General features: G+C 38.8%; 3 protein-coding genes, 1 long non-coding RNA gene and 1 other non-coding gene across 29 annotated transcripts; 2 read left to right on the top strand and 3 right to left on the bottom strand.

The window, feature by feature from the left end:
- Positions 1-14838: 14838 nt before the first annotated feature.
- On the top strand, positions 14839-30846 carry LOC139081160 (uncharacterized). 2 transcript variants are annotated; one of them, XR_011536228.1, is made up of 4 exons: positions 14842-14985; positions 15894-16038; positions 17315-17422; positions 30415-30846. It is a non-coding gene; the product is annotated as an uncharacterized lncRNA (long non-coding RNA). The 2 variants fall into 2 exon arrangements; XR_011536227.1 differs by lacking the exon at positions 30415-30846 and having other exon boundaries at positions 14839-14985; positions 17315-18652.
- A 5792-nt stretch (positions 30847-36638) lies between these two features.
- On the bottom strand, positions 36639-80655 carry CUL4B (cullin 4B). Of its 18 annotated transcripts, none has more exons than XM_070606070.1 (22): positions 80486-80655; positions 68508-69032; positions 66268-66383; positions 57622-57725; positions 57044-57113; positions 56341-56414; positions 55375-55537; positions 55138-55227; positions 54755-54837; positions 54058-54125; positions 53012-53130; positions 52220-52412; positions 51106-51210; positions 50511-50621; positions 49987-50078; positions 49263-49325; positions 48766-48873; positions 47766-47879; positions 46937-47042; positions 45428-45600; positions 43244-43396; positions 36639-41387 (listed from the first exon to the last, which is right to left on the bottom strand). In XM_070606070.1, the coding sequence occupies exons 2-22, from the start codon at positions 68713-68715 to the stop codon at positions 41292-41294; spliced, it is 2409 nt and encodes an 802-aa protein (XP_070462171.1). In that variant the 5' UTR covers positions 68716-69032; positions 80486-80655; the 3' UTR covers positions 36639-41291. The 18 variants fall into 18 exon arrangements, with proteins under 18 accessions (XP_070462171.1, XP_070462170.1, XP_070462165.1 ...); XM_070606069.1 differs by lacking the exon at positions 80486-80655 and adding an exon at positions 73206-73506; XM_070606064.1 differs by lacking the exon at positions 80486-80655 and adding an exon at positions 73206-73505 and having other exon boundaries at positions 49993-50078.
- A 22085-nt stretch (positions 80656-102740) lies between these two features.
- Positions 102741-120893, top strand: MCTS1 (MCTS1 re-initiation and release factor). 7 transcript variants are annotated; one of them, XR_011536225.1, is made up of 8 exons: positions 104473-104863; positions 106016-106168; positions 106710-106807; positions 110401-110534; positions 112427-112494; positions 113255-113545; positions 114698-114759; positions 116161-120893. XR_011536225.1 is itself a non-coding variant. In XM_070606084.1 (7 exons), exons 2-7 carry the CDS (start codon positions 104853-104855, stop codon positions 113334-113336), a joined length of 546 nt encoding a protein of 181 aa, XP_070462185.1. In that variant the 5' UTR covers positions 102741-102859; positions 104585-104852; the 3' UTR covers positions 113337-120893. The 7 variants fall into 7 exon arrangements, 3 of the variants coding, with proteins under 3 accessions (XP_070462185.1, XP_008538117.1, XP_070462184.1); XR_011536224.1 differs by lacking the exon at positions 104473-104863 and adding an exon at positions 105239-105472; XM_070606084.1 differs by adding an exon at positions 102741-102859 and having other exon boundaries at positions 104585-104863; positions 113255-120893.
- Positions 120894-121671: 778 nt separating this feature from the next.
- Positions 121672-127853, bottom strand: C1GALT1C1 (C1GALT1 specific chaperone 1). The gene is made up of 2 exons (XM_008539896.2): positions 127720-127853; positions 121672-125610 (listed from the first exon to the last, which is right to left on the bottom strand). The coding sequence occupies exon 2, from the start codon at positions 125603-125605 to the stop codon at positions 124649-124651; it is 957 nt and encodes a 318-aa protein (XP_008538118.1). The 5' UTR covers positions 125606-125610; positions 127720-127853; the 3' UTR covers positions 121672-124648.
- Positions 127854-142984: 15131 nt separating this feature from the next.
- LOC139081221 (U6 spliceosomal RNA) lies at positions 142985-143091 on the bottom strand. The gene has a single exon (XR_011536344.1). It is a non-coding gene; the product is annotated as a U6 spliceosomal RNA (small nuclear RNA).
- Positions 143092-144179: the final 1088 nt, after the last annotated feature.

The raw sequence follows: 144179 nt of genomic DNA on the forward strand, positions 1-144179 counted from the left end.
GCAACATTTATGTATGTGTATTTTTCTGGGGAAGTTTATAGATTTTACCAGTTCTAACAGGACCTGTGACTCCTCCCTCTAACACCCTCCATGGCTCAAATGTTAAGAACCACTGATCTACCCTCACTATTATTTGCTTTAATGTGATTAATTCCTGAAAGTGAGAACACTTATTGACGAATGTCTTCCTTCATGGGTGAAACTGAGTCATGAGCAAGTGACTTGCTCTATGAGGAACTAATATACACAACAGCATTAGGCACTGCCTTTAGCAAGAGAAGGTCGTTTGACTGCCCCACCATCAACAAGACTTGGCAGGAGCTATGTCCTGGAGAACCCATGATTAAATTGAGCGCTCAGGAGTCGGCCCGCCAATCCTTACTGATGGGCTCTGTCCCTTCTCCCTCAACTGTAAATTGCATAACTTTAATGTTCAGCAAAACGCTAAATTCTAGAAGAAGAGACGAAAGAGCAGAGTAGAAAGAACATCCGACTGGCAGTCAGAAGAGCTGGGTGTGAGACGCCACTTACTAGCTGCGTGGCCTTGGGTGAGTAGCTTCATCTCTTTGAGCTTCTGTATCTTTATCTGTAAAATAACATAGTGAGACTAGAGCTGTTTCTCAATCCTGGCTATATATTGGAATCATTGTAGGGCTTTAAAACTAGAGGTGCCCCTTGGTCCCACCCCTTGAGATTCTGATTCAGTTGGTATGCAGTGGGCCGCAGGCATAGTATTTTCTCAAAACTCCCCAAGGCAACATTAATGGGCCAGAGACGATCTCTAAGGTGGCCCCTGCTTTACAGTTCTAGGATTCTGTAAAGTAAATGCTAATTAGTCAAATATCAGATTTAGTAAATTGTTGCCCTTAACCTCTTGCAGATGTCATCAAATAAAAAACTGGAGCACAGTAAGATATGAGTAGCCTTATAAGCTAAATCCCCCATCACAGCCTTTTCCCCTGACAAAAATAAATCTGGTTTCTTGACCGGGACAGGGATCTTCCTTAGACAGAACCATGTTTTGGAAGTGGTAGGTAAATGGTGAGTACTTTGTCAGAATAAATAGTAAAAATTCTCAAACCTTGGTTTGGTCTGAGCTTCCATACTCACAGTAGTTTACTGTTTTCCCCTAAACACTGTGAGAACTACTGTCTTTTGTACACACTGTCTCCCATTACCTCAGCCCAGCTGTAGGAGCTTGCACCAGGCTCTTCTGCGGTAGACGCACATCTGTATGTGGGACTAGGGCGGCGTTTGAGGAACTCTGTGAGCTCCCCTCTGAGCTGAGCTTCACGTCTGTTGACTTGATTGTTGATACTGCTGCATCCAGTGTGCTTTTCTGTGCACTTCCTCTCCTACCGTACCTCCTCATACCTCCCCAGTGTGCAAAACTCCTCAGTCACCCCCCCACCCCACCCCTAGCCCCCAGGTCCCTACCACCATAGGTAGATTATAATTCTTTTGAGAAGCTTTGAGAGCTCATGACTTTTTGGCCAGGGAGCAGGGAATCACTGGCAAAAACTTCCCTAGACGTGGACACACTGAGTGGTGTGAGGAATAACGACCCGATCAGACTTCGTAAATGATAGACAATGAAATGTGTGGGTCAAAGGAAGGAAATGGACATAAATGCTTATTAAATAAATGAATGAGTACCCTGAGGTATTACTGTCATCTACTTGCCATCATATGATTATTTTTTAATTTGCATTCTCTCTCTGCCATTATTCCTTTCCCTACTCACTCTCCTTTTGGTTTCTCCTGCACTCCTCTCCTATACTCTTCTCTCTCTAGCCTTTTCCACCTTTTCTGGGTAATGCCTCCAAACTGTGATGCTCAACCTCAAAAGAGAGGTCACAGTGGGCTCCAGGGGCTGCCAACCCTTGAGCTAGGGCTCACTGGGTGAATGGAGACGGGCCATTTTGAGTTATAGTTTTCCCCAGCAGGATTCGTCTCAACCACCACCCATAAGATCTGGTCTAACCTGCTAAAATGGAATGGTTCTCAACTTTGAGCATGCATCCAAATAGCCAAAAGGGCTTTTTAAAACACAGATTACTGGGCCCCACTATGGAGTTTGAGCAGGTCTGAGGTGGGGCACGAGAATCTGCATTTCTAGCAACTTCCCAGATGGTCCTGATGCTGCTCTTCTGGAAACCACAATCTGAGTAACAAAGTCCCAAACTTGTATCCGTGGTTACTCGTCCTCCGGGGAATGGCACTAAGGGGTGGAGGAGAAGGGACTTTTGTTAACTTCTACAGGGTTTAAATTTTTACAGCAATTGGATTGTTTTTGCAATAGTGATCTCTAAATTAATGAATGCAAATTATTAAAAACATCAATTTAAAAAAGTATAAAATGGAAAGGAAACCCCTTTCCCCTCCCCTGGATCCCAGTCCGACTCCTCAAAGTAATAACGCTAACAGCCTCTGTTTTTATACTCTCAGGAAAAAAACTATGCATGTACCTATATACATAAATATAAATATATATTTATATTCTTTTTTTTAATTAGACAAATATGAGCATGCTGTATACATTGTTTAGTGATTTGCTTTTCTCACTTAGTGGCGTATCTTGAAGATGTTCCTTGAAAGTCAGGTGGCTTTACCTCATTCTTTTAAATGGCTGCGTAACCTGTCCTTGTGTGACTGGACCACACTTCATAGACATAGAAAGATTCTTAAACCCCTCCTCAAATCCCAAATCCCTAGATCTGCCTGCAGCATCACCACGTGGTCAACATAGGAATTGTAGCCCAGAACACCACCATTAATAGAAGGGAATTTTAATAAACCATTCAGACTTACGTCAGTGTTTTGAAGGTTGGAAACTTGCCACAGCATAAGCATTCCTCGTGCGGCCAGAGCCAAGGGGGGCCCAGAAGTTGTGATGCTGAAGTGGATTTCTGGAACCCATTCAGCAATCAGAGGATCATGCAACCTTAGGAAAGTCACTTCATGTTCTTCGTACATCTTATCTCTCGCTTCACAGACAAATGAAGACTCTCCCCTGCCCCGCCCCTCGGACTTGGAGGAGAGAGGGGCATAATCAGCTGATGGCAAGAAGTTGCTTCTTAGAAGAGGGCGAAGTTAAAACACTAGTTGGGCTCTTGTGTGTATTGCTTTAATCATTTAAAGAGGGGCAGAATAGTGTAGTAGTTAGAGCCAGGGCTCTGGCATTGGACTGCCTCGATTTGATTCCTGCCTCTACCACTTACTAATTGTGTGACCACTGGGCCTCAGTTTCCTCAACCATAAAATGGAGATAATAATGGTAGTACCAATCATGTAGGATTATTGTAAGGATTAAATGAGGTACATGGGAAACGCTGACATGTAGTAAGCACTCAAGAAATATTTTTGTTGCTGTTAGTAGTAGTCGTGACTGCAGTGTTCCCTTCTCTCTCTGTCAGTGTGTCACAGACCCAAGGAAGTTCTCATTGGTGCTCACTGATTAAAGGAGGGCCATTGCTGTCCTTCTATTTTAAAATTCTTTCTATATAAATGCAATGTATGTCCACTGAAGAACGTTTGTAAAACACTGCTAAGCACAAAGAAGAAAATTAAAATAATCTGTAGTCCTACTTCTGCCTAGAACATTCTTTCTCCGCCAACCTCTTCCAACACCAAACTGGCTTCTGCTTCTCCTTCAGGCGACAGAACTTCCTCCAAAGAAGGCTTCTTTAACCAGCCAAGGCTGAATTAGGCGGAGTTCACCAATATTCTCCCCTAATATCCTGGACTTCCCTCATCAGGGCATTCATCACGCTGTAATTGTCTGCTCACTGGCCCAGACCCCAGAGTAGCCTGGGAGCGTCTTTAGGGCAGAGGACATGGACATTTTTTTTCACCAATCTATTATCATAGTAAGTGCTCAGTAAATGTTTATGGAATTCATGAATGAATGGCAGATCAAAGAATAGGTTCTGGCTTTTGGAGACCTAAGTGCTGAGCTGGCGGAATGATCTCCACAGCAGAATATTTCCCAGGTTTTCTCCCTCTGTGTCACATCAGGGAAAGTGGCAGGATTCAAGCTTTCTTTCCACTAGACCAGCCAGCTGACCGTTGACAAATTTCTGACTTCTGCTTCTACCACTTTCTCCTTGTCTGTATGGCTCTCTTTATCTCTCTTTCTTTCTGAGTCTTTCTCTGTCGCTCTCTCTCCCTCCCTTTCTCTCTTTCTCTCTCTCAAAAACATGCTTGCACGTCAGCCTTACTTGTCTCTCCACTGTAATCCCCACATTCTCTTTCAACTCAGTAGATTATGAAGGAGAGTGATTTCGGGACATTATGACCCACAAAATTCTGAAATGATGTATTGCTTAGGAAATAGTCTTATATTGTTCTTTTCCTTTGCGGTAGGGGTTTGGAGGAGAGGGTTCAGATTCAGAAATTCTTACCTCCCATTTATGACACTATTAATGACGACAACAACCTGACACTGCACCTGTAACTGAGAAGGCTACAGCCAGCTCTTTGGCATAAGATGGCAGCCACTTGTTGCAGACTTTTGATATGGAATGATAGACATTTTAAAATCAGAAGAGCCCTTGTCTGCTTCAACCCTTTCATTTTGCCTGGGGAGATCAAGTTGCTTGCCTAAGTAGACAGCAGAGCTGGGCATAGAGCTCTTACCTCTGTATTTCTTGTCTAGTGCTCTATTCTCTGTTGGCTCAAATCCTGTGCTCTAAAAGGCCCCCGTCATTAAAGTTTCATCTCAGTGAGAAAGGCCAGGAAAACACTGAGGGCCCTGTTCAGTTCTCGTACAGAATTTATTAGATGGAGACCTTAGCACTCGTGTGAACTGACATGTGTAAGTTTCCTAGCAACATCACTCTTCCAGATGTTATTTATTCCCTTTTCCGGCTGACTGTTCACATGAGTGCTTGCTGGTTTTACAATGGGCTTTAAGGGAGACGGTCCTTCCGGCCAACCCCTTCACTAGGGATTTAATAGAAGTCAAGAAAAATAAGTACACTTCACTTGATTCCACCCCTTTCATTCCATCCATATTTCCCCATCTTTTCTCCCCAGACACAGTGATTTCCGAGAGCCAGGGTGGCTTCCAGGGGCAGAAACATCCACCTGAAGACCTGTAAACCAGGATGGAGACACCAACCATCCAGATAAAACCTAGGTGATGGGTCTCCCAGGGCCCTGAGGTGGCTCCCCTGTACTGCCGCATCTAGCATGGTGCTTGCACCTAACAGTCACTCACTCTCCTCAGCATAGAAACCAGGAAAGCTGCTTTCTAATCCCAGTTTGGCCGCTACTCACTCTGTGATCTTCTCAGCCCACTTAATCTCTTTGGCCACTTAATGACACTTTCCTCTAATGTCTAAGGGTTTGAACCACATTAGTGTTTCTTGAAGTGTGTTCCATGGAGTCCTTGGGTTCAGGGGAGGTATCTCAGAGCGGGTAGGAGGAGATTAGGTGGGCAGGACATCCTGCCTTTCACCCCACACCAACCACAATGCCTCTAGTTTTCTCTGTGGCTAAAAAATTACAAGAAACATTGGACTAGAAAATCACCAGGATCACTGTCAGCTGTAACAGTCTAAAATCCTAGGGAATTTCTGGGTTTCCAAAAAGGGCTGGCTGAGAATGAAAGATTCCGGTGTATTTTGCTCTAAAAATAGCAGCTCAAATCAAAACACTCAAAAAGCACATCCATAGCAGGCCTCTGGATCACCTCTAAGCTGACGAGACCCAAAAAGTAACAATAGCTGGCACTTCTTATACGCACGGGACTGTTGTAAGCCTTTTACATATATTATCTCATGTAATTCTCACAACAACTCTATAAAGTAGGTATTATTATCTCTGTTTTACAGATGAGGAAACTAAAGCACAGAAAGTTTAAATAACTTGCCAGTCTTTGTCACTTCGGGCTGCTATAACAAATCACCATAGACTGGGGGGCTTAAACAGCAAACACTTATTTCTCATAGGTGTGGAGGCTGGGAAGGCCAAGATGAAGGCGCCACTGATTTGGTGTCTGGTGAGGGCTCTATTCCTGGTTTACAGACAGCCACCTTCTTGCTGTGTCCTCACTTGGCAGAGAGATCATCTCTTTCATGTCTCTTCCTATAAGGGCACTAATCCCATTCATGAGGGTTCCACTCTCACGACCTAACCACCTCCCAAAGGCCCCACCTCCAAAAAGCATTACATTGGGCATTAGGGCTTCAGCATAGGAATTTGGGGGGGGACACAAACATTCAATTCATAACGTTGCCATGGTAACATGTCTAGTATGTGGTAGAGCCAGGCTTCGAACCCTGGCAGTCTAGCTTCCGTGTCCATGTTCCTAGCCATTTTACTGTTGTGCTATTTCTAATCTCTGAAAATCCATCTGCCGCTTGAACATATCCACTCAAATAGCTCACCATCACCTCAGACGTAATATATCCTAAATGAAACTCATTTTTTCTCTTGTTTCCCAAGACAAGTGTCCCTCTCAATTTCCTTTGTCCTTACAAAGATTTCTAGACATTCTCTTTAATGTCTTGACGTTATCTTTAATCAGCCTCCATACCCCAAACTAGCTACTAACCAAATTCTATTGATTTTTCTTTTACTATCTCTCTTGAATCCGTCCTCAGCACTCTATTCCCACCCTAGACCAGGCCCTCGTTGTTTAACTGGTCTCTTTGATTCCAATCCATCCTACACACCAATGTCACATTGTTCTTCCTCAAATATTGCTTTTATCACATCTTCCTCCACTCAGAACCCTTCAGTAGCTCTCCCTTTCCTACTCTATTAGCTCTAGATTTTTCTGGTTGGCTTTTAAGGCCTTCGCAATCTAGTTTCTCTCTACCAAGCCAATCTTATTTTCACATTATGTGTTCTCTGCTCTACCTTGGCTGGTCTCCTTGTTGCTGCAGAAGTTTTCATTCACACTACATCTGTGGCAGACACGGCTTGTTGCCTATCAGACTCATTTCTCCTACTTCCTTAGTGACAGAACCTTGATTATGTTATGGGTGAAAACGTGCTCAGCTCCAAGAGATGAATTACAATTGCTTTAAGCCAGTCGTGCAAGTCTTTGCTAATGATGGATATAGGGGTAACCAAGTGACCTAGTTCTGGTTAATGAGACATGAGGAGGACGCTGGGCGAGCTTCTGGAAGAGACTTTTCCTTTCTGAAAAAGATGAATGTGGCAAAGGGCTCCATTAACCTCTTCTTGGAGATACTAGATGTGATGTTTGGTGCTATGGCAGCCATCTTGGAAACATAATGGGAAAATATCAGTATTGCACTGAGGATGTCAGAGCAAAAAGACAAAAATATTGATGATATCATTGAGTTGCTACACAAACCCTGGGACTGCCCACATCCCAGCTTCTTGCTAAGTGGGATAATAAATATCCATATGAGCTTAAGTCACTGTTAGTTGGAGAACTTTTTTGCTTGCATTTGAAGTCATCTGAACTAACATCCTTCATTCAGGAAGCTGTCCATTTTTTCTACCATCAATTAAAATCCTGAAATGTTTTCAAGACACAACTCAAACCCTACCTACAGACCTCATCCACCTCCTGCTCTGCTGAGCTTCGGAACTAGTGTTTAACGTGTGCCCTACAGTTCAGTACTTCATTACAATGAGGTTTTGTTTAACTTTCCACACTAGCTTCTCTCAGGTTCATTTTGACTCTCCAACTAGACGAAGTTCCTTGAGGAACACGGCTTCTACTAGTGTATTTATCTCCAGCACTGCCAGGAGAGCCTGACACTGTGCTACACCTATAGTAGTCACCAAACTTACTTATCTGAATAATAACGATGGCAATTACTATTGGAACTTTTAGTGCTGAATAAGAGGCATCTCACATCTTTCCTCACAATGATAAGTTTGTTTTCACTCTAGGACAAGTACAGGCTTCCCCCTCTATCTGAAAGTAGAGTGTTCCTGTGAAACCTTTTGTAAGCTGAAATGGCATTAATTTATATGGGATTTTCCCATTAATTTATATGGGAAAAATTTTTGGAAGAGTCAGCCCTGATGGCCTGGCAGTTAAAGTTCAGCACGTTCTGCTTTGGTGACCTGGGTTTGGTTCCCAGTTGCAGAACCACACCACTCATCTGTTGGTGGCCATGCTGTGGCAGGGGCTCACATAGAAGAACCAGAAGAACTTACAAATATACACAACTATGTACTGGGGCTTTAGGGGCGGGGGAAAGAAGGAGAAAAAGGAGGAAGATTGGCAACAGATGTTAGTTTAGGGTGAATCTTCCCCTGCAAAAAAAAAAAATTATTTTGAGCATTCCTGTACCCAAAAAATAGCCTACCGAATCATACTAAATAACACATAAACCCTAAAATAACACTAACATATAGTAAAGCAGGAATGATATGATAAATACTCAGCCTATATAAAGTAGAAATAATGTCTGTACAGCACATGTTCACTGACCAGAATTGGGAAGACAGCAAGCATGCTGGAAGGCTGCGAGGTGGTGGTGGTGGTGACGTTGTGTTAGGTTGAGTCCTTGGAGGTAGGGGTGGTGGCAGCTACTGGAGACAGGTGTAGGAGAGAGGAAGAGGGTCATCTCTTAACATCTCATCTCTGTCTGAATCCATCAGGGCAGGCAGGTCACTAACGTCTACACCTTCTATGTCTGCCTGCCTCCATGTCAAATGCCTAGCTTTGTCGTTTGCTGTGGCCGATGTGGCTGATGTAGAAGGCTTGAAATCTGACAGTGTGCTTGACTGCTTAGCCTCTATAATGGCGCAATGCAAAACAAACCCTGAACGCTATTTTCACCTTTCGCCTTTTTTTCCTGAAAGCGAAAATCATCTTCAGATTTCTTTCAGTTAACAAAAACAGGTACTAATGTAGGTTTTTCATAAAAGTGAAGTGGTATTAAGTGAACTTTCAGATTGCTGGAGAAACCTGTTATTCAAAGTTCAAAGTAAACAGGTGACATTTTATGAACTCAAAGTGTTTTTTGAGATTTGACAAGTTATTAAATATTATTTAACCCTCAAATCTATACTGTGGAACATATAAATCAGTGTTTCTCAATAATGGCTGCACATTAGACTCACCTGGGAAACCTTTTAACCATACAGATGTCAAGGTCCCACCCCCAGATCTTCTGACTTAATACAAAGTGTGGTCTGGGCATCAGAGATTTTAAGAGATCTCCAGATGGTTCTAATGTACAGCCGGGGTTGAGACCCACTGCTATAGATCACTGTGTCGAAGTCCTGAAGCAGCGTTCTTAAACTCGTGTGCATAAGAATAACCTGTGGTTTATATCAAATGATAATTGCTGAGCCTCACTATCAGAGAATCTAAGAGTCTAGCTTGGGCCCAAGATCTGCAGTTTTAGAAAATAGCCAAGTTATTCAGATGTATGTGGTGTGCGGGCTACATTTTCAGAAACTCTGTTCTAAATGAAATTATATCTAGAAAATTCTCTCTCCATTTTTCACTGGCTTAAAAATATTCTTTTGACAGAAAATTAATCTGTAGCTGTTATAAGTCAGATATAAGAAAAACAGTTATGGTCCTCTGCTCTAAAGAAAGGAAAAAACAAGATTGGTTTAGTGTTAAACTGATGATTCACACTGAAAGACAATGTTAATTTCCAATGTGTTAAGAAGTAAGTATAAGTGTGGAAAAGAAAAAGAAAGTCATGTTTCAAATGATAGGGACACTTTCCTGAACATGAAGTGAGCATAAACGTGGCAAATGATCCAAATCTAAGAGAACAGGCTATTCTAATGATTCAAATTCAAATGCATCAAGATTTCTAATTATGTGGAACAGGCTGGAATAGTGAGTCCAAACCAGTGAGATGAAACTAAACAGATAAAGACTGGTTTTAGTTTTTTTAGTCTATTTCGCAAGTACAGGATGGAAGAGACCATACTTGGTGAAAACTCATGTGAAAAAGATCTGCAGGTTCTTATCACCGACAAACTCAATGTGAGTCAACAGTGTGAATCTTTTTTTAATAAAGAAGGTGCAAAGTGCAAGCTTGGGCCACTTAGGTAGAAAGCTCGAGTCAAAGGAGGTGGTATCCTGGTGGACTCTGCCCCAGTCATATATCCAGTTCTGGGTGCCACGGTTTCGGGACATTAAACTAAAGAGCTTCCAGGAAAGGAAGACCAGAATGGAGGGGAACTGGAAAATCTCCCCACGGGGATATACTCAGGCTGGAGAACAGAAGTCTTAGTGGGGTAGTCATCTTCAAATACCGATAGGGTGAACACAGGGAAGAGGGAAGACAGCATTCTGTGGAGCTCCAGAGAGAAAATAGAAAGATTAGCTTGCAGTTACAAGGAGCCAGGATTCAGTTGAGTAGGAAGGAAGAGTTTCTAACAAGAAGACCTTAAAGAGTAGTAATTCATAGTGACTTGTTCTGAGTCACCATAAGTGTTTAAAGAGAAGCTGAATGAGCATTTGCCTAGAAAATGTAGAATGAGTTTCAGCATGGGAAGAAAAGTTAGATAAGATGAACTCTAAGCCCTCTATCAACTTGGATCCCACAGCTTTCTGAAATTGCTTGTGCCTCAGTAGTTGTTAGAGGAGGGAATTTACAGTGAATAAAGATACAAAAAGCAGCAATATCATAAAAGGAAAAGGACCACAAGATGAGGAATGCAGGCAGCTTATATAAGCTAGAAAAGCCAAGGAAATGCATTCTGCCTTAGAGCCTCCAGAAGAAATGCAGCCCTGCTGACAGCTTGACTATAGGGCTTCTCACCTCCAGAACTGTAAGATGATAAATTTGTGTTGTTTTAAGCCACCAAGTTTGGAGTAATCTGTCAAAGCAACAACAGAAAATTATTGCCACTCTTATATGAAAGACTAGCAGGTTTTAGGGAAGAAGAGGTGGATCCCTGAGCATTTTGCCCCGAAGTTAGGATTTATAAGATTTTGATGGAAAATGTAGTTTGTCATTTTTGTTTTTTGGTAGGTTTGTTCGCTTCCTTTGCCTTAAAAGTCCCAGAATAAGAGCACATGCCAGTTTTCAATGGTCTCAAGACTTTGGTTTCTCATCTAGCCCTTTAGACACCTGCAAGTCTGGGCAATGATGATGAGACAGTTTGAGGCCCTGGCTCCATTTTATATGCCCTCTCCATCCTCCCCTCCCTTCCACCACTCAAGTTCCAAGAAGCCTACCTAGAACCATCTTCATCTGATAACTTCTTTCCAACTCAGCAGTTGCTCAAGCACTTGCACCTTCAATTTGCAGTATGGGTAGGGTATTTTTCATACTTGCTAACACCTTGTTTTGTCATTGATATATTTAGCCATTGACTCATTTAACTAATAAGCTTTGCTCCTCTCCATCCGTGTTAGCTGTCCCCCCAGGGCCTTTCCACTAGCTGTTTACTCTGCCTGGAACATTCTTCCCTCAGATATCCAGATGGCTAAGTCTCTCACTTCCTCCAAGTCTTTGCTTACCTGTCACTTTTTTTTTTTTTGCAGGGAAAGATTCAGCCTGAGCTAACATCTGTTGCCAATCTTCCTCTTTTTTTTTCCTCCCCAAAGCCCCAGTGCATGGTTGCATATCCTAGTTGTAAGTCCTTCTAGTTCTTTTACGTGAGCTGCTGCCACAGCTTGGCTACTGACAGACAGGTGATGTGGTTCCACGACTGGGAAACGAACCTGGACATGCCAGACTTTAACCACTAGGCCATCAGGGCTGGCTCACCTGTAACTTTCTTAATAAGCCCTACCCAGACTACCCTATTTGACACTGAAACACACACACACTTTCAAATTCTCTTTTCCTGCTCATTTTTTCATAGCACTTATCTCCTCCTAACATAAAATAGAACTTATTTATTACTCTGTTTATTGTTTAGAGGCTGTCTTTCCCCTTAAAATGCTAATGACACAAGGTGCAGGGATTCATGTTTGTTACGTTCACTGATATCTCCTAAGTACCAAGAACAGTGCCTGGTACATACTAGATACTCAGTAACTGTTGTTGAATGAATGAATTTATTCTCTTCTCTGTGCTAATGCTAGAGCAGATCCCGGGGGAGGGCTACAAAAGAATAAGACATTGTGCGACTTCGAATCAGCCTGTCTAATATTGCACCCAGGTTTGATTTCATTTTGACTGGCCGAGCTGTAAGCACTTGGGGGCACATACACTCTTACTTCCCTCTAGTCCCCTGGTGCTCCCTTCCTTTCTCCCCCTCCTCCTCAATCCTAATTGCTGTTCTAGTGGCTGCCCGTTCTCTCCACGTTTCTCTCCTCCATTCAGCGGAAAAGGATGAGTGGGAGTGGAGTTAGAGTACTCCTCTTACTGGTCTAGGTACTTATGGATATATGGGATGTTGAAGCGCTTTGGATAAAACACAAAAGATGCTTAGAACAATAGTTTTGGGGGTTTTTCAAACATACATTTGTAGGCAAATCTCAACTCCCAAACTTTAAAGAAAAAAATTGAGGTGTGCTTTACCTTAAACAAAAAAAGAATTCAAAAACTTATGAGGGGGAGCAAAACATGCCACCCCAAAATGTGCCACTTTGGCATGTGGATTGTCTTGAGCTGAAGGAAATTAAAACTGAGCAGACTCAGGAAAAGCTTTTTACCTCTCCCTTAACTGCCAGAATTTGGATAGGGCTCCTGTACCAGGAAGAGAGCTATTACCAGAGACAGAAATTCTTATCTGCGTGGCATGGCAGACAGTTGTTTACCAAACATTTGCTCTTCTCATCTTCCTGTGAATTGTCCTCCTCCCCTTTGAAGCCCCAGACCCCTCCCCCTTCTCCTTAGCTCAGGGTGGTACACAAGCCTCAACTGCCCCATTGCCACGGAGTCTTCCTGTCTTTGTGGGGCTCTTGTACATATGTAATTAAATTTGTTTTTCTCTTGTTAATCTGTTTTATGTTGATTTAATAAGACCAGGCAAAGAACCCAGAAGGGAAGAAAGGCAAAGTTTTCCACTTCTTCACTTATAAAAATAAATTGGGTCTGGGGGCTGGCCCCGTGGCCGAGTGGTTAAGTTCGCGCGCTCCACTGCAGGCGGCCCAGTGTTTCGTTAGTTCGAATCCTGGGCGCGGACATGGCACTGCTCATCAGACCACGCTGAGGCGGCATCCCACATACCACAACTAGAAGAACCCACAACGAAGAATACACAACTATGTACCGGGGGGCTTTGTGGAGAAAAAGGAAAAAATAAAATCTTTAAAAAAAAAAAAAAAAAAAAAAAAAAAAATAAATTGGGTCTGGGAGTGGCTATCTGCATGTCAAAGGATGCCCCACTTCACAGAAAGAATTTACCACAGGGTTATTTTAAATAGTTTGCTCAGTTGAAAATACTGAACCTGAATGTCCTCAAATGGAGGATTAAGTGATGCATGTTACATTCATGCAGTGGACTATTAAACGGTCATTAAAAGTGATGTTCTTAATATAATGGAAAAATGCTAACATTGTAGTGAGGGAAAAGAAGTTAGAAACAAAATTGTATAATTAAAATGGTTTTTAAAAATCCATAATAAAAAGACTGGAGTTTCGAAAAGATACCAAATTATTAGCAGGGATTGTTTCCTAATGTTGAGATCGTAAATAATTTCCTTTTTGTATCTTGAATTGTCTGATTGTTCACATTTTCTATAATGAGTGTGTATTGTTTTTATTATAAAGATTAAAATAAACTTTTAAAAACAAAAATCAAGGTTTGAGTCCTAAAAATTCAATTTGCAAAAAACTTTTCAGAATTGTCACTATTGGGGTGTATCTGGGGGGAGGGAGAGAAAATCCCAGGACAACTGTTTAGGTCTTTATCTAGCTCTCCCATTTGCTTAAGAATGGGTCTATAATAATCCAGAACTGAGGTAGAAGAGTGAAAAAAACCCTCATGATCCTTTTAAGAAAATGTGTGGCAGTCGCTTCTGTAGGGAATAATGGGGGGGGGCGGTGAGCCGAGGAGTCGAAAGAAAGATTTCTTGGACTCTCAAGATCTGGCAGTAGAGCTCTTTTATTTAGAGAATAGTATAGAATAGCATGGGGACAGGACCCATGGGCAGTCAGAGATGCTTTTGGCATGGGGAGCTGCTGCTGCTTCCGCTTCTGCTGCAAACATGGGTGGAGAGTAAGGCTAAATTTAAGGCATAGGTATGTGAGTTATCTCTTTACAAGACAAAGGAAAGAATATGTAAAAAGAGTTGTTAAAATGGTATCAGGGCCGGTAGGTTCTGGTTATTGCGTGGTCCTACAACTTTTAGATAAGAATCAATTCGGATTAAGTAAATGGCAGAAGTCGCTGCTTAAATATTACCTTCAGCTAAAGACAAAGGAGGATGTGGGGGGGGGGGGTCAGTTACATGAGGTTGCCAGACAGTAACCAACTTAAGTTCTTGCCTTCCCCATTAAGAGTTTCCAGAGATAAGGCCATTCCACCTTCCTCCTGGCGCAGAGAGGGTGGCATCTTTACAGATGGAGATTTCCCTTACAAATATAAATGTTTCCCAACAAAGGGCAAGCAAGCTCTGAGGGCAAGCTCCTCAGAGTTGCTTTTATTAAAGGTAACCAGCCCCCTTCTCATCTGTAGTTCTAAAAGTAACCAGCCTAAAACAATCCTCATCAGGGAATAAGGAAGGAGACTGTGCCAAGTGATTATTTAAAACCTTATCTTATCATTTCTTGGGCTTGAAATGAATTGGTTAAATGAATTTAACAGGTGACATTTGTTCTTTTTATCGAATGGGAGAGTTCCACTTAAATGTTCAAAACCGGTAGGTAGGACTGTACCAGAAAAGGTGAAGGCGGTGATGACAAACCAATAAATTAAAGGAGGCTGTTTGGAGAAATCGCTGAGTCAAGAGTCGGGCAATCACGTGAAGTTTTTCATAAAAACGAAACTCAACCAGAAGTGGGTAGCTTTCCCTCCCCGCTCCACCCACTCTTGGTATTGCTGCAGGCGCTGGAAGCGTCGGTTTAATCTATCCTTTGGCTCCTCCACTGGGCGGACCCCTGGCAGGCCAGAGCGAAAAGGGTAGCGGAAGGAGGGGGCCCTGGGCCGGGCTGGCGCGCCTTGACTTGTGGGTTAGCGTTCCGGGAACAGTAACACATGGATCTGGGTGAAACATTGGCTTTCTGTGTTTCCTGCGTTTGGTACCTTTGGAGGGCCGGCTGCAGCTGCGGGAGGCCGCGCTCGCTGCCAGCGGTCAAGGCGACCTTGCTCGGAAAACGACTGTTGTACTTTGAGCTAGTGACTCCAGAGGCTTTGCCGCTTTCTAGGCATTCCTCCAGGAGCTTTCTCCCCCTGGAGGCCTAGCCTGTAAACGCAGTTTGTTTTTGCAGTGTGATGCTGCCTTATTCTTGTCTTTGGCGCCAAGAGTGGCATGCAATCCCTACCAGTTAATTATGGCCTCTCGGAGGAAAAAACAATAAAGTGCTGTCCTTTATGTCTACAGTTGGTGCTTCTGAGGTCAGTGGCAGTAGTTGCTTTGAGGTCTTTCTTCAGCACACTTACTCACCTGTTTCCTTTATGACTGCAAGAACCTATACCAAAGCCTAGTGCCTCTCCTGGTGAGTTGGCTATAGGTGACTTTGACATACAGAGAAACGACGTTGTTTCGTGCACTAACATGTCAAAACTCATCACATTGTACACTTTAAATATGCATAGTTTATTGAACAGCAATTGTACCTCAAGCTGTTTAAAAAACACATTCAAAGGATTGAGTAATAAATGGTAATCAAGATTAATGGATAAAATACAAAAATGTATTTCTTTTATCTTCATCACCGAGTCGTGAAGAAAAGATCATATCTCTTGACCTTTTTTTTTTTTTTGAGGAAGATTAGCCCTGAGCTAACTACTGCCAGTCTTCCTCTTTTTGCTGAGGAAGCCTAGCCCTGAGCTAACATCGTGCCCATCTTCCTCTACTTTCTATGTAGGATGCCTACCACAGCATGGTGTGCCAGGCGGTGCCATGTCCGTACCTGGGATCCGAACGGGCGCACCCCGGGCCGCCGAGAAGTGGAACGTGCTAACTTAACCGCTACGCCACCAGCCCAGCCCCATCTCTGATGACCTTTTTTGGTGAGTTAACTTACTTATTTTAAAGCCTTAGATTTCTGTAAATATAGGCACGTGGTTTTACTTGCAAAGTTTTCCCTAAATGAGGATATTTCATTAATATTTGATTTACTGTTGTTGTGACACATAAGAAAACACAAAGCCATCATGCCTCAAAAGAAAAGAAAAGAAAAGAAAAGATCATAACCCAGTAGGAGGTGATAGAGCAGCAGGGTTAGGAACCCTGCTAAGGAGTCGGGCTGCCTAGGTCTGAACTCACACTCTGCCGCCCGCTAGCTGTGTGAGCAGGAGTCCCTTGTTTTCTCTGAGGCTCTGCTTTCTCACAGAGTCCTGAGTGAATCAGGGTCAGCAGAGGAGGAGCAGAGAGGGATCATTGGGCTGGAGCCTCAACTCTAAGTGGGCCTCAAATCTGGGCTGCTGCCTGGTAGTAAATTCGTGGGGAATTGCTGAGAGAATGGTGATCACAAAAGTTGATCCTAAGTGAAATGTATGGAACCCTGGTACTAGAGGGGGGAGGTTGGTGAGAGCTTCCCAGGCCTTGAGGACCTTTAAGGAATAAATGAGAGAATAATGAATGTGAAGGCTCAGAAAAGTACCTGATACATAATAAGTACTGCACTCAATCAATGGTACTTATTTTTACTTTATTATTATTGGTGGTGGAACCACTTACCCCATAGTATCGTTGTGAACAGAGCTTGTGTGAAATAAAGCAAGTTCCTAGCAGAGAGCCTGAGACGTAAGAGGTACTCAGTGGGTATTAGTTCTTTTCCCTCTTCTCTCTCCTTACTTTGAAACGGCCACCTCAAATTCAGCCCACTCCGTGGAGCTCTCCCTGCTTCCTGTCCCCCACCTCAGCATATGCGGCCTTTCCTGTGGCTCTGGGGCAGGATACAGGGAAGCACAGTGTGGGAGACCTGGATTGGGTCACCTGGCACCGGGCTGCATGGAAGCATCTAATTTGCACTGAAGTGTTGCCCTGGACTTTGTGTACTTCAGTCGTAGTTGCTGTAAGGGCGAGAAGTGGGGTGTCATGGCTTGGGTTTTCCAGAAGCAGATGCTGAGGTGGAATTTGGAGTACAAGATGTTTAAAGATCAGTATCCGTGAAAGGAAGGGGTGGGAGGCAGGATTGGGCAGAGGGAAAAGTCGAACAATGATGCCAGCCTAACAAAGACTGGACTAACCCCACAGGGAGGTCTGGAGAGAGGATTGCCCATCAGAGTATCCCACAATGAACTGACAAGACCAGGCCTTTATACCTCTCTCTCTCACTCGCAGGATGAGGGCTACCCTGGGAAAAGCATGACCTCATGACCTGAAGTGGAGGCCAACCCGGAAGTGGCAGACACTTGGCATCTGAACACACTCTCCACAGCTGGGCAGCAGGTCCGTCCTTCCTTAAACAGAGATCAGAATGGTGTATTCTCCATGTCCACCACACTGAGCGGTAAACCAACAATGTAATAATACAGACCAGACTGTTGACTGTTCAGAACAGAGAATTCCAATCGTATCTCAACACATTAAAGAAGAGGGTTGGCAGCCAACTCTTGATAGACGATAGTAGGAAAAGTGATTTGAAATGTCTATGAACTAGATAGTTGTACATGTGCAGTCAGAGCAGCTACCACTGAGACAAGTTTGCTCTGCCCAGGAAAGAAGATCAGGCTCTTGCCAAATGGCTCGTGTGTGATTGGTAGGGTTTTATATAGCATGGGAGCAGGGAGAAGTTAAGATGAGAGGCAAGGGCTAAAGGTAGAGCAAATCTTAGCCCAGGGCTGTCCCATAAATCTACACGGCCTCGCAACAATGTTCCTCATCACTCAGGATACTTGTTAAATTCCCAGACCCAGCTCCCTACAATAGTCTACTCAATCAGAATCTCTGGGGTTAGGAATCAGCATGTTTAATAGGCATCCCCACTACTTTCTTTGCAAGTTACAGATTGAGAACCCTGCAAAAGATAGACCAGCACCATGGATTACACTCCACAAGGCTGCACATAGTACCCTCACTGTTACAGACTCTGTAAACAGAGATGATCCAGCCAGCACCCTCAGCCACCAGACTCTAATGGCAGAGATGGCAAACCCAGAGAGAAAAGAATGTATCAGTCAGTTACCATCATATAGAGTGAATCATCCATCAGTGTTGAGATGTGGTAAAGACAGAGCAATCTGAATGGGATCCTGAGTTACAGAAATAACTAGTGTGACCCTCTCTGGTCAGTGTCCTGAATTCCCTGGCTCCAAGGCAGGAGTCCTTAACCCAGGGTCCGTAGATAAAGTTCAGAGGGGCTCATGAACTGAGATGAAAAATCAGCATCTTTATCCGAACCAGCTTTTTACTGAAACTTAAGATTTCCTTAAATCGTGGATATAGACAACAAACCACAGTAGGATTAGCAATATCTATGGCATGGTCACCAATAGAAACCATGGATATATTTTATACCACATTACTATTGTTGCAGGTATCTTGAAATATGGTATATGCTCATCAGTACTTCAACACTGTTACTTTTTAGATCTCTAGATCTTGATATTTAATTTGTTAATAGAGAAGTGCATGTATTATTATATCACACATTTCTTATTAAATATTTTGATAATTCTATTTTGATATAATCAGCTTCCTTTGTAATCTTATATATATATATATATATTATTTTATGCATTTAAAACATTATTCTATGTCAGGGTCCCTAGGCTTCATTAAATTCTTAAAGAGGTGCATGGTGCAAAAAAAGTTAAGAACTCCTGTAGTAAAGTCTATTTTGCTAGTGGTCACCTTCATGACGTCATTTTTATCCCAGTCACCCCCCAAATTATATAACACACTACTCCCAACATTTCTCCCAGTTATTTCCTAGACACGACACATTAGAAAGAAGGAGACAGAAAATTATGCTTCCATATCTTTAAGTTGGGTCATGCAGTTATTTCATTCATTCATTCATTCAGTTAATCAATTCAACAAATATTTATTGAGCACCTATTATGAGCCAGGCACTATGGGGATACAGTGATGAATAAGACAGATACTGTCTTTATCCTCAAGGAGTTTCATTCTAGGAGAGACTAGTGAGAAGCAAGTAAATAGGCAAATAAAATAATTTCAAGTTTTATTGCTTTATGAAAAAACAAACAGGGCATAGAGATAATAATAACCAACATTTATTGAGTGGAATGTTTAATATGTGCCAAATTTAATTTAATATGTGCCAAATGTTTAATATGTTCCAAATATAAATAGTATATAGGGAAAAAATGCCCAAAGTGCCTCTGAAGAGACATTGGACAAGACTTTTCTTGCCCAAACAACTGTCCTCAAATAATGGCCACCACCACCTACGTTAAGCAGAATCAACCCATATGGAAGGGCTTAAACCGTTTGCCAGAAAAACAAGGACTCACGCCCTCATTTTCTTTCACAAACCTGTCTGAACTCACGAATTAGGCACCTTTGTCTTTTTGGATGTCTGAGTTGGAGTTTAGGAAGCACACTCTACCTCACAACCATCTGAGCACTCCCCCAAGGCCCCTTCAGAGCGTCAATAAGCATTTCCTGATCAGAATGAGGCTCTGTGGTTTTCATCTAGTTTCCTGCCTTCAGATCTTTCTGGTCATATGACATTAAAACCTACCACAGCCGCTGGGGGCAAAGGCTTGCGTCACATACTGGCTGCTCTGCCACTTACTAGCTGTGAGACTTGAGGAAGTCACCAAACCTCTCCGTGTCCTAGTTTCCTCATCTACAGAAGGGATAACACCCCTCATAGGTTTGCTACGGAGATTGAACAGAAAGCCCCGTGGAAAGGCACAGCATGCAGAAAACACTGAATACTGTTCAGCGGCTTTGTTGTATTATTCTTGTTGCTCTTGTTGGTGCTGTCATGACAAGGCCTAGGAACAGTATAGAAACATGGTACACACATAGGTTAGAATGCTGGATAATCATATAGACAACTTGTGTCTTAGCCACATTAAATGAGGACTGAGCTATTGGCTCTGGGAGACAAAAGAGGAAATGCTACCAACTACGTCTTGTGTTCAAATACATTCAATAACATAATTTACATCTGAATCCTCTTTGTTTTTACAAAGTACTTCAACATTTTATCTCATTAATCCTTATTACACCTGGGAGGTTATGTTTTTACTATTTCCATTTTGTATTGAGGAGCAGAAAGGTCAGGTGGCTTGGTCAAGTTCACACAGCCAGGAGACTCCAACCCACACCTTGGCTCTTTTTCCCACTAGATCAGTTGTGTCAATTATGGTAATAAATGAACTCTGAATTAGCCTTTAATCCTAGAGTGTTTTTAAAATTCTTATATACCTCTCCCCTCTCAAATAATGACTGATTTTCTCTTGTGACATAATAGTAAAATAAAGTTTAACATGAATTAAAACAAAAATTTTTAAGTGCTCCTTAAACATCAAATAGCCAAATGAGAAACAAGTAATATCCATTTAATTGCTAACATCATTACTCTCCATGCATTATTGCCCAACTCAGTGTTTCTTTTTTTTTTAAAGATTTTATTTTTTTCCTTTTTCTCCCCAAAGCCCCCCAGTACATAGTTGTATATTCTTCGTTGTGGGTCCTTCTAGTTGTGGCATGTGGGACGCTGCCTCAGCATGGTTTGATGAGCAATGCTATGTCCAAGCCCAGGATTCGAACCAACAAATCACTGGGCCGCCTGCAGCGGAGCGCGCGAACTTAACCACTCAGCCACGGGGCCAGCCCCCTCAGTGTTTCTTTACAAGCTTTACATTGACTAACACAACTCAATAAGGTCCTCATAGGTTTAATATTCCCATTTTAGAGATAAGAAAATTAAGGCACAGAGAATTGACTAACGCTATACAGCCAGTAAATGACAGAGCCAGGATTCAAACCCAGGCAACAGTTCCTTTTTAGGTATGTTATGTTTGAAATGTATAAAACATCCAAGTGGATGTGTTGAATAGGCAAGTAGGGATGTGAGTCTGGGCATAAAAGAGAAGCCCAAGTTGCAGATATAGATTCAGGAGCCATCAGCATAGAATTGGATTTTAAAGCCATGGAACTAGATGAGATCCCCTAGGGAGAGAGTGCAGGTAGAGAAGAGGGGCAGGCCCAGGACTGAGCCAGGAAGCACTCTAAGGTTCAGAGCTTGGGCAGAGGAGGAGGAACATCAGCGTTAAGATGAAAACTCCCCAGAAGCCATGAGAGGGAAGGACACTTTAAGGAGGACAGTGTAATCAACTGGGTCAAAAGTTCATCAGCATCAGCATCATCATGTTATTACTCTAGCACACTGGTGAAGACCATGTGGAGTTATTGAAGGGGACCCAATGTAAGAAATGATAATCTAGTGAGAAGTAGTGTAATCAGGATTGCCATACATTCTCGGTTTGTCTGGGACAGTCCCAACTTACACCCATTGTCCCACATCTCATCCAATTTAGCATTTGTCCCACATTTTTCATTTTTGAACCAAATATTACAATTAATAGTTGTGGTAAATAATTTGGTTTGGGTTTAGTAGATCTCTATTTTGAACTTCCAGTTTCTACAGAGTTCTCACATGATTAAATCTGAAAGACAACCAGTGATAATCCATCTCTTTTCCTAACTAACCCTTTCCTGATATAACGCTGACCTCCCCACCAGGAAAAGCAGGCAGGGAGCTCACTGATAAGAGGAAATGTGCCCAGGGGCTGGCCCCATGGCCGAGTGGTTAAGTTCACGCGCTCCGCTGCAGGCGGCCCAGTGTTTCGTTGGTTCGAATCCTGGGCGTGGACATGGCACTGCTCATCAAACCACGCTGAGGCAGCGTCCCACATGCCACAACTAGAAGGACCCACAACGAAGAATATACAACTATGTACCAGGGGGCTTTGGGGAGAAAAGGGAAAAAAATAAAATCTTAAAAAAAAAAAAAAAGAGGAAATGTGCCCAGGTAACAGCAGCTAGGGACTGCTAACCACCTGGGGTCTCAGTAGTGGTGGAAGATGTATGTGACCCTGTCCAGCCGCCTGTCACCTGGTACACTGGCCAGTTGTTCCTTGGCAAGTTCCAGATGTGAGTTTCAGAAGCTGTCGGCTCGCCAATTAGCAAGGTCAATGAGAGATGTGCAAAATTACAGGCTAGGTATGCATGAAATATGTGTAGGAAGGAGAGGCTAAGCAGTCCCGCCATATAGTCTATACAGAGAGCAGTCTGAACATTCTCGCAACAGTGGTTCTGTGATTTATACATGGTGTAAATCTACAACTACTTATTTTACTGATTGATAATGCTTTTCTATTTTGCCATAATCCTCTTAGCAGTAATGAGCACAAGTATATGAAAGTATGTGATTATGAAGATTTAGGTACTGAATTTGATGATGTACATGTAACTCACACAAAATGTCTGTTGATGTTTACCACCTGTGGGGGCCACAGTGCTATAGCAAACCACACAAAAGCCAGAAGACACCTATCTGCTGAAGGAATAGCAGCGTCTACCTCAAAAGTCGGCAGCTATTTTCCTAAAGTGCTCAAGGATCACACATGCAGATACAGAAGGTTTACATATAACTCTGTGAACCATAACTTACTATATAGATCGAATGGTTGTTCTTCTAAATTCATTTTGCTTACTTTTTATTCTAAATTTCCTTGTGCATGTATGAAAAGTGAAGCAGTAGCTGTTAAAGTGTTGGCTGAGTTAGCCAACCAAATGGCTCCATGACACCAACTTTATTTTTTAAATTTTTTTATTGAGGTAACATTGGTTTTTAACATTATATAAATTTCAGGTGTACATCATCATCATTCAATGTCTGTGTAGATTACATCATGTTCACCACCCGGAGACTAATTACAATCCATCACCACACACATGTGCCCAGTCACGCCTTTCACCCTCCTCCCTCCTTTCCCCTCTGGTAACCACCAATCTCTGTCTCTATGTGTTTGTTTGTTGTTGTTATTTTCTATTTATGAGTTAGATTGTTCTTTCTTCCTTTCTGATGCTCCAAGATTCCTTCTTTTTTCATTTCCTTTCTGTTTGAATAATTTTCTTCAGCCCTTATATAAGGATAGTTCTGCTAGGGAAAGATTCTTTCTGTTTTCCTTTGTCTGAGAATGTCTTTATTTCTCCTTCATTCCTGAAGTATAGTATCATGGATACAGAATTCATGATTGACAGTTCAGCATTTGAGAAATCGTGTGTCACTTTTTTCTGGTCTTCATGAATTCAGGTGAGAAATCCACTGTTATTTGAATTAATGTCCTACGACAGGCAATGTGTCATTTCTTTCTGGCTGCTTTCAAGATTTTTTTTGTCTTTAGTTTTGAGAAGTATAATTATGATATATATTCGCATAGGTTTTTTGGGTTTATCCTATCTGTGATTACTCAGCCTATAGAATCTGTAGGTTTGTGTCTTTGGCCAAAGTTGGGACATTTTCAGCCATTATTTTTTCAAGTACTGTCTCAGCTCCCGTTTCTCCTCTTCTTCTGGGCCTCTTATGGTATGAATGATGGATCTTTTCAAATTGTCCCACAGGTCCCTGAGGCGCTGTTCATTTTTTAAACTTCTGTTTTCTTTCTGTTGTTTAGATTGAATGAATTCTGTTGAACTCTCCTTAAGTTCACTAATTCTATGCTTTGTCATCTCCATTCTGCTATTTAGCTCCATTCTACTATTAAAATTCAGTGAGTTTTTTAAATCTCTAGTTGTATTTTTTAGTTCTATAATTTCCATTTGGTTACTTCTAACAATTCTTTCTTTGCTAAGATTTTCTATTTCATTTGTTTCAGGGAAATTTGTACTTGCTTGTTGAGTCATTTTTATGATAGTTCAAAATCTTTGTCAGGTAATTCCAACACCTGATTCATATTGATGTGTGTATCAGTTCATTTTCTTCTCTCATTCAAGTTGTGATTTCCTGGTTCTTGAGATGATGGGTAATTTTTTTATTGTATCCTGGACATTTTGGCTATTATTTTAGTAGATGCTGGGTCTTATTCATATTTTTTATTTTAGCAGGCAGTCACCTGTTCAGATTTAGCATGCAGTCCTGACCTACATTGGTGAGCTTTGGTTCCAATGACAATCTAGTTTTCAGAGCCTTTGCAGTGCTACTTTTGTCTTCCTGCTTTACCTCATGTTGCCAAAGCTCCCAGTAGTCTATAATGGTGTTGCTTAAACAGATGGAAAGAGCCTCCCTCAGCTGGGCTGCTTGGTGCCTCTAGGTAGGGGAAGGGATTTTTCCAACTTGCAAGGATGAAGAGTATCTCCTGGGATGGTTGCTTATTGTAAGATCTCTCTTGCCAGTGGGTGGAGAAGGTGTACCTCAGGCCTACAGGATGTAGTGGCTTGCCAGTGGGTGCTTGTTGTAGCATAGCAGTATCCCTCTTGCCAGTGTTTCCCTGGCCACGTGGTATCTCTAGGTGGGAGAGGGGTTTCAGGCCCCCTAGTGGGGAAGAAGAGTTCTTCTGAGACAGGTTCTGCTTGTCTCGGTGGGATCCCCCGCTTACTGCCCAGAATGCAATGTCTCTGAGTGGAGGAGCTGAGTTTGAGGCCTGGCAGGGAAGAAAAGGGCTTCTACTGGCTGCTTATTATCAGTGGGGCTTCTGATCATCTCCCTTGCTGGTTCTGCTGGGCTTGCCTGGTGGTGTCACTGGGGCTTCCATTTGACCCAGGGGTAGGAATGAGCCTATCTGGGCTACCTTCTGTTGCCAGGTTAATGGTCAGGAAAGATTAGGCCTGGACCACTTTCTTCTGTTGCGGGGGTGGAGGGGACAGGGGTCATAAGATGCTCTCCTGACATTTGTTCCTCCATATCTGAGGTCCCAAACCAGTTCACCTTCTTCTTACTATCTTTAAGAGTTCTCCTTTGGTTGTCTCTTGTGTTAGTTTCAGGGTTTATAATTTTATTTAGTAGGGAGGAGTAGGGAGAGATTAATCTATGCCATCTTGAAAGTCCAGACAAAATTCCTTTTGTAATTTAAAAACTATGTCATTTGAAACCTTAAGAAAAAATTTAATTGCCCCATGAGTCTGTGAGAACTAACAAGAGTCCTAGAGAATGCCAAAATAGAAAGGATTTTATATAGAGAGAGTTTATATCATAATAAAATCCATAAGGCTTGGAAAGGAAGAAACAAAACTCTGATTTTTCACAAATAATATGATTGTGTGACTAGAACGTCTAAAAAAACTGAAAGATAAACTTTTAAATAAAGTTTGGTAAAGTGACTATATGCAAAATCAATTTACAAAAATCAATTGTATTCCTTTATGCCAACCAGAAACAGAAAAATGACATACAAATCCCTTTTACAATAGCATAAAAATATTTAAAATTAAATCTAACAAAAGATGTATAAGATCTTCATGGAAAATATCATAAAACTTTATTAAAAGTCATTAAAGAAGGTCTTAGCTTGAAGTACAAAAACAGATGGCTGGCCATATTTGACCTGCAGGTCATAGCTTGCTGAGCCCTATTCTAGAACAGTGGCTTTCAAACTTCAGAGTGCATCACAATCACCTGGAGGGCTTGTTAAAACAGATTTCTTAGGTCTACCCTGAGACTTTCAAATTTAGTAAGTCTGAAATGGAGACTGAAATTTGCATTTCTAATAAATTTCCAGTTGATATTGATGCCACACTTGGAGAACCACTTCTACAGAAAAAGAACAAAGTAAGAGGCTCTGCCTTTACCCACTATCAAGATTTACCATAAAGCTATAGTAATTAAGACAGTATTGGTTCATAGATAGCAAACATATCAGTGGAACAGATTGAGCATTTAGAAACAGACCCACATGTATATGGACACTTGAAATATGACTGGGGTGGCCCTGCAGATTGGGGGGAAAACAGAGTTTTTTCATTAAATAGTGCTCAATTGGATTTCCATATGGAAAAAAATGAAACCTGACCCTAACCTTGCTCCATACACAAAAAATATATTCTAAGTGGATTATAGATCTAAATGTCAAAGTTAAAACAGTAAAGCTTCTAGGAAAAAATATCCTTAAGACCTTGAGGTAGGGAAACATTTCTTAATATACAAAAAATATTAACCATCAAGGAAAAGATTTATAAATTTGACTAAAGTAAATTTAAAACTTCTGTTCATCAAAGGACACCATTAAGACTGAAAAGGCAAGCTAGTGTGTATAATACAATAGCCACTAGCCATATTTGGTTATTGAGCAAAAGAAATGTGACTAATCCAGATGGAGATGGGCTGTATGTATAAACTACACTTTGGGTTTTGAGGACAGTATAAAAATGTAAAATATGTCATTAATATTTTTTATACTGATTATATGTTGAAATGAAAATATTTTAGATATATTGGGTGAGATGGTTTTTATGTCTCAACTTGACTGGGTCATGGGGTTCCTAGATACTTGGTCAAACATTATTCTGGGTGTGTCTGTAAGGGTGTTTTTAGATGAGATTAACATTTGAATCCAGTAGACTGAGTCAAGCAGATTACACTCCCCAATGTGGATGGGCCTCATCCAATCAGTTGAAAGCCTGAATAGAACAAAAAGGCTGACCCTCCCAGGAGTGACTTGGAATTTCCTCCTGCCTGACTGCTGGGGTGGAACATCAGTATTTTCCTGCCTTTAGACTCTCACTGAAACATCAGCTCTTCTTGGGTCTTGAGTCTGCTGTTTTTATAGACAGAAATGACATCATCACCTCTCTTGGGTCTCCAGTTTGCTGACTGCAGATCTTGGGACTTCTCAGCATCCATTGTTATGTGAGCCAATTCCTTATGATAAATATCTCTCTCTCATATATATATGTAAATATATGTGCATATATATTTCACTGGTTCTGTTTCTCTGGAGAACCCTAATACATTAGGTTAAATAAAACATATTAAAATTAATTTCACTTGTTTATTTTTGGCTTTTTTAAAAATGGCTATTAGAAGATTTAAAATTATACATGGGGCTCATATTATATTTCTATTGGCCAGCACTGATCTAAAATATATAAAGAATTCCTATAAAACAATAAGACCAGACTACCCATAAGATAAATGGCAAAAGATTTGAACAAGAACACCATGAAAAAAGGAATCTAAATGGCCAAAGTAATATCTGAAAAAGATGCTCCATCTTATTGGTAATCAAAGAAATGGAAATTAAAATCACAATGAGGATGACAAAAATCAACAAATGTACAAGGAAATAAACCACCATGAATGAGTCAGCAGAAATAAACAAAAAATTTATATCCCCCAAGCCCTTCAGATATTAGAATTATCTGATACAAGATGTAAAGTTTCTAATATAAGAAAAATATTTAATCAAAAGAAAGAACTACAAAAATGACCAAGCAACAGCAGACTATCAAAATGATCAGGAAGATTTATATAAGAAGCAAATAGGACTTTTAGAAATAAAAAATATAAATTATTGAAATTAAAAGTTCAGTAGATGAATTAAACAGATTGGGTACTGAAGACTGAATTAGGTCATTGGAAAATAGATCTAAAGAAATTGCCCAAAATGCAGCATTAGAGATGGAAAATATGAAAGAGAGCTAGACATAGAGGATACGATAAAAAGCTCTAACATGCCTAATTTATTTCTGGGGGGAGAGAAGAGGAAGAATGGGGAAGAGGCAATATTTGAAAAACAAAGTAATAGTTGAGAATTTTTCACAACCAATGAAAGACATGAATCTACATGTAAATGAAGCATTATTATATACCAAGAAGGATAAATAAAAACAAATCCACACTTCTCCATACTGAAATGACAGAACATCTGCCACAAAGAGGCAATCTTACACATAATCAAGTGATAAGTCAGATCATCTGTAAAGAAACAAAAATGAGGCTAACTGCAGGTTCTTTTTTTTTAAGGAAGATTAGCCCTGAGCTAACATCCACTGCCAATCCTCCTCTTTTTGCTGAGGAAGACTGGCCCTGAGCTAGCATCCATGCCCATCTTCCTCTACTTTATATATGGGACATCTGCCCCAGCATGGCTTACTGAGCGGTGCCATGTCCACACCCAGGATCCAAACTGGCGAACCCTCAGCCGCCGAAGCAGAGCAGGCAAACTTAACCGTAACAGCAGATTCTTTAGAGCAATAATTGAAGCTGGAAGACAGTGCAATGATATCTTCCAAGTGCTGAGAAAAAAATAACAGGCAACCAAGAACTATGTGCCCTGAAAATTAATATTTCAAGACAGAGTTGGAAATAAAAACATCCTCAGTTAAGGAAAAACAAATTTACACCTATAGACCTACACCAAGTAAATTTCTAAAAGATGTACTTCAGAAGAAAAGAAAATTAACTCAGAAAGAAGCTCTGAGTTGTCAGAAGGAATAGTGAGGGAAAAAATTGGCAAATATGTAAATTAATCTATACATGGTATAAAATAAGTTGTTCATTTATTCAGCATATATTTATCACCTACTGTAGTAGGCTGAATAATGTCCAACCAAAGATGCCCGGGCCTAATCTCTGAAACCTGTAAAATGTTACCTTATTTGGAAAAAAGGGTTTTTGTGGATGTGATTAAGGATTTTGAGATGAGATTATTTTGTGATTATCTGGATGGGCCCCAAATGCCATCACAAGTGTCCTTATAGGAGAGGGGCAAAAGGAGATTACACAGAAAAGAAAGCCATGGGATGGAAGCAGAGTCAGAGAGAGAAGGTGGCTATGCTACTGCCTTTGAAGATGGAGGAAGGGGACATGAGCCAAGGAAGGCAGCTCTAGATATTGGAAAAGACAAGAGCCTCTAGAGGGAGTGTGACCCTACCAACACCTTGATTTCAGCCCAGTGAAGCTGATTTCCGACTTCTGGCCTCTGGAACTGTGAGAGAATTAATTTCTGTTGTTTTGAGCCACTACATTTGCGGTAATTAGTTACAGCAGCCACAGGAAACGAATGCACCTACTATGGCTAGAAACTGCTCTAAGTGAGATACATCAATGAACAAAACAAAGGTCTCTGCCCTAATGGAGCTTAAACTCCAGTGGAGTAAAGAGACAATACACTATAAGCATATTAACCAAGTAAATTGCATAGTAAGCTAAAAGGTAACAAGTGATATGTAAAAAAGCAAAAAGAAGAGCAGAGTGAGTGAGGAATCAGGAGTGAATGTGTATGTTTCACGGGGTTGGTAGGCAAGCTGATGTTTTAAATAGTGGCTATGGTAAGCCTCATTGAGAAGGTGGTGTTTTAATTTATGGTGTTTATTTTTAAAAAGAGGACAACACTAAAATGCTGGACAACAATACTGTGTAAGGTGGGAGAGAGGTGATCAGTATTAACGTGTTCTAACATCCATATATAATTTGGGAGAATTTGATGCTAACTTTAGGCTTTGTTAAGCATACATGGTAACATATCAAAGATAATCAGTAAAAGAATAGAAATAGGGGCCTGCCTGGTGGCATAGTGGTTAAGTTCTCACGCTCTGCTTCAGCGGCCCGGGGTTCACAGGTTTGGATCCTGGGCACAGACCTACGCGTTGCTCATTAAGTCATGTTGTGGCGGCATCCCACATAGAAAAGAGAGGAAGACTGGCACAGATTTCAGCTCAGGGCTAATCTTCCTCAGCAAAAAGAGGAAGATTGGCAACAGATGTTAGCTCAGGGCCAATCTTCCTCACAGAAAAAGAAAGAACAGAAATAGAATATATAATTTCCAAATAAGTAGTGGGGAAGATGGAATAAGAAAACAAAATAAACAAAACTCAGTAATTATTTTTAAACTGAGAAAGGATAAAAAGCAAATAAGATTAGAACAGATAGAGAGCAACCAGTAAGATGTTAAAAACAAATACAAATGAATGTGAACACGATAAATGCAAATGGATGTAATTTGACAGTTAAAAGACAGAGATTGTCAGACTAGGGGAAAAAGGGGAAAATCCAGCTAATATGGAAGAGACACCTAAAATATAAGAGCAGAGAAAGGCTGACAGTTAAGCAATGAAGAGATATACCAAGCAAATACTAGCCAAAAGCCAGGGTAGTTACATTAATATAAGACAAAAAAAAATTTTAAATGCATTGCTAGGGATTGAGAGGGTCACTACATAATGATAAAAGGTGGGAGATTGTAATGCACCTTTCTCAATTATTGATAGATTAAAATTAAAGATAAAAAATTAGTAACGATATAGAATATTCACAGAACTTAATCAAAAAACTTGGTTGGAAACTGCTGCTATGAATATTCATGTACAAGTCTTGCAGTGCACACGGAGGAAGAGCTCCTCCAGCGTGGGGGTGGGATTTCTTGATCATAGGGTTTGCACCTTTTCAGAAAACACTACAGAAAACACTTCAAGTTCCATGTACCCCACTCTTGACCTAATTCTTCTCCTTCCTCCCCCAGAAATTAGCACTATCCTGGATGTGGTGTTTATCATTCTAAGGTAATGTTTAAATTTTACTACTTCAAATGTATATGTGTGTACATGTGCCCTTAAACATTATAAAGTATTGTTTATATTTTTAAATTTTAAATGTTTACTTTTAATAATTAAAAATGTATATATGGTATCATAGTGGATGTGTATTCTCCTGCACCTTGCATTTTCATCGTTTTAGAGATTTATCTGTGTTGATATAGTACTAATTCACTCATTTTAACTGCTATATAACATTTATAAATATATTTTATAAATTTTTATACTGTTTTATAAAGTTTAAACTGTTATATATTTTTTAATGTATCACAATTTATCCATTGTGCTGTTGAACACACAGTCTGTTTCAATTTTTTTTTTTTTACTAATTACAGATACAGAAATAAACATTCTTGTGTATTTCTCTTTGTATATGGTATGAGAATTTCTCTAGGATATATAAGATTAGAATTGCTTAGTCATAAGATGTGGGCACCTTTAACTACAAAATCTCACCATATTGCTTTTCAAAGTAGTTGTGCTAACTCATATCCCTACCATGGATGAGTTTACATGGCTCTTCGTCACCGTCATCTAGTGCTGTGAGGCTTTTCCATTTTTGCCAATTGGATGCATGTGAAATAGCACTGTACTGTTTTATGTTGTATTACACTCGTTACAGAGGTTGATCTCATAAATTTATTGGTCACTTGGGTTTTGTCTTCTGTGAATTGCCTACTCATATTCCTTGCTCATTTTTGAGTTGCCTGTTTTTCTTATTGACTTATACAACTTATGTATATTTTCTGAATACTAATCTTGTGTTGATTATATGTACTGTGAATATCTTCTCCCAGTCCGTGGACTTTTTGATTTTTTTTATGGGGCCTTTTGGTTATATTGGAGCGCTCTCTGCCATATTATTTTGTGCTTTGTATTAACTTTGCTTTTTCTAAGCTATCTTTCCCCATCGCACCCTTTCCCTGACTCTATTTGACTGATCACGTTTCCCCCCTCTACTGGTTTGGCTGTTATTCATTCTATTTTTATTCTTTTAGGGTCACCTTTAAAATATTTTCTAAAATTTTAACTTACATTCAGTAAAATTCATTTTTTGGTGTACACTTCCAAGTTTTTACAAATGCATAGTAGAACCACCACAATTAAGATACAAAGCATCATCAGCCCCCAAAATTCCCTCTTATTGTCCCTTTGTAGTCAGCCCCTCTCCCTACACCAACCCACGCTAATCATTTATCTGTTTTCACTCTTAGTCTTGCCTTTTGCATAATGTGATGTAAATGGAATTAAACCATATGCAGCCTTTTAATTCTGGCTTCTTTCACTTAGCACAATGCATTAAAGATTTATTCATGTTGTTGAATGTATCAATAGTTTGTTCCTTTATAACTGCAGAGTAGTAGTATTCCATTGCAGAGACGCACCAATCACTGTTTATCTATTCACCAGTTGAAGGCCATTTTTGGTTGTTTCAAGTTTTTGGCAACTATAAATAAAACTACTACAAACCTTTACATAGAGGCTTTTGTGTGAACATAAGTTTTCATTCCTCTTAGGTAAATTAGGAGTGGGATTTCTAGGTGTCCCTAAATTTTAATATGCATACTTAGAGTCCAAAGTTTATCTTTCTTCTGAACAAAAATTTTAATACATTTAAATTCCAAACTCTCTCTTTCCATCTTCGATGTTACCTTGCTTATTAGTATTTTAGTGCCTATCTTATTTTTACCTTCCCCAACAAAATTAGTCATTTTTACATTTAGTCAATACTTATTTAGATATATGAACATTTCAACAATTACTGGGGGTCACAATTTCTTCTTGCATCCCACTCCTTTCTTCTAAAAAGCACATTTTAATGGTCTGTTTTGGAATGATGTTATAAATTAAATGAACAGAATGTTCAAATATTATAATAGAATCTGATAGCCCCAAAATACACATTCTTGGATTATAGAACCTAATGATCTGTTTTATGTAGGAATTATACATACTGGTCTGGAACAATCAACTTTTCTAATCCACTTCAATTGTGAGGGAAATGACCCTCTGTTTATTACTGCACACCTAGCAGTAGGGTGAGAAGGCTAATTTAGGCCCCATGCACTTAAAGATCTTTGAGGATTTTATGCTACTCTTGTTTTTGGTTAAAATATTTGAGCTGTCTATATCTAATTTCCTCTTAAAATAAGCAAAACTATGTAGGTTAAGCAGGACATTTGATATTTCTAAACATTTTATAAAGTGTATTAAGCTTTTTTTTTTTGAGGAAGATTAGCCCTGAGCTAACATCTGTGGCCAATCCTCCTCTTTTTGCTGAGGAAGATTGGCCCTGAGCTAACATCTGTGCACATGTTCCTGTTTTACATGTGGGATGCCTGCCACAGCATGGCTTAATAAGCAGTGCATAGGTCCCCCAAACTGGCGAACCCTGGGCCGCTGAAGCAGAACGTGTGAACTTGACCACTGTGCCACCGGGCTGGCAGTGAGAATTTAATATTTTTTAAAGTTAGATAAAAGGAGTAAATGTGCAGTACCTTTCTGCCTCATAATCAGAGTTCCTTAACTCAGAGAGTAATTAGAAACAAATCTTTGGGGTCAGCCCAGTGGGTAGTGGTTAAGTTCGCATGCTCCACTTCGGCGGCCTGGAAAAGGTTTGCTGGTTCGGATCCTGGGCATGGACCTACATCCTGCTTATCAAGCCATGCTGTGGCAGCATCCTACACAGAAGAACCAGAACGATTTACAACTAGGATATACAACTATACACTGGGGCTTTGGGAAGGAAAAAAAAGAGGAAAATTGGCAACAGATTCTAGCTGAGGGCCAATTTTTCCTTACCAAAAAGCAATTAAAAAAAATGATTGTCCTTAAGCACATGATCACATGTATAAAAGAAAAAAGAAAAAAATCTTCGAAAGATGCCAACTCCACAGCCTGTACTGCAACTAATTTTAGGATAGAAGCACCACTCATCATGTAGACCTGATTCTAAGAAAATCTGCCTTTACTTTTTTGTGTGTTGTCTTTTAAAAATCTAGCAAATTTCATAGTGGCCTTTTAGGCATAATGTTAATCATTGTGAAGAATTTTCAGGCAACTAATTACCTTTTTAAAATGTTTTCACAAGGTATTAACACCAATGACAAATAACAAACAATGGAATAGATGTCTTTGCACTTAATAAAAACTTTCTTACTATCTGCAAAATGTTTAAAAAATAACTTCTGACATATAGTAATGAACAAGAAAATACTTTTATGCATAGAGGGACTTTTAATCAAAACAAAACAGATGAATAACTGAAAACAACTTACTTTTTGATCATTATTTTCAACTTAATGCCTTACTGACTATTCAAGACTGATTAAGGAACACAAAGAAGATTTTACCTCTATGTTAATGGGTTCACAATGTATAAAGATGTCATTTGTGACAACCACCACGTAAAGGAGGAGGGTTGGAGGTGTACAGGAGCAGAGGTTTTATATACTACTGAAGCTAATCTGGTATTAATTCATACTAGTTTGTTATAAATTTAAGATGTTAATTGCAATCCCCAGGGTAACCACTAAGAAAAAACTAAAAGATATACAGAAAAAGGAATGAGAAGGGAATCAAAATGGTATACTACCAAAAAAATCCAACACAAAAGAAGGCAGTATAAAGGGTTTGAAAAACAAAAGATATGATATATAGTAAACAAATAGCAAAAAGGCAGAAGTTCTTCCTTATCAGTAATTATTTTAAATGTAAGTGGATTAAACTCTCCAATTTAAAAACATAGAGATTGGAAGAATGGATTAAAGGAAAACATTAACTATAGGCTGTCTACAAGAGACTCACTTTAGATCCCAAGACACAAATAGGTTGAGAGAGAAAGAATGGAAAAAGATACTGCATGCAAAGAGTAACCAAAAGAGAGCTAGGGTGTCTCTATTAATATCAGACAAACAGACTTTTAAGTAAAAAACTGTATTATTACAAGAGACAATAACAATATACATTAAAGATGAATCACCAAGAAGATATAACAAGCATATACATGTACACACCTAACAGAGTTCCAAAACATATTAAGCAAAAATTGACAGAATTAAAGGGAGAAATACAGTTCCACATAATAGTTGGAGACTTCAATACTCAACTTTCAATAGTGTATAAAACAATAAGACAGAAGACCAATAAGGAAACGGAGGACTTGAACAACACTATAAACCTACTTGTCTTAGCAAACATATAGAACACTTCACCCAAAATAGCAAAATGCACATTCTTATTAAGTCCACATGGAACATTCTTCAGGATAAATTATGTGAAAGGCCACAAACAAGTCTCAGTAAATTAAAAAGACCTGTAATCATAGTATCGTCCCTGACCACAATGGGATGAAATGAGAAATCACTAACAGAAGGAAAATTGAAAATTTCACAGTGTGTGGAAATTTAACAACACATTCTTAAACAACCATTGAGTCAAAGAAGAAATCACAAAGGAAATTAGAAAATACTTTGAGGGGCTGGCCCCGTGGGCGAGTGGTTAAGTTCACGTGCTCTGCTACTGGCGGCCCAGTGTTTCGTTGGTTCGAATCCCGGGCGCAGACATGGCACTGCTCATCAAACCACGCTGAGGCAGCGTCCCACATGCCACAACTAGAAGGACCCACAACGAAGAACATACAACTATGTACTGGGGGGCTTTGGGGAGAAAAAGGAAAAAAATAAGATCTTAAAAAAAATTATTTAAAAAAAAAGAAAGTACTTTGAGATGAATGAAAACAAAAATAATATACTAAAACTTATGAGATGGAGTGAAAGCAGTGCCCAGAGGGAAATTTATAGTTGTAAATGCCTACACACTAAAAAAGAAAGATTTCAAATCAATAAGCTAACTTTACACTTTAAGAAACTAGAAGAAGAAGAGCAAACTAAACCCAGAGCTAGCAGAGGGAAGTAAACAATAAAGACTAGAGTGGAAATAAATGCAACAGAGAACAGAAAAACAAAAACACACCAAATTCAAAAGTTGGTTCTTTAAAAAGATAAACAAAATTGACAAACCTTTAGCTAGACTAAGAAAGGAGACAAATTATTAAAATCAGAAATGAAAGTAGGACATTACTAACCAACATTACAGAAATCAAAAAGATTATAAAAGAATGCTATAAACAAACTGTACACCAACCAATTAGATAACCAAGATGAAACTGGCAAATTCCTAGAAACAAACAAAACACTAAAACTGACTCAAGAAGAAATAAAAAATCTGACCAAACCTTTAAATAAAGACATTGAATCAACAATCAAAAATTTTCCCATAGGGGCTGGCTTGGTGGCGTAATGGTTAAGTTTGTGTGCGCCATTTTTGCAGCCCGGGATTCACCAGTTCGGGTCCTGGGTGCGAACCTATGCACTGCTCATCAAGCCATGCTGTGGCGGCATCCCACACAGAAAAAACTAGAAGGACATACAACTAGGATATACAACTATGTACTGGGGCTTTGGGGAGAAAAGAAAAAGAAAACCTAAAACTTTCCCATAAAGGAAAAGTCAAGGACCAGATGGCTTCACTGGTAAACTCTATTAAATATTTAAAAAATTAGCACTAATCCTTCTCAAAGTCTTCCAAAAACTAGAAGAGGAAGAAACACTTCATAACTCATTTTATTAGGCCAACATTACCCAGATACCAAAGCCAAACAAAGACACCACAAGAATACTACAGACCAATATCTCTTTATGAATTTAGATGCAAAAATCCTCAACAAAATACTAGCAAACCAAATCTGACAGCATATCAAAACGATTATACATCTTGACCAAGTGGGGATTATGTCAGGGATGCAAGCATGGCTCAACAGATGAAAACCAATCAGTTGAATACACCAATTTATGAAGAAAAAAACCTCACGATTACCTCAACTGATGTAGAAAAGGCATTCGACAAAATTCAACATTTTTTAATGACAGAAACACTCAGAAAACTACGAATAGAAGGGAACTCCCTCAACACGATAAGGGCATTTATGAAACACCCACATCCAACATACTCAATGGTGAAAGACTGTAAGCTTTCCCCATAAGATGAGGAACAAGACAAGGACATCCACTTTAGCCACTTATATTCAACACCGTATTGTAAGCTCCAGCCAGAGAAATTTGGCAAGACGAAGAAATAAAACACACTCAAATTGGAAAGGAAGAAGTAAAACTATATTTGTAGACAACAAAGATGTTACATATAGGAAATCCTTAAAAATCTACAAAAATATATTAAAGCTAATAAACCAATTCAGCAAAGTTGCAGGGTACAAGATCAACACTCAAAAACTGTATACACTTGCAATGAGCAATCTGAAAAGTAAATTAAGAAAATTCCATTCACAACAGCAGCAAAAAGAACAAAAATACACAGGAACATATTTAACCAGGAAGATGCAGGACTTGTACAGTGAAAAGTACAAAATACAGTCATGCGCCAAATAATGACGTTTCAGTCAACTACGGACCGCATAAACAATGGTGGTCCCATAAGATTAGGACCATTAGTACCTAGCTGTGCGGTAGGCTATATCATCTAGGTTTATGTAAGTACAAATCTATGGTGTTCGCAGAATGAAGAAATCACCTAACAACGCATTTCTCAGAGTGTATCCCCATCGTTAAGCGATGCATGACTGTATTTCTGAACAAAATTTTTAAGAGACCTAAAACAAATGGTTTAAATAAAAAGGGAAGTCATCATGTATTCATGGACTAGAAGATTTAATACTGTTAAGACGGTAATAGCCCCAAAGTGATCACTGTATTTAATGCAACCCCTATCAAAATCTCAATGGCCTTTTTTGCAGAAATAGAAAAGCTGATCCTAAAGTTCATATGCAGTAGCAAGGGATCTGAATAGCTAAACAGTCTTGAAAAAGAAGTGGAGGATTCACACTTTTCGATTTCAAAACTTACTAAAAAGCTATAGTAATCGAAACAGTGTATTACTGACATAACAACTGATACATAGATCAATGGAATAGAATTGAAAGTCCAGAAATAAACCTATAGAGCTAGGGTCGATTGATTTTCAACAAGGATGATACGACTATTCAATGGCGAAAAGAACAGACTCTTCAACAAATGGTGCTGGGACAATTGGATATCCATATACAAAGGAATGAAGTTGGACCTTTACCTGATACCAGATACAAAATTTAACTCAAATGAGAGGAATGTAAGGAATAAAACAATAGAACTCTTACAAGAAAACATAGGGGTATATCATCATTAGCTTGTTTCTTTGCTATGACACCAAAAGCAAAAGCAACAAAAGAAAAAGTAGATTTATTGGACTTAATTATATTAAAAACTTTTTGAGATGAAAATGTTCTGGAACTAAAGAATGGTGAAGGTTGCACAAAATAGTGAATGTACTGTCACTGAATTGTACACTTTAAAATGGTTAATTTTATGTTATGTGTATTTTACAACAAAAAAATTTTCATTAAAGAAATGTTTTAAAAGATTTTATTCTAAGAATAAGAGGATAGGAGAATCTGTTTTCATAGCTTGCAAAACTATTAAGTTGCAATCTGCATCTGCAGCACATTCTTATATTCTACATCAAATATAAAAGGTTCTACAAAAGAAAAGTTCGATTTTTTTTACTATGCTAGACAAATTCTAAGGATTGTTAATTATAAAAGTATGTTATGTGCCTGTTCAAAAAAAGAAATACTCTTTAATAGCAAGGAAAAAGGAAAAAAATGAACAAAGTGTTAAATTTGAACCAAGTGTTTTCAGGTGAACAAATCTGTTCATTATTCAAATTTTTTGTTGGAAACTGAAAATTATTGATTAACGAAGCATTAGCAAGGATACCATATAAAGCATAATTATGCAAATTCCCATTAGTACTACTCTTTTCTTTTTAATGAACAATTTGTTTTGGCAATTTTATGTAGATGAGAGAACAGAACATGTTTATAACACTCCTGCCATTCACAGCATTAAACAGAATGGTCATTAAAACAAACAAAAAACAGCTAATGTAAAAAAGATATATGGATATTAAGATTAAAAAACAAACTTCCAAAAATCCTGAAACACAGATATACAGAATAAACCGATTTCCTGAACTCTATGCACACGTACAAGATAAGAATTTCAAGAGTATGGCTAGACAACATGTTAAGACCATTCAGCAGACTCAGGAACTGGGTTCAAAAAAGCTTCTTGATCTCTGATTTGGTAAGGTTCTCAAGGAGCATCTTACTCTGAGAGCATATGGCCCAGAGCTCACATTAACAGACAAGGCGGATCAAGTGCCATGACTAAAACAAGAGTACATTTAATTGCTCCTTCTCCCCTCAACTTAAATCTAGACTAGTTTCATACCGACTTCATGAAACTATTTGACTTTGAGGATTTGAATGAAACAATGTTCATACTTGTATTTGATTTTTCTAAAATATGCCATTTAAGAATAAATACCCACCTTGAGGATTCCTGGGAATTTTACTCACCCTTTTCCATACCCTCCTCCACATTCCTATAGCATTATCACCAAACCACCACAAAAATAAAAAGAGAAATTTAAAAAATGACAAAATTGACAAATGAGAATTCACTAAATTAGGAAGATTTTAAGTTCTATGGTTTTATAACTTTCTTAACATATTTGTATTTTAAAGATCTTCTCTACAAACTTTTTTTAAATAAAAGTTTTATTGGAGAAAAATAGAACCACCACGTACACAGGGAAAAGAGCACAAAAATTCAACTGATACAGAACTGAAAGTCACAATTATCCGATTTTGTTTGCAATGACTTTTCAATTTCTTAAACAGCTCCCTTCAACTTGTTTTTTAATAGTCTTGCCAAGTTTTCAGCTGAAACAGCATCAAGTTTTCAAAAAATTAAGAGCCTCAGGGAAGGGACCAGCTTTCAAGATAACAAAGGTGACACCAAGAGTCTCCTCCTAACAGGACCAATTCTACCTAAAAATTCCTTAAGTGTAACTATCAAGTCTCATGGAATATAGTCTACTTATCTCAGAGACCATCAGGGGTGAGTTAGAACACTGAGGTCGATGGTCCAGTAGAGAGAGAACAAGATAGCTGCATTTTCTTGTCAGATGAGCTCATGTAAGGAAACCAAGGAGGAGTTGAGAAAATAAAGGCAATGGCTACTCAAAAAGAATTCGGAAGGCATTCTAAATACCACATATTGTTAACCAACATTGTGCAAGTTGATGCAATTAAATGAGAAACAGGCAACTTCTTTTTAATGACTGGTCACAGGTCTTTGAGAATTCAAGAAAACAATCAACAGCAGACACAAGAGCAGGTCTCCTCAGTTGACAGTTAGGACCTAGGTATTTATTCTAACGGCTCCAGATAGTCAAGGAAGTATACTGTTGCAAAAAGCATTAAAGCTGTTCTGATTTTTAACAAAATAAAAACAAAATTTTCTGCTTCTCTTCCAAGATCAATTCCCTTCAAAGCTTCAAGGAAAAACAAACAAGGAAGCAAAAAAAAAAAAAAAAAAACCCAAAAAACAAAGAACCCCACAAAAACAAAAAACTACTGATGGTAAAGAGAAGCCTTTTACTCACATTATCAATTTGAAGAACAATACTTTTGCTATTTTTTATGTATGAACAATTCTAGGACATTCCCCTGAAAAGTAGGTGTCCAGTGGCTATGAGAATCCTTATCTTCAAGCAATTTTGAAAGGAGTAAGATCAGCATGAAACAGAATTTGAAATTCCAAACTAGGGGGTGTGTGGGGAAAAAGAGGAAGGAATTTTACATCTGAATAGGAAAGACTCATTCACCAACAAAGAGTTGGGGTGCTTCCAAAATAAACTTTGGTAGAGAAAACAGGAATGCTAAATCCTAGGAAGCCTGTAACAATCTATAATTGGTCCAAGTTAAAGACAAAACTGTGCAAACAACATTAAAGGAAGTTGAAAACTAGTTGATGAATTTTTGCTCCTGTAAAAATTTACAAATATGTGGGTTTTGGTCTCTTTTGCGATGTTCGTATTGTATTCATTTTTAATATGAAGAAAGTTGGATTTTTCTCTCCTACCATGTTCTTCTAGTACAACTGATCACCAATTTTCTATTTCAGCTATTTTTATAAGTACCTGTTAATCAGCACAGTAAACTGAGGGCTAAGCCATATACACATCCCAGAGTCACAAATGGAAAATTTTAGGATGTGCATATATAAGAGATTAGGTAAGCAACTGTCCCTCTACTTGAAAACTTGTTTCCAAATAAATTTTTTTTAAAACATCCCTTTCAGTGTAACAGAACATTACTTAGTAAAATATCAATAGCTGTGACAACTTATTTTTCTTTTCAAGGGAAATCACAAAACAAGTGTACAACCAAGTCCAGGGTGGTTTTTCTATTTGATAAATACATCCAGAACTCTGTACAGTAAATAAAGTCTGCATGCAGTTTAAGTATCTTTAAATGACATTTTAAGCAAATAAACCTTTTGCTTCATAATTAATGGTGTATAAGAATCCCCCCTCCTCTTTTAACAGCCATAGGGACCTCTTCCCCAGTTCCAAAGAGGAATCATGAAGACCAGGTACTTTCTTAAGAGTTTTCTGCACATCATACTAAATAACATGCAAAGAGTTCAACAACATTCTTCTTAAAGGTAAGTATTACTCTTTAAATGGGCATGTTAACCACTGAAAAAGTCCACTCAACTATTTCCATTACACTGCTTCATTTGGTCATCGGTAGTATAAAAGAAGTCAAATAATATAGGATCAACAGGTTAGTTTATCCACTGGCTACTGCTTATTACATCAATGCTGCAAGGCCAACGTTTTATGCAATGTAGTTGTACTGATTTGGGTTTTCCTTATCTCTTTCCATGTAGTCCCGGTCAATTAATGATTCTATTCTCTTCTTAAGATCAGCAGGCTGTAAAAGAGGGCAAATTTTTAGTGCAAAGCTCATAATCATTGGCTAAGTCCATTTATCAATACCCCATTTAAAAAAAAAACAGTTTTGGCTCACTGATTTAATGTAATCTCCTTAATTTTTATTTTTTAAATCTCCTTAAATTTTTAAAGAGAAAAGTGTAATGAAAATAAGCCAGGTTAAGAAATGTTTTTTATTACACATATACTGTCACACCTTGTCATATTGTTATGTGATACTTTCTATTACTTCTCTATTTTAAAAAGGTTTTCTAAGAACCAGCTATTCTCTGCACAGCTAAATACAAAAGACTAACTTATCCTAATTTCACATGAGGAACATATTGTTTAGGGAAACAGAATGCTATTTAGTTTTGCCAAAACAGTTTGAAAAGATAAGTAGACCTTTACTTTGGGCAAAAGCTAGTTCTCAAAGTTAGGTTGCATTTTTATAAATTAAATAAAAAATTTACTGGGGAAATCACTAACGACTACTACAAATGGTTTGATGAGTGAAGTATCATCTCATATTTCAGATTTTGGTATTTCAGCTTTAATGTGAGATTTAACTGTTACCTACTATAAATGATTTGGATTTCTGAATCCTACTTGTGGTTATAAAAATCATCAAGAAACGTTACAGCTTATCCTCATGATTGCATTCTTAGCTCTTCCATGACAAAATTCCACTGTCTTTTGTATCTAGCTTATAAAAAGACTATAATCTTGCTTGCTAATACAGAGTTTTCCAGATTATGTAAAATGTTCACTTAATCAAGTGGGGTAAAGAGGGAAAGTAGTCTGATGGGGCAGCCAAAATTTCAGCCAGTAATTTTACCCAGTAATTCCGAGGTCTGAAAATCAAAATGGCTTTCTCTTAATTATGGTGAGGGACCTAGAATATCAGCACAATATTTACTATAGTTATCCTCTAACTTGCCTAGCCTCGCTGATCTCTCTGGCTGGAAGTGAAATGGTTATTAGGCAGAGCATGAGGGTGAGAGTGTGGTAATAACAAGGCAGTATTAGGTTTGGAGAGGAGAGAAAGCCAACCTTATTAGAATTAACAGCTAGTGAGCACTTACTATGTGCCAGGCCCAGTGTTAAATTTTTCACTTACATTATCTCATTTAAGCCTCACAGAAATCCTATGGGGTAAGTACCATCATTATCCTCATTTTACAAATGAGGAAACAAGATCAACGAGGTGAAGTGATTTACCTAAACTCAAAGCTCATGAGAACCCCAACAGCCAAGAATCTGTCCAAACTCTATTAAGTGTTTATCATTGTGAGGATTTGGGAATCTTTTAAAACTTGTTAAACACTCCAGTACAACACCACACTGTCTAAGCCTCTTTATTATTGGGCATTTACATTGGAACATGTCCATTTAATGACCAATTTCAGTTTGCCAGAACTATGGCTAAACTTTTCAAAAAGACGCCTAATGATGACTAGTTATCTGTATAGAGTTTAAGGACACTTATATAAGCTAACTAAACAGGAGATTTAATTTAATTTAAAATAACCAAATCTGTCAAATACCAAGTTATTTCAAGGAAGAAAAAAAATAACAAAGAAGCTCAAAACAAACACAATAAATGAACTTGGAAATTTCAGATTCATTCAGCTGCTAAACTTTCAAGTATAAGCTTTTATAAATTGTTCTCCCCTTTTGTCACAGCTGCCCACATATGCCAACAAAGGTTTTTTTGAATCATATATATGAGCATGATAAATCTGTCCCTCCAAATGGTCTTGAGGCTTTAATCCGTGTTTGTAAGATTCGTGTCTGAAAACCTAACGTACTCTTTTACATATAACAAGCTCAATATGGAAACACAGAAGTACCTACCTTAACTGGAAATTTCAACTGGTTGTACACTTCCGAAACAAGGAGATTGTGGCTAAGTGTCTTTCTCATCTTCATAATTCGAACAATTGCAGCATCAATTTGATACTGTCTATCTTGAAATACTCTCTCTGTAGTGCTTGCTTGTTCCTCAACCTAACAAAAAAAGTTTTAAACTCAGGAATTGTACCTGAAGTGAAACTTGATTACTTACATAAATGATACATTTTGTGTACATGACACACTGTTAATGCTTTAAATATACTGAATTATCTAAAGGAACCTTACAAATAGACAATGACAGAAAAAACCCTACAAACATAACTCCTTTCTGACCTAATTATATTGCCCCTCACCAATGAAGTAATGCCAATATTAGTTAACAAAAAAATACCATCTTTCAAGTTGCCTTTCTATTTTTTTTTTTTTAAGTTTTTTCCCTTTTTCTCCCCAAAGCCCCCCGGTACACAGTTGTGTATTTTAGTTGTGGGTCCTTCTAGTTGTGGCATGTGGGACACCGCCTCAGCGTGGCCTGACAAGCAGTGCAATGTCCGTGCCCAGGATTCGAACCAACAAAACACTGGGCCGCCTGCTGCGGAGCACGTGAACTTAATCACTCAGCCACGGGGCCAGCCCCTCAAGTTGCCTTTCTAGAAGTAGAGGCGGCTAATACAGAATTTATCATTTTCTTTTACTCTGTCCTCAAAATCTTCTAAATGTATCACAATGGGTTACTGACCAGATTTCTGCATGACATTAGCTTATTTGTAAAAGTGACTGACTCTGACCTCTGACTCAAAGCATGGTACTAACTAGCTAAGCTAACTGGAGTCAAACTTTTTTAAAAAAATTTTTATTTTGTAATATATAAATCAGAAATGCACAGGTAGTGCCTATAATCATTCAAGAATAACAGAAATTTAAGTGTTTAGGAGTCAGTTTACCAATTTTAATGCTAAAGAAAAAACGTTCATCTTTAGCACCTAATTAAAAATAACAGTTAGGGCTTTTTGCAGTCAGTTTCTTTCTGATACAGCATAAACGTTTTAAAAAGACAATAATCTTCTAAGGGATTATTACATCTTTGATGTGAATGTAAACAAGAAAGGAGCTTGTCTGAGTTACTGACCTCAGCGCCACATTAAAACTTTTTCTCAAGTACTGCATTAAACCTTGTTGGACTGGAAACCAACTAGTTTCAAATGCTGCAGTTGATCGTTTCCTTAGTAAACATCTCTTACAAATTCAAATGGCAAAAACTAACAAAATATTCACTGTTAAGCAAAGAAATACTAACTAAATCATTCAGATTTTTCACCAAGCAAGTTGGCAAAGATTTAAAAAAGAAAACAATCTTTAGTGCTGGTGAAGGCACCATTAAGACAAGCACTCAGGCTGCTAAACAGTGTAAATTGGTCCAGCCTTTCTGGAACACAATATGGCACTACGTACTAGGACTCTTAAAATGTTCACACTCTTTTACCCAAAAGATCTACTTCCATGAATTTATCATAAAGGAAGGCTCAAAGAAATTAACATTTAGGTACAAGGATGTTTCTTGCAGTTTTATTTACAATACTGAAAAGTTATGAATTTAATTGCCCAACAGTGGACATCGGTTGAATAAATTATAATAGCCATGTAAAAGAATACTGTGTGGCCATCTGTCATTTTATGAAGATTTTTAATGGCAAAGAAAAATTCTAAAGATTTAATGTTAAACAGAAAAAGCAGGATATAAAACTACACTGAGTGTCAGGCCCAATTGTGTGTACCTCCCTCCAAAAACACTGCAAAATCCAGGGGCCGGCCCCTTAGCCGAGCGGTTAAGTTTGCGCGCTCTGCTTCTGTGGCCCAGGGTTTTGCCAGTTCGAATCCTGGGCTTGGACATGGCACTGCTTGTCGAGCCATGCTGAGGCGGCATCGCATATGCCACAACTAGAAGGACCCACAACTAACTATGTACCGGGGGGGGGGGGGGGGTGGGGGGCTTTGGGAGGAAAAGGAAAAATAAAACCTTTAAAAAAAAAAAAAACTGCAAAATCCAATCATGAAATACACTGAGCTAGATATAGGAACAAAAAATGTTAGTGGTAGTATTATAAGCATAAAATCTTCTTTATAAATTTTTATTATGAACACACATAATTCCAGTGCATTAGGATGAGGAGAATGCAAAAGAAATACCGTTTCTTTCATCTGAATTTGATTGATCTTTATCCTGAAGAGTTTGTGTTTGAAATCATCATTACAAATGAACTTGTCACCATCTTCGATATCTTTGCCTTTTGGATTTTTCGCCAGAACTCTAGCTTTGCCACAGGCCAATGACTGCAGTGTCCTCCGCAGCTCTCCATCCTCTGAAGAAGAAACAGCAGCTTAGTTATTTGTTACTTGCTCATCAATACAAACAGTGACATTCAACCTCAATCTAGCTTCCATCCATCCCTCTACTAAAACTGTTTCCTTTTTTCCCCAACGTCATCAGTAACTTCCTTTGTTCTATACAATGGCTTTTTTCCTGGTTATCCTCTAAAGGCTTCAATTATTCCATGTGGATAACTACCAAATCTTCAGAAATGACATCTCACTTCTTTCTAGTCCCACATTTAAAGGACACTTCCACCTGGCTATTTTATTACCATCAACTCCAGTTATGTCCAAAATTTCATTCATCTTCTTCCCCATAAAACTGTGTCCTCTTTCCAACTGTTAGTCGTGAAGCTACCAACCAACTCTGGTGAGAAACCCTGCAATCATCTTTTAACTCTTCCTTCTCCTTCATCCTCCACGTACCTAGTAGTTGTTTGCTTAGAGATGCCTCTTCTCCATTCTCATTGCCCTCATTCTAGTCTAAGCCCCTCATCACTTTATGCCTGAATTACCCCACTAGCTTCTGGACTGGAATCTCTTCATCCTCCAAGCTGCCCTATAGTCTACTGACTCCAGGTAAGTTGTCCAAATAAGTCACTTCCATTATGTGTGTATATACACACTTGAGACCCTACAATGTAGGTTTCATCCACTGGATTCCTAAGGCTCTCCATGATCAGGCTCTACCCATCTTATCTATCTAACTTCATATCTCACTATGGTCACATGCCACATAACCACGTTTCGGTCAACAACAGACCACATATATGACGGAGGTCCTATAAGTACCACATAGCCTGGGTATGTAGTAGGCGATACCATCTAGGTTGCGTAAGTACACTCTATGATGTTCACACAACAAAATCACCTAAGGATACATTTCTCAGAAGGCATCCTTGTTGTTAAGCGATGCATGACTGTACTCTATGCTGCAGTTAAACTCTTCATGACTCCTGCCCACACTGTGCTCATTCCCATCTCCAAGCCTTTTCTCACAATATTTCCCCTTGCAGCATATGCCTTCTCTCTAACTAAAACTTAAAGACCCAGCTCAAGTCCCACCTCCTTCACGAAGGCTTTCCCAATTGCGCCAGTCCACAGTGATCTCTTCCTTTGCTGAACTCCTAACACACTCCTACTCAGCACCAGATTGGTACTTATTGGTTGTGAATTTCCAGTGTCATTTCCCCCTTTCCCCATGGTGATATTATGCGTGCTGAGGAGAGGGATTATTTCTTTGTATCCCCCCAAAGCTCTTAATCTAGTGGAGTGCACGTAGTGGACACTGAATATTGCTTGCTAATCAACTGATTCAACACCAACCTATTCCGGTAGCCTGCTTGATCTCTTCTAAACTGAACTCCTCTCCCTCATTAAACATTAGCAGCACCAGTGTTTGAAAGAGAGAGACCTGGAGTTCTTTTTTACCCTGTTGGAGAAACAGCAGTGTTTAGCCATCATTTTTTTTAAAACACATGAAAAATTAATCAAATAACTAATCTCTTACAGGAAAAGCATTTTTCAATTAGTGGATTTAGAAACATGGATTAACATTATCCAGAAAAGCCAGTATGTTCAGTGTAGGATTTAGGTGTGATCCTACCTAAAATAGGAGCAAGGATTGGGTGACCTTTCTACAGGTATTTTTTTTAAGCCTTATAATTAAAACAGAACAACAAAGTAATGAAAATTAATAACTCAGCCTTATGTGTCATTACAGATATTTATCACGAGAAGCAAGAAATCACTATTTCAAATGCGTTTCCGACTTGTTTGATTCAGATTAGTTATGAAAAGCCGTGGGAAATTTTTGAAATTAGTTATGGGAACTAGGTTCCCCTTAACACCCACTCCATCCTCTAGCTCCTAGTAACACGAAGTTTCCTATGAAGAAGTGGCAATGAAAATTCTGCATCCACAGGTGGGGAAAGGGTAGGAGAAAAGGGTTGTTATTTTTGGTTTTGCAGCAGGACCAATTAACTGTGGAAAAGACCACATTCTTATAATATACACAAAGCTGTGACAAACTATCACTGTACCATGCAGATATTTAAGATAAATTTATAAAGTAGCTTAAACCTTCAGGTTAAGAGGGATGACCTCAATATCAAAAGATGAAGGTGAAAAGTAAGTTCTAGGAACATCCACTTACCTCTTTAAATTCTGCCTTTAGTACACAGTGTCCTAGAGTTGACTGCCATTGAAGTTTCCTGCCACTATGTTTGCCTAGGTAAAATGTCTTGAAAATTTCCTGAAGTTTTACCATCTACGGTAAATAAAATAAAGCTTTATTTAAGCTCTGTATCCAGTATCACAATTGCTACTCTTCACGTTTTATTTATTTTATACTTCATGTGTAATAATTTCTGGAAATTTCTAAGACGCTACCCAGTAGGTCCACCGATCACTTTGATGTAAGGTAATGATCTCTCCACTACAAAATCTAATGACATTAGTCTTTACACTTTGATCTCTCTGCAACATTTAATCATTCTCTCTTTTGAAACATTCACCACCAGTGGCTTTTGTGCCTCTGCACCATGCTGGTTCCTTTATCTCACTATTGCTTCTTCACTAGTTTCCTTCACAGGTTCTTCTTCCCACCACCTGCCAAATGTGAGCCTTTTCCCAAGCTCTGCCTCAGCCCTTTTCTTCCTATTTCTACATCCTCTTCCTTAAGGAGAGAGATCTACTCCCTGGGCTTCCATGATCATCTCCATGGAGGATTCTCAGTATCTATCTCTCTAGGCTTAACCCTTTTCCTAAACTTCAGTCCTGAGTTAGACTTTTCCCCAAGAGTTAGGATGGGTTTACTCACGTACCCATCACTCAGCAATCCAACCCCCAGGGGACACATGGGCAAGAATTTCTGACTGCTGGGCAGAGTGATGGGTACAATCTGGGGAACTGAAAGACAAGTCAGGGAAATTGCCTCTGGACCCAGAAACGTGGCATCATTAGCTGTGCTCTAATGATATAAATTCAAGAGTAATATAAATAGAAGAGCAAAATATTAAAACATTTGGCATTTGGTGCTGGTGTGCTTATTGACACAAACTTTTAAAAAGTATTTAATTGTTCAATGACAAGCAAAATGGAAGTGTCATACATTTCTATGCTTATAACTCAAAGTCCTAAACAGCAATTCTTACCTCTGGTGGTAAATGGACTTCCATAGGCACGTAAGTTGGCCAATAACCCATTGTCAGGATATTCACAGTTAATTCAATATTCCCGGGTACATTCTGGTTCTGCATATACTACAATAAGATAAACACACATGTTGAGATCTTAAAAACAAAAGTGCATACATTTCATGTCATAAAAATGACCAATTAAAGAAGTTTCCCATTATAAAATTACATGCAAATACTGACCATCTTTAAAATAAAAGGCAATATTAAAAGGACTAAAAATGAAGCCTATATTAAATGCACTAGAAAAGTGCATTGGTTAACATTTTGGTGTAATGGCAGACAAGGATCACATGACCTCGTTAGAGGCATTATCAACTTAAATAATTTCTCACATATGGCTGGGCTGTTTACAGGATCTCTTCTCCATTCTTTCCCCCATACCACCTGCAGTCCCCACCTTTGGAGACCCCTATGTGGGCTTGGAACACCTTGCAGCAACCCCCATTCCTCACCCCACCAGCAAGCCCAAGTCTCCGGTTTTTCACTTGTTCCACTGCCTGTTTGCAGGGGGTGACCTGAAGTGGGGAAGGAAGAAGAAGGGGAAAGGGCAAAGCAGATAAACCCTATTCTGTAGCTACTATAGGACCCATGATCCTACTGACCCTGATCTTTTTCTTGAGTCTTCCACTCTCACTTCCCACTGTAGCAATACAGTGGTAAAGAAGTCATTACTAAAACCCTAAGAGAAGAAAATCTAATTTGATATCACTATTACCTATGCTCTTAAATATTTCAAAATCACCTTCTACCAACATCTGCAAAACTGTGCATCTAGCTTTTCATTCCCAATGTCCCCAAAGGCCTTATACAACCACTCTATCACCTCCCTTCTTCCACATTGCCAGCTTTGAACATGCAAATAGCCAACAGTGATTAGATGCTGGAGAAAGCCCTGTTCTCACTACCTAGCTACAGCTTTTCTTGTCCTGACTTCAGTTCAATACATTTTATTTCTACTTTTGTGTTATCTTGGGTGTATATTGAGAATAAATTCAGAAGTAGGTCAGATATACTTACATTTCATTGGTGGTATTTTTCTCTACTGTGAATACCATCTAAGGTGCTATGAAGCATGTACAACAAACATGTTTCTATTTATCCTCTTCAGCACACACCACAGCAAGGAGATAACTAAATATATTTAAGTTCGAGGAATTAAGTAAGAGTTTAACTCACTTTTACCTGTTTGAACTGAATCATGATGTCTTTAGAAAGTTCCATGTCTTTAAACATTCCTTCAAGTTTGCTGGTGAAAGCAGCTCCACATTCTATTAAAGATGTTTACACATTCATAATATTTTAAAGTGGTAAAAACAATTTAAAATTGAAAACATGAAATGCAAAACTTACTTTAGCATGAAATATGGTATTTAACCATTCACAAGAAAAAAAAAATCCTTACCCCAAAGTGTATGCCCCACTAATTCAGAGTGAAACTCTTTAATCCTGTAGTAACCTTACCTACTATTTAGGCATAAGATAAATGGGAAATTTTTATACAAATAAAAACAAGAACAATGCTTCACTATAAAAAAACCAACAACAGTGCTGGATATGTACAACAGATTGGAAATCTCCTGAGCTATTTTACATTTTCATCACACAAACAATGATTGACTAAAGAGGCAATCGACTGAAAAAAGCAAAACTTAAGCTAACTTTCCCTCAGAAATCAAAGACAGAATGAATGACAAACATACCATGTTTAAGTTTGGACAGCATTGATTTTTCAGCATCTACAGATGCACTCTTCCCAACTAACAGGCGCTTGGCTAAATCTTTCTTATAGAAGGCCTCAAAAACATCCTTGCCTATGTTAAATAAAACACAACTCATGATATTCCAATACAAAGTTCTGACAGAATTGCTTCAAAGTGCCTAATAAGTCACACCATTACTCCAAGTTATTTAAATTTATAGATTTTATCCAAGTTTGTTAAATGCAAGAAACATTAGAGGTAGATTTTTGTGCCAGACATTTCAAAGGTTTTTGCTGTAAAGAATTAAGACTGCATTAACTTTTCTTTAGAAAAGCTTTAGCTGCCTGGTAGCTTTAGCATCAATACTCTAGAGATTAAAACAAGCAGCAAAAATCAAGGCTCTTAATAGTGGAAAAGTCAAAGCACAAAGCAATTAAGTAACATTCCTCAAGTACAAAATGAATTAAATGTAATAAATAGAATTTTAAATCTCTAACTCCCAAATAAATACTCCCTCCAAGTTGATTACACTTGCTAGTTTCTGTTGAGTGCTTTGTTTTAAAAGAAAAACATTAATATAAAAATAAATACTTACCATAGATAAATCTAAAAATGATCATAATTTTATCTAACATTTTTTCAAGTTCTTCATCTGTTGCTTCTTTGTTGCCTGCGCGAAGCTTTGAATCTACATACTTAGCTAAAATGGGGGAAAAGTTTGTTGTTTAGTGATCATGGGTACTCGTGAGGTACTGGACACTATATATATCCAAATAGGAGTGTGATATACTGAGTTTTTCAATGCTTCAGAGGTATACATGCATTTTTTAAAGTCTCCAAAGTCAAGGAGATCAAGTGACTTGTTCAATGTCACAGAGCTAATAAATAACAGAGCCCAATAAATAACTCAAGCCCAAGTCTTCTGGCTCCATATATAATGTCCTTTCCACTATACTGATGTTTATTAAAATGGGGTATGGTGACCAGGAGAGGGTGGTATATACAGCCCTGTGCTGGGGTCATCAAAGTCACTGAAAGACATGGCACATCTTCTGGAGTGTTCATTTTACACTGACAGTAAGCAGCCTTAAATACTACTTTTCTATTAAAACAAACCAGATACATTACAGAGTAGAAGGCAAATCTGCAAAATTTTAAGGATAAGTAATAAACCAACAAAATTTCATCCTTTTGGCAGAAGACTCTAGACCTTCTCAGGGTACCTCCTCTGACATTAAGGTACTTAGGTGGGAAAACCTGAGATACACTGCAGTATACCATACACTTACACTAAATGGGCCCAGACTATTAGGTTTATTTTCATCCTGAATGTTTTTCCTTTCTCACTGAAACTATAATTTTGTGCTATCTTTCTTGTAGCCCTAAGTGTGGGTCTCTAGAAACAGCACCCAGCCCCACCTCTAAGTTGCTGTAGGCTTGGAAAACAGGTATCAAACTTAATAAAAGTAAATAGGGTCCAATGTACTGTCTTACAACGAAAGAACATCATGTGTGACGTGAGCTTTGAGACGTTCTTAGCTTGAGGGCCTTATTCCTTACATCCAGGTTCTTAGAAACTACTAGCTTAAGCAACCTCAATTAAATAAGGTAGTTAATATACCACAGCTCTGTCAAAATTTCAGATTGACTAAAATTTTATGAATAAAAGAAGAACACAAAATAACCAGAAAAAATGACTGGAAAAATACCTATAAGTTCAGCAGGTTTGTTTGGTCTTTTGTTAATGAATGTTTCAAATGCTTCTTTCATGGCATTGATAAATTTTTCATTCTTCAGAAAACAGATATCAATTATATGGTCAACCTTATCTTTAAAATCGAGCAATTCCTGAACCATAGTTTTATCTTTTTCAGGATTAATTACAATAGTGCTGCCAAATGCCTGAAAAACAAAAATTACCACTTTTTACTAGAACTGAATTATCTACAATGAAAACAATCCCAAAATCATATTCTAAGAAGGTACACGTATTTTAAAATCTCAAAAAATTAAAATAAAGCTGTTTTTGAAGTCAGGAAAACAAAAAATAAAGTGATAAAACATCCAGACTGATACCATTCATCTATAATTATAAAATAAAAAATGACCACTGGGTATACAATATCATAATGGGTTATTATTATAACTCTAGGCTCTTTTCCCTACTTTTAAAGAAGTCAGCTTTGAATTTTTTGAAAACAGCAATCTGGCTTCAGTGTAATACTGAAGAAATGAAAGAAATTTTGGATCCCAAAAACATCCTCTTTCTTTTCCCACATTCACTGCTATAAGGATTGGAGCTAGAAATCATGTCAGACATCAAAAAGGTAACTGTTTTATTGCTGATTTGCCATAGAGCTATCATTCTTAAGTTGACTGCTCTCAAAACTCTCATTACTTAAAAAAAATTGGATCTAACAAGAAATGCTCACTGATATGTATTCTGGGCACACAGATTACAAGCTATGAGAGTAAAAAAGATGCAGGTTAATTGTTAATACCTTAATGTATTCAATCCACTGCTGCAACAGAACCTGAACGCCACCTCGAACTCTACTGAAGAGTTGATACAGGAGAGATAAATCTTGAATTCGGTTTTCATCAAGGAGGTTATTTAAACCTGAATTTTCAAAAATTTTGACATTTAAAAATGGTGAACAAAAATGTCAGATATTTTAATGAAAATTAAGTTAAATTATTATTGTGATGCTGGTCTGAACTATGACTAGTCTGCGAATTTTAATATAGAGATTTGCTTTGAATTAAAACCAAATAGACAATCACCTTTCCAAGTGAAAACTAAATATAGCAACTTTGGTCTAAATAAAAATAAAAATAATTGTGTAACAGTTTGTGCCATTTAGAATTGGTAGATCAGATGTATAAACCAATTTATATATATCTCACATGTGCAGTAGCCATAGTATATCTGGCTTTAGTTTAGTGTACATAGCTTTATCTCAGAGTATCAGAGATGGCCTGTGGTATATCAAAAACCATGCATTAATAGGCCAAGTTTAAATGAGGTTCTAACAAATTTGGTTTTTAGAATGAAATAACAGTGTGACTGCATTAAAGTTCTAAAATATATCCATTTTATACAAAAGAAAAGATGGTTGGAGAGAAAGGTAAGACTCTATCCTATTTGTGGCATTCTCAAAGTAAAAGTCAGGGTATTCTCCAAAGATCGCTCAGGATTAGTAGAAGTGCTTGGTTTTACATGCTATGAACAAAAACATTTTAGTGTAAAAAGGAATGCCTTTCCTTACTGTAATCTTACAAATTAAGTCAAGAATTCCCAAATTCCTAGTGTTTCTTTACTGGGGTTGGTGGACCTCTCTCATCTTAGTGCCCATATCTTTAAGTTAAGGAAAAGAGGTACCTCCTGAAAGTTTACTGTAATGAATAGAGAAAAAGGATAGTGTCCATCCTCAGAAATGCAGCCACGTGCTATCAGGCTTTAAAAAGGGTAATCTTTAAAAATGTTTTCTACTTGCTTGCTGCTACCATTTTAAAGGTAATTTCTTATTTATAAATCACCAATTACCTTTTTGAAGAATTGCTGTTAAATGTTCACCTAGAAGTTGTTTTTCTACAGTAGCAATTAATGACTTCCTACAAGGAAAAGAAGTTTAGAATTATTGACGTTTGACTTTGCTGAAAATTTAAATAGCCTCTCCTGGGGGTAAAAGTCAAATAGCTCATTTTGTGTTCATTTAAATATTCCTATCCTATGTTTAAATTGACTGGTGCTCAGAGTTACTTCACTTTAGGCTTAGAAGAAGGAAACCTTGTATATTTCAGAATTTGATTTACACCATGAAATAAATATTTCCATGGTCTTGCTGGCTATTTCCAAGTTTCTCTGCTTATATTAGGAAGGTAAAGAAGTTATCTATGTTGCTTACAGGAACTCTTTGGTTGGTAATATTTAGGAAAGCACAGTTTCTCTGATAAACACCCACTGAATTTTAATTGGCCTGAAGATTTCAAAGATCACATCAGCTTCTAATACCATTTTTTAATTATGTCCTAAACACATACACACAACCAATAATCAAATCCTTGGTTAAATCTAATTAACTAGGGAAAATAACAACTTGAAATTTGTATTATAAAAACAATTGTTAAAAATCTCAAGTCACACCTGAAAATTGTTACTAACATGCCTGAGGATGCCTCACGTGCCTTAAGTGATTCAACAACACGGGTTAAGGCTATTAGGCTGAACATGAAATACTTACTGGGTGGTCTGATCTAAGTAAGTAATAAGTCTGTCTGCTTCTTCTTCTAGACGTTTGTTAACATGATGAAGATATTCAGGAACCTACAAAGATAGTTTTTTATATTATTGTTTTCCTCCCCATAAATCATTCAGAAAATGTCAAGTCCAAAAGATCCTGTGAGCAGCCCTGTCAAAGGTGACAGGGTTGAATCATATGTAAAATTATAGGTAGAGTATATGATCCAGAATTCTGGCCTTTAAGAAGAGAGAAAAGAAAGGAGCACCTAAGGGACAGAAAAGCATCACAATGCTGGGAAGATAAATGCAAAGGGCAGTTTATGTTCTATAAAGTAAGGTCTATTGTGAGACACAGTGAATTTATTAATCATGATTTTTAAATACCTCTCTTTCCTGCATTAATTTTTGGCCTTCAGCTGCATAGAGCCGGTTAGTTTCTTCCAAAAATCGTTGTTCAAAAGAATCCTGATAAATCTGGGAGAGTGGAACAAAATAAAGGAGTTCATTTTTTCAATAAATATTTACTGAATGTCTTCTATGTGAACATCACTATCAACATGGTTTTTAAGTATCAAACTGGGGTAGCAATCAGCTCTGTAGTAAGTGAAGTAGTTAACTTACTTGCAAATCAGAGAGCATGCTTAAAAGACTTCGGAGTAAACTTCTGTCAATAGCTTCACCATTTCTTTCTCTCTCAATCAAGAGAAGAATGCCATCAATTGTCTTATTCTGGACTTTCTGGTCACTTATAATATGAGCTCTAAATAACTCCAGCCCCATGTCCCTAAAATAAAAAAATGTATATAATCTAAATTAATTGAGAACAATATCACTTCTGGAGAGGCTTGCTTAAATTCTCACCACGTGCTAATTAGGGCTCCGGGCTTTGAAGCAGCAATCGTTAAAGGATAAAATCCACACATTTAATTCTAAATGATATTATTAGATTAAAGCATACAGGAAACTTGTTTTGTTTAATGAGAACTGAAGCTAAATTTCTGTCTTCCTCCATAACTAAGTTTTGTTGTATTTCCTTTGGTGGCTATTTCTTCCTCGGATAAATCAAGAGACAAAAGTAGTTCAAAGACGTAAAACGGTCTTCACTGTACTGCTAAAGAAGTGCTTAATCGGTCATCTGCCACCTGGCTTCAGTACTCAAAAATTAGTAAACTCCCTGATAACTGCTATAGGTAGATGCTAGGCACATGGTGGGGAAAGAGCTCATTATACTATTCTATTTTCACGTATACATGGCATTTTCAATATTAATGTTAAAAGATAATGAGGGAACTCTTGATCAGCAACAAAATGACACACACTCAGCTAGTCCAGAGCAAACTTTAACCCCTTTGACTAACAAAAAAACTTCATAAATTATTATATGCTCAGAGAATGTTCATTATCTCTAATATTGGCATAGGCAAAACATAATTAAGAAGGTAAACCTGCTATAAATACAAGTCTAGAAGCCAAATGTGAGTTTTTGAAGATTATTCACAGTATCACTTACTCTCTTCCATTAGTGTAATTAAGATTTGACTATGATTTGTAACAAATCTTTTCATACTTTTTTTCTGGCATCCTTACCATATGGATGGTAGCATTGAATTCTGAAGAACGTAAGTTCTATCCAGAAACAAAAAAATGCTCCTGATCATGATCTGCCAATGAAAAAAGAAATCAAACAATTTTTACTTTGTGAAGTTGAAATATTTGCTCTCAAATAAGAATAAAATTGCAGGGTTCGCCTGTATATATACTAGACTACTAGGATCAAACATACGGATAAACACATCTACCTGAGAATATTCCCATACCATTTTTATTAAAATATTCTATTGTCTTAATCCTTGATGTAGTTTGCAGAAAAGGGGCATTTAAAATAAGATATAAAATAATACCAGATTAGAGAGAGAGGAAAAGCTTGTGGTCTGAGTAAGCTAAACTATAGGACCACCAGGCACCTTCACAGGTAATCAAATAGTGGGCATATTCACCAAGACTGACAGACTAAATGAAACTTTTTTAATGAGATAAAACTTTCTGGTTAAGTGTGACAAAAATTAAAATGATTCTAAGGTGTAAGTCATTCTAAAATGCTGGTTTACCTATATAACTTGTAGTTTTAAAACAGAAAACTCAACCAAAATTAGTTTCCAATTCAGAACAAGAGCAGATATTGAGGCAGTCCACCTACTGCAAAGCTTTTAAAACTAATAGTCCTATATTTAAAGAAATTTATTTTTTAACTACAATAGTTAGCTGAAATGTAATACTTTTTCCAGCTTACCATTTGTCTGCAATGGTTTTGCCAGCATCTATCGATCTTCTTTAGAAAAAGAACACTATCCAATGAATCCGTGAGATATATGTTAAGGAAATTTTAAAGTGCTTAGTACAAGCAATACATGCGATGTTAAGAGCATGTTTGTCTTAAATACGGAATACTCTACATAATAAATGAAACCAAATAGCACTTAATTATAGAACAAAATGCTACTTAAACTGTTCAAAAATTTTAGATCCCACTAAAAAATACCTTTAAATACAAGTCTTAGACATAATTGAGCATTGTGTTTCCAGTTTATGATTTCCCTTAGAAGATTATCTTTCCTCAAATGGAAATCTGTTAGGACAAAAAGAGTAAAGACGTAAGGGCATCTTATTTACACTAATACTACAATGTAGATTTGGACCCTAATTAAAGCAGGAAAGTCAAAAATTTGTTGCTTCTTTCTCTAGAAGCAAAATGAACAAAAATAACAAATCTACAAAACACAGGTATTCCATTTCAAGCTGGGTTAAATAGTGAGGGATGAGGAGGGAGGTGGAGATGAAAACACAAGACTTTTTGTTTTAAAAGGATATTCTCTGAACTGATGAATTTGTGCTTTGATGTGATCTTCACAAATCTGTCTCAGCTGTTTGTACAAGTTTGCAGAAATCTTGTAAGAACAGAGATTTTCTACAGCCTGCAAGATTAAACACATACTTAAGGAGAGAAGGAGGGGATTTCTCAATTATTTACATCAAATTCATATTATTTTACTATTTCTACCATGTCAGCTTATTAAGAAGTTATTCATCCATTTAAAACACAAGGTAAAACAAGAAAATATCAATATAGTTAGTAAACTTTTTCATAACCAATGTACTGTACCAAAAAAGTTAACATATTTATTATGACTGCACAGGTTAAGGATGGAGGGGTTCAAGCCAAGTTCTCCCCTGTGAAGACATCCAATTTAAAACAACTGCTACATATAAATGCTATCTTGCTCTTAAAAATGTTAACTGTTTTGGGGCTGGCCCCGTGGCCGAGTGGTTAAGTTTGCGCGCTCCGCTGCAGGCGGCCCAGTGTTTTGTTGGTTCGAATCCTGGGCGCGGACGCAGCACTGCTCGTCAAACCACGCTCAGGCGGCGTCCCACATGCCACAACTAGAAGGACCCACAACAAAGAATATACAACTATGTACCAGGGGGCTTTGGGGAGAAAAAGGAAAAAAATAAAATCTTTAAAAAAAAAAGTTAACTGTTTTCATAAGCAGAGTTCCATTTTGAGTTTAAAAAATAATTTCACCAACTGTTTATCAGATGGGTTGGGCAGTCCACCCACTACTGAATTAAAATTTATTTATACTTTCTTTGCTTTTCCTGAACAGAAGAGTGCAGAAATTATTGCTAAAGTATTATAATGAGTATGATATAATTAAACACGAAGATTTTTCTCCAACATTTGTTTAAGAATATTTAAATAAATACAGGCATTTTAAAACTTGTACAACTGAATAAACACTAATTACAAAAGAACTGACTGTATTTTTACTTCCTTCTAATAGCTGAATTGGTCTTCTTTTATACTCAGATCCCAAAAGGACAAACTTCAGATTTCAGTGAGTTTCTTGTTATGCATATCAAAAGACTTTCAAATTTAAAACAACAGGCATGGTAAAACTCTTAGGATGAACTCTGATATAATCTACAATTCCAACTAGTAATGACTTAAATATAACATCAGGATTCCTTTTTCACCACAACAGAAGGCAAAAATTCCATTAAAATTGATTCTAAGGGAGCATCCAAGTTTTGCTGGTTGGAGTGGAATTTTATAAATATGTAGTTGAAAGTCATATTCCCAGTATGCAAGTCTACTAAATAAATCAGCAAATGAAAAGAAAGCTTAAAGACCACTGGAGGTTAAGGTACCACACCTCACCAGGAAACAGCAGGCCAATTAAATCCAGCAGCTAAGGAGAAATAAGAAGGCTGAGTCCCCTGCTGGTTACTTTCCATGAGTTAGGCCACAAATGCCTACAGGGTGTATTTAGACTTATTCATGTGCCTCTCTGTTTACATTGGTCCTCTATGGGCTCTCTCTCTTCCCCCTTCAGTAGTCTTCTCACTGTATCTCCAGGTTCCTTTTGAGTGACTCATTTTCTCAGCATTTCTCATTTCCTGCTTAGATTCTGCTTTTGTACTTCATTTTCTCCACATTTCCACTTCCAGTATTTCTTCCATCCCCTTCTGCTGTGTTCCTTTCTCCCATAGAATAGTTTTCAATGCACCTACTTATCTTCTCATACAAGATACCATATTCCCTTCCTACTCAGCTACATCCCACTTCTTCCAATAAGCTGTCCTTAATTGCCTCAGCTACCAGTGACTCACCTGGCACTATCACCAATCATACCACACTGACTTGTCACTGAGCCAATACTATATCTTTTTACGTGTATATCCTGTCCCCCAACTCTCCTTAATGACAGAAAGAGACTACGTGCCCATGTATCAATAGGTTCTTCAAAACTTTTTGGGCTTTGGGGGCTGGCCCCGTGGCCGAGTGGTTAAGTTCACGCGTTCCGCTGCAGGCAGCCCAGTGTTTCGTTGGTTCGAATCCTGGGCGCGGACACGGCACTGCTCATCAGACCACGCTGAGGCAGCGTCCCACATGCCACAACTAGAAGAACCCACAACGATGAATATACAACTACGTACCGGGGGGCTTTGGGGAGAAAAAGGAAATAATAAAATCTTTTAAAAAAAAAAAAACTTTTTGGGCTTTGAACAAGGTGAATATAGTAAATATTCAAAAAAACAATGTACCTACAACTAGAAAAATGTCCTGCACAAAGAAGGGGCTTATAGTGTTAGGAAAAAACTGATGAGAAAACATAATTACAATACAGTGTGCTAGGTGCTATGATTGGGATAAGCAAAGAGGTGAGCAAGATAAAGAGGCAGAGTCCCAAAGACCCAGAGGGAAATGCATAAAGAGCTAGTGGGAATAGTGAGAAACAGAGAATTCAGCTGGGCTTTATACGCACACAGCCTCACCTGTGTTTAGCTGAAGGGTGGTTTAAGATGTCAAAGGCAAGAAAAGTAGGAAAGACAGGAGCATCTAAGCTGAGTTTTGAAGGTCAAGCTGGAAGACAACACTCTGCTTCTCTAATTTAGCCTTGACTGCTTCTTAATATATAGACCAGATCTAGTAATTTCCCTTTCTTGACAAATTTCAAGTTCTTCATGTACTGTTACAGAGAAATCCCATATGTCTAAAAAAATACAAAGGACTGAATGGTGTGGTGTGGTGCATGGTCTACTATCATTTATGTAAAAAAGAAAAAATGAATGAAAACACAGATTTTTTTTTTTACATAGATAAAACATCTCTGGAAAGATACCCCCAAAACTAAGAATGTTTGTGGAGAGGGGAACTAGCTGCGGGGAGAGGATGGGGGTTGGAGGATGAGGTGGAAGTGAAACTTTTCACTACACGCTCTGTAATACTTTCTGGGCTTTGACCCACATGACTATATTAAATATTCAAAACACTTAAATACTTGCCTCACTCAATAAAATCCTTTCTATCTCCCCCACCACCACACTTTCAGCATGGCATTCAAGGCTCAGTCTTAACCATTTTAGTTTCATGTCTGTCTATAATCTTCCACACACCCTGTGATCTAAACACTCTGCTTTCCTCACTTTTGAGCAAGGTTTGTTTGGAGCAGTCATATGTGCCTAAAACAGTGGCTTCCAAAAATGTTTGACAAGCCACAGTAAGAAACAGATTTTATGTCACAATCTATTGCACATAAAATAAATTTATGTAACAAAGAAAATCTTCTTGAAACTACATTTACCATTACTACATGTGATGTACTCTATTTCCTATTTAATTTCTTTAAAAAAATGCTGGTCATAAACTAATTTCACGAACCTACTAGAATATAAACACCTTAGGGGCAAGGACTAAGTGATCTCTACATGCCCATGGTGTCTGCCCAGCTTTGCGTAGAGTAAGCAGTCATCGATTCAACAAGATTGAGTGTTTACTAAGCACTCTCTGTATCCTGTTAGGTCCTAGGATACAAACATGAATAAGAAAGTGTTAAATCACTACTTAGGAGCTTGAGAGAAGCTCTATTTTATTCCAGATCTTTGAAAGGCACTTTTAGAAATATATTATTTTACATTTCACTAAACATTTTGGAAATCCCTGAAAGTCTGATCTAGTATAATTATTACTAAAATAACCTCATTTCACAGGCAACTATTTGCATTAAACAGATTCTAGATAGTTTTACAAGTCTCTTAAATAAAACTACCTTTTTACTTAAGCTCCCAATGATTACTGGTAAATATGCTTCCTTAAATCCTTTTTTAAAAGTAGTTAGATATCAAAAAAGAAAATTCTAGCAAGATTTTAACCTTTATTCCTCCAAATCCCGGCCCCTCCCCTACCCAAATACATACATGTCACATCAAAAACGTGTTTGTCTGGAAAAAAAAAAAAAACCACACTCCAAAAAAATATAAATATGTAGAAAATGAAATGCAAAACTACAGTTTGTGAAATTTGATGCTTCGGGGAATATAGGATTTAAGCAGCAGCAAAGGCGCACAAGATTTGCATTTGGGACGAGGGAAGGAGTGCAAATAAGGGTGAAAAAACTAGAATAAAAAATGAAGATGACTAAAATAAAGATAAAAGATACAAAGAGTGCAAAAAATAAAGGACTAAAACATGGTAAGGGAGGAAATCTAAAAATGTTTTTGATCTAACAACAGACACTAAGAAAGATATTAAATTCCTATTAGGGTGCTGAACTCTGGTCATTGACCTAACAGGTTCGGTCTTATTTTTTCCAACCATATGTTTCAAAGAAAGAAAGGAAAGACCACACCACAAAACTTTTCAACAACTGATACAGCAACAAAATCTAAATTATCTCTATTTTATATCTAGTAAAAATGGCTAAAAGAAGATACTCAAAATATATCAAAAACTAAGAATTTGCAAAAAGGAAGCCAGACAATGAAGGCTAAATTTTCCTCTTTACATCTAGTAAAAAGGGCTTAAATAAAACTGAAATTACCAAGTACTAAGAATTTGTAGTTGCATTTTTTTAAAATAGCAGGATAGTATTAATTCAGTAAAAAGAGGAGCAATACATAACGTGACAGACTAAGCTTAAAAACATCAAGAGTAACAACAGTTAAACAAACTTACAGAAAATACAAGAGCTAGTCATCCTTGCTAAGAATCTGCTTGCCTACAAACCATTGACTGCTTAAGCAACCAGATTTTATAACAGATAATAACCTATACTGAGATGAATGCACTATTTGCTTCCAGTCTTGTGGTCATCTACTCAATAAACGAATCATTAATAGAAAGGTTCATTATTTAAGATATATTTCACAAAAAGCTAACCAAACGAGAGTTTCTGTTTTTATTTTGAGGAAGATTAGCCCTGAGCTAACATCTGCTGCCAATTCTCCTCTTTTTGCTGAGGAAGACTGGCCCTGAGCTAACATCCATGCCCATCTTCCTCTACTTTATATGTGGGATGCCTGCCACAGCATGGCTTGCCACGCAGTGCCATGTCTGCACCTGAGATCCAAACCGGTGAACCCCGGGCCGCCGAAGCAGAACGTGCGCACTTAACTGCTGCACCACCGGGCCGGCCCTAAGTTTCTGTTATTAATGATAGATAAAATTACTTTCATCAGAATTGAAGTATGGACTAGGCTTGCCTTCAAAGATAATAGCTAGACATTTATATTAAGAATAAATGTTACACTTTCATATATAAACAAACAGCCAGCTCCAAAAAAGTTAACTGATTTAAAAACACTACACAGCTACTCATACAAAGGCTGAGAACATGAGGAAAATAATCCCATTATTTAAAATATTACTTAGTAAAAAAGTGACATGCCAAAACCAAAATTCCAACTATTAAGATACCACATGTAAAAACAAGGCACATTCTTGAGAAGTGCAGAGGGACACTGTTCCTAGAGAGTTCCTCTCTTTTTCTAGTATTTTTTCAATTTGGCTAATGGTGTCTACCAACACATATGTGCAATGTAATCTATTTATCAGCCAGCTGTTCTGGCCCAGTGTGGATTTAGAATCGAAAAACTAAATGTGGCGTTAGAGTTGTATACCAAAATGCAATCTTAAAACAAAGGTATCTTTTTTTAAAGACTCAAATATTTATTATCATCATCATCATGGATAACATCAATATACAGGAGGCACTGTAGTAAGTAGTTGTTTGCAGCATTTTATTTATAACTAAACAACCCTGCCATATAGGTATTGTCAGTCTCCCCATTTTGCAAATGAGGAAACCAAAGCTTGGAGAACTGACTCACCCAAAGTTATCATGAATGGCAGATCTCTAATCTAAGGAGGCTGATCAACTCAAAGTCAGTGCATTTAACCATACTCCTATCTGTTGTCAATCAGAAACAAGCAAACAACAAAAAAAACCAAAACAAAACAACATTAACCACTGCCTCACTCTTACAGGATTTCGAGGTTGTCAAAGAAAGATAATTTTTAAACTCAGGTACAATTCTAATTTAAAATCACCTTTAAAAGACAACATCTGCTTATTGCCAATGCACTCAAGAGCATGTTCTTTCCGAGAAATTAAAAACTTAGGAGGCAGTACACGCAATCCACACTAGGGACTTCCATGGGTAAGCTTTAAAGCAAAATGGTTTTGTACGCACAGAAAAAACTTCTGCATAGATACATGCCAAATTTATAAGTGTTTACTTCAGGGACAGAGGGTGAGATGGGGTAATGAGAAATTTGGAGAACTTTTGTTTGGTATGTTTGGTATACTACATACTTTATTATTGTTTCAATTTTAGGAGAGTAATTTTAAATTACATTTCAACCAGTCAAAATCAAAGAAGCACCTGAAATCCAAATGGTATGAAAAAATGTTACTCCCTTTATCCTTTTATCCTCTTTTTTGAACTTGAACATCTCAATCTTTCTGAGAACAATCGAAAGGAGCATTTGTAAAATTAAGGTCCAAAATAACAAAGCAGCTAGAAACAAATGCTTCCGAATTTATTAGAGCAGAAGTAGTAAAGTACTATGAAAAATACAAATAGTGAAAAGTTATAACATTGATTTTAGGCTGAAGAAGTGCACCTGAACAACAGCGGATAATAATTCTGAAGCATAGAAAAGGAAAAACACAAAAAATGTAAGCTATGAGCTCTTGAAACATAAAGGAATTTAACAGAATCAAATTATCAGGAAAAATATTTTGAACCAAAAGCTATGGAAAAATATTTAAAGTAAAATAAATAGGGTTCATTAACAACTACAATCAATGTTATAAATATGAAATAAAGACGTTACTGAAATTAAAGATGCCGAACACCAGCATATCCAAATAAACACCATATATGTGCGTGAACGAAAAAAATTACCTTCTTTGATGACAAAGAGTTTTTTCCTAAAGTAAAAGTATTTCAAAAGTGCTTCAAACACTGCACTACAGAGGTATTTGAACTGCTGTGGTGTATTAGTGAGGCAGCAGTAAGTGAAAGTGCGCTGGACTAGAAACTTGGGCACCTCAGTTCCAGTCCCCTGCTCTGCCAATGTATGACTCTGAGCATGTATTTAACTTCCCTGAGACTCAGTTTCCTTATCAATAGAGAGGGGATAATAACTACACTACCCTATCTACTTCACAAAGGGTCTCTAAATTCTTAAATGAGATATTAAACAATGAACCTGCTTTGCAGGCTGTTCCATGTATGAACAAAAGATACTGGACCACATGATCTTTTTTAAGGCCTTTCCAACTCTAATTCCATAATTCCACTTCTATTATTGTACAACTTAGGAGCCACGTATGTAATATACCAACATAGGCAAATGAGGTGGGCTTATCCGTAAGTAATACCTTAGCAGTACTACTACCACCTACACTTAGATAGCATTATCATGCTTATACTATTACATAGCATTATTACTACATGTTGGGCATCATTCTGTTTGGCATGCACTGAATCATTTAACCTTCACAGCAACAGAAATTGGTGATCTCAATTGACATACTACGAGTGAAAAGGCCACACTGTGGCTTATGAAGAAGTTTGACTAGTGATAATATGATCTTATATTTCTGAATCATAGTGCTTGAGGGGTTTTTCACAAACATCTTATTCGATTCTTATAAGCAACCTCTTGAGGTAAATAGGGCAGGTACTCTTTCCCCTATTTTACAGAGGAGAAAACTGAAGCTGGGAGAAGTTTAGCTCCTTGACCAAGATCACAAGGATAACAGCAGCCCAAACTAGGTCCCAAACCTGTCTTCTGACTCCTAATCCAGGGTCTGTCCATCACCATACTACCTCCATAACTAAAATGAATAGATGAAAACTACAAATTCGGATCAACTGACCCAACGGAATTTCTTAAAAGGTATTCATCAATACAAAAACTCAAGCTTTTGGACTCTGAAGTATTTTTTTAATACAAAACTGCTGATGCTATAATGCAAAGTAACTTCTTGAACTGGTTGTGTCAAAAACACAGGTAGGGCAAAATATCTTGGTAGTAAGAAATCTAAATCAGTAATTGCCTTTAACAGTATATTTAAATTAAACACTTCAGTACAGACCTGTTCGTTCAGCAAAAGAAACAAACCTGAACATCAGACCATCACTGGAATACAACCTGCTGCTCATATTTTGGCTAAGGTGTGTCTAGTAGCTCAGGAGATTAGACAAACAAAGAGAAAGAAAAAGAAATGACCAAAGGCCACTAATAGAAAAGAGGCGGAATAAAGTGTATGGAAATATCTGTATTTCTTGAGGCCTTTCTTACAGGTGAGTAACATCACTTAGCAAGAAGCATCACAATAAAATGACATGTCACCAAAAATCACCTTTGAGATCCAGGCTATAGGATTCCATTACAGGTAAATCCTCTATTATACCAAGGTACTCCTAAGTATAAATCCTAATGAGAAGGGTCCCAGATAAGCCCAATTTATACCAATATGACTGTACCCATAGTTTATGTCAGAATACGTAGTCTGATTATAAAACAGTGCATAAATTAATCGAGAAACTATAATTAGGAGGGAACCAAAAGTCCACATAAGGACCCATTTCAGGAAGTAAAATTCATATACATTCCACTTCAATTTATGCTAATGAAAGCTGGTTGTTCACATTAATACAGACCTGATACAGTTCTTCTAAATTGTACTTAATCGAAGTGCTATTCTGGATAGCTTCCACCGCTTCTTTCAGCTTCTGCCATGTTTCATCTGTGTAGTTTTCTGGTAATTTAGGCTTATCTAGATGATATATAAAAGGTTGACATCAGAATAATATGTACAATATAGTAATAGAAGGATCCATAAAATACAATAACACTATGACTGCTTTTTAGGAGTAATTGTGATCTTCATAATTATTACACCTAAATATTCATGTAACCACTGTATTTAGTTTAGTATAAAGAATAAAATTTCAAATGCCAGCATACTGTTCAAGTCATTTTGACTCACCTATTAAAACTGAAGGTGAGGATTTTATCTCCTATTGACTGTATTGCTTCAAAAAACAAAAATTCAAGAATGACAGATAAAAAATAACAATCCTGATCCTATTCAATCATGTGTAAAACCTAAGTCAGTCAACACGAATTCTGTACATGAGATTTAAAACACTGAGTGCCTATTATGCACAAGGTACTTTATAAACATCTGAATCTTCCTAATAATGCCCTGAGGAAGGTATTATTATCCCTATTCTGCAACTGAGGAAACTGAGGCTGGAAGATTCACTTAGTAAGGCTTGCCCAAGGTCACCACAGCTAGCCAATGGCAAAACTGGGATTCTAATCTAGGTCTGTTTGACCCCTCACATTTATGCAGCATCTACAGAAATTGAGAGAAACATCTTAATTCAGGTTTTAACTTAAACTGCATTTCTGAGCAGAGTAAAATGTTAAGAAATTAAAACATCAAAATGACTCCAGAACCTATGTAGCATTTTTTATAATGAAAAGGAAAAGGAATCTTAATCCAGGATTTAATTTAAACTTCACTGACCAGCAATGAGCTTTTTTTTAATGAAAACACCCAAATATCTTAATAAGGTGTTTTTATTTTAGGAGGGAGAGAAAAAACCCAAACAAAAATCTCTGAAACCAGTATGCAAATACAATTAGGATCACAGCTCATCTCTTTAAAAATCCTTGGCTATTAAATCAACATATTTTAAATGAAACAGTGAACACATTAGTCAATTACAATTCATATTTACTTCAGAAAGGTCTACTATTAAATCAGAAACATTACAACACTCTTGAGAGCTTGGGGATGAGAGAGGAGTGACACAAAAAAATGGTTAAAAATAAACAACACTATAATCCTCTGCTTGAGACAAAATAGAGCATATTCTTGATTTCCACACTAATGTTGAAAACACAAGCATGGAGAATCTAATTTTCTCAATACTAACACTTAGCCGCAAGGCACTTATCTGGTAAATATTACTTTAGTTCATTCATTTACTTCTCCACTTAATATACAATTTAGCATCTAATACCTGTCAGTTAAGGGTGTTGAAAAAGTAAGTCAGAAAAACAGAAACACAGTCAACAGATAAAAAGTAAATCAGCTCAACTACATTTTTTAAAATTGCTGATTTTATATTTGCATCAATGCATTTATAACACTCTCCATCACATCGCAAACACAAAATGAAGAAGTTTTCCTAAAAGCTGCAGGTCAGTGCTTTAAAACCTATTTTAGTGATAAAAAAATAGATGTAGTAATTGATCCTATCTTTAGACTAGTGGTACACAGTTACTACTTCTGTGTTAACACATTATTTTTCACTTCCAAAGCCCACCTTTGGAAAGAAATGCAGAGATCATAAATATTTTTCTCCAAGTACTGCTAACACAATGAGTTTCAAGAATATAGCATTCAACATCATAAATCTAACTGTAAATCTTATTTGAGCATGAACATATCACCATTGCTACCTGCATTTCTAGGGACTGGAGAATGTGGCCTACTGAAGCATAAAAATAAAATTCCCAGCAATGCCAAGGCTCACTATGCACCTGAAATACATAAACCTCTTTAAAATACAAATTTCTCACCTGTAAAATCCGGATCAAACATACCGATTGTCAGTGTTATAAGGAATAACAGATTAGATACGATAGGCTGAGACAGACCTCAAAATACTGCACAGAAACACCCAGTGTATACTTCAGCACAAGGATACTAACCATCCCCGGAAAATGAACCCTCCACCCAAAAAAGGACCTCCCTCCGCCTCACTGATTATGCATAAAACATTAGGCCACCTCTACACTGTTTAATATATTAACATAAATAGAGCACGTGACCGCTCAAGTGTCAAATCCTTAGTAAGTGATTATGGATTTTGGCCTTGGTTACCTTTAAAGTTCTTGATCACTAACTTCTTAGCAGAGCCAGGCTTGCTGTTAGCAAAGCTAGAGGCGGTGGTAGATTTGGCTAGGCCGTTTGCGTGATGCACCGAAGCCACAGAAGAGATTAATATACTCTTATTTTTAAGTTGCTGCTGGTGAGATGTTGCAGCAGTTGGTGAAGAGGAGGAGGAGGAGGAGGAGGATTCCTCAGCCATCTTCGCATCAAACCCTACAAAGTCCACGCCGTCGTCAAAACGCAGCTTCTTCTGTGCCGGTACGTGGCTGGAAGCAGCCACTGAAACCCCCAGGCAGAAGGACGAGGTTGAAGGGGATGCCGAATCCCTGGGTTGTAAAGGAGGAGAGGAAGAGGCGGAATCAAAGTCTTCTCTCTCGTTACTACTGTTACTGCTGCTACTGCTGTTTAACTTTCTCTTCTTTGCAGAGGTGGGCGGAGTGGTGCTGGTATTACCATCAGTGGCAGATCTGACCTCCTGAGCAGCAGCAGCAGCTGAGGGATTGGGGGAAGAAAAACCTGTTGGAAACATGAAAATAGCGGGGTCAACAGGCAGAGGAGCATCAAAAACCTACGTTTATATGCCTGCGTGCGTGTAGGAGAGAAGGTGGCAATGCTAGAGGGGGAAGGGAAGAAAGAAGAGAGGAGAAACACAGAGGACGAGAAGGAAAGTGAAGGGGGGGCTACACCGGGGGAATGGGAGGGTTTGGGAAGGCGGATAGGCTGACACCAGGAGTGAGCAGAACGAGGGGGGAGAGCGAATGAGGAGGCAGACAGGTAAACGGCCGTGCCGTCCCCCTCCCCTGCTTTTCGGTCTCTCTCCCCGCTTTCTGCAGGAGCGACTCAGTGAGTCTGTGAGGCGGCAGCTCCTCCTCCTTTTCTCCCCCTCTCAGGGAGGGGAGACGCCGTGCTTGGGGGGAGGGGGAAGGGGGAGAGAGCCGGGGCTTGTTATTGTCAATAGCACAAGAGGCTAAAGATGGCGCCACTTCCGGTCACGCGGCGGCGAGGGAGGGGCGGCGTCTGTCCCCGGGGGTGGGGGGTGGAGAGAAGCACTGCGGGCGCCCGGGGGGGCGGGGGCGCCGGCTCGCGGGGAGGCGGCGGGAAAGGGGCGGCTAAGGCACCCGAGACGCTGGCGCTCCTTCCTTCGCGCTCGCGCTCCCTCCCCCTCCCTCACCCGCTCACCTTCCCGGGCTGCACTCTCCTCACCCGGCCCACCGGTAACTCCCACCCCCTCCTTAACGGTCCCGCGGGAAGCTTCGCGCCGCAACGCCCTTACCGGAAGTGACTGGGCAGACACTTTTCATAGCGCCCAGATCCCGAAGCCCCCAGGTCCGCAGGACTTGAAAGGGGGGGTGGGGGAGGGAGAAAAGGGGAGGGGGAGAGGTGGAAAGGGAGGAGGGGCGGGCCTTCGGGCACCTTCGGAGCTCCTGATTGGCGATTTCTGGACGCGGGGCGGGCGAGGAGGGGGTGGCGGGAGAAGGAGCGGGAAGGAGCCTGAAGGGGAGGGAAAGTGGTGACGGTGAGGGGCGGGGTGAGCTAGCTGGGAAAAAAGAGGAGGAGGGAGAGAGGAAGGGAGGGAGTAAAAAGTAAGGGAACGGAGAATGGAAACTTTGAAAGAGATAAAGGAATGAGGAGGGGTTGCAAGACGAGGGGAGTAACCCGAAATGGACGAAAATATAATCATGCCATTATGCCCCCTGCTAGGGAGGAATGTCATGTTAAGATAGGAAAAGAAAAAGAGCTTAGATGGAAAGAAAAGGAGTTCTGATTGAGTTGCGCTATAAGTTGTTTCTCTTTTATGTCAAGGACATCACTGACCCAATACTGAATGGGGCCTGAATTTTGATACCTTTCTCAGTAATATAGCTACAAATTCTTTTCCCTTCCTACCAGGAGCATTTTCTAAGATAGCTGGCCGCAGTTAAGCGTGCATTTTAAGGCCAAGAAACGGGAAGGTAACTAACACGCCCCCCCCCCCCCCAATTCCCAGGACCAACCCCAAGCCCGACCTCATCTGTCATTAACCTAGTAATTTACAGACTAGACAAAGCCACGTCTTTTACCAAACCTCAGTTTATACACTTCGTCCCAAAGAAGACATTTTAGGAGAACAATACTGGCAGAAGTCAATGTTTTCTACCAATGTATTCCATGAGCCCAAATTTTAAAATGGATTACTCATAAGAACAAATCTCTACATTTGATTAAATTAGCAACAACAAACCTTGTAAATTCCTTGTTGGGAGTTTTTATTTAACCCGAAGCCTTTTTTTGGAGGGAGGATGAGAGTACACAATGTCAAATAAAACTAAATTTGCCAACCTGTTGATCATTCTAACTGCAGAAACATTCAACGAGCAGGTACTGAAAGATTTTGTATGCCAGACACTTTACCAGGTCCCTGCCATGGAGAAGCCAGTGGGGGAAGATAGTTTCAAAACTAATTTCCATAACAGTACTATAACAAATGTACAGAGTGCTATGGGAACAGGTGAAACAAGAAATCTGGGGTAATTTTGGAATAGTCAGAAAGAGTTTCACAGAGGAACTGATGTTTATGCTGGGTCTCAAAGTGGGAGTTGCCAAAAATTTTGACAAGAGGGGAGAGGGTGAAAGGCATTCTGGGCAGTGGAAACAGGGGCAAAGCAAGGAGTTGTGAAAGGGCCTGGCCTGTTTATGGAAATATGGAAAGTGCAGTGAGGCTGGAAAGTAGGATGTCTGGTTGGAAGTAAGGAAGATGAGCCTCAAGACTGCCTGGCACACAAAGCCAAAAATTTTGGAGTCTACCCTGTGGGCTAGGGTAGGCAGCATGGAGATAAGCCAGCAAGCTGGGCTTTTAAAAGCAGGGGCAAGACAGGGTTGTGGTTGGAGTAAAAACAGTTTGTATTGTAAAGCTTGAGATAGACAAATCAGAACCCTAAGAATAAATCAATATTCTAACTTTGTTTACCCAGACCCACTGTTTTGGTTTTTTTTTTTGTTGTCTTGAAAAGTCCTTGATTAAAATGCAGATCCTCTTAGAAAAGGCACCACCTTGGGCTATTATCAGCTTTGTCCTGTTTGATGACAACAGGCAGAGAGCAAAGCTCTAATGGAACTTAGGCCCCAGGGCCGCAGAGAAAGGAGATAGAGGCCTGAAAGGGGGAAGATAAACTCCTATCTGTTTTGAATATACCATATCGCTCTTGCCGCCTAAAATGAGACTGTAAACTCAAGGCCAGGGAAGGTGTCCTAACATGAAGCTCTCCTTTATTGCACTTCACATTGCACATAACGCTGAACAATTGTGTAAACGCAGAGTAAATACTTATTGAATGGAATATTTCATTGAATGAGAATAAAATAATGCCGTGCCTTTATAAGGGAGGATTAGCTGGCTAATTTTCAGGATTTAATGAACAAAGTTGTTCTAATTCATATAGTTATATTCCTTAGAAGGGTGTATGGATGGACCAGCTGAGGACTTTTCAAGACAAAAAAAAGTGAGCCTTGTTCTAATTCATGTAATTATATTCCTTAGAAGGGTATATGGAGTGCTAGCTATTTTAAAAATTATAAATATTAGTACAACTGAAAGGGAATGGACATGAAGATAAAAAGAAAACTGCTTTTGCCATACAAAGATAAACTTTTATACTAACATAAAGGATAGCTGAGTCTTGTTAATATTCAACTACATTCTAGTAATAATAGCTCCCAATCTGACATGGTTATCTAAGCCCTTCAGTCTTCCCAGGTAAATGTTAGTTCTAAAAGCACAGATTCTTGGCTCTTGAGCCCTAGCTCACTTTAAATGACCCAGGAGTCTAACCTACTATTTAAGTTTTCCATGAATATCCTTAAGTGAGTTTTGTGGAAAAAATATTTTTTCTTTTTTTTTCTTAGTGATTAGTAACAAGCTTCCTTTTGACATTTTACAACCTCACTTTATTTTGTACCAGGTCAATCCTCACATATTCAGCACATCTTAATATGTAATATTAAGCATATTCAGCAATACCCTTAATACAGATATAAAATTTTAATAATTAATTTAAATTATTTTTTAAATTTAACATTTATATTTTGTGGCACAAACCAATTTAGATATTACTATCTGATGTATGAGGACCAGAACTTTGTGTCTCCTTGGACCCTTGGATCAATTTTTTTTTCTTTTTTTTTGAGGATCAATTTAAAAAGAAGAAAAACCTCCCATGTTGCTTTGTAAAACATCTTTTACATCAAGAATCAACTAATTGGGGCTAGCTAAAACATAAGCATATGTTTTATACACCCAAACGTTTGCCAACCAATGTTAAACACATTCTCAACATTAAAATGCATTTTTCAAGATTTAACTCACTGAAACCACAATAATCAAGGCGTGAGCATAAATTACGGCCATTATCAGACTAAACCAGATCGGGCACTTAACACATATTACATATATAGAATCTTTCATCTTGTGAGTTCAACTCATACCTTAGAAACATTAATTAAACTTTACACTGCTGCCAGATGAGGTATAGTTATTACTGGCCTTCTTTTAATCAAGTAAATAAGTAAATCTGTAGCTATTTATAAAGGTATATATATATATACAGAAAGGAAGAAATACAGAAAGGAAAGAAAGAAGGAAGAAAGACAGAGGACTAGTTTTTCTAATGTCCATTCTCCCATTTCTGTAGGCATCTCTCTAAAAAGTATAACCTGTTTCGCTTTCATCACGAGGACTCCCCGGGGTGCTTGGGTTTGGGTCTTCTCCGGACATCTCAGAGCAGGGGCTTGTTGGTGGACTCTTGGAAGCCTTGTTATTCATGTGTGGGAATTTCCTTAAAAATAGGAGATACTGCTTGCTCAGGGGAATACCCAAGACGATTCTGCAGCAAGTACTATTTAAGAATGTGTCCAGAAAAGACCACTGCTGGGTAAACGGTGGTCCATGTTCTCTATCCACTCTTCTCCAGGACCATCTCTGAAGCAGGGCAACACTGAGAGCGCAAAGCCAGCAGTGGTGAGATTGTAACCATTGTATCATAATAAGGGCTTTGTGATGCAAGCAACAGCAAGGCCCTGCTCTGGGGGACTGAGAAGGCCAAAGCTTAAGCAAACATGATCCCACTACACTATGTAAAGTCACCCTTTGCCCATCCTGGAGTTGCTTTATAGAGCAAAAGGAACTTAATAACAAATGCCGAACCTACAGTACTCAGTAAAATGTAAATAACACAGGTCTCATATTTTTAACAAAATCCTTTATCTTCTATGTAATGTTATCTCATCAACTGAAGACTTACTGACAGGTACATTAACCATTTGAGGACTTAACCCCTTAGCTCAGAGATTTTATCTACTGTCATACCAGTGAACCATCTGGAAAGTAGATTTAAGGCCTTAACAGTTAGGGCCAGGCCATTTTCCCTGGGGGTTTGGGAATGGGGGACCAGATCAGCCACAGGTTACTTCTTCCTTTGGTGCTGCCCAGCACCTGCTTATTGTGGAGTTGCTGGGCCTATTTTTAACCTTCTGTTCACTTTATCCATGACTCTCGCACTCCCTCCACCCCCACCCTGCTTTAAGGTTTGATCTTCCTATGGCATTCAGCTTTTCTTTTGCTCAAGAACAGGGCCAACGGAGGTTTAAATCAGCAGTCCCCAACTCTGACTGTACAACAGACTGTACAGCAGAATTGCCTGGGGAGTTTTCTTAAAAACCCCTTTGCCCTGGTCTGAACCTCATCTAACTGAATTAGAACTCTGGGAGTAGGGCCTCAACTGTCAGCATTTTCAAGAAGCTCTCCAGGTGATTCTCCGCACCTCCGGGGTAGGGACCACAGCTGTAGGTGAAGTACATACCTTTGTGATTTGAATGGGGTTCATAAGCCTTTGTATTCCCTTTAATGCCCGAAATTTCACAATTATTTATTAATTCTCTTTGATAAAATAGCCTCCTTCTCTAGGAATCCTGTTTTCAAAAGCAAATCGTCCAGAGAGACTTAGTTCCTGACCCTTTAAGGTAAACGCTTCTTGGGAACAAAGGATAATACAAAAGTCCTAAATGCCTGGAGGTAAACAGAACTAGGAATAGGCATTGCAATGTAAGGGGAGAAAGTACATTTTGCTGACCTCACAACATTGCCTGGGGCCAATCCTGCTTTGTGATGACTAAGTATTTAAGATCTAGTCAAGTTTGACAGCTTATCCTTACTGCCGACATCATGTTAAAAAGAATTTTAAATATTTTTTATAAGAAAAACAGAGAGCAGACGTTGGGAATGTAAGTTTGGAGCTATCCATTAATGCCCAACTTCTGAATTATCACTCATCATATGGATGTTTCTATTGCCAAGCGCTCTGTTTTTCCTTGATTCTATTAGATGTCCTTTATTCCCACCAATAGCATTATTTCTCTTGCCAATTCATTTGGTCATTCAACAAAAATGTATTGAGCAACTACCCTGGGCAAGGCACGGTGCTAGATGTCATAAGGGAATACAGAACTAATACAAAATTCCATGTGCAGTTGATTTTACAGTTTTTCAAAGGACTTTCACACGCAATCTTATTTTATCCTCTTAACCACACTGTGAGAAGTCAACTGCCATCCCCATTTTACAGATGAGAAACAGGCTCAGGGAAGGCCTGGAACACCACCAAAGTCGTAAAGCACACAGACTTAAACCAAACTTAAAGTTTTTCTCTAACTCCAAATATAGTATTTCCCACGGTTTACAGTTTAGTAAGGAGACATGCTATAAAATTGTCTCAAGTAATAGAAAAGTTAGGAAAAGAAGTTCAGAGCCCCACTCACCAGGAGAAAAAAATGAATAATAAAATAACTCCTTTATTGAGATGAGCCAAATCACGGTGCCCAAAAGGAGACCAAGCTTGGATTCAGTTCAAGCCATCATCAAGCAGGCAGGACACAGGAGCAAGCAATGCACATTCAAGTGGCAGTTTACTTCTAGAGAATTAGTCCATTCCCTGGCTGGACCTTCAGTCAGGCTGATCTTCACCGGAAGTAGAAATCAGCTCCTTCTAGCCAAATCCAGGCAAATACTGAACAAACCTTGCCTGAGAACCCTTCTGATCCAGTCACTGAGTGTACAAAGACAACCCTTGCCCTGACACAGTTCTCAACTGGCCTAGTGGGTGAGGCAGACCATTACAGGACGGAGCCATAAAGGCTGCTATAGGAACACAGAGGAGAGACACCTGAACAGCCAGCCGAGGAAGGCAGGGTGCGGTGGAGAAAGGATCGGGGTGGGGAATTAAGAATAGCTTCCAGAGAAAGTAATTCCACTTAAATCCCTGAGGGTAAGTGGGAATTGAAGGCAAGGGGTGTGGGAGTGAGCAGGGGGCACAAAATCCTGAAGGTGAGAGAGAATAAGGCATATTCGGGAAATTGCAAGGAGGCTAGTTCTCAGGGAATAGTTTCAGTCCTAAACAGAAACTCTGGAGTGCTAAAGAGGGAAATCAAGGCAGCATCCCAGTCTCAAATCTGGTGCAGCAATTCCTAGGCCCCTTAGCACCAGCCCTTACTACTATACCCTACTTGGCTGTTGGAGCTGGGGCTACTGATAATTCTTGCTTTGAGCCACACTGGTTCAGGAGTTGGACTTACAGGTTGGGCTCATCCTTAGATAGAGGAGCTCTGAATCACAGAAGGCTGGGGGTTTGGGTGGGCGGGGGAGGAGGCATGGGAAACAAGATGATAAGACAATACTGGACAATGCTACAGGAATTCAGATGAACTAAAGCAGGGTTTGGGAAATGACAACCAGTGGACCAAACCTAGCCAGCTGCCTGTTTTTATAAAGAAAGTTTTATTGGAACACTGCCATACTCATTCATCTACATATTTTCTGTGGCTGCTTTTGTGCTAAAACAACAGAGTTCAGTAGTTGCTACAGACCATATGGACCACAGAGCCTAAAATATTTCCTATCTAGTCCTCTACAGGAAAAAAATTGCTAATCCTTGCCCTTGAATATACTAAGTGCTAAAAGTAGGGATATGAAAATATTAACCGATGGCACAAAGGAGGAAGTGATTTAAAACATGCTAAGATTAATAAACAATGTATACTCGAAATTACAAATGCTACAAACCATTATAATCCCAGTAAAATTACTTAAAAAAAGACATGCTAAGGATTTTCTGTTCCTAGTCCTCATCACCTTTGATACAGACTTCAAAGAATGGCAAGAGACTATTCTTCAATAAAGTGGCTAAATAATTTGTGGCATATTCATGCAACAAAATACTACACAGCATTGAAAAATGAATTACTGCTTACATGCATAAATCACAGAAATAAAGTTACATAAAAAAAGCAAATCAGAGGAGAATATATACAATTTGCTAACCTTTTTGTAAAGCTCAAAAATAAGGAAAACTCAGGCAGTCCCATTGGCATAGTGGTTGAGTTTATGCACTCTGCTGTGGTGGCCCAGGGTTTGCAGGTTCAGATCCCGGGTGTGAACCTACGCACTGCTCATCAAGCCATGCTGTGGCAGCATCCCACATACAAAATAGAGGAAGACTGGCACGGAGGTTAGCTCAGGGACAATCTTCCTCAAGCAAAAAGAAGAAGATTGGCAACAGATGTCATCTCAGGGCCAATCTTCCTCACCAAAAAAAAAAAAAAGAAAGAAAGAAAAAAGGAAAACTTATGGATATATAATGTGGTAAAACCATTAAAATATAGAAGAGAAATAATAAATACAAAATCCTGGATAGGGGATTGCTCTTGGGGAAGCAAGGGGGGAGAATTTAGGTAGATTCAAAAGCATGTTCTAGTTCTTAAGCTGATGATGGGTTCATGGATGTTTGTTTTATTCTAATGCTCCATAAGCTGTCACACATATTCTTTCATATGTATTAAAATTATGTAATAAAAAGTTTCCAACCTGGTAGAAAAATAAACTTTCCATGGTCCACAAGATGGGGACTTAAAGTTGTTGTAATCTGTATTATTAATTATTACAAATCTGAACTTAATTTACAGTATCAGGATGGTGAGATCTGCAGACCTACAGGTTACCTGAAAAAGGGAACAGTGTGTACAAAGACATGGACGTATGAGAAAAATCATGGCCCTTTTAAGCGAATGCAAATATTACTATGCTGGTCACTGACACGCAGCAGGCCAGTGGTGGGTACAGCGGGAGATGAAGACAGAGAGGCAGGCAGGTTTCAGGTCATGCCGACCACTGTATGCCATGCTCCAGAGTTTGCATTCGATCCGGCAGGTCATGGGTCACCACTGAAGGGTTTCAAGCAGGGAAGGGAGTAATATGATCAGCCGTACATCTAGAAATGTCCAGGTCTCAACAACTTTTGACTACAGAATCAGGTGACATCACCCCTTACTCCCTGCTGCCCAAACAAAACCCACTCCTCAAGGGTAACTTCAGTTAACAATTTGCTAATTAAAGATCTTTTTCTATACATTTAGCAACACAGAGTTTTTGCTTTAAAAAAAAGGAATCATACTATATGAATTGTTCTGTAACTTTAATTTTTTTGCATAATATTATATCATGGACATCTTTCCTTGTCAGTATACATAAATCTACCTCACCATTTTGAAGGGCAGCATAATATACTTTATATGGATGTACTACATATTCATGTCACTTTTTTAAAAGTTCTATTTATCACACGTTATTATTGTTTCTTTTTCCCTTTCCTTACTTTTGCTGGACTGACTGAATTTCCTTTTTTTCAACTATTAGTGGTTGGGAAACTCTACATACTATTTACATTCTATTAATGGTTATCTTTTAATTTTGTTTACTCATACAAATAACAGACAAACATTCTTGTAAAAAAAAACAAACGGTAGTGAAGAATATAGGATAAAAATTGGAAGTGTCCCTTTCACTGTTAAGTTTTGTGTGTATCCTTCCTCAACATTTACGTACATATGCATTTGTTTATATACAAACAGGAAGCTTTGGTATTTTTTTAATGGTATCATTACTGTACATATAGCTCTACAATTTGCTTTTTAAACTTATATACGTTGGAGATCTTCCTATGACAGTACATATTCTTTCTTAAGGGCTACAAACACACACCACACTTTATTTAAACGCCCCTATTTTTTTGGATATTTGGTTATTTCCAGTTTTTTGTTACTACAGACATGCAGCAGTGAACATCCTGTAACATAAATCTTTGTGAATGTGTAAAAGTATTTATGAGGGTATATCTGAAGAAGTAGAATTGGGTCAAGGAGAAGGTATATTTAAAATTTTGATAGATTGCCATATTTCTCTTCAGAAATATTGTGCATACACTCCCACTTTCAGAATGACTGCTAAGGGGCTGGCCCCGTGGCTAAGTGGTTAAGTTCGCGTGCTCCGCTGCAGGCGGCCCAGTGTTTTGTTGGTTTGAATCCTGGGCACGGACATGGTATCACGCATGAAGTCATGCTGAGGCGGCAGCCCACGTGCCACAACTAGAAGGACCCACAACTAAGAATATACAATTATGTACCGGGAGGGGGTGGCTTTGGGGAGAAAAAGGAAAAAAATAAAAAATCTTTCAAAAAAAAAAAAAAGAATGACTGCTAAATGCTCACACCATGAGCAACACTAAATTGTTTCTTTGTTTTTTGAGGAAGATTAGCTCTGAGCTAACATCTGCTGCCAATCCTCCTCTTTTTGCTGAGGAAGACTGGCCCTGAGCTAACATCCGTGCCCATCTTCCTCTACTTTATATGTGGGACGCCTGCCACAGCATGGCTAAGCCATGCTTAGGTCTGCACCCAGGATCTGAACTGGTGAACCCTGGGCCACTGAAGCAAAGCCTGCAAACTTAACTGCTGCACCACCGGGTTGGCCCCCAGCAACGCTAAATATTACCAAACTTTAAAGTTTTTGCCAAAATATTACATGAATTCATTCTCACTGTAAAACAACCATAACAAAGCAAAAGCAGAAGTCCCATCTTTACTACCATCCTCTAACACCAATCCTCTCTCCAGAAATTTATTTCCATTTTGCTATTAATTTTTTATTAATGGTTTCATTAGGCTTGATCTTTTTAGGAATAATTTCTTCATAATTTACTCAAGCATCCTATACACATTCTTCACAATCATTTGGACTTAAATCTAAGTTTGACAAGTTCATTTACTCTCCGTTGTCTTCTGAGTTGGCCCCAGCATCACTCCCATCCCCCAACCCAGATCACTGTGCCCTCATCTATCACTTGGGGACTATGTTAGAAAACAGAGAATTCCCTTTTACCGCAGACCTTTCCCATATCTGTACACTGTTATGGATTCACTGACTCTGGTTTCTCAACCAATTTTATCCTATTTCTTTCATATCTTCAAGAAAATCCTCAAAATTTTGGCCTGCGAATCATACCCTTCCCTGTTATCCCTTGTGGTTATGGCTCTGTTTTTTATTTTTCTTCTGATTAAAGCTAATTTGGGGAGAAAAACACATTTGTTCAGACTAACAATTTAAACTGGAAGTATGACATGCTCTTTTAAGTTTCCTTTTAAATTACGATGGCTTGCGCCCCCGCTAGCTTAAATGTCGAGAAATAGACTCCCCTTAAAGTTTCCTCCAGCTTTTTCGGAGGGTTTGCCAAAGTACGATCTCACATGTGAGCTGGACCAGGTCCCTATCTTCTGTTTTGGCCTCTTCATCACCTACAGTGTTAGGGTTGTTGAGGGTCCTCCTGTGGTCACCACTTTGCCGAGGAGAGATTTCTCGACAGGTAACTACGGCTCTAACACGCTTTTCCCTAAATTCTCCACACTGCGGGTAGATAAAGGCTGTAACTTCTAACATACCTCTTCTAAACAGCTGAGAATGACGAAAGGAAGCACAACACGGAGAATAACTTAACATTGCCTGAAGAGGCGGCTTTGCTTAGGGTCTCTTAGCCCGAAAGCACGCGCACGTTTACTAAGTTCCTAAAGGACACCCTCCCCGCGTTTCTCAATCTGGAGGGTGTTGAACTTACCGCTTCAGTTGGACCAGCAGAATTTGTTATTGTTGCCGTCGTTCCATCTAGTCCGATCTCGAAACCTCAGGGCTCGGAAGAAGACCTGTCGCAAACACGCTACCAACACACGCCCTTTCTTAAGGCTGACTTGTGCTCGTGGAGGCTTTCCTGTGCTTTTAACGGCTTTCAAGGATGATTGACAGCAGATCTGACCAATCCCTTCAGGGGAAACCCCACTCGACTAACAGGGGCCTGGTTGGCGCCAAAAGTGAAAAAGCCGGAAAACTCAAAACCGTCTGATATCGATACATTTCCCAAATTCTAGGTTATTCTATCTGTAGTAGTACCATCTCTGGGACATCGGCAGGTCAGCTAAGGTTGTTCTGTGCCAAGACTGGCATACTACGCCGACACCTGGGGGTGGGGGGGAAGGTGTCAGGCTCCCCACGTGGTCTCCACTGAGGGGAAGGGGTGGGATGGGGGAGATGGGGATGGGCGCCTCGTTGTAGACCGCTGAGGGCGGAGATCTGGGAGCCCCACTCCGCCATTGCAGGCGTGGATGAGGGTGGCGCCGCACTTTTTCTGTGGCATTTGGCTAGAGTGAGTCGGTTATCTGTAATTTTCCGTCTTGCCTGGTTACTCCTTTCCTGGTCCTTCGTTTAGACAGAGCAGAATTTTGTGCGGGTTTTATTTGTCTGTGCCGGGTGGTGTTTCTCACATATCTTTTTCCACTATTGTGACTGGAATACGTTCCCCCCCCCCTTTCTATTATCGCCAAAATAAAACAAAGCTATTGGAATATAATAATAGAATGTTAATTGTAAAATCTATGCGGTGGGTATATTGATGTTCACTGTGAATTCTTTAAACTTTTCTGTATGTTTGAAAAAAATTATTTTATTGAGGTCATATTGGCTTAAAACATTGTGTACATTTCAGGTGTACATTATTAAATTTCAGTTTCTGTATAGACTGCATCGTGTTTACCACCAGTAGTCTAGTTTTTATCCATCACCATACATACATATGTGCCCCTTTACTGCTTTTGCCCTACCCGCGCCCCCTTCCTCTCTGGTAACCACCAATCTGTTCTCCTTATCCACATATGAGTGAAATCATATGGTATTTGGAAAAAATTTCATAGTAAGTGTTGGAAAATAAAACAAAAGGGAGCTACTTTATAATACTTCAAAAAAAGAAAAAGTGAAAGCTATGGAATTCTGTACATTTATCTTACATCCAGCTTGTATTAGGACTCTTGTTTGCAAGTAACAGAAACCCAACTTGAATAAGCTTAAGAGGAAAATGGAGTTTATTGGTTTATATAACTGGGAATGACAGGGCAGATCACAGACACACCTGAATCCAGAGACTCAAATGTATCTAGGCTTTCACTCATCTCTTCATCTCTCTTCTCAGCTTCTTACTTCTCTGTATTGCCTCATTCACTAAAACTTTTCCACGTGGTAGTGACATGGCTACCAACTACATCCTTACAGTCCAAGAGGCAAAGAAAAGAGAAAGCTACTTCCTTACCTCTGATTTGAAATATTCTGAGGAAGTTCTTATATTTCTTGCCTGGGTCACATGGCTACCCCTTAGAGCTGCCACTGTGTCCAGCAGGGTTTGATATTATGATTCGCCATCCTGGGTTAGGTGCCCAGCAGTGTGTGTGGAGGGGGAATGGGGCAAGGTACTATCTTGGCCTGTCCCACCAGGGCTATATTGAAAGGACAGTGAAGAAGGAGCAGATCGCTAAAGGGAGGAGAGTGTGCTGTTACCAGAAGCGGGGAGAAAGGAATGCTGGGAAAACCAAAACAGCAGATGTCCACTACATGGACTTCTTAGTTTTAATAGTTTTTAAATTGCATATCTTGGATTCTCAATGCATATAATCATATCAAATAATTAAACTTTTTTCTTTTTCTCTTTCTTCCTTTAAAATTTAATACAGTTTATTTCATTTTCTTAGTTTATTACATTTCAGAACCTTCAAAACACTATAGGGAATGTTGTGCCTTATTCCTGAATTTCGTGGGAAATGACTTAATTATGATGCTTGCTCATCATGGCTTTTTGATGCTCTTTACTGTGTTTAGAAAATTCTCTTCTATTCCATTGTACTTAGCGTTTTTATAAGGAATAGTTGCTGATTTCTATCCAATGCCTTTTGGCCATCCATTGACAGATAAGCCTACATAAAAATTAAAAATTTTGTAAGGAGAACTGAAGCACAGAAATCACCCTAAAACAATAAGGAAAAGTGAAACTGGAATGTAGACTCCACTTTCCATGAAACTAAGAGATAAATGTTACATGAAAGCACAATCTGTGGAGATGGAAAGCAGAGGGACAAGTGACTGAGTGATAATAGCTAGCGCTAGTAGACGCACTCACAATATGCCATGGACTGTTCTAAGTGCTTCATGTGTGTTACCCCGGCAAAGAAGTTTATTCTTTGTAGAAACTGAACCAGAGAGCTCTGGATGCTCATGGTGCAGCTGGTTCTGCTTGTGACAATTCACTGGACTATACACTTGTCATTTGTGCATTTCTGTATGTTATTTGTCAGTAAAAAGTTTTAAGAATTTATTAAAAAACAAATAAGTGAAAATGAACCAAAGGGGAGACTTGGAGACAAAGAGGGGTAGTGGAGTGTGCTAGACTGAAAATAGGGGAAAGAGAGGAAAGTCAAGGGTTCTATTTCCCTCATCCAGTTCCCGGCATACAGGCAGCCAGGCTTATATCCCAAGTAGGAGATTTAAACTGTCCTTCTCTGGAGAACTGAACCACCCTAAAGAAAAGATTACTGAGACCCCAACTGTAAAGCATTCTGCCATCCAATCACCATACAGCGAAGTCCTGCCCACCCCCGGCACACAGAACTTCCAGTCAGCCTTACAGCGCCTCACTAATAAATATGAACAAATAACCAGGAATTTTCAGACAGTTCAAGGAAAGTTCCAACATGAAAGCCAGAGGCCAAAACAAAAAACAAAAACAAGGAGAACTTGGATAAAACAGAGACAATGCAGGGAGCAGATGAAAACATAAAGACAACCATTATGCCTCCCCTCCAATTAGTATATTCAGAGAAATAAGGGACAATGTTATAGTCATAAAACATAAAACCGGAGTGAGTTTTAAAAAAAAGGCCCACATAGAGGCACACCACTGTGAAATTTCAGGATACCAGAGTTAATACTAGACTTTAAAAGCCTCTGGAAGTCGGAAAAAGTAAAAGATCTCATACAACGGAGTTGGAATAAGAATGACATTGGGCTTCTCAACAGAAATAGGTCAAGCTGAAAGGCAATGGAGCCATGCCTTCGATATTCTTAGTGAACATAATTTTCAACATAGAATTCATACATGAATAAATGCATTTATTTATTTATAGAGTAAATACATTTTGAACATGCAGTGCTCAAAAATTCTTCCTCCTGTGCACACTCTCAAGAAATGACTGGAGGACATTCTTCACTAAACCTAGAGAGTAAACCAAGGAAGAAAAAGACACGGCATGCAGGAAACAAGATCTGCCACAGGAGACTGAAGTAAGAAGACAGAGGGCTCTGAGAAAAAAACAAAAAGCAACTGATAGATTATCTATTAATTTAACTGTGTTGAAAATTATATTGAAAGTTTTTTGACTAGTTTGGGGAGACTTAGCTATAGGTGCAAACAAGGCGGCCATATATAGCTGCACAGGGTGTGCACTGCACAACTCCACGAAGCACCATGGAAAACTAAGCAAATGAAAAGGAGAGACAATTATTAAATCCAAAAAAAAAGAAAAAGTTGTTTAAGAAAAGAAATCTAATTGTAATGTATCACCTGGCTCATTGGTGAATTATTTATACATAATCATAATGATGTAAACATAATAGTTTTTCCAAAGGTTGCTATAACTCTATTGAGAAGATGAGGAGGAGAGAATAGAGGGGAAAGGTAAGAGAGCCAAATAGTCTACAGCTGTACCACCTTGAATGACCTGATCTTGGAAGCTAAGCAGGGTTGGGCCTGGTTAGTACCTGGATGGGAGAGCTAAATAAATCATGGTACATCCATTCAATGGAATACTAAGTAGCCATGAAAAAGAAAGTGATGGAACTGTATGTACCCATCTGAAAGGTGTCTATGATGCATTAGGTGGGAAGTAAAACACGTTGTAGTCCAAGGTGTACTGACTAATCCTATTTTTTGTTTACAAAATATAAATAGACATTTGCCTTATATATTTGTATGAGCATAGGACAAATCAAAAAGACAATGCAGCAAACTGTTGATATAGGTACTTTCTGGGAGATGGTATCAGAGGGGCAGAAAAGCGTTTTCATATATATATACATACCTTCTGCAAGGTTGCCAAGAGAATTATTTCTAGTAGATAGGCTGATGGCCCAGGTTGGGTGAGTGGGGTAGGTTGTGGGGGCAGGAGAAGGAGGAGGTACTCCAGCACAGTCGGTAGAGGCCTTGTCTCTAGTTCCTGAGGACAACTTCTAGAGAGGCTAAGTGGTAGTCGATGGTCTCTGAGAGCTGTTGGGGGCATTTGCATTGGCCACCTCTCCTCTTGGTGCTGAGGGTGGCTCTCTCTCCAGAAAGGAGGGCCTAGTCTTTAAAACCAGAGTTCCCTGATTGTTGGAGGCTTGCTCTCTGGGCTGCTCTGCAATATTGGCTCTGCAATGACTCAGGGGGGTCAGAGGTCTGTCTCTTGCGACAGTGGATGGTAGGGAGCAATGGCTGCTCTCACAGGAGGTCTACTTGAGCAAAGTCTGTCTGAGCCTGAACCTGACCTCTCAGCCATGTGCATGGAATTAGAAGAAGGCCCAGAGGGTGGAGACCTTGTCTCTGAGCATTGTGGTTGGCACTGCTACTATTCACTATATATGGTTCTGCAGGATATGCCCTCCACAAGGGTGCACAAGTGAAGGATATGGTGGGGGGAGGGGATGAAATCTAGCCTACACTCTGCTCATCAGCAAGCCTTGTGCCCCAATGCAGGGATGTCACTGACAGCAGAGAAAGGCAAGCATTTTTATAATTTGCCTACCCAGAGGGGTACCTTTTTCTAATTAATTCACCCCAAGGGGGCACTTTTTTTTTTTGGCAGTTTTTCTGCTTTGAGGGTCATGCCTGCTAGTTGCAGCCTTGCTCTCTCAGCCGCACTGATACGCAGATCCTAGATTTCTAAATCCCAATGGACCTTTATTGGAAGTCCTGAGTAATTGGAAGCCGGCACTGGAAGAGGTCCTTTCCCCTTGCCTTTCAGAGTGAGCCCTGGCCGCTCTCCTTGCCTCAGGCAAATTGACATAAGAAAATGACTTTGGTCAGATTAGATCAAGATGGCAGACTAAGCGGTTGTAACTTTGTCCCCATCCTCCCCTCCTCAAATCCCTTAAAACATCAGAATAGCAAAAGGACCAAGAGTGGTATAATTAAAGCAAAGTGTACCATCAGCAGTTCAGAAGTTATGAAGAGTCCCTTAAGGAGAGAAAGCAGATATGATCATATGGATAAGAGAAGAGGAGGAACCCAGTCCAAAACCTGCAAGAGAAGATTACTGGAGCAAATCCAGAGAAAATCAAATCTCAGAGTGAATAAATGCAAAGAGTGGGGGGAAGGGGGAATCTGGTCAGTTAAAGAATTGCATTCAGAAAGGACCAGTTGGCCCCTCTGTGATCAGCCCTGCCCCTCCTTCCCCCAGACCATTCCAAAGCTAAAACCTACAATTTCATACCATAGAAAGTGAGCTATTTGCTTCCAAAAGTTTGCTGGTGTGAGTATAGGATCCTAGAAAAAAACCAGAGCAGACCTTGCTGTAATCTGGACTTTGATGAAATATATGGAAAAAAACAAGAGAAGCAGTTTTGGCCAGGAGAGAAATACACTGGAGTCCTCCACTACTGGAGTCAAATTGTTTTGGCAATTTGCCAGGAATGGGGGGAACAGCCTTTTTGTCTCCTCCATACCCACCCACTTTAAAGTGAAGCCTGACGGGTCAACACATGCAACTTACTTGCACAAAGGCCTCCCGCTCAGGAGATAGGCTAGTCAGAGACACTGCAGAGGAAACCCAGGCAAGTTATCTTTGCTAATCCATTTGTCCCTTATTCACTAATATGCACAGACAACAAAAGATTACCAGAAATATTTGGAGAAAATCTACAACATAAAAGAGAAGAGCCAACAGGAATAAATAGAACACTAGACCCTGAGTGTGGATTGGGCAGGGGGTGGGGGGGAGGTGGGGGGGTTGGGGGGGGAGGAAATAGTGAGATAATACAAAGAACAAAACTCCAATTTTCAGATTCTAATCTTCTGACATGTTCAGAACACATTGCAGACATACTCAGAACCTCTATGAATTACTCAGGTAGGTATTACAGCAAAATGAATCCAAAGAAAGAGGAACATGTGAGGTATAAGAAATAGTGGTGAGAAAAGAAATAGTAAAACTTGAGTTGCCCAAATGCTAGCAAAAAAAGAGCACTATTTGAATCAGACAAAAACAGAATTCAGAACCAAAAATATTAAAAGAGACAAAGGGATATTTAATAATGATAAAAAGTACACTCCACCAGGAACATGTGACAATCGTGGATCTTTATGCACATAACAATATGAATTAGAGATATATAAAACAAAGTGTGTTAAAAATACAAGGAGAATAAAAATTTACAAATGACCAATCATAGGGGGAGAGTCCCCTTTCTTGCTCTCCTTTTCCTCTTTCCCCCATTCTCTCCTTATCCCTTTCCTGCCTTCTCCCCTACTTTCCTCCAAAAATAAATATTTAACACTTAATATGTGCTGGGCATTGTGTTAGGTACTGTGGGCACAGTAGCAAGCAAAACAACCTTGATGCTTGCCACATGAAGCTTACAGTCTAGTCAGAGAGACAGACATTATGTAAATATTCATTTAAATACATATAAAATTACAACTGTGATAAGTGCTCTGTAGAAGGGTACACAAAGGTATGAGAGGTCAGGGAAAGTTCTCCAAGTAAGCAAAACCTCCCCAGAGGTCTGAAGAGTATATTGGAGTGAACCAGGTGAAGAGGGAGAAAAGGTACTCCAAGCAGAGGGGAAATCATGTGCAAAGGCCCTGTGGCAGGAGGAAGCCCAGTGCATATGAGGGACAAAAGAGAGCTGGTGTGGTTGTAGCTCAGTCAGCAAGTGGAGGATTTTATAAGATAAGACTAAAGAGGTAAATATTAGCCAGGCTATGTAGGGCCTCGGAGGCTATATTAGTGATTTGTGTCCTATCCTAAGCACAATAGGAATCATTGAAAAGATTAAAGGTGAAGAAGACCATTCTGAGTGTAAAAGGTATGGGATGAGGGGCAAAAGCCAAAGGAGAGAACTCAATTAGAAGCTCATAGCTATACTTTTGGTGAGAACAGTAGATATCTTAGACAGAGATAGTGAGAGTGGTAGACATCGAAAGAGAGAAGAGAGCTTTTTTAAAAGATTTTATTTTTCCTTCTTCTTCCCAAAGCCCCTTGGTACACAGTTGTATATTTTTAGTTGTGGGTCCTTCCTTCTAGTTTTGGCATGTGGGATACCACCTCAGCGTGACCTGATGAGTGGGGCCATGTCCGTGCCCAGGATCCGAACCGGCAAAACCCTGGGCCGCCAAAATGGAGCATGTGAACTTAACCACTTGGCCATGGGGCCAGCCCAAGAGAAGAGAGCTTTAAGAGATATTTAGTAGGCAAAATCGATAGGGCTTCAGGATGAGTCATACATGAAGATGAGAGAGAGAAAACATAGCAAGGATAATTCCCTGGTTTCTGGCTTTTGCAAGTGGATGGATGATGATGCCATTCGCTGAGATAGGGGACACTCCAAGAGGTTATTATTTTCAGTTTAGAGGAGGAGGAGGAAGAGAAAACTTTGGTTTTGAATATGTTGAATTTGAGGTGCTCTTGAGACATCTAAGAGGAGGTTTATAATAGGCATTTGGGTAAAAATGTTTGGAGCACAGAGAAAAGCTGGAGATATAAATTTGTGAGATATATGAATAGCTGGTAATTGAAGCCCCAGTTATGGATGAGATCACTTAAAGAGAGATTATAAAGTGAGAAGGGGGCTATAACTGAGTCAAATGTTAACATGTAGTGGTTGAGTAAAGGAGGGTAAGGAGAAACCAGAGAAGTGTGAGGAAAGCCAGGAGAGTGATTGGTCAGATAAACTCCGGGAAGAGAGTATTTCAAAAGGAGGGAATGGTTACCTGTGAGAAGAGCTGCTGATAGGTCGAATAGATGAGGATGAAAATGTGTCTATTACATCTACCAACATGAAGGTCATTTTTGACCGTTCCAGTTATTCATTTCTGCATAACACCAATCCCAACATTTAGTGGCTTAAAAACAATAATTTATTATTATTATTATTATTATTACTATATCTTATGATTATTTGGGTCAGGAATTCCGACTGAATACATCAGGGATGGCTCATTTCTGCTTCATGATGTCTGAGGCCTCAGCTGGGGTGACTTGAAAGGCTAGCAGTTTGGGGGCGGGTTGGGCCTCATTGTCCACACAGCCTCTCCACGTGGCTAGCTTGGGTCTTCCCACAGATTGACAGACTCAGGGTGGGCAGACTTGTTACATGGTGCCTCAAGAGTCCAAGAGTGAGTGTTCCAAGAGGCCCAGGTGGAAGCAGCAAGGCTTCGTATGAGCTAGCCTTGTAAATCCCAGAACGCCACTTCTGCTACATTCTTTTGGCTAAGGAAGTCCCTAAGACCAGCTCAGTTTCAAGCAGAGGGGAATTAGACTCTGGAGAGAGAGAGAAATCAAGAGAGAAAAGGGATAATTGATAAAGCAAGGTTTCTGAGAGGGCGGAAAGGTATGGAATTCAAAGAGCAGGCGCAGAGATGGGTCTCAGAAGGAGGGATAGCTCTTCTATTGCCAAGAGCATGAGAAAAGTTCAGTGCAATGAGATGGGGTAGACTGCTGTAAGTTTTATGTTTGATAGCAGGTAGGTCAGGGCAATCCCACTCTCTCTAGGATGTGATTGAGTGGGTGTTGGGCAGCGGAAATTTAAGAAAAGTGGAGAAGGTCTGAAACAGTTCAGAATGACTTGACCAGAGATAGGTATTAGGATTGCTTGGCAGACTTTTGGGCACATTTGAGGTAAAATATTTCTCTCAGAAATCAACAGATCAGGTGAATAGGCAAGGATATAGAGAAGTTCACAATACTACTTAACAAGGTTGATTCTATATAGGAGAGATTACCCCATACAAATTTAGAATGTATTTTCTTTGCAAATACCTATAGAACATTTTCAAAAATGAATCATTTATTAGTCTTCAAAAATGCAGAAGTCATACAAGTAACATTCTCTGATCACAATGCAATAACATTAGAAATTAACAACAGAGGGCTAGCCCCGGTGGCCTGGTGGTTAAGTTCAGAGCGCTCTGCTTAGGCTGCCGGGGTTTGGTTCCCAGGTGCAGATCTACACCACTCTGTTATTGGCCATGCTGTGCTGGCCACCCACACTCTAAAAGAGAAAGATTGGCACAGATGTTAATTAGCTCAGGGTGAATCTTCCTCAGGAAAGAAAGAAAGAAAGAAAAGAAATTAACAATAGAAAAAGAGCTCAAAGAATCAACACACTTAGAATTTCTTTTCTCCTTAAAGTCCCTTAGATAAACAGCTTTCTTGAGAAATAATTTATATACTGTAAAATTCATCCTTTGAAAGTATACAACTCAATGGTTTTAGTATATTCACAGAGTTGTGCAACCACTGTCACTTTCTAATTTTAGAACATTTTCATCACTCCAAAAAGAAATCCTGTATTTATCAGCTATCACATTCTATTCCCTCCTTTCCCCAATACCCTGGCAATCGCTAATGTACTTTCTGTCTCTACGTATTTGCCTATTCTGGACACTTCATATAAATGGAATCATACAATATGTGGTCTTTTCTGACTGGCTTCTTTTACTTAGCCTAATATTCTCAAGGCTCATCCATGTTGTAGCATGTATCAGTACTTCATTCATTTTTATGGCTGAATAATATTCCATTGTATGGTTATGCCATATTTGTTTATCCATTCACCAGTTGAAGGATATTTGGGTTGTTTCTACTTTTTTTTTTTAAGCTTGGCACCTGAGCTAACAACTGTTGCCGAAGCAGAGCGCATGAACTTAACCACTTAGCAACAGGGCCGGCCCCACAGTTGTTTCTACTTTTTAGCTATTATGATTAATGCTGCTATGAACATTCACGTGCGACTTTTTGTTTTCATTTCTCTTGGGTATATACCTAGCAGTGGAATTGCTGGATCATACGGGAACACTATGTTTAACATTATGTGGAACTGCCAAACTGTTTTCCCAAGAGGCTGTACCATTTTATTTTCCCATGAGCAATATACGATGTCTTGATATCCTCGTCAGCACGTGTTATTATTTGTCTTTTTAATTATAGCCATCCTGATAGGTTATTTTTAAAAACATTTAATAAACTCTTTTAGAATAGTTTTAGATTTACAGAAAATACACAAGACTATTACAGAGTTCCCATATACCCCACATCTAGTTTCTCCTATTATTAACATTATTATGGTACATTATCACAACTAATGAACCAATATTGATACATTATTATTAACTAAAGTCCATATTTTTTAGAGATTTCCTTAGTTTTTACCTAATGTCCTTTTTTCTGTTTCAAGATCCTATCCAGGATACCACATTATCTTTAGTTACCATGTCTTCTTAGGTTCCTCTTGGCTGTGACTGTTTCTTAGACCTTCCTTGTTTTTGATGACCTTGACCGTTCTGAGTCTGGTCAGATACTTTGTAGCACATCCTTCAATTTGGGCTTGTCTGATGCGTTTTCCATTGTTAGACAAGGGTCATGGATTTCAGGGAGGAAGACCACAAAGGTAAAGTGCCATTCTTATCACATCACATCAACAGTACATGCCATCTGGGGCCGGCTCGGTGGCGCAGCGGTTAAGTGCGCACATTCTGCTTCAGCGGCCCAGGGTTCATGGGTTCGGATCCTGGGTGTGGACATGGCACCGCTTGGCAAGCCATGCTGTGGTAGGCATCCAACATATAAAGTAGAGGAAGAAGGGCATGGATGTTAGCTCAGGGCAAGTTTTCCTCAGCAAAAAGAGGCGAATTGGTGACAGATGTTAGCTCAGGGCTAATCTTCCTCAAAAAAAAAAAAAATAGAGAAAAAAAAAAAGAGTACATGGCATCAACATAATTTACCACTGATGATGTGCACCTTGACTGCCTGGCTGAGATAATGTTGTCAGGTCTCTCAACTGCAGCATTACTCTTTTTCCCTCTTTCTAAATTCTAGTCTTTATAAAGGTCATTATGCAGATCCTACACTTAAGGAGTGAGGAGTTATGCTCCATCGGCTTGGGAGAGTATCTACACAAATTATTTGGAATGCTTCTGTACAGGAGATTTGTCTACTCTCATTCTATTTATTTATTCAATCATTTGTTTATATCAGTATGGATTCATCAACATTAATTTTATACTTTGGGTTATAATCCAGTGATGCTTTTTATTATGTTGCTCACATTGTTCCAGCTTTGGCCATTGGGAGCTCTTTCAGTTGCCTCCTGTATCCTTTTGACATGCCCTATTATTGTGGGGTTTTTTTGTTTGTATGTTCGTTCAGTCTTTGATAATTTTAAAAAATGTTCTGGCACTCCATGGTCATCTTGTATTTTCCCTGCCCCAGTCCTAGAGTCAGCCATTTCTCCTTGGAGCCCTGATTCCTTCTATTAGAGAATGCAGGAAAATTTGGTGCCATCTATTACATTAAAAATCCACTTACCTTTCAACCCTGAAATTCTATTGTGTAGTTTAAAGAAATAATGACATTTATTTTGAAAGAAGTATGTGCAAGCAATTTTTTGTGTGTAAGCATTTTAAATGTGGTATTGTATGTATAATAATTAATTTAACAAATATTAATCACGTGCTTATTGTGAGTTCAGCATTATTCTAGGCCTTGGGGATACAGCAGGGAAACAAACAAAGTCCCTACCCTCTTAGAGCCTACAATCTAGTGGAGGAAACAGACAATACATAAAAAAATAGTATAATATTAATGTAAGGCAGTCCTGCCAGTCAGGGTACTGGCAGAAGATAGATGATACATTCAAACAGAAGAACTGACAAGAGTTTAATGAAGGAGTATTTACAAAGTTGTGAACAATGTTAAAGGAAATAACAAGGAATGATTAAGCACCCAGGGGTGGGAGGGAAATAAGATATTACCACAGCTTGGCCTTAAGAGGCAAGAGGAAGAAGTTACTGGAACCTGGAGAGAAGTGTAGCAATAGGAGAGAGTCACTGCTCAGGAGTGTGGCAGTTGCTGAAAAATCACAGTAGGGAGGGATCCGGGGGATAAATGCCACAACTTCATTCTCTCCCACCCTTCTATCTCTTGAGGGTATCTCTCATTTGAAAAACCCAAAGGGGAAACCAGAGGGCAAGGGAGCCTGTTGTTGTAGGTCATAAAGCCTATTGTTTCAGGGCACAGAGCAAGGTGGAAAGGGTAGAGTGGATTTGGACAGGCAACATGACAATATTCAACATGGTTGTGATAAGTGCTAGGGGAAAAGTAATGAAGGGTAAAAGAGATTGAGAGTAAAATGGGGCACTATTTTAAATAGAGTTAGGACGAGGTGGCAGTTGAGTAGTGGCATGAATGAAGTGAGGGAGGGAGTCATGTGGATATCTGAGAGAAGCACACTCTAGGCAGAGGGAACACAATGCAAAGCCCCTGAAGTGTTATTTACACAGTGAAATATTATACAACCATCAAAACGAATGAACCACAGCAAGATGCAAATATACATGGATGAATTTTAGAAAATTAGATATTGAGGGGAAAAAATTATGTTCTGAAAGGGTCCCTGCAGCCTAATAAACTTTCTATAAGATTAAAATAAGTTTTAATGAAAATATGTACTTTTAAGAGAGATATGTCTATTATGTATGTATGTATACACATACACTCACACACACATATACAATTTTATTGTATGTATACAATAAAATTATTTATTGTATGTATGTTAAATATATATATATACACATATACACACACACACATATACAATAAAATTGTATTAAATGGAGCACCACAGAATGATGAACACAGGATTCAGGATGGTGGCTCTTTGCCAGGGGGTGGGGGGAGGCAGAGGAGTGAGATTGGGGGTCATATAGTTAGATTTGGTTGGTTGGTTGTTGGGTTCATGGACACTTATTACATTATTAAAAATAACTAACTAAAAAGAAACTATGTTTGGATTAATAATGAGAATGTGCCATGAATCAAGGATTATGATTAATTTAATTCTATTCATCCAAGGACCAATGAAAAAAATAACGCTCTGAGAAGAAAGGGACCATGCTTGGCATGTTTGTGCCATAACAAGAAGGCCAATGTGGCTGGAGCAGAGTGAGGGGAGGGAGAGTAGTAGTGGATGAGGTGGAGGGATGGATGGAGGCCAGACTCTGTAGGGCCTTTAAGGCAGGGTGAAGACCTTGGATCTTATTATAACTGAGATGGGAAGCCACTGGGGGTTTTGAGAAGGAGAGTTACATGATCTGACTTACATTTTAAAAGGTTCATCTTACCTGTTGTGTAAAAAGCACACTGTAAGGGGGCAGGCATAAGAGTGAAAGCAAGAAGGCAAATTAAGAGACTAGTTTGGCAGTCAAGGTGAGAGATGACAGTGGATTCGACTAGAGTCACAATGGTGGAGGTGTGTGAGAACTGATCAGATTTTGGATACATTTTGAAAGTAAAGGTGATAGTATTTGCTGACGGACGAGATGTAGGATTGAGAGAAAGAGATGTAGGATGTGAGAGAAAGAGAGGACTTCCAGGATTTTTTTTTTTTAGGCAGATTAGCCCTGAGCTAACATCCACTGCCAATCCTCCTCTTTTTTTGCTGAGGAAGACTGGCCCTGAGCTAACATCGGTGCCCATCTTCCTCTACTTTATATGTGGAACGCCTACTACAGCATGGCTTGACAAGCGGTGCGTAGGTCCACACCTGGGATCTGAACCGGCAAACACCAGGCTGCCAAAGTGGAATGTGTGAACTTAACTGCTGTGCCACAGGGCCAGCCCCTGGACTTCAAGGATTTTTGACTCGGGAAAATAGGTGGATGGAATTGCCATTTACTGAGATGGGAAAGACTGCAGGTTGGGGAAGTGGGTGAAATAAAAAATTCTATTTTGGACATGTTTGATTTCAGATGTCTATTCTTCAAGTGGAGAAGTCAACTTTGGATGGTCTGAAGTGTAGAGAAGATATCTAGGCTGAAGGTTTAAAATTGGAAGTCCGTGGTATATAAATGGCATTCAAAGCCACGAAACTGGCTTGGTGTGGGGAAAGAACATAGACAAGACAGGAGATTGACAGACTGAGTCCTGGAGCAATCCAACATTGAGAGGTTGAACAGAGGAGAAGGAGCAGCCAATGTAGGATAAGGGGAATCAGGAGAGTATGGTGTTAAGGAAGTCAAGATACTAAAGTGTTTCAACAGGGAGATCATCGTCAACTCTATCAAATACTCCTGAGAGTTTGAGTAAAATGAGAAGAGAATGATTTTTTTGGTTTTGGCAAGGTGGAGGTCCTTGGTAACCTTGATGAGAGCTGTTTCAGAGGCACAGTGGTGACAAAAGGCTGACTGGAGTCGGTTTAAGAGAGTAGGAGGAGAGGAATTGGAGACAGTGAGTTTAGACAACTGTCTCAAGGATTGTAGCTATAATGGGGAACATGGATGTTTAATGGTAGCTGAAGTAGTATTCCATTTATTCATTCAATGCATATTTATTGAATGTTTACCATGTGCCAGGAACTTGGATACAACAGTGAACAAAACCAGACAAATCCCTGCCTTTGTGGAGACTGCAATCTAGCGGATAAGAGACACAATAAACAATAACATAATAAATTTTATAGTATGTTAGAAGGTGATACATACTATGGAAAAATTGAACGGAATAAAGGGATGGGGGGCAGATGGCATTTTTAAATGGGGAGAATAGGGCAATACCTCATTGAAAAGGTGAGATTTGAGCAAGACCTGAAGGAGGTAAGGGAAGTAGACATTGGAGATCTGGGGTAGAGCTGTCCAGGTAGAAAGAACAGCCAGTGCAGAGACCCTAAGATGTGAGCATGCCTGGTGTGTTCGAAAATAGCAAGGAGGTCAGTGTGACTGGAGAAGGGTAAGACAAGGCGAGGGAGAGTAGTAGGAAATAAAGCTGAAGAGGTAACAGGAATCCAGATAATAAAAGACCTTGTAAGCTATTATACAGATATTGGTTTTACTTTAGTTGAGATGGGGAATTATTGTGGAGGTTTGAGTAGAGAAGAGACTTTAATTTGACTTTCATGCTTAATAGGAAAATCTGGCTTGTGTTGAGAATAGATTGTGGTGAGAGGCAGAGGTAAATGACCAGTTTTGGGGCTATTGAAATAGTCCAGGCAATAGATGATGGCCTGAACCAGAATGGTAGCTGTGAAGGTCATGAAGAGTGGTTGAATTTTTGATATATTTTGAAGAGTCAGTAGGATTTGCTGATGACTTGGATGTGGAGTGTGAGAGAGAGGAGTCAAGGAAATTCCCAAGATTTGAGGTCTGAGCACATGAAAAGATGGAGTTGTCAATAACTTAAGATGGGAGGAAAAATAGGTTTGGGGATGGGTGTGTGTGTGGGGGGGTGGAGGTGGGGTGGATGGAATGGAGAGAGTCTAGAAATACAGTTTTGGACATGTGTTTGAGATGTCTTTTAGATACCCAAACAGAGATGTCAAGTAGGTAGTTGGATATACAAGTCAAGTTCAAGGGGGAGATCTAGGCTGGAGATATAATAAATGTGGGTGTCATTGGCATATAAATGGTATTCCAAGCTATGAGACTAGATGAGAGCACCAAGGTAGGGAGTGTGGAAGGAGAAGAGAAGACTAAGGACAGAATTCTGGGAGACAAGAAGGAATCAGTGTAGGAATCTGAGAAGGAGCAGCCAGTGAGGTAGGAGGAAAATCAAAAGAAGACGATTGAAGAACGTGTTTCCAGGAAGAAGGAGTGGTCAACTCTGTAAAGTGGTGCAGATAGGTCAAGTAAGATTAAGATTAAGTGACTAGTGGATTTAGTAATGAGGAATTTACTAATTACTTTGACAAGAGCAGTTTTGATAGAGTGGTTGGGGAGAAAGGCTAATTGAAGTAGGTTCAAGAGAGAATAGGAGGAGAGAAATTGGAAACAACGAGCATATACAAGTCTTTTCAGATGTTTTGCTATAATGGGGGCTCATAAATGGAGCTGGAGGGAGAAGCTGGATCAAGAGAGCTTTGTTGTTTTTTTGATTTTTAAGATGGAGAAGTAACAGCATTTTTGTAAGCTGATGGGAGTGATCCAGTAAAGAGAGGGAAAAATGGTGATTCCTGAGAGATAGGGGATAAGTGGTTAAGCCATGACGTGAAGCAGCTGAGAGGGGAGGGGAGCTGGTTCACAAGTGGAAGGATTGACTTTAGGAGCACAGATGAGTCATCTATAACAACAGTTCTCAAATTTATCTCAGCACTCAAAAATTATGGAAGACCCCAAAGAGCTTTTGTTCATGTTGGATATTTCTATTAACACTTACTATATTATAAGTTAAAACTTAGAAATTTGAAAATATTTATGTATTGGGGCTGGGCCCGTGGCGGAGTGGTTAAGTTCGCACGCTCCGCTGCAGGCGGCCCAGTGTTTCGTTGGTTCGAATCTTGGGCGCGGACATGGCACCGCTCATCAAACCACGCTGAGGCAGCGTCCCACATGCCACAACTAGAAGGACTCACAACGAAGAATATACAACTATGTACCGGGGGGGGGGGGGGTTTGGGGAGAAAAAGGAAAAAAATAAAATCTTAAAAAAATTATATTTATGTATTTGTTATAAAATAACAATAAGAAAAGTCTCACATGTTGACATACCAACACATTTTAATGAAAAATAACAATATTTTCCAAAACAAAACAAAAAAACTTTAGTAATAAGAATGGCATTGTTTCCCATTTTTGCAAATTTTTTAAATGCCTTGCTTAACAGAAGCTGAATTTTCATATCTTCTTTTGCATTCAATCTGTGTGATATGTAGTTCTAGTAGAAATATAGAGAAAAATCCAACCTCATACAAACATCTAGTTGGAAACAGGAGGACTTCATGGACTCCCAGAGGTCCTCAGACCACACTTTGAGAACCACTGATCTATAGTAATGGGAGAGAAGACCGAGTATCTGAGTATGCTGGTAGAATTGGATAGATGGGGTGGCAGGAGTCTGTGGAAGGTATTGGGGGTTGGAGGAGAGAAATGGTCACTAGGGGAGACTGAAAGTTCTATGCTGTGCTGTCCAATACTTAGCCAGTAGCCATATGTGACTGCTGAGCACTTGAAATGTGGCTAATATAACTAAGGAGCTGATTTTAAAATTCTATTTAATTTAATTGTTTAAATGTAAATATAAGTAGCCATATGTGCTAATGGCTACTGTTTTGGACAGCACAGATTATAGAATATTTCCAACATTGCAGAAAGTTCCACTGGACAGCACTAGTCTAGGAATATATAGTATGACTGCCAGGCAGCATTAAGGGCCCAGTTATGATTAGTGGTCATGAATTTAAAATGAAGCCAGTCAGCATGGCTGTGTGTTTTTCTCCAGCCATATTCAAACTGGATCTAGGGACAGAGAGTGGGCAGGGTTAGATTTAACCTGGGTCAGATTTTGCCAAGTGAGTGTATCAAAGTGAGAAGAGGAAAGGGACTTGAGGGTATATGGAATGGAGTGTTTATGATTGACCTGGGAATGATTGAACTGGGTAAGGAGACAATTAAGAGGATGACAAGGGTGAGGGACAGGGAGCAGTTGGTAAGATCGATGGATTGGAGGTTTGAATGGGGGTAAAGGAATATTGCAATCAGACTATTAAAGGGAGTGATCTGTAAAGAGAGGAGGTGGTGGTCAGAATGGAATACATGAAAATGAGATTATGATGGGGTTTCAGTTACTGTAAAGGCAAGGTCTAGGATATGACTATGGGAGAGAGTGGCTGAGATAAAGTGGAGGGCAAGCAAGATCATTGGAAAAATGGAGGTCAAGGAGCTGAGTGCAAAGGATGTTGGAAAGATCGATTAAGCATATATTGAAAGATTCAGTAATTATAATAGGACTAGTGTTGGGGTGACAGAATCCCTGGAGTTAAAATTGAGAAATGAGGGGGAGTAATCCAGAGGTCAGCAGATGACAGGAACAATGAGTGCCGGTGGATGGGTAATAAAATCTGCTGACATGGGGACCGGCCCTGTGGCACAGGGGTTAAGTTTGCACGTTCCACTTCAGCGGCCCGGGGTTCGCTGGTTCGGATCCCGGGTGCGGACATGGCACTGCTTGACAAGCCATGATGTGGTAGGCATCCCACATATAAAGTAGAAGAAGATGGGCACGGATGTTAGCTCAGGGCCAGTCTTCCTCAGCAAAAAGAGGAGGATCGGCAGCAAATGTATGCTCAGGGCTAATCTTCCTCAAAAAAAAAAAAAAATCTGCTGACATGAAATTCAAAGAGGGAAAGTTTTAGGGAAGAGAGAGGGGAAGGGTCTCTCTCTGGGTCTGGAAGTGTCGACAAGGAACCAGGAGGACTCCTACCCCACCTCGTGGGACAGTAAACAGCCTCATCTGAGGGCTATAGCAGAAGCCATGACTGCAGGGAAGATCCAGGTTTCCTTTAGAATAAGAAGGTGAAGGGAGCACATAGAGAGGAGGCTGAGAATATAGGAAGTTTTGTTGATGGATGTGGTTTCCAGAAGATACAGTGGAAAGACTTCAACAGTTGGGGAAACATGGGAAATGAGGACAGAATAGGGGGTGTACAGATCCAAATAGAGATGAGAGTGGGTGAGATGAGGGGTGACTCGGGAGTCTGGGGCTTCTTATGGTGACTGGCATAAACGGAGACAGGTGTTCCAATGAGAGCAGTCCCTGGTGGACTCAAGGTAGACAGTGATTGTGAGGTTGTAGGAAGCAATAGGTGTTTGGGGCTCCTACTTGAATTGTTGACAGAGCCGAGCAAGTTTGGGGAAGCTTGAAATTTGCCCCACTCTGAGCCCTTACTTGGAATGCCTGGGCCCCCTCTTGACCACTGTTGACAGTGGGTGAAAGCCTTGAGGAGGTATGGTTTTAGTCCCAGTGCATGAGTTTGTTCCTGAATTCTGCCAGGGGAAGGGTGGTGTATGGGGTGCCCACTGACCTCCTGTTGAAGCAGTTGAGGACTTTTGAGGTTAAGATAGGTATTAGAACACAGGACCCAGACCCCTGATGATGGGAGGCCAGTAGAAGGTCTGAGAAGCATTGGAGTTCTTTGGCTCCATCCTAACCTTTGATCCTGTTGTAGGTACCTAAATGACTATCAGAAGAGAACTGGTTAAATAAATTATGGTACATATATATTATGGAAGGCCCTTTAGCTATCAAAAGCAATGAAGTTTGTCTGTCTGTCTATCTACCTATCTACCATCATCTATGATCTGATGTGGAAAAATCTCTAAGATAATCTCTCGCATAAAGTGAAAAAAGCAAAAGCAAAATAGCATGCATAGTATGATCCCATTTATGTTTTTTAAAAGCATGTTTGTACAATATATATGTAAATACACCAAAAATTTTCTGGAAGGATACACACAAAACTATCCCCAGTTATTACCTATGGGGTGGGAAGGGAAGGAAAGAAGGGAAGAGCTGAGGAGGGAAGGGTGGCAAGGGGCAGGAAAAGGGAAGGGGACTTCAGAGAGTGTGACGTAGAGACCAGAGTTGTGACTGGTTGGGTTCAAATCCAGATTCTGGTACTTCATAAATTGGTAATCTTGGGCAAGTTAGGCTCCTTAACCTCCTTTTTCCTCAATTTCTTTACCCATAAAATGGAAATAATAATAGTATCTACTTCACAAAGTCACTCTGAGAATTAAATGAGTTAATACATGAAAGTACTTGCAACAGTGCCTGGCATAGGGTAAGTACTCAATAGAGGCTAGCTGTTATTATTGTCATTGTACATCTGTGTTGTTTGAGTGTTATATGATGTGGGCATATTCACGTATTTCCTCTGAAAAAGCTGAGAGGAAGGAGCCAGAGAGAGGGAGAGGTTGAAGATACAGGAGAGGGATAATGATAGATTGAGTAGAGTTACTGAGGACCCATATGTGAATGGGATCTGGAATGCACATGGAGGATTAGACCTAGATTGGAAGAGGACTAGCTCTTATTTTAACAGTAGAAGGATGGCTTCTACTAGTTAGTTTGGTAGTAGTGGGTAGTAGGAAGTTGGTTTCCCATGTGGAACTTCTATCTTATCTTTAAGAGGTGAGTTATTTGGTAAGATTGAAGGGACCGTTGGAGAGTTGGAGTTTTGAGGAGAATGGAGAGGCTTTGAAAGAATCACTGGAGAGAATGAGCTGAAAACATGAGAGGATTCCCCAGGAATATTGAAGGCCCACTTGAGGCTGGTGACTACAAATTCAGAGTGGTACCAATTTATTCAACGGTGTGATTTTCTCTTGCAGTGTTTTACAGCTCTAGGGTGGAGAGAAAAGGCTGTGAACCAGATGACAGGATCTTTAATGAATGAGTAGAGGACAGCAAAGAGGGAGTTAAGGTGTAACCAAATGGTGTGAAACTCAGAGGGACAAGAATCAGGGTTTTTTACCTGAGGGTGAAGGAGGAATTGTCTGGAAGTTGTAGTGTGGCTGAAAGAGGATGCTCACCTCACCTCCCAACTCTGCAGTACATGTAGCATGTTCACATAAACCACTTTCACTTGAAAGGGCTGTCAGGGAAGCTCCATCCTCATGAGAAAGCCAAGAATATCAATGGATATTCAGGGATGAGTTGGAGGATGGTAGGAGAGTTTGCTAATCATGGGATGGTGTTCCAGGAGGCACAGCAGAAGTACCTGGAAGTTAAGGTAGAAATGAGAGGTCAGGAACAGGGAGAAGAAGCACAGAGGAATATGGGGATGAGGTTGGAGGAGAGGAATAATGATAAAAACAATAATAGTAATTTAATAATAACAATAATAATAATTTAACAATGATTTGCATACTTTGCTTTTAATCCTCATAAGAACATGATAAAGTAGAGCTTTTATTTTACAGATGAGAAGACAGACACAGAGTTTAAGTGAGTTGCCCAAGGTCACAGAGCAAATAAGCTGAACTGGGTGCTTACATATTGGGTGATGACAAAGGCAAACAGGGATTTGAGTGAGGCACGGTGGGTTCAGCTTATCACAGGTTTGGTAAGATGGTGAGAACTGACAGTCTTCTGATAAATAGGGGGCTCTCAGGTCTCTCCAAATTTAGCTGTATTTGGGACTAGAGGCGTGGGCTGCTGTTTTGTTGGTGTTCTGTATATTGCTCAGTATGGAATGATCCAGGCAGTGGTGAGGCCAGTGAGTTTTCTCACCTGTGCTCTGTGAGTGATTGGTGGTGGGAGTAGTGGTGTGAATCTTAGGTATGTCTTGTCTTTGTGGAGAATATAAAGCCAGGCTGCAGGGAGCTCTAAGGTGTAAGACTGAGAGGCAGTTTGTGGGAAAATCGACTTTAATGGAAGACTTCACAGGCTTTCTGAGATGTGAGGCCCAGCAGGAGTCTGGCAGGGGTCCAATTCTTTCTTGCAGTGAAAGCAGCTTCTCCAGCGTTCAAAGCTGTGGCCTACCTCCTAAAGAAAACTTTCTTTGCTGGACACTCTGGAGGGTTTTGGTACCAAGCTTATTGCTCACAGAAGCTTATGAAGAAGAAAAGGAGGCCTTACTGCAAACTTCCATGGGCAGCGTTTTAGAGCCTCATGTCAAGAAGACCCTATAAAATCTTTTCAAAATTCTAAGAAGGCAAATACAATCATTAAATGTTTAATGCTTATTATAGCTAGGTTACTTATTTTAGTAAAATACATGATAGACTTTAATTTTCTGTGTCCTGTGCTGCATGTACATTGAGGACCCTTGTAAAATAAATTGCACAGAACATTTATGCACAAATTATAGTACAGAGAGCATGCATGTCTAAAACATAAAGTTCCTTTATAACTATATATCACATGAATAAATGAAGTTAATTATTTTAATTTTTGAAGAGGTTTACTTTGAGGTATTTCTTCTTTTGTGACATATTGTAACAATGATTTATTTGAAAATGAGTCCTTTTTCAGGAGCAAACCCTCGATTATAATCTTGGAAAAACAGAATCCACTTTATCATGATACACTTACAACACAAAACTAGAAACACCTTGTGGTGAAAAGCGGGCCCTGCTTATGCATCTGTGTAGGTGAGTTATGAATGAAGGTATTCATGCACACTTGCAGAACTAAACACCTCTTTAATACTAATGACCTAACTTGGCATCTGTCATAAGCCAGATTCGGTTTCTGTGATTATCAGAGTGTATGAAAGTGGATTGAAATATGTATGTACATGTAGCTATATATCTATTCCCATGCATGTGGGATTTGTTATAATTTAGAGTATGTATAATTTTTATAGAATTAAAAGTTAGCTATTAATTCTAGTATTGCAAATATTCAGCATAATACTTTTTAATAAGTCTAAAATTAGAAGCTTTCTCAAACAAAAAGTTCAAGAAATTAGGAAATCCATGTAGGTGTTAATTTTTGAGTCCATCAAGTTAAATTTTATTTACTAGTGGAACATTTAGGTATTACTATGGTGTTATCACATATAGACCAAATAAAAATTACATATTTTCACTCATCTCAAACTACTTAATAATAACTGTTTATTGCTGATATAATGTATTTATTGTTACATGGTAGGCTCCCAGAGCGATGTGAGAGTTGCCAGGAGAGGAAAGCTGTTTGGCAAGAAGCCCAGCGGTGTAGCACTAATCATAGCTTGGGGTCTGGGCTTCAGTTTTGCATGTTCATAAACTCAATATTCTAAATGCCACAGAGTTGATTGATGCTGAGGATGCGGATTCACGCTAAGGACCTTCACAAGAGACTGATGTATAAACCAGGATGTCAATTTATTAATTTACAAAGACAAACTATTGTTCATGCAGATTTGATTTGAAAACAGTAAATTCTTTCCAGGCAGATGGTCACGGGAAGCTAAATTATAATCAGAAGATTATTGCTACTGTAGAATCAAGGCAAGGTGAGTTAGTTGTACAGTTCAAACACATAGTAGCATTTGTTATGATTGCTCCAAGCTCCCATCTTCCCCAGTATAGAGTATTTTCCCCTGGAGAGGCTGGTGTATTTGTTTTCCAGGTCAGGGCACATCCACCCCACCGCTTGAGTAGCGCCTGTTTAGGTTTTATATTTTTCTATGCTTTCTTTGCCGATCAAAACCCTTGATTCTTTCTCCTTTTTAAAATTACATCAGTAAACCGTGATTCTTTAGCTGTTATCTCTTCAATCAAGTTAGTCTAGTATTGCTCGCCTAGAGGCCATTCTATCATTCAAGGAGATTACCTCTCTTGATTTATAGCTCAACGTGATAGGTATGGGTGTGAGGCAGGGGACGGCAACCTAGTGAATAATTCTATGGGGTCACCTCACTGTGGCCCGTGAATATAGTTGCTAGATTAAAATACAGGACGCCCAATTAGATTCAGTTAACAAGGAATTATTTTAGTATAAGTATGTCCCAAATATTGCACGAGGTATAGTTATACTAAAAAAAGTATTCATTGTTTATCTAAAACTGAGATCTGTGTGTCCTGCATTTTTATTTGCTAAATTTGGCAAGCCCACGAGTACATTAACATGATGGCATAAGGCTTGCCTGAGTTCATGCTGGTCCTTAAGCACCAATCCATTCGGTTGCCTCAGGGCACAAAAACCATTTCCACTAAAAAATTATTTAGGCTAAGAGTAGGTAGCAGCGAAACACGGAATAATCTTGACCCTTTGAGGAACCCGTAACTGACGCAACTGCCATAAATGCTGCCTGGCTTGATTTCCCCGCCCCGTCCATTCTTCTCTTCCTGCAACTACGACGATTGCTCTATCTGTTCTTCCTTTTCAAGTCCCGCCCTTTGAGCTATCCGCTCTGGAGAGGAATCGGTAGCCCAAAAAGGGGCGGCAAAAGCGCCGACGTGTTCAGAGGAGCGGAAGTAGTCAAATTTCATTGAGAAGCGTAAAGTGCGGCTGCCTGTCTCCCTTTCCGGAAAACGACAACAGCTCCGACTGTCAGTGCCGGCCTTCCTCGTGTAAGGGGATCTGCCTGACCCTTGCTAATTCAATTTTTTCCCCATTCCGGGCCCTTCCCTATCGTCGCCCCCTTCACCTTGGATCATGTTCAAGAAGTAAGGACATGCTGTGGCCTCCGTCGGCTGCTCACAAAGGCGGTGGGGGTGGGGAAGAGGGCGAGAGCAAAGATCCTATTTCTCTCTCCCCTACCCCTGCCATCCTTATTCCCTAAGATCTTCTATAATACTATGCTCTCACTTGCAACACTTCTTTAAGCTTCCCATCCCTAATCCTCAATAGGGGTTCGGACCTCCCGCACTTGTTTTCTTTCTCCTTGCCTCTCTTTTTCCCCCTCTCCCAGTCCTATTTCCATTCCTGGGGTTCTACCAATTACATCCTTGCGCTGTGATTTAGGGGCATATCCTCTTTAGCTGAGAGGAGAGCCCTGCACTCAGTGCCGTATGTTTATTAGTTATGAACTGGATAAGGGAAGGCTTGACTTCCTGGGTCATGGGAGTGAAGGAGTCTGGGTGACAGGAAGGAAGCAAGCGGCCTGTCATGCCTTTTGCCTAGCTGCCAGATTAACCTTGGCTTAAAAATAGCGTGATTGCCTTATAGGCTATTCAGTGTAAGGAAGACAAAAAGTCTTTGGGAACCAACCTAGTCTGTTTGCCTTCCAGATTTGGTAGACACAAAAAGCAAAGGGGGAAAATGGGCAAAGGAAGGTGGGTTTTTTGCATGACATTTTGAGCAAAAATAAATAGGGATCTTAGAAATCATCATCATCATCATCACTTTTTAAAAAATCTCGGCAGATTACATAGCCTAACAGGTGCCGATTTTCTGTATTACATTTGGGTTGATCTTTTGTATTTCAACACTTGGGGGGTTTTCTATTTTCTTTTGTTTTTTCACACAGGTTTTGTTAGATGGGAATCTTTGTTTCTTCCTGGGTAGAAGTGAGTAAGATTTTCCAGGAAAGGCATTTGTGTAGCTGATTACAGATTATAATGTGAAATATGCCTCATATTCTCCCCCTACCCCCACTAATTGTGTATACATGACAGCTTATTTTAATGGTGTATTAAGACGTTGGTTTTGTGCTGGACAGAATAAAAGGGAAATGGTATTTTTAAAAACAATTCATTTCATAATTATTTTAGGCATCTAAATACTTGCTTGGGAATAGATGACTAAAACAATACCTTTAGCTGTTCTGATATGTCTTCTTAGAAATGCCTTTTTTTCTTGCAAAAATCATTTGGCAGATTCGATGAAAAAGAAAATGTGTCCAACTGCATCCAGTTGAAAACCTCAGTTATAAAGGGTATTAAGAACCAATTGGTAGAGCAATTTCCAGTTATTGAACCATGGCTTAATCAAATCATGCCTAAGAAAGATCCTGTCAAAATAGTGAGATGGTAAGTCTTTATTTTTCTCTATGTAAAGCTCAGAGTAGCTGAATGTTGTATAATTAGATTGCACTCATAAAAAATGGAGTTATTTTCACATTAACTATTGATAGATTAATTGTGGGAGTAGATGAATAGAATAAAACATCAATATTTGTATTTTCAAATGTTTTTCTGTGTTTGTGAAAAATGTGGCTTTGTGTACTGTTTTATTAAAGAGTTAGATGTTTTTATTTAGAATTGGATTTAATTTATTTCCATTTATACTTTAAAGATTTGTTTTATTGAATTATCTAACAGTGAAATTAAAATAACAAAATGTGAAGTAAAATAGTAGTAGGTCATATTTTTCTCTTTTTTCCTACTGCATTGATATGGTAGGTAAAACAATTTAAACAATGTTTTTTTACCCATATCTTTATTGAAATTAAAAGTTTGCTGTATCTCTGTATATGCATGTTTCATATTATACATTATTTAAATGATGTTCGGCATATTCATTTTTGAAAGAAAATATCTAACTTGGTATTTTGTGACATTTGTCTTACAGCCATGAACATATAGAAATCCTTACAGTAAACGGAGAGTTACTATTTTTTAGACAAAGAGAAGGCCCTTTTTATCCAACCCTAAGGTTACTTCACAAATGTAAGTCTTGTTAGAAATTATGTATTTGGGGATATGAAGAGACAAAAAAGGTGTTGAAAGTGACTTCTGGTAGTTAACTTATTTATTAGTACTAGGTAATATGGAATATAAAACTTAGATGAATCCCCATCTTGTGGTAAATCTGAAAAATGCAAATTCTTTCATCATGCATTCCAGAAAGCCCAAGAAAGAGCATTCATTCATCCTTTCAACAAATATTTATTGAACTTACTATGTTCCAGGCATTGAGCTAAGTACTCAGAATGTGATGGGAAGCAAAGACAGACGTGGTCTCTGTCCCTTGAAGTCAACAGTCTAGTTGGGGGAATAGACAACAATTGGATAATTACACAAATATATATTCCCAAACTATGATAAATGCTGTGAGCATTTTCTTTTAAATTTGTATCTAGATTTGCCTCATAGAGATAATTCTGTATAAGGGAAAGCATTGGGTAATTGTGGGAGTCCCAGTTATTGTAAGTTGAGTGCCAAGGTCAGGTGTTATGAAACAAAATAATGTTTATTAAGTATCCACCTTTGCATGTTGTTAGATTGAGTACATTACAAAAGAAAATCCAAGGGAAGATACAGTCCCAGTGCACAAGCAGTTTTTAGTTTTTTTTTAAAGATTTTATTTTTTTTTCTTTTTCTCTCCAAAGCCCCCCAGTACATAGTTGTATATTCTTTGTTGTGGGTCCTTCTAGTTGTGGCATGTGGGATGCCGCCTCAGCGCGGTTTGATGAGCAGTGCCATGTCTGCGCCCAGGATTCGAACCAATGAAACATTGGGCCGCCTGCAGCGGAGCGCGCGAACTTAACCACTCGGCCACGAGGCCGGCCCCTGCACAAGCAGTTTTTAACTGTGAAGTAAAATTTCTGCTTTTCAAACTAGTATGTATCTGGTATTCTAGCCAAGAGGCAGAAAGGGAGTGACTGGCGGGCTCTATAGGTGGTATTGATGACTTAATTAATGAGTTTGGTTTTTGGTAAGAGGAGATAAATTATGAATTACCTGGTGGAGCAGAGGTCTGGAGCAGTAAAGCTATTAGGCACGTCTTAAAAGAGGTGAAGCACTTTAATGTTTATAAAAGAATATTTACAATTATTTGATTAAGTATTGATTTCATCAGGTTAAAAAAACCACAATGGAGAGAAAGTGTCCTGATGCAATGGGAAAATGTTTAAAATGAAAATACTTTGGTAACATTAAGACATTTTGATGACATTAATTCCTACTCAACTAAAAGAGAACAGAGACAAAATAATCAAATGTATTGCATGAATCTAGATTGGATTCTGGTTTGAAAAACACAAAATTCAAGCACTCCTCCTCTCTGCAAAATAGATATAAAAGACTTTCTTGGGACTGTTGGGGAAAATTTGAATATGGTTTAGCTATAATATGATATTATAGAACTGTTGTTAAATTTTTAGGTATTATACTAGTATTGTGGTTATGTAGGAGAATGACTTTATTCTTAGGTGATGTGTGCTTATTTATGGTGAAGCGTCATTTCTGAAATTTCAAATTGTAGAGGGAAAGAATGTGTGTGTATAAATAGAAAGAGGTAAAGCAAATATAGCAAAGTGTTAATGAACAGTTGTTGAGTCTAAATGGATGGTGCACAGGTGTTCATTGAACTGTTCTTCCAGTTTTTCTATATGTTAAACATTTTCATAATAAATTAGAAGAAAAAGATGTTCCTATTTAATAATATTTTGCTGGGAAACAAACTTTTAGAACATCTTAAAGTTATTCTTGTGCAAGAAGCAGGATAATATGGTGGTTAAAAGTATGTGCTTGGAGTTAGGCAGATCTGGGTTCGATTCTCAGTGCATGTCACTTTTGTCAAGTCACTTAACCTGTTTAAGCCTTGTTTTCTTATCTTTAAAAATGGACACAATTGTATATTACATCTCCCAGGATTGTGAAGATTAAATGAGATAGTGCATGTAATGCAGCTAACACAATGCCTAGGACATAGTAAGTGCTCAATATATGATAGCCATTATCATGCTGTAGTAATTGTTCAATAAATGTCCACTACTACTATTTATTTTCATCATCATGATCAGGATCATCATCATCATTATAAAGGGAAGATACTAATGAGGATGGAGATCTAGAAAACAAATTATGGCTTGTGAGTAGTAAATGCATTCATTCATTCAGGTTCCTTTTTATCAGTAAGATGTTTATATTAATTTGGAGCCATGTTTAAATTAATTTGTAGTCTTGGTAGGAAAAAGACTTACTTGTTCTCTGACTAGTGGGAGGGCTAGTGGTAAGATATTAAAATGAATGAATTTTACCCATTATTGTTGTTATTATTTCTAGAGAGCCCTGAGAACCCTAAAAAGTTTTTCCCCCAGTCATTGTTTTAATTCCTTCAGGGATCCTTTAATTGTTAGGTTATGAATCATTTGTAGACACACATACACACAGGAAAATAAATTTTTTAAGATTACAAAGGGAATGTGTTCATTCTAGAGATTTGGAAAATACAGAAACAAAGTCACCTGTATTCCCATGACCTAGAGATAACCATTGTTAGTATATCAGTGTACTTCCATCCAGTTATTTCCTGTGTTGTGTGTGTATCTGTGTAAATGTATATTTTTTTCCTTTTTAAATTGGGCTCTCTGTTAGTTTTTTTTAACTTATAGGCTTTATTTTTTAGAGCAGTTTTAGGTTTACAGAAAAATTGGGCAGAAAGTACAGAGTTCTTATATACTTCTCCCCCCTTCCTTTGTTATTAAAATTTTGCATTGGTGTGATACATTTGTTAGAATCGGTGAACCAATATCAATACATTATTATTAACCAAGGAGCATAGTTTACATTAGGGTTCATTCTTTGTGTTATACGTTCTGTGGGTTTTGCCAAATGCGTAATGTTATCTACCCACTGTTTTAGGACCATACAGAATAGTTTCACTGCCCTGAAAATCCTCTGTGCTCTGCCTATTTTTCCTTCCCTTATCCCCTCCCCCCACCCCCTAGCAACCACTGATCTTTTTGGTAGTTTTTTATTCTGCTTTTTCCTCTTAACACTATATTATGAACATTTCCAAGTGATTACATTTTCTCCAAAACCATGCTTCTATTTATATAGATATTATAGACATACCTCAAATCATTTATCTCTTACTTTACTGTTGGACATTTAGGTTGATTCTAGTTTATTTCTGATGTAAATATTAGTGCTGCAGTGAATATCTTTCTACCTAAATATATTGTACATCTCTCATGTTTTCCTAGGATAAGTTCCTAGAAGTAGAATTACTGAGTCAAAGAGTTTGAACCTTTTCAAGGCTATTAATACATCTTGCCAAATAGTCCTAAAGAAAGGTTGTACCCGTTTGTAAGCCTACTAGCAGTATGTGGGAATGCCAGTTTTCCTACATTCTTGCTAGCATTGGAAATTGCTTACAAATATTTACCAATTTGATTAGTGAAGGATGGCGTTTCCGTTTTATTTTGCACCTGTCAGAGTACTATAATTTGGGGAAATATCTGTTCATGTCCTTTGCCTTTTCCTGTTGAGTCATTATTCTTATTAATATATGTTATGTATTTCTTTTCTTCTAGATCCTTTTATCCTGCCACACCAACAGGTTGATAAAGGAGCCATCAAATTTGTACTCAGTGGAGCAAATATCATGTGTCCAGGCTTAACTTCTCCTGGAGCTAAACTTTACCCTGCTGCAGTAGATACGATTGTTGTATCCTTCCCAGGCTATAACTGTTGAAAAATGTATTCATTGTATTCTTGTCGTTACTGAAAGATCTGTCATCCAAGAGAACATCAGATGTGCTTTTTTGGAGATTACTGTTGTCTCATGCCTTTCTGCTTACATTTGAAGATGTGGGAAGTAGCATTATTTCTTGAGACTAGATTATGTCCCATTTTAGAAGTTAAATGAGAACAAGTAATAAAAGAGTCCCAGCTGCATTTCAGCCCAGATAGGCCCAATGTTATCAGACTCAGGACACGGTATGAAACTCTTGATTATTAATGGAGAGGATGTATATGATATGATTGGATCACTTCTTTGGACATCAGTTTGCTGCTATGACATTTGACTTACCCAGATACACTGGAGGAAAAGCACTCAAAAGGGAAAAGAACTTAGGCACTAGGTAGGGTGTTAGAAGTGGATATTGGGAAATATTAGCAATCCCCAACTTTTATTTTAAAATTCATTTTAAGTTGGTTGTTTGGGGCTCAGAACATGTTTTCTCAAAGAGAAATGTTAGTCCCAGATAGTCCTTCAGGAGTTATTCAACTCATAATGTTGCTGAACAATTCTGCATTATTTCCATTTCTACCGTGCTGTTTCAGCTATAATGTAGATTAAATAGGTTATTGTCAACTACTCTGGACAAAAGGACATCTTCTTTGTCATAGATAAGGTGGCCATTTGTGTCAGGTTCAGAAAAGGAACCATACTTGGTGGGAATGCGGAAATCATTGTGGAGTGGGCGGGCCATTGGAATCGGTTTAAGAATGTGTCCCCGAGGCCAGCCCGGTGGCACAGTGGTTAAGTTTGCACGTTCCGCCTCTCAGTGGCCTGGGGTTTGCTGGTTCGGATCCCGGGTGCGGACATGGCACTGCTTGGCACGCCATGCTGTGGTAGGTGTCCCACGTATAAAGTGGAGGAAGATGGGCACGGATGTTAGCCCAGGGCCAGTCTTTCTCAAAAAAAAAAAAAAAGAATGTGTCCTGTGTTCACAAGAAGGATGCCCTCTGTTATGGCAGTTACATCTAAGGGCTAGTGTAAGTTGTATGTTTATATCTTAGAAACAGCTTGTATTGACATAGATACTGGTCACATAATAGGTGCTCAAATATTTGTGGAACATTTGAATGAATGAATTGAAAACCAATGGAAAAAAGTATTCTGTGAGGACAGATTACCCTTTCAAGTTTATGGTTTTTTTAAGTGTGGTAAGTTTATAGTTCTGGAGTTTCTCTTAAATGGAAGATTTTCCCAGTATCTAGCCTTTACTTTTTAAATAATTTTTATTTTGAAATAATTATAGACTTTTAGAAAGTTACAAAACTAGTACAGAGAGGTACTGTATACCCTTGAACTTTTACTTTTTAAAGTACGTGCTGCAGTGTTTAACATTCTAGATGCTTCAAATGATAATCAAGAACATTCTGGTTCTAGAAAGGTTGAAACTTACATTGGGTTCTTAAAGATAGTTTGGGGATATAATTATTGTTTTAATGTGTACTTTATATAAAACCACCATTCAGTGATTAAAACACTGGAACAATTGATATTTATTCATAATTTTTCATATTCACGTGTAAGAAATTTTATCTCCTTTTTTATGACTTATTCTGGTTTTGTTGGCACTGGGTTATAGTATTAACATTTGACTTAAAAATCAAGAATGATTATTAGATTAATTCATCTACCATTTACTGAGTATTTACAGCGTGCCCACAGAATCTCCTAGGTCTCTGCCCTGAAGGAGTTAATGGTCTAGGTGAGGATACAAAATGGGTTCAAAGTGGCTTAACTAGTAGGATTATTATTGTTTGACACCCCCCTCTCCAAGGCATTTTGATAGATAAATAGTTTTCTTAGCTGTGTGTTTTCAGGCAATCATGGCAGAAGGAAAACAGCATGCTCTGTGTGTTGGAGTCATGAAGATGTCTGCAGAAGATATGTAAGTCTCATGTTAGGCCCCTTAGCTTTTGAGATATGGGTAACCTATGCAGGAAGCATCAGAATTACAGGTGAAATTTGCTCTCATTCATACCACATCTTACAAATATTTAAGCACAGAAGCCTCACTTCTGATTTTTCCTAACACTTTAGGAAGTCATTGCCACCTATTTTGTCTCCAGGTTGCATTCTTTCTTAAGTACCCTGAAAAGAACTCGTGTGCCAACACAGCTGTTTTATATGTATGTATGTGGTATTTTAGGAATTTTTTATTTAGTATGATTTAAATTGGGTGGAGGGAAAGATGTTTTGCTGCTAGTTTTTAAAACAGTGACATAGTTCAGCACCACACAGTATTTATCTTATATCTTGAGCTGGTGGTATAGAATATTAAGGAAATATTAAAGATAAATTGTCAAAATATAGTCAACATATTTAAAAACTTTGTAACTCATTTGATGACCAAAGTGTTCCTATTAATTTAGTTTCAGGGTTAATTGTAACACTTTGATGTTCTCCTGGTATGGTGACATCATTAGTCTGTTTCTATAGACCCACTAGTCAGATCACTAGAGTCACTTTAAGATGTGAACTGCAGCAGAGTAATGTAGTTTAACGTAGACAATAATGTGTAATATAAATAAATTCCCTACATGTGGCTCAATAATTGCAAAATAGCAATGCACTTTAAATTATATTTACCGTGAGTAAGCCTATAAAAATGCATAACAATATGTTTATGTGCTTTTTTCCTTCTACAGTGAGAAAGTCAACAAAGGAATTGGCATTGAAAATATCCATTATTTAAATGATGGGCTGTGGCATATGAAGACATATAAATGAGCCTCAGAAGAAATGCACTTGGGCTAAATATGGATATTGTGCTGTATCTGTGTTTGTGTCTGTGTGTGACAGCATGAAGACAGTACCTCTGTGGTTATGCTGAATAAATGCAACAGATGCTAAAATTCTGTTAGCTTCAAAAATTATTTTAATTTTTCTTAAACTCAAGTTAAAATTGAGTAACAAACTTGGACATTAAGAGGTATCCGGTAAGTAACCAAACTCAGACAACTTAATGCCCTTTCTTAGACTAATGATGTAAGAGGAAGGGCAGGACTGTAAAGGAAGTTGCTAGTATATGGCTGACCCCCCAGAGAATCTAACTGCTTAATTGGGCTAGACTGGGCAGCTAGAGCGGGAATTTTATTCCATTAACCCAGGGCCCCTTTTCTTTTGTATGTGTTTTTTGTTTGTTTGTTGTTGTTTTTGAACTTTTCATTATGGAAAATTCCAAACATTTATAAAAGTATAGGGAGAACAGTATAATGGACCTTTTCTGTATCATACCGTCACCCAGCATCAATTCATGGCCAATCTTATATCTATATCTCACTCCTTCCCAGCCCACTCCCTGATTATTTTGAAGCAAATCTCAGATATATCATTTCATTCATAAGTACTTTAATATGTATCTTTAAAAGATAAGTGGTTTTTTAAAAATAAAAATCATAACCACAATACCATCATCACACTTAAAAAATTTAACTATTTCCTAATATGATTAAATATCTAGACTGTGTTCAAATATGTGACAAAAGGACCTGATTGTCTCTCTTTTAATTTTTTTAAACTGTTGGTTTGCTAGAAATAGGTACTGAACAAGGTCCATATATTGCATTTGGTTATTATTTATTTGTCTCTTTTAATCTGTAAGTTCCCCCTCCTCCCTTTCCCCTTTAAATTAATTATTTAAGAAATCTAGTTTTGTCTTATAGAGTTTCTTCCCACATTCTGTATTTTGTTGATTGTATCACTGTAAAGTAATTTAACTTGTTTTTATGCCCATGTATAGCCTGTAAACAGATTGGCTTGATCAGATTCAGGTTCAATTTATTTAGTGCCTTCTCTTGAAGCCAGGTAAAATCTTACTACACAGATGCCCAGGACTTCCAGATTTGGGTCCCCACTGTATTCCCCCAAGAATGTGTATCTCCTATCATAAGTGGCATATGAAGGCCGTGACCTACTTCAGTAAGGACAGTAAACTGTTTGGGGAGTTAAATGAGCAGTTATGAATTTATATGGTGAATTTATATAGTGATAATAGGCCCTTCTTCCTAATAACCTTGCTGTTATTCTAGTGTCTCAGCCATCTTCATTTGGTTGTTTACAAATATATGACGTGTGATTTTATTTTTCAGATGGATACAGACATTTACAAGATTGTGGTGACCTGTGTTACAGTTAGAAGTTGGTGAGAAAGGTGAGGGTGGATAGTAAAAAGAGAGAGACCATTTGGCTGGCTGTTACAGCTTGGCCTCCCAAGAAATAACATAGGTGAAGGTTATAGATCCAGGGTCTGATCCTCAGAACGAGAAACTGTTTCCCACTAATGAAACTTATAAGACTTGGAGATTCCCACATTAGAATGTAAATGTATTAAATTATAGTGATAAGTCTGCTTAGAGTAAGCAATTAGTAAACAGGAAGTTTATTGGTGAACATGGATAAGAGCAAAGGAAGGTTGATAATTTGGGGGACTGTTTCATCTGGGTTGGCGTAAGGTTTAGAGAATTTATCCTGCTTCATCATCAATTAGAATGCTTATGTCTGCCAAAATCTCTCTTTGCTAAGCTGTAGAGGTGTTCTGATATTTTACTTCCTATATCCTTTTTAAGTTCTATGTAGAATATTTTCCTTTGTTATGACAGTTATATTTTACAACTTATCATATTATATTATTTATTCCTGGTGGATAAAAGTGTAAATAGTCTCATCAGTAATACATTTATAAATCATCTTTTAGATAGTCTCATTTTATGCTGATTTACTGGTTTCAGATTCGTATGTCTCCCCATTTAGGGGATGAGGCACCCTATTTGAAGCCTGTAGTTCCTTATATTCTTACAAAGAGAATATATAGGTCATTTATGTCCAAACCAAACCTTGAACCTTTCTTTTTGGTACTACTAAGATTAATGTTAATTGACCAAGATTGCCTATGGAGTGTTAGCAATGAAAAACAAAGCACACACACATATTAGAGAAGTTAAAACCTTTAATTCCTGGGTTTCTGAAATAATTTATCCTTGTTTCTAACCACTATTATGGTGGGTGTAGGGAACACTTTTAAAATATACAACATCATCAGTGCTTGTCTTTCTACTATACCGAGGTACACTGACTGTGTTGCCTTGGTGATGTGGACTAAATATGTATGTTTCCTGCTTCCCCTGGATCTGAGTCCTCAGGTCATGGTGTTAAACAGGGGTGTCACTCTACACATGGGAGCCTGGTCAGTTTCTAAACATTAGGTCATGCAGGGAAGCGAATTCAAACAGGTTAAACTAGCAGATATATCAGCCTCTTTGGGCACTCTGCTTAAAGGAAACTTAGTTTACCCACATTCCTAAGAGCAGGAATACAGGGGGAGCCTGTTTTCTCTGAGGCATTGTGTCTTCAGTTCATTTTTAGTTTGAAAATTAATTTTGTGTTAAGTCAACCTACAATCTGAGTATTTGCAGAAGTATTTCATTATAGTAAATATTTCATTTTTTATTGTTCATGAGAATATTAATAATGTAGCAATTATATATTAATGGGAATATGAAATGAATGTATACCCAAACAAAATGTGGTAAACATTTTAACTTTGTTTATCTAGGTTCCTTAATTTTGAGAATCTCTCTCTCGAGGCTCTTCAGGAAACTCAAAATGTTCCAATTTCTAAAGGAGTATCCACTAAAACTGATTAATAATGAAAGAAACAAAATGAAAATGTATGCATCTTATGTCCATATAACCATCACTTCTGAGGTCTCAAGCAATCAGAAACTTACCCAAGTTATTCAATAACCTGTAAGAGTTAGGCCATTAAAAAATATTTTGAAAGCCCTTTAGAACATTTAATGTTTAATGTGTTATTAACTGTATTAAGGCAGTAAAAATTAGCCCAAATATAATTGTATTCTTAATATCCCAGTCTCAGCAGTAGTTCCTAAAGAAATCATGACTGTCAACATGGAGACTGATGCATGTAAATGTATACTTTGTATTACTATGTTTTTACACTTTGTATGTATACTTTACTTTTTTATAGCAGATAAAAGAATGAGTAGATATAATGAACTATAATACCAGTTTGTTTAATGTTGTATTAAAACTAAAACTAAGTACTTGTAAAGGACTACAACTCCATCAGAATAGGAATGAATGAACGGCATTGAGAACCAGTTTTTAAATTTATGTTGAGACTGTTAGGCAGGTTGGTTGGTTGGTCTAAGAGGCTGGCCTCTTGGAGAATATAATTTATGTATGGAAAGAGATAGAAGAGATGATTCACTGGAATTTCTCCTAATATAATGTTCATTAGAACAGGTCATGGGGAGGAAAAATAGATAAAAAACATCCAAACTAATTAGTAGTATTAATATTTGCCTCTTAGAGTGAAAAACTAACACCAAATTTTATCCTTGAACACTTTGAGAAATAAAAGATTAGTGAAATAATTTCTACTTAAAACTCTAGTTGTTACAGAGAATGACATGCCTCATTATTGTCCAATTCTATAATTAAATGGATTATCTTATACATTTTCTTTCTTCCCCAAAGCCCCAATACATAGTTGTATATTCTAGTTGTAAGTCCTTCTAGTTCTCCTATATGAGCCACTGCCACAGCACGGCTTCTGATGGATGAGTGGTATGGTTCCATGCCCAGGAAAGAAACCCAGGCTGCCAAAGTGGAGCGTGCTGAACTTTAACCAGTAGCCCATCAAGGCTGGCTCTCTCTTATACATTTTTGAGGTCCCATTTTAAAAGTAAAACAAATCATGATTTCTACATCCTAATTTTTATTGCTCTTGTTCCATTCCCCAATTTTAAAATACTTTAATTTTAGCCAATATGTGAATATGGAGGACTTCTAAGGCATAATCATTCACTTGACTCCCTTCCAGTTCATTGTAAGTGTTCTCAGAACTCTACCATGGGGGAAAAACCCTAACGTTAAAAGATACAAAGATTTAATTTTGTTTTCTTCTAATTTTATTTTTATGTTTTATCATAAGATTTGATTGTCAATGATAACTATTAACTGTCATTTAATCTCTTATGGTGAAATAAGTAATTTCTCATTTTCACAAGCGTGTGAGCAAAAGACTGTGGTTTTTTTGTTGTTTTTTGAGGAAAATTAGCCCTGAGCTAACATCTGCCATAAGTTCGCCTCTTTTTGTTGAGGAAGACTGGCCCTGAGCTAACATCCGTGCCCATCTTCCTCTATTTTATATGTGGGATGCCTAACACAGCATGGCTTTCCAAGCAGTGCCATGTCCGTACCTGGGATCCGAACCGGCGAACCCCAGGCTGCCAAAGCGGAACATGTGCACTTAACCACTGTGCCACCAGGCCAGCCTCCAAGACTGTTTTAAGCAATAAATTATTTCAGCATTTGCTTGGAGAAGGTGCCATTTCTCCAAACATATGCCTTGAAAACAAATCAAACTCAGTTCCCTTTTTGCCTCAGGGAAAGCCATACTGGGGAGACTTTTGAGGTTAGGCAATTAAGTTTTATTCTTACCAACTTCTATTTCAAAAGGGGACACTTTCTGTCTTTGTCCCCAAATACTGGGGTTGTCCTTCTATGTTGATGCATGATGAAGTCCTGAGGCTTGGAAACTTGCAAACCGATAAGATGATTTTGTGATGAAACTGCATTTAGGTTATTAATAGTCCTTGAATGAGCTTAAATTTGAGACAACTTTTAAAAGCAGCATGCCCTTTCTCCTAGCTTTGCTTCCCTATCAGTGGGGCTTGAAAGGTCTGTTCCTGCATACTGATGTTTTAACACATTTTTAGTTTCTCATGATCTGGAAGATTTTTATGTACTTCTTAGTCTGGATACTGCTTTCCTCAGTTCTCATGCTGTCCTATTCAGAATTCATTTCTTAAAGCCAAAACTCACTGTGCACTTAAACATCTGGACTAGATTGGGCAGGGTGAGGAGGATGGGAGGAGAGTCCTTTTCACCCTGTAGGCTCTGGACAGCATTCTTAGAGAGTTGACTTATCCAGGATTAGGAGAAAGTATGCTTTTGCATGACTAAGTTCTTTCTAAAGTTTGCTTTTGTCAGCATTTTAGATTTAAGAAAGTTCAACCTGACATGTATTTGAACATGGAGTAGAAACAGCTTCATTTACTGGGATAACAGCAATCTCTAACCCATCAAATTAATATCTATCTCCTAAATAACTTTCAAAAAGCACATGACTGGAAAATATTTTTCAGTGGCAATGCTTTATTCTGTTTTAAAAATACTAGGGGCTAAATGTAATAAAAACCTGGACACATACTGCACTTATTTTATGTCGTGTTTTACGAGGTGAAAATTTTATATTTTCTAAAATGTTTTGAAAGGAGTCCGCAAGGTAATTCCGCTTTCTTCCTCTCAAGTGCAGAGGTCTGAGAGAAGGCACATGGCCTCATTAGCTTCTGGGTGTTGTCAAACGCAATTCTCACTCAAGCACCAAATGCCCAGATGCATTTAATGGGAATGCAGGAGTCTCACTTAAGCAGTGGTTTTTGCTGATATAAAGAGAAACATCTTGATTAAAGTAAAGGAGATAGAAACTATACCAATTTGGGCAATTTTGGCTCCAATAATGTCTAATTTGCCGTGAAAGGGGAATGTGTTCTAAGTTAATGTTCTTAAAAGCAACTTCTGAATTTCTCCTTAAAAAATATTTACTTTATAAAAAAGCTGTTTGAGGAAGAGCTGTTTTAGTGTATGGCACAGATGTTATCTTAAAGCTATTAATTAAGGAGTTCCCTTGTGAATTTGAATATTCAATACCAGCTGTTATTCACACCAATATTTTATCAAGATATTTAATAAAAAGGATTGATACATATTTAACTGTGTAACGTGCTACTCTTGTTCAAATGGGTAAGAGGGAACGGGAATAACATTCCCTGAGCACCTACTGTATGCACAAGCTCAAATGACATATTAAGCTGAATCTTTACCATGTTTCCTTGAGGTAGATTTTAGTTCTTATCTTACAAATGAGGAAACTAAGGCTCCAGAGGGATTGTGTAACTTTCCTGAAGATACATAGCTAATAAATGGCAGAATTGGGATTTGAATTGCCTGGTTGCAAAGCCTGTTCTACGGGAAATCTCCCCTCATTTCATAAAATGTTAACCTCAGCCCACAGTCGCATCACTATCTTTGTTTATGAGTTATTAGAGAGTATAAGTTGGCCAAGCCTCTGTTCCACAGTGGGAAAATGTGTGTAGGATTTGAATGCGATGAGTGGGTTGCAAATAGTGTCTTATTTGTGCTTTTGAGGGAATGTTTTTGTTTCCCTCTTCATCAGCAAGGGTATACTGGAAGAATCTTTTGAAATTGGACTCAGTCCTGAGGTCTGAACTTTTGCTATTATTAGTCACCAGGTGATTTGTGGCCATTTAAAGGGTTATGCCATTTAGAAGCCTTTGCTGGATTTTTTTAGAGAAGGATACAAGGGGGAGGGTTAGTTAAGAAGTGGGGGAGATGAAAGTATTGAGTGTAATGTGCAAAGGCAGGACTGGTAGCTGCTTTGAGATTATCAATATATCCAAAAGATAGATGAGGAAAAGGATTAGTGAATATTAAAATTAACGACAGTCTGAGAAGCTCCTCCCTTGTCCGTGGTAATACCGTCAGTGTTCAAAGCACTTCAACAACTACTTTAGGAATGTTTTCTGGGCTACGGCATTTGATTATAACGTTTGAGTGTTGCTTAAATTTTGTAAATAGTAAATTTTATAAACCAATACACTAAAATTTAGTAACTATAGTATGAATGATAGAGACAGAATAAAAGTAGATTATTTGAGATAATAAAACATTATGGAAATTAAAAAAATGATTGACAGGAGGAGTTTGGTTCAGTAATAATCTAAGGAAAAACTCTGAGGGGTCTAATCTACATTTTGCTCCAGATCCAATGATTTAATTTTGAGAAGGAGGATTCACTGATTTAATTTTGAGGAGGAGGATTCAATGATTTAATTTTGAGAAGGAAGATCTAGTGATTGAACTCATGCAAGGAGATGGCCTGGGGCCTGCTAAAAGTCAGGTTGCAATTTCCTTAGCATTCAAGACAAACAGAAAAATAAATAGGACTTTTAGAAGAAACTTCACATTTTCTCCCGTTCACGTGCCAGCCCCCTGCTGAGGAAGGGGTTTAACACTTCTGGAATTGGTTAGACCTTTGCTGTAACTGTAAAATACATACTGGATTTCAAAGACTTAGCATAAAAAGAATGTAAACTATTTCAGTTTTTTTCTGTTGATTACATGTTGAAATGACAATATTTTGGACATATTTGGCTAAATAAAATATACTAAAAGTAATTTCACTTGTGTCTTTTTTAATATGGCTACTTGAAACTGTAAAACTACACATGTAGCTCACATTCTATTTCTATTGGATGGCACTGGAATGGAGAATGGGCAGTATTCCCTGAAGGTTCCTTCTAGAGGTGAGTGCCTTAGAGTGGTAAATACGGAAAAGATCTCCAGTGCCAGTATTCAGTCTTCCGTCAAGAAGGAAGGATCAGTTTTTCCCCTTTCCCCTCCGATGGTATGAGGCTGGTGTTTTGATTATTAGAACATCTCCATTTATTCAACACTTGGAGTACCTATGTGGATGTCTCATCAATCACTCACTAGATCAAAGCATTTCTTATTTTTTTTTTCAAATGCAAGCCTGTCAGATATTAAGGCCATCCTTCCTCCCTCGTTCCCATCCATCCATTGAGAATCTGAGTCTTATTTTTAGATCTTGCTCTTCCTGCCAAAGCTTTTGCCATATTGCCAAAGGCGTAGCATAACCAATGTGGCCATTCTTGCATGGAATCAGTGAAAACTACTAAAGAAATGGGAATTATGTGGGTTAAAAGAAATAGTATTTATCAAATTGAGGACTTTTGAGACAAAAGGACCACCATATTCTAAAAATAAACTATGACTTGTTTTATTGGTTATGCAAAGCTTACATGAAGTGACTGACAACCCGTATGAGTCATGAGTTTGGGCTCCTTTTGCTTTCCACAAAATGGTAGGCCTAGTGTTGAGCTCATAGATACTTAATATATACAAGGAATATTATAGTGTATAGACTTCACGTGAATAAAGGTAGATTTCTCTTTATTATGATAGAGGCCTGAGATATACACCATCATTTCATACTTTCCAAACAAATCATTTTCCCCATTACCCTTTAAGTACTTTATAGTATTTTTATCTCTGATGATACTGGAATTATTTTTTTTTTGGTGAGGAAGCTTGGCCCTGAACTAACATCTGTTGCCAATCTTCCTCTTTTTGCTTGAGGAACTTGTCGTTGAGCTAACATCTTTGCCAATCTTCCTCTATTTTGTATGTGGGGTGCTGCCACAGCATAGCTTGATGAGTGGTGTGTAGGTCCGCACCCAGGATCCAAACCTGTGAACCCTGGGCTGCCGCAGTGGAGCGTGCAAACTCAACCACTACACCACTGGGCCGGCCTCTGAGTGATGATTTTTAATTAAACTATGGGGGACTCCTCTGCAGGGAGGTTGGCAAAGACTTCCGAATTTCTTTGTATGCCAAAAGAAAGCTAAACTTTTACAAACACATGCTCTTCACTTAACCACTCAGATATACATTGAATGCATCAATCCAAGTCAGCTGGCACTAAAAGGAACACAATATTCTTGACAAATGAAGGAAAAATTAGTGGAACATCATCACCAGAATCTGTGCTTTCAGTAACTTTTCTAATACAGGTGTGTCCTGCTTGTAAGCAAGCCCAACAAGGGTTTGTTTAAATACATTGCAGAAAAATCTGGGTGTCATAAATCAGATTTGATACACAAGCAATCTTTTAGCTACATGAAAAAAAAAAAAGCCAAGGCGTCTAATTTATATTTTGCTTTGAATTCAATGTTTTAATTTTGAGAAGAAGATCTAGTGATTGAAATCACGCAAGGAGATGGCCTGGGGCCTGCTAAAAGTGAGGTTGGAATTTCCATAGCATTCAAGACAACCAGAAAGATAAATACAACTTTTAGAAGAAACTTCAAGTTTTCGCTCATTCACATCCCAGTCAGTGGGTCTCACATTTCTGGAATTGATTAGACCTGTGTTGTCCAATATGGCAGCCTCTAGCCATGTGTAAAATATATTCATCACAATCATGATAAATTTTCATTAGACCTCCAATCTTCCCAACTCTCTCCCCAATAACAGAGTGGGGTTAGGGTTAGTTTTCAGTTCTTAAATGTATGGTGATCAAATCTGTAACTACAACCTCAGTGGTACTATTTTCTATGTTACTGATTCAGATTTTTATCCACAAGACTGGGTACAAATAAGTTCAAAGAGACAGTATATTATTTACAACAACTAATATTTTATAAAGGAATACTCATGTATAAAAATACAATCAAGAGCATCAATTTGCTTTCAGAGGCAATTGTTACTTTAGCATTTACCACAAAGTCAAGCAATGGAATGCATTCCCTGATCTATTTATTACAACTATTCCCTGCTGCACGAATATAATTGAAGGTGATAAATGCCGTAGACATTTTTTTAATATATTGGTGTTAGGGACAAGGTGACACTTATAAATTGGGTGTCACGCTCAGTGAGATACTATTTATTGTACTCACACTGAACATTTGATTTGTAGTAATTGCATCTAAGAACATATATCTAAGATATATGTTCTATATATTAGAACATATAAAGAGGTTTTATTATTTTTCAAAAATAACCCTTCATTTTAACCAAAAGCCTCAATAAGGAAAGATAAATTAAAACAAAGGGTTTCCATACTACTCTAATGACCAATAAGATGAAGCCCGAGGCCCTCTTGAGGAAATTCTCTTTCTAGTTTGCAAAAGCTGTGGGAGACCATTAACATCATGAGGTCAGTTACAGGAAATATTGATCTCTAAAGTGTCATGGTCTTACACCTTATGGAGGCTTATGGATCTGACTTATAGCACATGTAGACCCAATTATAGGACAAGTCAGCTCCAAGTATTTCACACATTCATAAGCACAGGAGCTATTTTGTCCACCACTGGATAAAGCTTCTGGGTAGCTACTGAAATCAGGCAAATAGTATGGTAAGCCAAAGTGAATGGTGAGGTTAAGGCCTCCACACCAAAAACAACTGGATGTGGTGCAACCATGAACATAGGAAAAATCTCAGAATTTGAACAAGTAAACAAAAAACAGGACAGACTTAATTCAGGTAAGTGAAACTGCCAGACTGCCAAAAGAAGTTCTTCAAAGGAGACTTCCATGGGACTCATTTGCCCAGCAGGAGTAAATAAATCTCAACTGATACATTTTTATCCAAGCCACAGGTGAGAGCTTGATTCACCGGGAAACAACACAGTTATGATATTACATTCTTCGTAATTACCATTCAAACTTCAGTATCTGCATAGAGAAGTACAGAGAGTTACACTGAAATTGTGTGTGCTAAGGAACGCCCCTAACTTAGCTCCCAGGAAAATTATTAACTTTTATAAGTAATTTTCATTTTTTCTCTCAGGGATAGAGTTCAACTTTCACTTTAACATTGGTTGGGAACGTTTCCTTTGTTGCTTGGTTGTATGTTTTCAGAAGGCAAATCCATTGGCATTCAAAGAGGCTTAGAACATAAACCAACATTAGAGGCAATAAAAACACATAGCTAAAAGTTTAACTTTAATCACAAATTCACAACTAGAGATTTCATTTGCACATCTTAGAAAGCTAAAAAGACATGTTAAAATTTTTAACCAACCAGCAAAAATATGTGCCACACAGATTTTTAATGTTCATAATTTAGAATTTATCACATAAATATATTTATAAATATATCCCTTATTTGCAAAATTATTACTCTTAAAACATTTCTTTCCAATACATTTGAAATTTTCATGTGTTTTAAGGAAAAAACTCCATCCTATTTAAAAATGTATTACTCAACTTTAATGTGTGATTAAACCAGTGTCGCCAAATTAAAAAAAAACAACATACTGCTGTGTTGGATATGCAGTTGTTACAACAAATAATGACAACACATGTCCTATACCATCATCATGTACGTGCTCTTGTTTAATTTATTAGTCATTATCAGAAACATTTGGAGGTAAGAAAACCAAAGCATCATTGAAAACATGGCCGAATGCCCTAAGACGATATACCCCATACATCATCACATGCATCTGATTAGGAGTCAGTCCATTAAAAGTAACGGCCATATCTGAACAACATCCTTCTACTACCAGGTTGGGGTGATTAGTCATTGCCTCTTTAATAAAAAGCCCAACAGATTTGGTATTAAATACATCTTTTCCTTCAGAATCTTCTGCATTTTCTGCAAGGACTCCAGCGTATTTCAGGCAGACTGCTAGCTGCTTATCTTCAGATATCTTCCAAATCATCCCTCCCTGTTCAGGGCACTTTTCAGGGATACTGAGAAGGTGGTTAAGTCTTTTCATTGATTCTATACTTAAGACAATTCCTCCTTCCACACTCACATATTCAAGGTCTCCAGATTTTACAGTGTGGCCTAGATAGAAAGGTTGTGATGGATCCTTCTTTAACAAAAAGTACTTTAAGTTTTCAATAATAGCAAACGTAGTGGGGCGTGCAAGAAAGAACCAGTTGTATTGGTTTCTATAGTTATCAAAGGCATATTTGTAAGCTTTTCTCATCATTAACCACATATCATTTGTTTCCATGTTAATTGACTTAAACACTTTAACGTTTTCAGAACTGAAGAACTCTGCTTTGTCACAGTGTTTGGTCCAAGTTTCCTTCACTGCAGCCCAAAGACTCACATCTTTGGGTTTTACAAGGATGATACAGTATACCCGAAAGCTCTTACTGAGCTCCATGCGTTCATCCTCCGAAATTTTCAAGATATCTTCTTTATTAGGAGCTTGTAGGTGATGATGCTCATGGTGGTACATTCTACTTCCATAACCAATCCTAACATGTCCTAGTATAGTGATCAAGGCACAGAAAATGCTTCCAAGCATCACACCCTTCAAAAATGAACTGCTTTCAGAAAGCATTTTCCCTATAAAGAAGAAAAAGATCCTTAGGATACATAACAGAAAATAATCAATCTAGTGATTTGATTTGGTATTCTTTGTATACTTACATTTTTCTCTTAACATTAAAAAAAAGGTTTCCAAGTTTGAAATCAAGTTAGTTCCATATAGTACCAAGGAGTCTAAGAATCTGTAGCTTCCAAAGGTATCTGATTACCATTCGGTATAAACTGGAACTTTGCAGTAACACCTCTATGCAGTAGAATTTTCTGAGAGGTTATTTTTACACTGCATTTATGGAGATTTAATTAACCAATACTAAATCAAAGCATTAACCTTAGAAACCAATGTTACAGAGGTTGTCTGTCCATCATTCTCTTTAAAGGAATTTCGTTTCACAAACTTGCATTATATTATTCAAATATCTCTGTATATATAAATGGAGTTTTACATCAAAACCTTAAATTGAACAGATAAAACCACTTACAATTGGCAAGTCACCAATGGTATCTGCGCTGGCATTTCTGTTCTCAACCTAGTGCTTTATTTAACTGATGGCTGCTGTCCCTGGGTGTTTTGAGTACATCTAAAACAAGTTTCTTAAGATTGATATCATATATGTTAATATTTACCTTTTTGTTTCTAAGACTAAATGGTTTCCAATACAGTATCCCATAATTCCATAACTGATGCCCATAATGAAAATAGTTAAATTATTTGTATGAGAACTAAGTCAATACAGGCATACCTGGGGACCATTAACAAACATTTTTATTTCCCCCAAAGGCATGTTCTTATTCTTTGGGGAAGTAAAAACAGAAAAGTCTACACTTTTATTTCAGTTAGAAATTAAAAGAAAAGCCAACATTAAATACAACTGTTGAGATTTTCCCAATCTCCCCTCTATCTCCACAAGGAATGTTCTACTGAGCTACTTAGATTTTCCCTTTGTCTGCTAAAGTTGAAAGGGGCCTTAGAAGCTACCTAATGTCATTTCTCTCATTTTACAGATAGGGAAACAGATGGTCCACAGAGGTTAAGTAACTGACCCAAAGTCACACAGTTAGTCAGTGGCAGAACTGAACTAGAAATCAGATTTCTTGACATCAGTTTAATGCTTTTTCTATTACAGAAAAATGATATCAACAGTGCTTCTAACAATATTATTGAGAATTTAATAAATGAGTTACTGAATAATCTTGTTTTTCTACAAATGGGAAAACATATGTGGGATGTGTTAACCAGAACGTGAGAGGTGCACCCAACATCATCTTACTGCTACAAGGAAACCATCCCTTAGTTTTCTTCCAGAGGAAATGGATTTTGACTTCTACTAGAAAGACAACTTGTGGAATGGCTTGGCAGATGTAATTCCTGAGTGCGGATGGGGAGGGGGGAAAGAGACAGGATGGTTTTCCTGTGTGACTCACAGAACTTGGTCAATAAACACAGCTCTAAGAAGGAAAAGAGAACTGACAGGAAACAAGCTCTGCTTAATATCAGAATTGTCAGATGCACTCTAAAATTAATTTACATAGGATTTTGGCATTTCATATTACACAATTTTCGTTATTTCTGGCCAATATATGATAACTCACTCGTCTCTCTTAGCTTGATAATAGCATACGTATACCAGAACTTTCTTCTTGACGAGGATACTACTCATGCATGGATCATTTGCACACTTATTCTAAGGAGATTTTCTTTCCCATCAAGGGAGGCAAAAAAATCTAGCACTGGAGACGCACATGATAGCATATATGGTGCAGAGGAGAGGGAAACTTAAAACTGCACACGGGCACAAATGAGGCAGAAACTACCAGAGTGGATTTTGAGATGAATCTTTTTAAAAGGTGAAGGTGTTTGGGGTGGAGTATGGAAAAGGGAGAAGGACGAAATTGAGAGAAAAAGTGAAAGGGAGAACGGTCACCTCTCGACCCTGAGGGGCCAAGGGAGCTCCTCCAGGAAGGCGGCTCTCAGTCTCCCCTACTGACTATTCCTCCCATTGCACCTGCCCTGGCACCCGGCGCGGAGCATGCTGGGAATGGGCCAGGGCCCAAGCCTTTCCGAGGAGAGGGGCAGGGTCGGCCCGCTCCGGGGTCGCTCAAGGTGCGGGCTGACGCCCCGACACTCACCCGCGTCTACAACGGCTCAGGGGCGGGAGAGCGCAGCCGCGCACGGTTCTCCTCTCACGTTCGCGCGCCACTCGGTTAGGCTCCTGGTGGGGCTGCTCTAGACGCCGGCGGTGTCCTCTCGTTGGTTTCGCTAAGAGTAGGGAGGGCCAGGAAGTGGAAGCCGCGGCGGCGCGGGCAGCGGGGCGGGGCACACGAGCCCGGGAGCAGGCGGAGCCGCTGGCTGGCGCCGACGTCAGAAGGGCCCGCGCGCACGCAGCGCGCCCTTTCTCCCCGCCCCCTGCTGAGTTCAGAGAAGCGCGTCCTGCTGGCGTGGCCCGCACGCCTCCGTGTATCCAATGGGACGCTCAGAGAGGCACGCGTACGACCCGCTGACGCCTCCCACTCCTTCACCTTCCGGATGTGGAGGCTGCGGGAGCGCGGTAGAGCATTGCTCCTTGCTGCGTTTGTGTCAGATCCCTCAGTGGTTTCTGTAAAGCACATCTGCGTCATTGCGCCCTCATATTGACAAGAGGGTGCTCCACCCAGTACTCGTGGGCTGGGACCAAAACGCAAGCCACTGAAATAGTCATCGAATTATGAGGGCGAAGATTCGCTATGGTTACTGGAATGGCATCTGAAGCCCCACTGTCTGGAATCCAGTCCTGTCTTCACCGCGTCCTTTGGTATGCTGAGAAAGTTACTTCACCTCGCTATGCCTCAGTTCCCTCCTTTGTAAAGTACAGAAAGTAACACAGTAGTGCTATCTCATAGAAGATTAAATGAGATGGTACATATGACTCCATTAGCAAAAGACCAAGCATAGAGTAAGCATTCACTAAATGTTGGTTGTTATTATTCACCCCTGTATCACTAGCTCTTAGCCTAGTGCCAGTACGCAGTAGACAATACATATTTGTGGAATTAGTGAATGTTAGAGCTACAGATGAGGAACCAGGACCAGAAAGGATAAGGAGCTTTCTGAAGCCCAGGTCTCCTAATTCCAAGTGCTTTCCGCTAAACATGTGATCTGTCTTTTAAAATTCATTTTTGTGGCAGAGAGGGGTTTTTGCTAAAAAGCACAAATTCTTACAAATATTTAAAGTGTGCTGTCTCTAGGTTCCATCCAAATAACATTGAGTGGTGACTTGGGCCTGAGTTCCTAGAGACACATATATTTCAGTAGTATTGGTGAAGACCAGTTTTAAGTAGACTGAAGGTTTCAGGAAGCACTGAAACAATGAACAAGTAGATTTTAGGCAATTACTATCCTGGCAGCACTACCCTAAATTCTGGAGATCATAGTGGTGAACAAAATTAGCCCCCTGCCTTCATGGAGCTCTCAGTCTAGCAGGGAAGAAAGACATTCACAATTTATTACAAATAATTATAATGGTAGTATATTCTCTAAAGGAATACCAAAATGAATTTTGGAACTGGAAAGAAACTCAAGACTGCAGAGTATCTCCACTATATTTTGTTAAATAATATATATTGTCTCTTGTCACATATATATAAATATATATGTATGTATATATGTGTACATACATGGTTAAGTGAAACGTTGCAGAATAGTGTGTATAGTATGATTACACTTTGGTGAAAACAAACAAAGTTTTATATGTGTGCACATACATTTGTTCTGTTTGTATGAGCAGGGAGAGGTATGGAAGGCTCCTCAGCAGGCTGTTTGTATTGATTACATCAGGAGCTTGCGGTGTAGGTGGTTAGCGTTGTCTTTATACACCCTCATAGTGCATTGTTTCACTGTTTATAGCAAGCATTTCTTACTTTTGAATTTGAAGAACAGCAAATAAAGGGATCTTTAAAATTAGAGGGACAAAAAGGATAAGAGGAAAAGGTAGCGATAAATAACCTTTTAAAGAGTGCAGAGAACCAGTCTCTCCCTGCAAAAAGGGACCAAGGAAGGATAGACAGAAATGGCACTCAGAATTCAGAGACAGTGACAGGGAGACAATTTAAAATGCTTCTTTCTAGTACAGGAAGGTATGCCAGACTGGGAGGACTGATACAGGGTGCTCTGATGCAGAATAAACCACGGCATTTTCAACACCAAAAGCACTGTTAATAACAGGTTGTCTAAGAACCCCAGTTCTCTACTTAAAGCAGAGCTTAAATATACTTAGCATTTGAAGTAAAGTTAGCGAGATGATTGGCTTGTAGTTAGGTGACTGCATTTTTAAAAAACACCATTCCACATTGTAGCCCTAATTTAAAAATACATGCAATTAGTATCTTTTAAAATTAAAAATATGTATACTCTTTGGCCCAGCAAACCCACTTCTTATAATCTCTCCCCCAGAAATTAAAGAATGTAAGGCTAAATGTGTAAGGGTAAATGTGTCATTGTTTATAATAGCAAAAGTAGGAAACATCCATCGGTAAGAGAATGGTTGAATTAATTATGGTGCATCCATATAGTGGAATATTAAGCATAAAATAAACAGCTTATTTCACTAACCTGCACTAAACACTTCATTAAACACACGAACCTGCACCTATGCGGGAAGGTTGCTTTTGAATTTGGTTGCCTTCACGTACCCAGCAGGTAATGCAAGACTGCATTCAAAATGACAACACTGCATCTTTGGTAAAGCCCTCCTGCCAAGTGCATGCATTATTCAGCATGAGAAGTCATTAATTTCTAGTAATTGGTGATTCGCTTGCATGTGAGCACTCAAATTTTCGAAATCTGTCCGAAGGCCTTTGGGAAATTAACATGGCTTTCCACACCAGTTCCCTGGAATAATAAATATTGAAGGAAATCAAAGGTGGATTGTTTTCTGCAGAACATCTTTTTGGAAGATTGAAAATGTCTTCCGTGTTTACCAAAATTAAGTACCTATAACATATGTACCTTTTCTGCCCAGAGTTTCACAACTCTTCATCTTCAATAAACAGATTCCCTTATCTGAGCAAATTCACTTTTGTTTCCATTTGAATGTACTTTAGTCCATAAATGAATCTCATTTGTGTTTCCAGGCATATTCATGCTTGCAGTCTCATTTCAAAAATGTTTTTCCATTTGATGGCCATCTGAGAGCCTTCTTTTTTTTTAAATTAACAAACCCATTTGCCAACAAATATATATTGTGTTTACAGTACATCAGACACTGTGCTAGGTGTTGTTTCTTTAAAATTTTTTTTGTGGAAAATTTCAAACATATACAGAAATAGAAAAGTGTAATGAAATCACATGTACTTTTTAGGAAGCTTCAACACCATCAATTCAAAGCCAATCTTGTCACATCTATACCCCTTTACCCCTTCCACTTCCCTCCCTTCCAGATTATTGTGAAGCACCTCTGGGACATGATATCATTTCATCCATAAACATTTCAATATGTACCTATAAGAGACAAGGGCTTCTTAAAAAAAACCCATAATACCACTAGACAACTAAAAATAAATAATTCCTTTGTATAATCAAACATCCAGTGTTCAAATTACCAATAGTATCACGAGTGTCATGATTTTTTTACTATATGAATCAGAATCTAAATAGTCTACACATCGTGATTGGTTTTTGTGTCTAAGTCTCTTTTTAGTCTATAGATTTCCTCTCTAACTCTACTCCTTGATATTTCTTTGTTTAAGAAGTCTGGTTGTTCGTCTTGTACATTTACCCATAATCTGGTGCACACAGCCTCATCTTGGTTCCTTTAATGTTTCTCTGTCATTTGTGTTCCTTATAAATGAGTAGTTGGATCTAAAGTAGGATTGCCAGATTTAGCAAGTAAAAATGCTGGGCACCCAGTGAAAACTGAATTTCAGATAAGCAATGAATACTTTTTTAGTATAAGTATGTCCCAAATAAAATGTATGGGACATACTAAATATTGCATGAGGCATGCTTACTTTAAAAAAAATTATTGTTTATCTGAAATTCAATTTTAACTGGGCATCCTGAATTTTATCTGGCAACTCTAACCCTAATCTAAAAGCTTTGTTTGATTAGCTTCAGTTTTGTTTTGGGGGGAGGGCAAAACTACTTCATAGATGGTGGCATGTGCTTCTCTCAGGAGTCACATAATGTCTGGTTGTGTCTCTTTGTGATGATAGCTGCCATTGATGCTCAATACGTAGATCTGTGATTCATTTGGGTTACAATATAGTGATCTTCTAATTTTCCAAGTCATTTTTTTATTGAGGTAACAGTGGTTTATAACATTATATAAATTTCAAGTGTGCGTTATTATATTTCGATTTTTGTGTAGACTACATCATGTTCACCATCCAAAGACTAATTACCATCCGTCACTGTACACATGTACCCTAAAACCCTTTTCGCCCTCCTCTCTTTCCCCTTCCCCTCTGGCAACCAAGGCATATTTTTAAGGGGAAGTTTGGTGTAGTGATTAAGAGGTCAGGTTCTGGCATAGGAAAGACTTGGTTTGAGCTCTGGCTGAGTCACTTCCTAGCTGTGTGACCTGAGGCAAGTTAGTTCACTTCTCTAAGCCTTAGCTTCCTCATCTGTAAAACAAGGCTAATAATAGTACTTATCTCATAAGATTTTTTGAGGATCAAATGAGTTATGTGGAGGATTTAGAATAGTGCCCAGCACACAGTAGATGCTCATAAGAGCTAGCTATTATATCTAATGAGACTCTTGAATAATTATGGCCTTTCAAATTCAAGATTTTCCACTATTAAAGACTTTAAATCCTCTATTCAACAGTTGTTATATTTTCACAAATTAATAAAAATAACAGTAAAAATTTATCAAATGAACAGCCTCTCATATTTGTCCAGTGCTTTGCAAGTTAACAAAAGCCTTCTTCACATGCATCCATTCTCGTTTGATCCTTATAGCAGCCTTTTAACCAGAAGGACTGGTCTTATTCATTTTTTACATCTGAAGAATCTTGGGCTTAGAGAGATGACTTGCTCAAAGTGTAACACAGCTAGAAAGTCACACAATAGAGCAGGGACTGAGTCCTAGTCCAAGGCTCTTTTGATGGAAAACATTAAGTGAGCAAAATCGTGTGGTTCTCCCTCTGTGCAACGCTTTCATTTCTTGGTTCCAGTGACACTATCCTGTTTTCTTTTTTCAACCTTTCAACTTCTTGTTTCTTTCTCAAACTATTCCCTCCCCATCTTCCCATCCCCATCCTTGGTGTCTCTATCTCCTCTTTGTGAATGTAGTTGTTCTCCAAGGTTCTATCCTTGGGCCATTTTTATTGCTATATTCTACCCCCGTGATATCTACTCAATAGCATCATCTATTCAAATAACTTCACCGGGAAGTTATTTCCCTTCCAATAAGGGATTTCCTCTGGGAAGATGATTTCCAAATCTATATTTCTGGCCTCTACCTCTTTGTTGAATTTTGGACCCCAAATTTCAATTGCCTGCTTATCTCCATCCTGCTTCAGACAGAATCTTACATTCAGTCGATCTGCTTATCTGGAATCTGATTTTAGCAGTCAACTATACATAAACAAACAAGGAGATGATTGAGGAAATTTGAATACTTACTGATGACATTATGTATTTGATGACATTAAAGGCTTAATGTTATTTTTTTAGGTGAGATAATTTTATGTGGCTAGAGGGGCTGGTCCAGTGGCATAGTGGCATAGTGGTTAAGTTCACATGCTCCACTTCAGCGGCCCAGGGTTCATGGATTCAGATCCCCGGCACAGACCTATGCACCATTCATCAAGCCATGCTATGGTGACATCCCACATAGAAAATAGAGGAAGATTGGCATAGATGTTAGCTCAGGGCAAATCTTCCTCAAGCAAAAAGAAGAAGATTGGCAACAGATGTTAGCTCAGGGCCAATCTTCCTCAACAACTACAAAAAAGAATATCATTTAGAAATATATACTGAAGTTTTTATGGATCATATGATATAGTGTCTAGGATTTAGTTCAAAATAATCCGATTGGGGAAATGAGAAATAGGTAAGGGTATTGAAACAAGATTGGCCATGAGTTTATAATTGTTGAGTTAGGTAATGAGTATATGGGGTTTCAACATCTGATTCTCTTTACTTTTCTCTGTGGTAGGAAATTTGCATTATGAAAATTTTAAAAGCTTAAATAGGTCCAAAACCAAATTGATCAACCTTGCCTGCATCCATCTCCCAACAATAATTTTCTTATTGATGTCCACTTGCTGGCCCAGTGGTGCAGCGGTTGAGTTTGCACGTTCCGCTTGCGTGGCCCGGGGTTTGCCGGTTTGGATCCTGGGTGTGGACATGGCACCGCTTGGCAAGCCATGCTGCAGCAGGCGTTCCACATATAAAGTAGAGGAAGATGGGCATGGATGTTAGCTCAGGGCTAATCTTCCTAAAAAAAAAAAAAGCATAAAAAAAAATCCCACCAAATCAGTAAATAGTATTTTATAAAAAAAGTCCCCTTATTTTCCCAGTCGCTTATGAAAACCCAGAGCTCTCTTTGTTTCTTCCTTCACCCTGACCTCTGTGCCCAATCAGTTGCTAAGTCAGGCCAGAGACTCCCTTCACAGTGAATCTTACTTCTGTCCTTTCTTTTTCATTCAAGCCACCACCACTCTAAGTCCCTCATTCCTTCTTGCCTGAACTAGTGTAATGGCATTCCTGAATTTCTCCCCATTTCCAGTCCCTCCTCACTCGATGTGTATAAAGCATCTAGCATAGTGGATGGTAGTTAGCCCTCTCCCTTTCTCCTGAATTGTGAATTCATCTTCCTTACTGCTGCCTGCTTAACCCTCCGATGATATCTCCCTTCCCTGAAGAGACTGCTCCTCGCTACCTTTCAGCGTTGCCTTCCTCCCTGTCCCTCTTGGATCCTGCAACCTAACTGCTGCCTCCATTCCACCCCAACTGCCGTACTTTGTGGAGGAAGCTTCTGTGTCTGAATAAAGACTGATTTCTCAGTTCCAAAGTTAGATATAAGAGCAGGGTTTTTCCTAGCTGTAGATGAGTGGAGCCTTTACATACAGACAAAACAGGCATCCTAAGTGTGAGTAAAAGAGAAGCAAGTTTTAAAGCTGCTTCTTGTCCCCCCAACTCAGTCGAGAAAAAAAAGGAGGGTCTCTAGTTAAGAGAGATCAGCTTCTAGATCCAGGCAGAGTAGGGTAAATGCTGATGGCGAAGAAGGAGCTGGGTGGATATTCCAGCCAGCTAGGGGCTTCTTGAGGAACTTCTTGAGGTAGGAACAGCTAGAACTGCCTCCAGTGGGCGTCAGCAGTATGGATTGGGTGAAGGTCCTGTATCCTGGGGCTGTCCCAGAGAAATGGCTGTAGAACCCTTGCTTTTTGTGGCCTGGCTGAGTGTAGTTTTGTCTGTTATGGAGAGCAGCCAGGCATTCAGGGGCTGGGCTGACCAAGCAGAAAGAGCACTTTTATCCTTTAAAAAGAAAATGCTGTAAGTCAATCACATTCTTACATTTTAAGCATAATACTTGCAACTAAAACGAAACTGCTGTATTATAATCAAGATGCGTCGGCCTGTTTTATATTTAAGGCCCACAGGCTTCAACTAATTTAGGGGACCATCTGGTGAGAAAGAGAGAAAGTCTCATTGCAAAGTGTCATTTGTTTGCAGGCTCAAGTCTCAGAAGGGATCAAGCCTGGGGACCAGCCGATATCCTGTGCCAGTGTCCAGTGCTCCTGACCCTACCACTTAAGTAGAAAGAGCATGGCTTTGGAGTCAGACAGATAAGATTCAGTTCCTCCTCCAGCATTCACAAACTGGGTGCCTTGAGCCACAGGACTTCTGAGGTTTGTTTCCTCATATGTAAAATGGGAATTAGATTGTACTTGAAATTGTTGGGGAGATTAAAGGAGATAACGTCTCCCAGAGGGAGCTAGAACTATTGCTTCCTTTCCTGTGATGCATAACTTCATCTTCCATCTTGTTCCCTCTGAGCCTTGTTCTTCTTGCCTTCTTTGCCTGATATCCACTTTCACCTGAATAGACATGAGCATACTTTAAAACAGATCTTTGCACAAAAGGTCTAAAAAATAAGTTTTAATCTAATGCTGTTGTTTACCTTCTCCAGAAGGTAAAGAATTGAAATGGAATTGCCTTGGGTCAGAAGGCAATTTTGCCTCTTCTGCAGTATGCTAAGGAAGTCTATTCTCAAAGTCTTCCTGTTTACATTTATGTAGTTGAAAGGATTAAACCAGTTAGCTGGGACAAATGCCAGTTGCAGCTCAGGGGCGGGAGGAGAGGGAGTTGGAGAACAGGTTGGTTAGAGATGGAAAATCTGGGAAAGGGGATGCTTTTAGATTCCAACTAGATAGCTGCTGCTTAGGTGACAGCTTTATTTCAAGTGAGAATATGAATTTGGCTGTATTCCTAGTTAGAATCTAATGCTCAAAATTTTCTGTGAATCAAGGAGCAAAATTAAAAAGTGATGATTGAGATTGGCAGAATGTAATTGCTGAAGCTGGGTAATGGCTACCTGGAACTTCATTGCACTATTCTCTATACTTTTATGTGTGTTTGAAAATATCCATAATCAGAAGTTTTTTGTTTATGTGACAATTATGGGACAATGGAGGTCACTCAAGAATTGGGGAGTTTGACTGTCACATCAGTAAAGCTAATAAAGCTAGTAGAGGATATTTGAACAAAAAGAATTCCCTAGAGGAAATTGATGTTGTCCATAATGCTTATCTAGTAACTGGATTTATTTGAAGGATTAAATAGCATGCAGATAAGACTTTTAGTGGATATAATATAAATTGATCTCAAAAAGCTTTTGACAGGGTCCAGCCCCATGGCTGAGTGGTGAAGTTCGTGCTCTCTGTCAGAGGCCTAGGGTTCACCAGTTTGGATCCTGGGTGCAGACCTACACACTGCTCATCAAGCCATGCTGTGGTGGCATCCTATGTAGAAGAACTAGAATGACTTACAACTGGGATATACAACTATGTCCTGGGGCTTTGGGGAGAAAGAAGAAAAAGATAAAGAGGAAGATTGGCAACAGATGTTAGCTCAGGGCCAATCTTTGTCACCAAAAAAGCATGCGTTTAAAAAAAAAAGTGGTCAGCCTATTAAAAAAAAAAGCTTTTGACAAGATGTCACAACCACTGTTTTTAAGGGAATTGAGTTACTATAGGACTGTGACCCTCTTTCCTCTGAATAGATATTGCTGTAGAAATAGGAAATGGAGGTAGAGATAAAGGAACTAAGGGCATTATTTTGACATTTCTAAAGTGTGATTTCTTAGGGATAGGAAAGGGGGCTAGTTTTTTAAAAAATAAATCTTTTCAAAAGATCTGAAGGAAGAAATGCATAGTGAAATCTCCAAGTGGTCGATTACATGAAACTTTTCCTGAAAATAAAAAGCTTAGTTGATGGGAATAAGCTATAAAGAAATCCCATGGGCATGGGTGTATTCACTGGTAGCTATGAAGATTGGCTTTAGTTGAGTTGTTGCTAAACTATTTAGGGATATTATGAAGACCTTGCTTGGCAAGGCCCTGGGCATGAAGGCTCATTATTGAATGACCTAAAGATAATTCACATATGTAAATGTACACATATGCATTTCACACTAGAGTAGTGGCTGGGATTGACGGTGGGTCAAAGGAGAAGAACAGGTTTTTCTCCTGCTGGGATCAGCGTTTTGGAAGGTAGGGCAGATGCTCTAATATGGACACCCACAGTCTATCCAGTTGGGCTGGGAGAGAGTGTAAGCTAAAATCTAGTAGGGGAGAAAACTAATCTGCCCTCACAGGCTTTCCCTCCCCTTCCAGGGAGAGGGTTGATAGGCCTGCTAACAGTGGAAAAACGGAGTCAAAAGCCTCCTTGTTGAGAGGTTTTCCCTTTTACTCAAGGGAAGGGGAATGAGAATAGCAAGTTCTCACAGTGGTGGTGGTTGCAGAGCAACACATTTCAGGACGAGAGCGGAGGAGGCCAGGTATGCCTCTGACAGGACCAGCTACATAATTTTCAGGACCCAGTGCAAAATAAAAATGTGAGGCCCCTTGTTCATGAATTATTCAGAATTTCAAAATAGTGACGGCCGAATATTAAACCCAACGTGGACTCTTCTAAGCATGGGACTCTGTGCTACCGCACAGGTTGTATGCCCATCAAGCTGACCTGACTCCTGGGCAGCAGGAGTAGTGGTAGCAGAAATTCGAAAGGCATTAGTGAAAAGGTATAGAGCAGAAAATCAAGATCATCTAAAATCTCACCACCTAGAAACAAGCACTGTTAGCATTTTGGTATATATCCCAGAGATTTTTCTATATACATATGCGCATGTAGACACATATTCATGCAATTTTTTATATTATGAAAATGGTATATTGTACATTCTCTTCTGTAGTGTTTTAAGAAATTTACTACATTTTAGAAAGTTTTCCATGTTAGTAAATATAGATTATTTCAACCCTATTGTATAGAGATTCCATGTTCCATTTAATCAAACCCTATTCTTGGGTATCTGGGGAGTCTTGAGTTTTTCATTATTACAAATGATGCACATTGAACATCTGTAAAGTTGAGTGAGAATTGAATAAGTCAATCAGTGTAAAGCACTTCACAGAATACGTGGCAAATAGCAATCTCCTTATAAATGTTAGTGAACGTTATTTCTATTGTATTGTCAAATTGCCCTGTATAAAGGTGAACTAATTTACATTCCCAACAGCAGGGTGAGAGGGCTTGGTTTCCCTAAATCCTTGCCAATTCTTTCAATTTTTGCCTTCTATGTTTCCTCTTCTGCGAATGACCTGTTCATGTTCTTTGACAGTTCTCCTATTGGATTCCTCTTGCTTTAAAAATTTTAATTGATTTCTGTATTGGGGCTATCAATCTTTTATAATATGAATAACAAGTACTTTTTTTCTAGTTTTTTTGTTTGATGTTTGATTTTGTTTGCTTTAACCACACAGATATTTTAAAGTTTAATACAGTTAAATCTGTCCATGTTTTCCTTTAAGATTTCTGGCTTTGCTGTCTTCCTTTAGAAAGGCTTTTGCTACTGAACAGGTTTAGAGTTCAATGGTGGTGAAGCCTTTCCTCCCTTAGGTGAGCTCCACCAGGCTTCCTCTGGGGCTTCATTCTTCTGGGGCATGGTTTTTCAAGTTCTGTCAATGGAGTTCACAACACTAGAATACTTTAAACATATATAGGAAGGAAATATGATTATTAACTTTGAATCTACATGTGAAGACACAAGATATATTAAAAATGAATGTTCTCTACCTTTTCTCAACCCAGAAAACACTTTTGGCTTTTCATATTTTCTACTTTTTCTAGGGAGAATTCTGTCTTTACCAGAGCTATTTATTGAGGATCCAACCAAAGAGAAATTGAGTTGCAGGTGCATTTCTTTGGAGTTAGTGGGATATATTTATGTGGTTTGCTATCACTTCTGCATATAGTGAAGTTATTGCTGGCTGTACCAGTGTAGGAATGAGTTGTGGGAATGCTTCTAAAGTAGCAAATCCAAAGCTTATTTAAGATTAGTCAGTACATAAAATACTCAACATATCCTAAAATCTTATAGCTTATATATAAAAGAAATGATAGAGGTTTTCCCCAATTTGACAATAATCCAGAAAATTTACACGACGTTAATCAATGATGAGTTGTAAAGCTCAAAGAAACTTTTCTCAACTCTTGGGAAAGACTGAATTGTTTTTCTGTTCTCTTTATAGAAATTATACTACAAAAGTGGTGTCGGATGAAGAGGTGATCAAAGGATACACAGGCCAAAAATATAAAAAAGGAAGCAAGGAGGTTTGTCAGTTAATTTAATGAAAAATATTATGTTATTTTTTAAAATTTTGTGATATTTGTGGTATTAGTCAGGTTTTTTTTAAGAATTTGACAGTCTTTATTATTGGAAAGGTTTATCATTCTTTTTTTTTAATGTTTATTCTTTTATTGCAGTAACATTGGATTATAACATTATATAGCTTTCAGATGTTCGTGGTAATATATTTCGAATTCTGTGTAGATTACATCATGTTCACCACGCAAAAACCAATTATAGTCCATCCCCTCACATGTGAGCCTAATCACCCTTTTTTTTTTTTAAAGATTTTATTTTTTCCTTTTTCTCCCCAAAGCCCCCCAGTACATAGTTGTATATTCTTCGTTGTGGGTCCTTCTAGTTGTAGCATGTGGGACGCTGCCTCAGCGTGGTTTGATGAGCAGTGCCATGTCCGCGCCCAGGATTCGAACCAACGAAACACTGGGCCGCCTGCAGCGGAGCGCACAGACTTAACCACTCGGCCACGGGTCCAGCCCCCCTAATCACCCTTTTTGCCCTCCCCTCCCCCCTTCCTCTATGGTAACTACCAATCCAGTCTCCATTGCTATGTGTTTGTCTGTCAGTTTTTAAAACTTGTAATTTCTCGTGATTTATTGTCTCATTCTAAATAAATATTCAGGATTGTACCTAAGTCTACACTTTTTAAAAAACTTATTTAACCCGAATGATATAAGCTTCATGCTCCACAAAATTTGGATCTGCCATTGCCTGTGTAGTAAATATTAATGGTGATTTGGAATGTCCCATGTTAGAGATAAGGGCACATTGGCTTGCCTAAGCTTGCATAGATAGTGGTAGAGCCAGGATCCAACCCTGAGTCTGTCTGGCTTCAAAGTTTATTTTTTTTTCACTATCTAAAACTGTCTTCTTTTGGATGAAAATATATAGTAATCAACCCAAATTATAATAATAATAATAATTACTGAGTGCTTACTAGGTGTTACTCATCGATATATATTATTTCATTTAAACTGCAAAATGACCCTATTATGTAAGTATTATCATCCTCATTTTACAGATAGGAATAGAAAGATTCCGAAAAGTGAGTTAAATTGCCCAGGCTCACACAGCTAGAAAGTGGTAAAGCCAAGATTTGAGTTCATGTCTAAACGAGTCTGAAGCCTCAACTATGCTATAAACTGCCCGGGGAGAAGACTCTGGAGTCATTACAAAGGAAGACTCAGTTATCCATTCCTTCCATCAACCTCCAGATGAGTACAAAAGAGGAGAGAGAATGCCTTCTTCAATCCAGTTGTGATCAGAGGGTGAAGTCCTTCCCCCACAGATTTTGGCACAACACTGAGATGCCCCAGATGCCTCCTTCTGCAAATCCTAGACAGTGTTCTGTTACTGCCTTTGCCCACACTCCTCTCCTCCTCTGATCTTGACTGCTCAGTTGTGGTGTTCCTGATAGAGTGCAGGCCTGAAAGTGACCAGTCAAGGAGCTTTCTGGCCTCTTCTTCAGGGCCATACTCACAGTTGCCACCGAGGGCCCACTGGATCAGCACTAAAGCAATCCTGCCCTTCCTTCCTTGCATTCACCGCTCTTGCTTTTGGCAATGCTACTACCTTTTTCAACTTTTTAGTTGATGTCAAATATGGTTGCCAGCACTTGGGCTGCCATGGTTCCTTTTTCTTCGAGAGAGGTAGACCCCAGGGCACACACCTGGATCATGTCATTTCTCACCTCACTTCTCAGCTTGGAGAACAGGGACCTCTGGGTCACAGCTTTTCCACATTCTAATATGAGATTTCAACCTGCCCCTCTCAGTAGGGTGGGTGGAGGCTGGAACAAGGATTTTGATGGCCTGTGAAAATATGTAAGGCAGGGCTTGCCTTCTCAAATTAGAGCTTACTTGACTCCAAGCAAGCTTAGGGAAAGCATTTTGCAGGTGTCTTCTCACTTCCAGAGACTGAGACTCTACTTCCTTTACTGCTTCCTCTCCACTCTCCCTGCTCAGCCAATAGTTCAACATTCCACCATAAAGGAGATGCCCTTTTCTCAAACAATTAGCCCAGGCCTATGGTCCCTGCTTTCTAGGGCACCAGGTACCTAAGGATGTTGTCTGTAATTGTCCCCTTTGTGCTACAAACTCAAATTTTTGAATTGGCTCTCAAGTCTCACCAGCTCGCTGGCTCCACTTGGCAAAAAGCAATGGTTATCTTCTCCTCTGTGTCTTTTTGACATAGCACAGATCTCAAGTCCTCAAAACTGGCATCAGTTTATAAAAGGCCTTGGTGGTAGTCGGCAGCACATGCTAAAACAGAACTCTGAGCCAGGCAGACTGCCAGTCTCCCAAAGTTCACGTAAGAGGCAGGGCATGTGAGTGAAGTTTGCTCGGGTGAAAACTCCTTTGTATGTTTGCTTTTGGGGGGTCTTCTAGGAAGGGCAGCTTTATTTTGATATGCAATGTGGTTGTGCCCCAAGCATAAGTCTTCCTTGCGGCCAGGCCCTGGTATTTTGTGTCTGCCTTCTTTTCTTCTTCAACTCCTCAGGCCTTTGCACGGCCCTTTCCAATGTGTGCTCCAATTCTGACCTAATCACTCTGAGTCACTTGTTGAAGTGTTTTGCAATCTTTGAACAGTCCTTCCACCAGCTCCTGTAGTGGTTGCTGAATCCCCCAAATGTTTTTAAATGTTGGCTCCTTGCCATTCAGTGATCTTTCCAGAGTCTGTGCCTAGCCCCTGTTGTGATTTTATATGTCCGACATATTTTATTGACGTCTGGCAGGACTGGCATTTGTCAAGGGTCAGTTTTAGGCTGTGTTTCCCAGGCGATCCAGTAATATAAGGAGCCATTGTTCCTCTCCTCCAAAGCTCTGCCAGACATAATTATGCCATCTCAACAAATAAGCACCGCCAGGTGATTCATATCACCAAGTGCTTTTTCCATCAAACTCCTGAAGGTGTCTGGGGCTCCAAAGATTTGTGGGGCAGCCTTTCAAATAGGTAAAACCCCACAGGGCAGATGAAAGCTGTCTTTTCTTTGCCCCAGTCAGTCATAGGCTTCAACAATAGCACTTCTCAAACACAGCACTGGAAATTACTAGTTCCCTACCAGGCAGTCTAGAGGTTAATCTGGACACAGAACTGTCTCTGTAAGGTGGAGAAAGAGAACAGAACATTGAGATCCCTCCTGTCCTGAGTCTGCCCTCTCCTATCATGAGGTTTCCTTCTTTCCCTTTACATATTTGTTTATTCAGCTAGACAGTAGTTCTTAACCCTGACTGCCTATTATAATATATGGAGTTTGTTATAAAACATCTATCCCTGGGCCCCACCCATCCCTAGAGATCCTAACATTTTCTAAACACCTACCCTAAGCTAGGTCCTGTGCTCTACCCTAGGAGTAGAGGCAATTCAGTCATAGTCCCTGCCTCCATGTAGTTCATAGTTGACAGGCAGAGACAGATAAATTAAAAAGTATAATTCAGTGAGAAAATATGGTGTAACTCCATGTTCTTTTCTTTCTTTTTTTATTAGTCACTTACACCTGAGAGTGAATGAGTTTATCAGATTCTTCCTGAGAACAGATTTTTCAGAAACATGGAGTGCTTCACGAATTTGCATGTTATCCTTCTGGAGGGGCCATGCTAATCTTCTCTGTATCATTCCAATTTTAGTATATGTGCTGCCAAAGCGAGCACTCCATGTTCTTTTCTTAATCTAGCTTGTTTCTCATAAAACTGTGCCAGCACGAGTAAGGTAAACCTGGATTTGTTCAAGTCCTAGTATATAGGAGGAAGAGGCTTTCTTGGGTTCTTGGGTGACATAAGTTGAGAATTTTTTAAAAATAGTAAAATGTGTATGACTGTCCATAGAAATTTTATTTGTAGTAGCCCCAAACTGGAAACAGCCCAGATGTCCTTCCACAGATGAATGGTTAAACAAACTGGTACATCCATACCTTGGAATACTACTTAGCAAGAAAAAGGAATGAACAATTGATACACGTGACAACCTAGATGAATCTCCTACAGTTATGCGCAGTGGAAAAGGCTAATCCCAAAAGGTTACATACTATGTGATTCTGTTTATATTACATTCTTAAACTGATAAAATTAAGAGATAGAAGAATGTTTAGTGGTTGCGGGAGTTAGGGAATCGGAGAGGGAGGTAGGCTGTGAAAGGGCAACACGAGGGATCCTGTGGTGATGGAAATGTTCTATATCTTGATTGCGGTGGTGGTGATGCAAGGCTATCCATATGATAAAATTATATAGAACTAAACGCACATCCCCACACGCACCCAGACACAAGTGAGTGCATGTATAACTGGTGAAATCTGAATAAGCACTGCGGGTTGTACCTATGTCAATCTCTTGGGTTTGATATTGTACTATAGTTATATAAGATGCTAACATTGGGGGATACTGAGGAAAGGGTGCATAGGACTTCCCTTTACATTTCTTGTAACTTTCTTTGAATGTACAATTATTTCAAAAAAATAATAGTTCAAGAAATCGCTAACCAGAAATAAAAAGGATTAAAAATGTTAGACACATTTATAAATACAAAGCCCTAAGTAGCTACATTAGGAGAAGCAGGGAATATAGTTATTCTTTGATGTTATAAGAAGACAAACAGTCCTCAGGGAATGCTAAATTTAAAACATAGGTAAGTTTCATTTTTTTTCCAATTAAAAGAGAATGTTTCTTGTGGAAATTTAGAAAATGTACTGAAAAAAGTTCATTAATAATTCCATCATTGGGGCCAGCCTGGTAGTGCAGTGGTT

Source organism: Equus przewalskii, chromosome X (genome assembly GCF_037783145.1).
Source record: "Equus przewalskii isolate Varuska chromosome X, EquPr2, whole genome shotgun sequence".
Taxonomy (NCBI): Eukaryota; Metazoa; Chordata; class Mammalia; order Perissodactyla; family Equidae; genus Equus; species Equus przewalskii.

Bases quoted from the DNA above. Each gene is read 5' to 3' on its own strand.
- CUL4B (XM_070606069.1), bottom strand. From the start codon at position 73,314: ATGAATAACAAGGCTTCCAAGAGTCCACCAACAAGCCCCTGCTCTGAG. The intron at 57,726-66,267 runs GTCTGTATTAAT...TTAATCTTGCAG, and splicing joins ATTTAGAAGAACTGTATCAG to GCTGTAGAAAATCTCTGTTC. The intron at 54,126-54,754 runs GTAAGTATTTCA...TTTTCCTTGTAG, and splicing joins TACTTAGATCAGACCACCCA to GAAGTCATTAATTGCTACTG.
- MCTS1 (XM_070606083.1), top strand. The intron at 106,169-106,709 runs GTAAGTCTTTAT...TTTGTCTTACAG, and splicing joins CCTGTCAAAATAGTGAGATG to CCATGAACATATAGAAATCC. The intron at 112,495-113,254 runs GTAAGTCTCATG...TTCCTTCTACAG, and splicing joins AAGATGTCTGCAGAAGATAT to TGAGAAAGTCAACAAAGGAA.
- C1GALT1C1 (XM_008539896.2), bottom strand. From the start codon at position 125,605: ATGCTTTCTGAAAGCAGTTCATTTTTGAAGGGTGTGATGCTTGGAAGC.